General features: G+C 37.4%; 1 protein-coding gene across 10 annotated transcripts; it reads left to right on the top strand.

Annotated features, from left to right (window-relative positions):
• The first annotated feature begins 20678 nt into the window (after window positions 1-20678).
• On the top strand, window positions 20679-100695 carry ZMYM2 (zinc finger MYM-type containing 2). Of its 10 annotated transcripts, none has more exons than XM_063305779.1 (25): window positions 20679-20790; window positions 21859-21917; window positions 32688-32805; window positions 34191-35038; window positions 40587-40872; window positions 43729-43894; window positions 44891-45103; window positions 60216-60366; window positions 61307-61422; window positions 67647-67763; window positions 73714-73864; window positions 79442-79614; window positions 82449-82614; window positions 83033-83067; window positions 83695-83824; window positions 83951-84066; window positions 85903-86077; window positions 88024-88131; window positions 90310-90404; window positions 90773-90941; window positions 91357-91508; window positions 92091-92205; window positions 92511-92762; window positions 93848-93971; window positions 95943-100695. In XM_063305779.1, exons 4-25 carry the CDS (start codon window positions 34267-34269, stop codon window positions 96133-96135), a joined length of 3975 nt encoding a protein of 1324 aa, XP_063161849.1. In that variant the 5' UTR covers window positions 20679-20790; window positions 21859-21917; window positions 32688-32805; window positions 34191-34266; the 3' UTR covers window positions 96136-100695. The 10 variants fall into 10 exon arrangements, 9 of the variants coding, with proteins under 9 accessions (XP_063161849.1, XP_063161854.1, XP_063161848.1 ...); XR_010068100.1 differs by lacking the exon at window positions 21859-21917 and having other exon boundaries at window positions 20698-20790; window positions 95943-97138; window positions 97355-100695; XM_063305785.1 differs by lacking the exon at window positions 21859-21917 and having other exon boundaries at window positions 20699-20790; window positions 34191-34683; window positions 34945-35038.
• The last annotated feature ends 10659 nt before the right edge of the window (window positions 100696-111354 follow it).

The raw sequence follows: 111354 nt of genomic DNA, 5'->3' as shown, positions 1-111354 counted from the left end.
ACCAGCAAGATCACTGAGAGAAGGAAGATAGGTGCAGAGTGGTGACTCAAAATTTTCACCGCTCTGTGCATGTCTGAATAACCAGGAACGTGCTGTGAGTATTGATTTTGGAGTTAGAAATAAATTTTAACAAATAGGCAAATTTGTGCAAAAATTTGTGCATAAATTAGACACTTTAGATCAGGGTTTCTCAACCAGGGTTCTGTGGAACCCTAGGGTTCCGCGAGAGGTCACTAAGGGTTCCCTGGGAGTTCACAATTTATTTAAACAATTATTTCAAATTCGGGCAACTTCACATTAAAGAGATAAGTTTCGTTCTTTGTTTTCAGTTTAAGAACACTGTTATTGCATATATACAGGCCTACACATGAAACCAATAAAATAATTTTCTAACTTCTGGCCTATATTTGAGACTGAATGTGCAGGGGTTCCCCAAGGCCTGAAAAATATTTCAAGGGTTCCTCCAGGATCAAAAGGTTGAGAAAGGCTGCCTTGGAGGATAATAAAAATAAATAATTAGGTAGTTTCTGTTCATAGATATCTACTCTGAAAGACACACGAAGGGTATGGGAATGGAGAGAATAAACCCATGATGGAGTAACGGTTCAGTTGCCACAGAGACAAAAATATATGCATCCTTGTACAATTCAAATCAGGCTATCACATCTCTTTCTAGGCTGCCATCTTTTTTGTCCTCTCCTATTTCTATTTTCCTTTGCTTCTCAAACTAGCTAAATGCACTCATAATGACTAAATGAGCATATCTATGTAGTTTCCCTGGCAACCATACAGAAGTGGTTTGCCACTGCTGCCTTCTAGCATGTTTTTAAATCTTTCCTATCTGGCCTACAACTCTTCGATTTTGGGGTGGTCACCATCCAAGTACTAACCAAGTACTAACTCTGCTTCTTTTCCAAGGATGACTGGCAGTGGACGCATGCTCAAGCTTTTGATCTGCAGCTTCTCCCTCCCCTGAAGACATTTTCTCCAAAGCCCTTCTGGTGACTGCTAGAGGAGGGTCTGTCATGTGGAACTGGATAGTAGCAAATTGTGCTGCTTCTCCCCAAAGGGCAAGAAGTTCTTCAGAGGTTCTGAGATTCCTCTAAGATGGAAGTTCCTCTAAGATGGCACTTATAGGAGCAAGGGGGTCATTCAAGCTGCAAAGTTTATTTTAAGAAATACATGAAAACCAATAGTGTAATGAATATATGATCCAAAGTGGGTCCAAATTTTGCCATATTTTTTCTAGTCCCCCAAAACCCAGTATGTTCCTATTTTTAACATATCAAAAATTACCATTATTAAAATATTCTAGAATTTAAAAAGGCATGGTTAGCTCCTAGAATGCAGGAAAATAACTAAAGACATAGAAATTCACCTGGTAGACTCTGATATAGTCTATTCACAAAGAAAACAGCTGAACGTTGTCAAATCCACATGCATTTTGCATCATAGTTCCAGAGAGAGCAGACCTTGCCCCATCAAAAATATTAAATGTGTTTCTGGACACCACTGTCAATCCCTAGACTAAAAAGTGAGTGATTAAAGTACAGAGGACAACAATTCTGTTAACTCTAGCCATCTCAACTGTCATTCAAAAGTAGGCTTATTTGCTGTATGATTTTGCAAAGGCATTTTTATCGATTATACATTCCATGATTTCACAGGATTTTTTTGTTTGTTTATTCGTTCAGTCACTTCCGACTCTTCGTGACTTCATGGACCAGCCCACGCCAGAGCTTCCTGTCGGTTGTCAACACCCCCAGCTCCCCCATGGATGGGTCCGTCACCTCTAGAATATCATCCATCCATCTTGCCCTTGGTCGGCCCCTCTTCCTTTTGCCCTCCACTCTCCTTAGCATCAGCACCTTCTCCAGAGTGTTCTGTCTTCTCATTATGTGGCCAAAGTACTTCAGTTTTGCCTTTCATATCATTCCCTCAAGTGAGCAGTCTGGCTTTATTTCCTGGAGGATGGACTGGTTTGATCTTCTTGCAGTCCAAGGCACTCTCAGAATTTTCCTCCAACACCACAGTTCAAAAGCATCGATCTTCCTTCTCTCAGCCTTCCTTATGGTCCAGCTCTCGCAGCCATATGTTACTATGGGGAACACCATTGCTTTAACTATGCGGACCTTTGTTGTCAGTGTGATGTCTCTGCTCTTAACTATTTTATCGAGATTGGTCATTGCTCTTCTCCCAAGGATTAAGCGTCTTCTGATTTCCTGACTGCAGCCAGCATCTGCAGTAATCTTCGCACCTAGAAATACAAAGTCACTGCTTCTACATTTTCTCCCTCTATTTGCCAGTTATCAATCAAGCTGGTTGCCATCATCTTGGTTTTTTTGAGGGTTAGCTGCAAGCCAGCTTTTGCACTTTCTTCTTTCACCTTCATCATAAGGCTCCTCAGTTCCTCTTTGCTTTCAGCCATCAAAGTGGTATCATCTGCATATCTGAGATTGTTAATGTTTCTTCCAGCGATTTTAACTCCAGCCTTGGATTCCTCAAGCCCAGCACGTCGCATGATGTGTTCCGCATACAATTTCACAGGATTATTCTCAGTATATTTTATTAAGTATTTATACTCCGTTCTTTAGCTGGAAAAACTCTCAAAGCAGCATATAGAAGCTAGACTTTCAGGTTTATAATTTAAAAAGATATGACACAAAATGAAAAAACAGGGAAGAGAAAGAAAAGCAAGAAAAACCAGAGAGTAAGAATCATAAGAGTAAGCATGCACAATCAAGGTGCATTGCCAGGATCAGTGTTCTGTTTACTGCAACAGCCCTTTTAATTCACCTATTCCCTCTGGCAACTTATGTGACATATCCAATACAATCCTAATTCCTTTTCCCTGATTAATTGACAACCTCATGCACCCCAGCAACAGCTCTCAATTGTGCACTATGAATAGGATAGGATATCTCAGTAAGTAGACAAGAGTAGTATAAAGCTGGTTTTATCAAGATCTCTGTTTGGCTCATCTGCATCCTCTCAAGAATCCAGTCTGGAGGCCAGCTAAATTCAGATCATGGGCAAGAAAAAGGATTCCCATCTACCTGTTATTCACAATGAAGAAATCATGCAATATTAGAACCACTATTGATCACCATCATGAACAGACTGGAAAGCCAGACATGGGGTTGCCAACCAATTGCCCAACAGGACTCATGCTATGGTAGAAGGCAGTGTCCCTCATGACTCCATTTTCATGCCTAGGAGATCTGTTAACTACATTCTTACATGCATATTTATTTATTTATTTATCAAATTTATCACCACCCATCTCCCCCACAAGGAGGGACTACTATTTTCAATAGTAGTTATCAGTCAATCATCATCATCATCATCTTGTATGCCACCTGACTCTCAGCAAACAAACCCAGAAATTGCAATAAAATTAATAAAACATAAAGATAAAAGATGGCAAGCTCAATGAATTGAGGGGTTCACATTCCCTCACCAAAGGCCTGGGTGAAGAGCCAGGTCTTTACGGCTCTTCTAAACAAAGCAGAGCCATCCGGATCTCGGGGGGAACCTTGTTCCAAAGGGCAGGCACTGCTATAGAAAAAGCATGCTTCCGGGGTCCCGAGATACGACATTGTTTAATCATAGGAATCCAGAGCACACCAACCCTGCAGGATTGAATTGGCCAGGCGGATGTTATGGGAGACAGGCAGTCCCTCAAGTAACCAGAACTTTTGAACTGTGGTGTTGGAGGAAAATTCTGAGAGTGCCTTGGACTGCAAGAAGATCCAACCAGTCCATCCTCCAGGAAATAAAGCCAGACTGCTCACTTGAGAGAATGATATTAAAGGCAAAACTGAAGTACTTTGGCCACATAATGAGATGACAGGACACCCTGGAGAAGATGCTGATGCTAGGGAGAGTGGAAGGCAAAAGGAAGAGGGGCTGACCAAGGGCAAGATGGATGGATGATATTCTAGAGGTGACGGACTCGTCCCTGGGGGAGCTGGGGGTGTTGACGACTGACAGGAAGCTCTGGCGTGGGCTGGTCCATGAAGTCACGAAGGGTCGGAAGTGACTGAACGAATAAACAAAGCTAACTGACTGGAATAGGTCAGTTTAAAAAAGGCCAAGGAATATTTTATTTATTATTCAAATTTTGCTACCGCCCATCTCCCCCAAAAGAGGGACTCTGGGTGGTTTACAATAAAATTAAGACTATAATAATAGACAATTAAGTTCTTATAAAAACAAATATAAAATATAAAATATAAAATACAATATAAATAAGTATAAAATCCAAGAGGTTAATAATTCTAATCAGGTGGGAGGGGGTCTAAGGCATGAGCCAACCCCATAAACGGTTGCCCACCTTCCCACCCCACGTGAGACAGCAGAACCAGGTTTTCAGGGCCCTCCTGAAGGTCGGAAGTGAAGGCGCCTGCCTCACCTCTGAGGGCAAGATGTTCCACAGGGCGGGGGCAACTGCAGAGAACCCCGCCAAATGGAATTCTCTTATTGACGGGATCTGTAACATGCCCTCTTTGCCTGACTGGGTGGGGTGAAATATGAAACATTATTACTGATACATGCTGAATAAATGAGACAGGCAAAGAATACCAAAAAGAAGTCAATATGTACTTAATTGATTATAGAAAAGCCTCTGATTGTGTCAGTCATGTCAAACCATGGAATGTGCAAAGAAAAATGGGAACCTCAAAACATTTCATTGCTGTCATGTGCAATGAAATTTTTACACACATCAGAAAGCCAAAGTCCAGACATAACATGGCAACCCAGACTGGCTCCAGGTCAGCAACGAAGTGAGAGAAGGCTATTCAGGTAGTCCTCATTTTATGATGGCAATTGGGACCAGAATTGCCATTGCAAGCAACATAGTCATAAAGTGCGACGTCACATGACCGTGCCGCTTAGCAGTGGCAATTCTGGCAGTTCTAGTTGGCGCCATTAAGCAGTCCGTTCTTAACTAGGAGTCGTCCGTAAACTGGGACGTTCTTAAACTGGGGACCTGCTGTACACTTTTTAGAGTTCCTTTATTTCCCCGTTGTTCCTTTCCAGCAAATGTTTATTTATTTATTTGTTTTTAATAAAGGGGTTATTCATATCACAACAAAGGACTCGGTTGGGATTGGACATTCTTTAAATCTATAAAAGAAAGAACGGAAGAAAGACGTTGGTTTTAATTTATTTTTATTTTGCATCTAAACGTTGCAATCTATAATTATTTAAATGTGTGAAGTTATTTGATAAAGGTATATTTTTATCACAAACTCTTGGTTTAATTTCTCTTTCCAATAAATCCAAGGGAATATGTAATAGAATTCTGAGCATCCTCATCACCTAAAAACATTCAGGATTTTTTTTAGCAAAATCTCTTAAGAAAGTTATATGAAATTGATATAAGTTGGGATTTGTAAATTGGAGCTGAAGGAAAATACAGTTTAGCCTCTGTCATTGGCCTAGAAATGAAGGGCAAGTAAGAAGAAAATAAGAAAATAATGGCAAATAAAGCAGTAGCTCCCCACCCACCTGCCAAACTTGGTCCTTGTTTTCATGAAGGACACATAGTTCTTATTGCCAATTGTCAGTTGGACTGCAGAGTTGAGGGGAAACACATTTGCTCTGCTATTGGTTCAGACAGGTTCAAACTGTGGGTTGGGAACCCTGGGCTAGTCATGAGGAGACCACAAGTCGGAATTTGTTCAGAGTGGTAATGCTGTGAATTTGAAAACATTTTTTGAGCTCTACAGCTCATTTTGCCTGAGCAAGCCCCAATGGGCAGCTGTACTACTGTAAAATTTGAGAGCCTCTATATAGATTAAAATGTAATTATTAAAAGTAAGTGGTGTATTTCTTTCTTAGCCAACCCTAACCCCAATTAAATGGTTTTATTGACCTAGCCCTAACTATCTGACAGAAAAGGAATAGCTGCAACTGTGCTTACTGTATGTCTTATGTCACAAAGAGCTTCACTAGTACCTTGATTTATTTTACACCTTCCAATACATTCTGTTACGTCTTTTCAGTGGTAACCCTGTTTTGTGTTATGTCTTTTAAATTCTAAGGAGTGATTTTTACTGTATTTTTTTCAGCTGAAAAGTGTAAGAATATTGATGATAATGATATGCTTAAAAAATAGCATTCTTATTAGTGAATGTCTTAGAAAAATGCATGTGCACATGCATACACACACACACACATACAATATATGAACTATATTTTAAGCTATATTAATAAAGCATCCGTAGTAATAACATTTCTTATCCCATATCCATGACTGAGTATAACTTTGGCATCTGAAATATGACAGGATGTTTGTCATATTGTTGTATCCTTGAATGAAGACATCTTTTTAATCTATTACTCTTTTTTCCTTTTGCCCATATTTATTATTCAAGGTAACTGTAAATAAGCATGCAGAGATTATATACAAGGAAGAAAGTAAAAGGGCAATATTTTGTTATAGTAAAACATTCAGTTAATTTTGTACCAATCGAAGAGAATTTTGTGATGACATTTTTTCTTTCTATCTTGGAATGTAAATAAAATTTAATTAAAATTTCAGTGGGTTGTCCTATGTCCTACCTATGTCCTACCTGAACTACTTATGGCTGTCACTTATGTGTACATATTACTTCCCTTTTCTTTTTTGGTGAAGATTGTTGAGAAGGTGGTTGGTCTGCAGCTGATGAGAATCCTGGAGGAAACAGATGACCTGTATTAGTTTCACTCTGGTTTCAGGCTGGGATGTAGTACTGAGACAGCCTTGGTCGTGCTTGTTGAAGACCTGTGGCAGAGCCAGGATGACAGTGATACATCCAGCCTTGTGCTCCTTGATCTCAGTAGCTTCTGATACTGTCAACCACAATATCCTTCTGAGTTGGCTCTGTGGGTTGGGGATTGGGAGCACTGTTTTATGGTGGTTCTCTTCCTTTCTCTGGGGTCAGTTCCAGTTGGTGTTGGTTGGTGGAGAGGGATCGTTCGCTGGGCCCTTCCTGTGTGGGGTGCCACAGGGTTCTACTCTTTCTCCTCTCCTTTTCAGCATCTACATGAAACTGCTGGGTGAGGTCATCTGGTGCTTAGGGATTCAAGAGAACTGTGTTTGAATTTTCAGAGCATCTGTCAGACAAATCACTCAAATTCATTCCCAGTTAGACACTAGCTTTGGTGTAGGGCCAGTGGAGATGCCTTGGGCACGGTCTTGCCCTGTTATCTGGGAATGGTTTGAAACTGTTGGACCTGAGGAAGTGGAGAGGGTACTTATGACTGTGAGATTAGCCACCTGCTCCTTAGATCCATGCCCCTCCTGGCTAGCTAAGGCTGCCCAGGAGGGGACATGTGGTTGGGTTCTGGCAGTGGTTAATTCATCCTTGAGAGAGGGGGTTGTCCCTTCACCTCTTGAGGAAGTGTTGGTTCACCCCCTCCTCAAGAAACCATCACTGGATACCAACATGCTAGACAATTTCCATCCAGTGTTCTGAAGCCATTAGTGGCCTGCTAGAACCACCTAATGGAGCAGAGCTTTACACAGCTGAGAAGCTGCACACAGAAAAAGAATATTATCTTAAACAGCTTCAATGAGCATGTCAGAGAAATACAGGTTATTGATCTTACACACTTAGCCCTCCCAAGCATAAAGAATCACACACTTAGACAGAGTAGGTTCAAAGTAAAGTAAAAAAGAGTTTTACTGACTTTATTCTTTGGTCCAGATACATTTGGTGGAAAATGATGTTCCTTGTTTCTTCTGTTCTTTACCTATACTTGGTGATCTCTCAGCCCTACAGCTGCTAAGAGCTGTGTGTAGAATAGGGACAGAAGTTTCTTTTCTTAGGCTGACCGCATGGCCCAAGATGGAGCAGGAGGCAAAGCATGCTGCATGCTTTGCTCCCAGTGGAAGGAGGAAGAGAACAGAGAGGAAGTGGGAGCGGCAACAAACAGCTTCCTCAATAGTACAGAGAGTTTGCATCCTAGAGCAACCATCCATATGCTAATGAGGCATGCTGGATTTGCCAGGACTTCCAACATGTTCAACCTCCCTTTTTTAGGGAAGATTGTAGAGAAGGTAGTCGCACAGCAGCTTCAGCGATCCTTGGAAGAAGTGGATTATCTGGACTTCTTTCAGGCCTGGACATGGTCAGGTTTCAAGCCTGGACATGGGACAGAAATGGCATTGGTTGCGCTTTTGGATGATTTCTCGCAGAAGTGGGAGAGGGGTAGTACATTCATCTTGGCTCTACTTGATCTCTCAGCAGCTTTCAATAACATCAACCATGGTATCCTTTTGGATCAGCTCCAGGGTTTGGGAGTGGGTGGTACAATACTGTGCTGGTTCTCTTCCTTCCTAAGGGGCTGATACCAGTCAGTGTTGATCAGGAGAGATCCCACCTTCAGCCCCTGAGGGTGGGGTGCTGCAGGGTTTGGTACTCCCTCCATTCCTGTTTAACATCTACATGAAACCCCTGGGGGAGATCACCCATTGCCATTGGGTGAGGTATCATGAGTATGCTGATAATACTTAAGCAATGCTGTGGATGTCCTGTCTCAGTGCCTGGAGGCTGTAGGGGTCTAGATAGGGAACAACAGGCTTCAACTGTATCCTGGCAAGACTGAGTGGCTTTGGGTTTTAGGGCCTACCAAATCCAGGACTTTACCTTCTTTGGTTCTGGATGGGGTGGCACTGCCCCAATCAGACCTGGTCCGCAATCTGGGGGTCCTTCTGACTCACAGCTCCTGCTCAAGGAGCACGTGGCAGTCATGGCCAGGAGAGCCTTTGTGCAACTTCATGTTGTGCACCAGTTGCACCCGTTCCTGATTGTGAGGCTCTGCTCAGTCATTCATGCCCTGGTCATCTCCTGAATGAACTACTGTAATGTGCTCTACATGGGGCTGCCCTTGAAGAGCATCTGGAAGCTTCAGCTAGTGCAAAATGCGGTGACATGGGCAGTTATGTGTGTCCCTAGATACACATTACACCTCTGTTCCATGACCTGCATTGATTGCCAGTTTGCTTCCATGTCCAATTCAAGGTGCTGTTTTTGACCTTTAAAGCCCCATATGGCATGCGGCCAGGTTATCTGAGGGACCATCTCTACCCACTCTTTATTTGCCAAATGCTATTTCTCTTCAGTTTGTATTTCCTATTTTTACATCAGTAAATAATCCTTTCATGAGCTGGGTTATGGGCATATTAATTAATCTAGTATTGCTTTCCTGTAAAATGGTTTATTGCTTCTACTTATTTCTACCTATCTGTATGGGGAAGAAACTTTTAATTTTACTCTTTCTAAATTTGAAAGATTGCATGAACTACATTTTTCCCAATTATTTCTGAATGCAAATACCTGTTTTTCCCCATTGTTCTGGACTTCAGTGAAAAATCTATCAAACTAATCTCTATTTAGAAATTAAAACTTACTATTCCCAAGTTTAACCCACACTGCATAAATATATTTGTTGCAGCATCTGAATCTCACAGATACACATTCAAGTTTGCATATACGTATCAATGAAGACACTTAGCAACAAACTGCACAGGAAATGATTTAAGATAATTGAAGAAAGCAGATCAGTTAAAAGATAAGAGGAAGTGAAAACCAAATTTTAAGAGTTAATCTGACCTGGGGAAAATAAACACTATCTCAGATACTGTAAAAGAGTTGTTTCTTAAAACTTTATTCTCTCAGGACCACTTCCCACTTTTAAAAATTATGGAGGACCCAAAAAGAGCTTTCGTTTATATGGGTTATATTTATAGATATTTACCATATTAAAAATTAAAATGGATATATTCACTGTCGCTATCGCTTCTCATGATTGTATGATGGAATTTTAATAATGTATTATTTTTCAACATAGGCTGGTAAATAATTTTGATTTTGGGGACCCTTGAGATGGTCTTGGGGGACCCTCAGGGGTCCTAGGACCACACTTTAAGAAACACTGCTGTAAGATATTCCAGAATTACTTCAAGCTGAATATTACTTCAAGTTGAATATTTTACAATTTAACAATATTATTTAAAAATGTTTCTGTCACTTAACTAATTTCATTTAAAAAGTTGTTAATACACAACTTCTTTAAATAATTTTTCCTCTTCACATTTTGCGTACTTACTGAGTGTACAAGTTACTTGGCCTATTTTTTTTTAGTTTTATATATATATATATAATATTTTAGTTATATTTCAGTTATATTTATATCTATTTTGCTTGTTAAATAAAATGTTCAATTCCCATGACAGCTTTAGTTGTTTTTATATGAATGTACACTTCTAAAACAACACCAATCAAAACTAGACATAGTTTTCCAAATGTAGGAGCTAATACATCGTGGTGAGGTAATAATATATTGTGTTAAACAAATATTTTTCCTTGGTTCTTGCAGCACTATGAAACGTAATTTGTCTGCAAGCCTATGGATGCTTACTGGGATGTAATCCCACTGAAAATCATATAAACATTCTGAAGAATAGGCTGCAAGCTTCTTAATCTAGTACTGATCCAGTCACTCCTTATATATTTAGATTCTGCTTTTTTATTGAATCTCAAATTTATTACTTGATTTGCTCACATCTGACCATTTGGTACAAAACAGGAATCTGTATGAATGATTGAAACTGTGCTTTGGTATTCTTTAAAGTTGCAATATAATGGCCAAGAGGTAGTGACTTTGAGTTTCATTCTTTCTAACCCCCCTCAAAAAGAGGGGAAGGATAAAGTGATTGTGATTCCAAAGGATTTTCATCCTGCCCTCAAAAAAACAAAACAAAACCCTGACTAGAATACATATCTTCCCATTATTTGCTCTAACATTGCAACCAAGAAGAAAGAGTGATATACAGTAAATTTATTTTCCTCAGCTGGTCTACTCCTAGCAGGGCATAGGATGTCAGAACTTGCCCTGTAAATATACATTCTTTAAAAATGATTAACAAGCAGCTCCCTCTCCCTACAGTACCCTAGGTAATGTTTTTGTCTATACTTAATAGGTTTATCAATTCTACTTTTCATTTAAAAGACAGCATGGTGGTATACAATTAAACTACATTAACTGAATCAACTTCCACATAAACACCAGTTGTGTTTGCATGATGACATTATGATGCATGTGATGTCATTTTGATGTTATTGACATTTGTTATGGGTGTTACTGAGAAAAAGGAATGAAAATCACTGTATAGTTCCAAATTGCCATAGATTATGAAGCATTAAAATTCTTACAAAATGAAAAAGAAAGAAACTAATAACCAGGCCTTTTATTGCATCTTGTCTAATGCCCTGCTGAAGACATGAAGGAAAATGACAAAATTTCACCCCAGCTCTTTTTGTTTGGGCTACTGAGAAGCAGCAAAGCCATCAAGGTGGCAATTTTTTACAGGACCAGCTGCTCAGGAGCCAGGAGGCAGGGTGAGGTAAGAATTCCCTCTGGCAAAATGGAGCCACAGCATCTCCAAAAACAAAGACAATTAGTTTTTCAGCTCAAAGGCACTTCTGTAATTTCTATTATCACCTCCATATTCCAAAGTGGGACTTAAAAAAGAAAAAAGAAAGAAAAGCTCTTGCAAACATTGGATAAATCAGTTCACTTATTAACTTGATGGAAACGTAGAAATCTGGAGCTATTTTCAAACAGACACAAAACACTTGTGTGAAAATGCTCTAATAATCTATCATCATCGTCATCAAAAACTTCCAGCACAATTTTTCTTGGTGGTGGAAGATACCATACAGCATCCAGCAAGGATAAGTGATTATTACCCTCTCAAAACTAATTGCCAGAATGCTTTGGGGTAACTTATGACAGTGAACCTGGTACTCAGTAGTGCTTAAAAGTCTGTAAAACCTTTTGAATGTTCAATATTTCTGCATAAATTTGAATTAAACTGTGATCTGTTCTCCATACAAGTCCTAAAACTAGGAATGGAGTGTATAGGAATCAAATTGAACATATTATTGCTAAAAAGAGGTAGAGAAGCTAAATTACAGCATCAATGACATGACCAGGTGTTGACTGTGGAACAGATCACAACCTGCTCCATGTACAAGTTTCAAGTTAATCATTACCAAATCAGAAGGCTACAGGAACTGATGGAATATATGTAAAAATATACAGAATACAGAATATATACATAGACAGAAATATGGCAAGTAACAGAAGAATAGTACAGGTTCTAATTAAACTATGCTAGAAAATCTGGAGAATCAATATGACATACTGGCCAAAGATTGGAAGAGGTCTATCAAAGTACCAATACTAAAAGAATGTAGTTTAAAGCCCTACATGGAAAATGAGATGTCAGATGTTCAAACTGGCTTTAGAAAAGGCTGAGGAACACAAGACATTGTTGCTGATGCATGCTGGATAACCCAGAAAGCCAAAGAATATCCAAAAGAAGTCAATATGTGCTTCATTGATTATAGAGGGGCCTTTGTCAGCCATATCAAGATACAGAATGTCCTTAGGAAAATGGGAATCCCAGAATATTTCATTGTCCTTATGAGAAACCTATTTGTAGGACAGAACAGGACAAGACCAGATGGAATGTGGTAAAGCAGACTGGCTCCAGGTCAGCAAAGAAATGAGAGAAGGTCGTATACTCTCTCATCTATTCAACCTATAAGTTGAATATACATTGAAGAAGGGTGGATTGAAAGACGTGTGGTTTTATACCAGGCCAACACACCATAAAAAGAATTCTAGTTTTAGTATGCTATTCAGCCACTAGCTCCAGAATTGTGCTCAAAAATAATTCTGGAAAAACACAGTGCAAATGTCCTAAGCATTAAAAAGATATCACAATGAAGTTTGATATTGTTTGACTTCTGGTAGATTATTCATTAAAAGACCAACTGCTTAAGATTAAAGGTGGTCATTGTACAGAATAAAATTATTAAGTGTGGCTATTCTATTTCTTGATCTGTTAGATGTGAACTGAGATCCTGTGGTCCTCCAGATTTGTAGAACTACAACTCCCAGCTTCTTTAATTACTGCTCTGGATTCACTAAATCAACATTTACTAATACTGGGACATAGTGAGAAATTACAATAAATTACAATAAATGTATACCTTCCACTGCCTATAACATTTTAAACTGCCATTTTGTTGGTCAAGGTAGATCACACAAAAATAATTTTTCCATTAGTGGAGGAGACATATGAACAGTTGTATTCATGCAACTTTTAGTCCTGGTGGTTCACAAGCACAGGCATTTTAGAATGGTTGCTCTTTCCAGAAAAAAAAAAGATAAAATATAGGCTTCTTGTAAAGTCAAAGGAAAAATTCAAACCATAATCTACATGTGAACAGAAAGTCAGCATGTTTGAACTCTTCTGCCACAAATGTTATCAGTGCACCTATTTAATGTTTTTGCTATTGTGTAATCTAAATCACCTTCAGCAAAGGATTGCTACCTTGTCATGGTGCTGGAGCTTGAGCACCTCAGTGATGCCATGAGCTAAACCGTGAAGGGCCACCCAAGACGGGAAGGTCATGACAGAGAGGTCAGACTAAATGTGATCCCTAGGGAAGGCAATGGCAACCCACCCCATTATTCTTGCCGTGAAAACTAAATGGATCAGTACAACCAGAGATATGTCGGTATACCATCGGAAGATGAGACCCCCAGGTTAGAAGATGGTCAAAATGCTACTGGGGAGGAACAGAGGATGAGTTCAACTAGCCCCAGACGTGATGACGCAGCTAGCTCAAAGCCGAAAGGACGGCGAGCGGCCGACGGTGCTGGTGGACGGCGAATCCGATGTTCTAAGGATCAACACACCATTGGAACCTGGAATGTAAGATCTATGAGCCAGGGCAAATTGGATGTGGTTATTGGGGAGATGTCAAGATTAAAGATAGACATTTTGGGCATCAGTGAACTGAAATGGGCCACTTCACATCAAATGACCACCAGATCTACTACTGTGGACAAGAGGACCACAGAAGAAATGGAGTAGCCTTCATAATTAATAGTAAAGTGGCTAAAGCAGTGCTTGGATACAATCCAAAAAATGATAGAATGATCTCAATTCGAATTCAGGGCAAGCCATCTAACATCACAGTGATCCAAATATATGCCCCAACCACAGATGCTGAAGAAGCTGAAATAGAGCAGTTCTATGAGGATCTGCAGCACCTACTGGACAACACGCCTAAAAGAGATGTTATTTTCATCACGGGAGACTGGAATGCTAAGGTGGGCAGTCAAATGACACCTGGAATTACAGGTAAGCATGGCCTGGGAGAACAAAATGAAGCAGGACATAGGCTGATAGAATTAGGCCAAGACAACTCACTCTGCATAACAAACACTCTCTTCCAACAACCTAAGAGACGGCTTTATACATGGACTTCCCCAGATGGACAACACCGAAATCAGATTGACTACATCCTTTGCAGCCAAAGGTGGCGGACATCTATACAGTCAGTAAAAACAAGACGTGGAGCTGACTGTAGTTCCGATCACGAACTTCTTATTGCACAATTTAGGATCAGACTAAAGAGATTAGGGAAGACCCACAGATCAGCTAGATATGAGCTCACTAATATTCCTAAGGAATATGCAATGGAGGTGAAGAATCGATTTAAGGGACTGCACTTAGTAGATACGGTCCCGGAAGAACTATGGACAGAAGTTCACAACATTGTTCAGGAGGCGGCAACAAAATACATCCCAAAGAAAGAGAAAACCAAGAAGGCAAAATGGCTGTCTGCTGAGACACTAGAAGTAGCCCAAGAAAGAAGGAAAGCAAAAGGCAACAGTGATAGGGGGAGATATGCCCAATTAAATGCAAAATTCCAGAGGTTAGCCAGAAGAGATAAGGAATTATTTTTAAACAAGCAATGCGTGGAAGTGGAAGAAGACAATAGAATAGGAAGGACAAGAGGCCTCTTCCAGAAAATTAGAAACATTGGAGGTAAATTCCAGGCCAAAATAGGTATGATCAAAAACAAAGATGGCAAGGACCTAACAGAAGAAGAAGAGATCAAGAAAAGGTGGCAAGAATATACAGAAGACCTGTATAGGAAGGATAACAATATCGGGGATAGCTTTGACGGTGTGGTCAGGGAGCTAGAGCCAGACATCCTGAAGAGTGAGGTTGAATGGGCCTTAAGAAGCATTGCTAATAACAAGGCAGCAGGAGATGACGGCATCCCAGCTGAACTGTTCAAAATCTTGCAAGATGATGCTGTCAAGGTAATGCATGCTATATGCCAGCAAATTTGGAAAACACAAGAATGGCCATCAGACTGGAAAAAATCAACTTATATCCCCATACCAAAAAAGGGAAACACTAAAGAATGTTCAAACTATCGAACAGTGGCACTCATTTCACATGCCAGTAAGGTAATGCTCAAATTCCTGCAAGGTAGACTTCAGCAATTCATGGAGCGAGAATTGCCAGATGTACAAGCTGGGTTTAGAAAAGGCAGAGGAACTAGGGACCAATTTGCCAATATCCGCTGGATAATGGAAACAGCCAGGGAGTTTCAGAAAAACATCTATTTCTCTTTTATTGACTATTCTAAATCCTTAGACTGTGTAGACCACAACAAATTGTGGCAAGTTCTTAGTGGTATGGGGATACCAAGTCATCTTGTCTGCCTCCTGAAGATTCTGTATAACGACCAAGTAGCAACAGTAAGAACAGACCACGGAACAATGGACTGGTTTAAGATTGGGAAAGGAGTATGGCAGGGCTGTATACTTTCACCCTACCTATTCAACTTGTACGCAGAACACATCATGCGACATGCTGGGCTTGAGGAATCCAAGGCTGGAGTTAAAATCTCTGGAAGAAACATTAACAATCTCAGATATGCAGATGATACCACTTTGATGGCTGAAAGTGAAGAGGAACTGAGGAGCCTTATGATGGTGAAAGAAGACAGTGCAAAAGCTGGGTTACAGCTAAACCTCAGAAAAACCACGATTATAGCAACCAGCTTGATTGATAACTGGCAAATAGAGGGAGAAAATGTAGAAGCAGTGAAAGACTTTGTATTCCTAGGTGCGAAGATTACTGCAGATGCTGACTGCAGTCAGGAAATCAGAAGACGCTTCATCCTTGGGAGAAGAGCAATGACAAATCTTGATAAAATAGTTAAGAGCAGAGACATCACACTGACAACAGAGGTCCGCATAGTTAAAGCAATGGTGTTCCCCGTAGTAACATGTGGCTGCGAGAGCTGGACCATAAGGAAGGCTGAGAGAAGGAAGATAGATGCTTTTGAACTGTAGTGTTGGAGGAAAATTCTGAGAGTGCCTTGGACTGCAAGAAGATCCAACCAGTCCATCCTCCAGGAAATAAAGCCAGACTGCTCACTTGAGGGAATGATATGAAAGGCAAAACTGAAATACTTTGGCCACATAATGAGAAGACAGGACACCCTGGAGAAGATGCTGATGCTAGGGAGAGTGGAGGGCAAAAGGAAGAGGGGCCGACCAAGGGCAAGGTGGATGGATGATATTCTAGAGGTGACGGACTCGTCCCTGGGGGAGCTGGGGGTGTTGACGACCGACAGGAGGCTCTGGCGTGGGCTGGTCCATGAAGTCACGAAGAGTCGGAAGTGACTAAACGAATAAAGAACCATGTAAATCACAGTACATAATATTTGAACAATTTAGTATCTACCTAAGAGTTGGAGCATTAAAAATTTATGCTTAATTTTTATGATGTAGTAATATAGTGCATTTTTAATAACCAAACTATATTAGCAATTTATAACATTCTCCCTATTTAACACATTTTGTGTAGTAAGAGAAACACATGCATAGGAATGAATGGCCTGGCTCACTTAACATGCTAAACCGCCCAGAGTCTCTCTTCTGGGGGGAGATGGGCAGTGGCAAAATTTGAAAAATAAATAAATAATCCCAGCAATTGTTGTTGTTTATTCGTTTAGTCGCTTCCGACTCTTCGTGACTTCATGGACCAGCCCACGCCAGAGCTTCCTGTCGGTCGTCAACACCCCCAGCTCCCCCAGGGACGAGTCCGTCACCTCTAGAATATCATCCATCCATCTTGCCCTTGGTCGGCCCCTCTTCCTTTTGCCTTCCACTCTCCCTAGCATCAGCATCTTCTCCAGGGTGTCCTGTCTTCTCATTATGTGGCCAAAGTATTTCAGTTTTGCCTTTCATATCATTCCCTCAAGTGAGCAGTCTGGCTTTATTTCCTGGAGGATGGACTGGTTGGATCTTCTTGCAGTCCAAGGCACTCTCAGAATTTTCCTCCAACACCACAGTTCAAAAGCATCGATCTTCCTTCGCTCAGCCTTCCTTATGGTCCAGCTCTCGCAGCCATATGTTACTACAGGGAACACCATTGCTTTAACTATGCGGGCCTTTGTTGTCAGTGTGATGTCTCTGCTCTTAACTATTTTATTGAGATTTGTCATTGCTCTTCTCCCAAGGATTAAGCGTCTTCTGATTTCCTGACTGCAGTCAGCATCTGCAGTAATCTTTGCACCTAGGAATACAAAGTCTTTCACTGCTTCTACATTTTCTCCCTCTATTTGCCAGTTATCAATCAAGCTGGTTGCCATAATCTTGGTTTTTTTGAGGTTTAGCTGCAAACCAGCTTTTGCACTTTCTTCTTTCACCTTCATCATAAGGCTCCTCAGTTCTTCTTCACTTTCAGCCATCAAAGTGGTATCATCTGCATATCTGAGACTGAATCCCAGCAATTACTAATTAAATTATAATTTGCTGAATTTGCTTAATATACAAAGATACAAACCATAGGTTACAATCTGTAACAGCAAGGTTTACACAACATGGCATATCAAAATAACTCACCTTATGACTTACTTAGTTTGCAATGTAAACCATACCAATATCTGTTTTTAAGAAACAGATTAATTAAAAACAAAAGTATTGCAACCCTTTAAACAAAGGCTAACCTCCATATATGTTCTTCAGTGCTTTTGGGATTTACTTTCCAGAGAAGTCATGTTAGTTGCAGAGAAAATGAAAAGGCTCTATTCACACAATGCACAATTTACCCTAATTTAAACATTTTATTTAAATAACACTATTTGATTGGTTTGCAGAAAATTCAGTGAACCATAAACTAGGTACACATGGAGTACATACAACATGTTAGGCCAAAATATGGATGACTAGTTTGTTCTTCAGTGTCATACAAGCACAAATGATCCTGAGACAATTTAAAGAGCAAGACATTTATTATTTTATAACCTTTGATGGATTAGTTTATGTTTTTATGCAGAATTTATCTTTTCAAAATGACATTGTCATTGTAATGTACAAGCCAAGACTTAATTCTAAGGTTTGCTTACCCATAATTACTAAATAGACTGTAATTGGCTGAACTCACACAAGGTCTTAGATCCTTCCAAAACAAATAACTGGATTCATACAACACTGTAAACCACAAACAAGCAAACTATATATTGACTTAGAATGTAGAGTGTTTCTTCCCATTTTCTTTTTGAATACATATACTCCTTTGACATAATTTTTTCATCCCATAATTGGAAGAACTATTTTTTTAAAAATATCCACTTTGGGGGGAAGGGTAACAATAGAAATCTTTGCCCCTCTGAAAATTCCCACAGTGATTCTGGATAATTGGCATTTCACCAAATAAAATATTAAATTAAATGTCAATGTAATGAAATCAGTTTAATTCTGAAACAAAACTTTTAATAGTTTGAACAAGTTACCTCAGAGTGGTCCTGTGCAGAGAAAACAACTGAAGTGTCCAACCATGGACTAAACTCAGTAAACTAAAATATAGCTTTGAGTGAACCAGGCCAGTATGGTTAGTTTATGGTTTAGTGTCTCATCTGTTGTGTGAATTCCAGCAATTAACTTAATCATTAACTATGGGTAAGCATGTCAAACAGTGTTTTGGAATTTAAAAACCAGTAATAGTCCAAAAAGTCCTAGTTTCTATGAGTGATTAAATCAAAACGTATTTCCTTACTATTTTAAATGTCAAAATTCATCTCAAAGTAACTTATAAACACTCTTCAATAATCTATTTTGAGTTGGACTTTGATATTTTAAATAGTGAAGAAATACGTTTGTAATTGATCACCCCATTCTTAGCAATTAAAAATCAAAGTTTTCACATGGGTGACCAATTTGAGTTCTAGCCTTTTACCTTCTAACAAGTAATTTTGCAAATTTGCCAAATCAACAGCGACGTATTCAGTTTCCCATTCATATTTGGCTACAGCTGTTGGCTCTAGTTCGCGTGTTTTGAGAGGATGGTGGAGCGGCCGTTCTGCGTGAAGAATGGTCGCGTTTGCGGCGCATGAAAATTAGCGACCATTCACGGTGTCGAGGGCAAAAGATCGAATTTAAAACTCTTCAAACTGCTCCCTCTATTGCCGCACAAGTAACCGAGAGAGCTGGCAGAGCGAGAAGCTTGCATAGGCGAGGCGGAAGTGGGTCCAGCAGCTTTAGCCCAGCTTCTTTCCTCACGCCTTTCTCCAGGGAATAAATACTTTGTGTACGGAATTGCTGCAAGGTGGAGCGAGAAAAGGAAAGGCGGTGGTGCTTTTTCCCGCCTCTTTCCTCCCGTTTTATCAGGGGAGGAATAAGTAAGTGGGAGAGGACGTAGGATTGACCAACCACACCAAAGACCGAGGACGCCCCCGTTGTCGAAAAGCGGGCGTCAATCCCAGGGCTAACGAAGAGGGAACCAACCACGCAAGGGAAGTGCGCATCCTCCATTTTGGCTGAGGGAGGGTTGGGAGCTTGGCTTTTTCTCCTTTCCCGCCCTGGCATGCTCAGTCCTATTCAGTACTCGTAGGGCTCTGCCAAAGGCGCCCTCTGCGCTTTGCCCTGATCCTGAGGCGAAAGACAGTGAGAACAAGTGCCCCACAGAGCCCCATATTGGCTTGAAGGGGTCCCAAGTTCCCTGCAGCAGCTTCCGACAAAATGGAGGACGACACCACCATTACCAACCATTACCACCATCACCACCAGGAGCCGTGCTGGGCTTCTACTGAGACGCCTTTTCTTGCCTCGGAATAGTTGGGAGCGCGAAAAAGTCCTCCTGAAGACAGAGACCCTTATCCTCGGGGAAGCACTCATAGGCTACCCCTTCTTATGTTTGGGACTTGGTTTCTATTATTCTGCCCCCTCTTAGAAAGGGTTCCAGATCCATAGCCAAGGGGGTGGGGGGGGGACATCTAAAACCCGTTGGCTTTATTGCCATATCCGTCCTTACGGCCTCACCTCTGAGCGTGGTGTTTAGCCCTGCTTTTACCCCTTGTCCCTGTGGCAAGAGAATTAATTTGCCCTGTGGCAAACAAATTAATGGGTTAAACACCTTCCTCGCTGGTAAATGACATGGGGACATAGGGAAGCCATCGCCCTTCCCTGGGGAGGGGGAAGAGAGGCAGCACAAACTTCTGCATGAAACTACTCAGCAGCGACGCTAACCACCGGGACCGCAAACCTTCCCCATCCAGTCGAAAAAAGCAGAGGTGCTGCAGCTGTAAGTGGTGGGCAGTGCAATTCGGGTTTTCTTTAACCTGGTGGAACCAAAGGAGGAGGGTCGGAAGGCGTGTGCGTGCAGCCAATTGACAGAATCCTGGCTCAACCAGCGACGGGGAGCGCCGATAGACAGGCAGTTTCTCCAATGGTTTTGCCTGACACCAAAGCCCTCCCTCTGGGAAAGCCAATGGGCGGGAACACGAGGCGGCCTTTCCCCGGGCTCGGGTGGTTGGGTTTTGTCCCTCCTCCTCCCCTTCGCCAGCAGCAGTGTTTAGCCCGGGACTGGACCGAGATAGAGTTGAGGAAGCGTTGGCGGAGCCGCGGAGGGTGCGTTTTACCCGCAGGCGGGTGGCGGGGAAGGGACTTTTCCCGAGCTCGGTGAGGGGATCAGAGGAACGGGCTGAGGTCGAAACAGCGGAGCCGGGTTAGACGAACTGGCTTGAAGCCCAGCTGCCCTTTCAGGGTGGGGACAGGAGCAAACCAGCCGTGTCTCAGAACAACCCGGGCTAAATACCCCGTTGCGTGCCGTTCTGGTGGCTGCTGCTGTCCGTTCCCCTTCCCGCGATCAGCGGCGGGTAAGAATCGGGAGGACGGCAGCCCCGTTCCGATGCGAGACAGGCACTTGGGCAGACATGCGGAGAGGGCTGCCATGGGGTATCTGGGTGCGTGCGTGTGCAGTGGGGGGGCACGATGTCTCTCCGCCCGGCTTTATTTCCAACCGCCTCCTGCGGGGGCTGTTTCCCGTCTCGCGCTTTCTCCCGGTTCCTTCCCTTGCGGGAGTGAAGTCCCTAATTGCGCTCCGCGTTGCGCTCCGCGGATCCTCCTCTTTCTCCCCTCCCGTATTGTTTGGCTGGGTCGCTTTAATGGCGGCCGACTGGAGGCGGCAGTGCTGCTAGCCGACTGCAGGGGGCCAAGCGCAACTCCCGGGGCAATTGGCAAAAAGCGGTGTCGGGGTAGATTTCGGCGCCGGAGACGCGGGCGGAAAGGGGATGGAATCGAGTTACATTCACTCCCGAGAGTTTTGTAACGTGAAGGGGAGGTCGGGGGTCTGGGTTGGGGGAGTTCTTCGGCTCCAGAACCCTCATGCTTCCAGCAGAAACTCCTCCTGTTCGTTGGCCGCGGGGAGTCGCGCCCGAGGAGGGAAGACCCGGCCCTCATGTGAGGGGGGTATCCGTGAGGCGTTTGGAGGCCGTCAGTGGGCTAAGAGGCTAGTATCCCTTTGGGAAGGGCGCCTCGAGGGGTGCTGTGTACCAACTCGAAGGCAGTGGTGGCAACTCCGTTTGTTGCCCATGGGGAAGGGCGTCTCCTGGAGGGGAAGATGGGAAGGCGTGCCCGCTACCCCTGTAGATGCCCCCCTTCCCTTTCCCCTTTAAGAGCACCTCCTCTTTTCCCTAGGCTCCAGGCCAGTTTGGTGCAGCCTTGGCAGAGCCCAGCAAGGAGAAGGAGCTCCCATTGTGAGTGCTATTTATATATGTTTTCCTGCCTCGGTTAGACCTGCCTTGGGAGGCGGAGGTAGAGCACCCATTTTTGGCACGAGGACTGGGGGTGGGGATTAAGAGGAGGTGCCTCTCAGGGTAAGTGGGGGGAGAGATGGTTGGGTGCAGCAGCTGCTGCCCTGGAGCAAAGCCCCGGTAATGGCCGTGAGGCGACTCCACCCCCGCGGGGTGGGCTCTTTTGCTGCAGACATCGCTCCTGCAATACCAGCACCCGCAAGCAGACGACGGGCTCCTGCCGCTGCTCGCCTTACCCGGCTCGGGAGCGAGGGGGCAGGTATCTTTCGACTGCCCTCTAGAGTTTTGGAGCGTACACTAAAGTGACATATTTTACTCTGATTTAAATTATTTCTGTCCAAACTCTGAATCCCCCCAACCTTACCTGACCTATTTGGCGAGGAGGCAGCAGGGAGAAGACTTCAAATAACCCACTTTTTAGCAAAGTGTGGTTTAATAACTGTCTTCTCTGTGTTTGGATCATACAGTTCTTTCTCTTTTCCAAATGGATTTGCTTGAGACTGGAGGTGGGAAGTTCAAACCACTGTTCGTTGTTATTTTTTCAAGTGTTTTTGTAGTGGTTCATAGTTAAAGGCAGCTATCTGTCTGGCTCCATTTCCCTTGAAACCTTTGAGGTTGTTTGAGAATCCTGTGGGCTGTTGCGTGTTCAGTTGTGTCTCATCAGATTTTCCAAGATGTATGCAGTTGCTTTCTTGGACCAAAATCATGTAAGTCTCTTTGTGAATTCTGAGAATTCTACATTTATTGGTCCCTTTTCCTTCACCTCACTAAGAAGATTTGGAACCACTTAATGGCAAAGTCACTTGGAGAAGACAACCTTAATGGAAATAACCACAGGCCTATCACCAGGAGACTAAAAACAATAGTAGTCCCGTGGGGAATCTGTTTAATGTCCCTTGAAGAAACCACTGGTGATATTTCAATACCCAGAACCATAACTTAGTGGAATGATATTGGGAGAGGTGGGTGGGAGAATTTAAATACTAGTTATTTGTAAATGGTTTACTAATAAGACAAGAGGAAGCTGATTCTTAAAAATTGTCAGAATCATTTTACAATTATAGTTTTGCCAAATATTTTCATAGGCATGCAGATTGGATAGTAAATCCATCTTAATGGCCTCTAAATGTGGATAGAATATTGTTGCTTGAAGTTTTATCTGTAATGCTAATGTGAAATGATACAAATATTGATGTGCACACTACTGTTAAAGTGTAGTTACATATTCGGCCAAGGCTCTCCTTGACTTTTTCTTAATCTTCTCTTACTCAGATTAAGAGTAAAAATTTAAGATTATTTTTAGCAGTATCATAGATAACAAAGGATGGGTTTCTTTTACTGGCACTGTCATTTTTTTGCTGATCTCTGATCCAAAGTGGAGCATTTTTTTTATTAAAAAAGCTGCAATCATGGGATTAAAAAACTCAGCTACGTAAGAAGAATAGGTGTATTCAAAATAAAAATGGAAATAAACACTTTTCATGCTTAATGGTTTATTTTTTAGTGTGCCATATGAAGCCAGTTTTTTTAAAAAAAATTTAAACAGTGCTATATGGCTTAGTGTGTTGTGAAGGTCCAACCAATTTGTTTATTCAGTAACAGTGGGTAAACAAACCTTGAAATTAGCAGCCTTAACTTGTTCATTCCAGTGAGAATAATGCTGTTTTGAAAAAGTAACTTCTGCTACATAAAGAACTACCAAAGTTGAAAAAGTAAATAGAAATCATCATATTGGATAAATATAGGAAATAAAGTTTGGTCAGCTCTAAAGAAATTGCGTATTACTTAAACTAGAGTACATGAAAGTCTTATTGAGGTCTGTTCATATGATAGTTACAAGTGGGCAAAGGAGATTAGCATGTATACAAATCTGCCTGCAACATACTCCTCTTCTAGGACCCCTGTGTGATACAGGAAGGAGAGTTTGAAAATTTCCTTATTTTTGCTTGCGTATGAGTAGAAGCTGACATGTGATTCATATATTTGGTTTAGTTACTCTCAAATGATTTCATTAGATTATGGGAACTTCATTAATAGAAGTAGCTTGCAAAGATAAGTTGGTCATACAAAATGTTTAATTGAATAATTAATTGAAACTACAACCAAACTGGTTGGTCTCATGCATCACACCAAACTGTCACTTGATTTGACTTACAGGGTTGTCTGAAACCAGCTGTTCTATTCAATAAGCTATTATTAAACAGTCCAAAACATAGTTTGTTGTATGTAGCTTTGGCTTTGTTTCTGATAACATTTGGTATTTTCACATAGAATATTGAAGTAACCAAATGAGCATATTCGTGTAGAAATCATACATGGGTCTACTGGAGTTTCTGCATATCTAAGAATGGGTTTTGTATTTATAGTAGTCTTATTCTATTAAACCTCCTCAAAAGTTGATTCGATGCCAGATAACATGTAAAAATTTCATAGAAATAGTCTCTTCTGACTTACCTGTATATGTAAAAATAAAGCACATCTCCACATTTTACTGATTTTTTAAGGTAGGTTATTTGCTTCAGAATGAAACTTTAATTCTAACTTGAGAATTTATTTTGTATGCTGATTGATTACTTCTTGGTTTTGCCTATCAAAAAGAATGGCTAAACAGATCTGCATGACTCTATGCAATATATGTAGACTGGTTAGTCTACCTTGCTCCTTTTCTAAGAGACAAGAATTACAAGTAATTATTTGTTCTTCGCTTTTGATTCTGGCTTAATAGGAAAGGAATAAAACAGAATTCCTTGTTCTCATATAAAGATAAACAAACCTCAGACAAACATGAACAAAAATCAAGGTTCACCAATAAAACTTGCTGTAGCACCCAAATCTATATATTCTGTATTTCTTCCATTTGAGTTACTCCTAGTCCTGCTGCTTATAGTCCACACTTGAGCGCGTGCACTCTCACAATTCAGAGTAACAGTTAATTTATCTGATAACATGAGCTCTGGTTTAAAAACAAATAATTTTTTAGTCTTTAAGGCACCACAAGTTATCTTTAATTCTTCTAATTAGAAAAAGATCAGGTGATAGAAAAGATTTCTGCCCATGACTCAAGAGAGGTTCATTCAGTTATAATAGAATATCCTTGGGCAAGTTAGCATGATTTCATTCTTACAGGTACTGGGGATCTGCATAAAGCAACTGTTTTCTGATGGTCTTGCCCAAACTGAAATGTCTGAAAAGCACATTTTGGTCCATATGCAGAATTAAGCAAGGCTGTTCTGTTCCAGATATGGCCTTAAATATGGTTCCAGGTAGAGGCATTTCAGGAAGATGGGGTTAGAGTAGGAAAAGTAAATTATGTACAAAGCATTCTACACTTGATACAGCTTGTTCTGGATGGTCCAAGTCCAGACTGAAACATACGTTATTGGATTTTCTTCTTTTTCTTTTTCTCTTTTCTTTTTTTATTTGGATGTTCTGGAGGAAGGAAAGGGATGATTGATGGAGGAGTAAATGGTTGGCTATGCTGCGCCTGAATACAAAGATACTGACCAGAGAGGTAAGGAGGGAAAGGAAGGCATTGGGAAGATGAACAAGTGGGCTGGAACAGAAGTCATGTGGAGAGGAGGATGAGGCACTCCAACCTTGCCCTACTTCCCTGATGAGACCTCTCCAGATTTTTTTCAGCCAAAACTGAGAATAATCAAAATGAGTTTTGTGTAGAATTTCAAAACACGTGTTTCGGATTTGAAACAAAAACACATTTTGCAAATGCGTTTTGCATTTCATGCACACCCTAAGAAAATGCCAAAACTGAGTGGTTTTCTTGGTGAAGGCATGTGTCTGTGACACTAATGGTAATGGAGGAGACTTTGCCTGGTTGTCAAAATGTCAGAGAGATCCTGCATGCCATAAGGGGTGTGTCCCTCCCCCTCTTCACCACACAGACTTTGATAGCAGCTGAGGTAAGGGAAAGCATATGATACTGGAAAGCCATATAGAGAGCTGCCAAGATCATTGCAGTAAGAAGAGGTATAGAGGTGGGAAGGAAGGAGGGAGGGGGCAATGTTCATCAACCTTCCTCCATGAAGTCACTCTGAGATTTTTCTGGATTTTGGTCTAACCAAAACCAGAACAAGCATTCTGCATTATGTTTTGGCTAATCTAGAACACTTCAAGAGAACTTCCAGGAAACTGGTTTGTTTCATGTTCAGAAAAAAAAAAACATTTCGATCTGTTAGATAAGTTAAGCCTGAGAGATAGTGACTGACCAAAGATCACCCACAGTGTTACATGGATGAGTGGGGACTTAAAATAAGATTTCTTGTTAAAATAGTATGTCTAGTATTTCAAGTTTAGCTGAAAGTTGCTGTCTCTAGAGCAGTGTAAAAATGTTCATGTTATAAGCACCCACCAGTTTTGGTTATAGCCTTACATACTTATTGCATATTTATGTTGTTGGCCAGAGATACCTGTAGCGAAACATATTTTTAGTGAACTTTAGTTAGGATGTACACTCATGTTTAAAGTCACCAGACAGCATGGTAATTACATGTAACAAAAATTCATTTGTCCCACTGCTCTTTGTGCAGAAATTCATGATTAAGTCAGTGAATTGGTCACTCCATTTGAAAGGCTTAAAATGTGCAGAACTGAAACTTCTATAATTCCTTTTAAGATGTAAAAGTTATTTCTGTTTTTATCCCAGTGTCTCACTCAAGTCAATTGAATGTGCTTGTGAATTCATGTTATACTTTTGATAATTCACTGATTGATTTATGAAATTTATACACCACCTCAATCCAATTGGACTCTTGGCAGTTTACAATGCATATAATAAAATACAACAATTATACAACAATATGAAATGTTAACATAATTATAGCAATACTAGAGTTGGTATAGCTCAAGAAAAATATTTTCTCAACTAGTCTCGAGCTTGAGACTTGTAGCATCTATATTTAGCTTATTTACTTATGTTAACTAAAGCCATGCTAAAAGTCTGGCTCCACTAGGAGGAGCCAATCACAAAACAGCAATTTAGGAAGGTTACATTTGGTGGATCTGAAGGCAAAGCCCACAAAAAATGCTCTGTTCATTGAAATAAAGCTATTACATATACATATGTTTTCTGTCAACCAGCAATGCTGCTTACACCTAACAGACTACCACCCATAAGCAAAATAGCCATATCACAAATGTGTCTCAGACACAAAGCAGAAACTAAAAGTACATGCAATAAGATGCTTTGAATATATAGCATATGGGAAGTATTAAAAGATAACATATTTCCCTAATTTTACAGAGGAGGGACTATAAAACTAATTCAAAGGATAAATAATTTTTATACAAAAGGTAATTGATACATCCAAAGCAGAAGAGTTAAGAAAATGAGCCTTATTTATAAGTAAATTGCAAATGAAGTCTTTTGTATTCCTCCAGGGTTAGATATCAGTTGGGCAGAGCCAGAGAAGGGTGTTACTAGGGATTATTTGGAGCTCTTAGAAGTGGATAGGGTCCTTTGTAGTATAAACTCTGCCACCTGCAGGCTGCATGCTTGTCCATCCTGGATCTTTCCAGTGTCCCATGCCCAGCACAGTGGGATGGCTTTGGGAAGTGATCATTGACTCCTTGAAGAACAGAAGGGTACTGCCAGGCTTGAAGGAAGATGCAGTGCTACCTCTCTTGAAGATGCCACCTATCAGTCTGATAGTATTGAACAATCTTTACACAGTCTCCAAGAATGGTGGGGAATCAGCTATAGAAGATTCTAAAGAAAACAGATTATCTAGATCCTTTTCAATCAAGGTTCAGGCCCAGACACAGGACAGAAATGGTATCAGTTATTGGCGATGACCTTTATCAGGATCTGGATATATCAGGATCCAAAAGAGGTCAAATAGGACAATATTTGGTCCTATTTGACCTCTTTTGGATCACCTGCAAAGGTTTGGGCTGGAGGTACTCTTGTATGGTAGTTCTGTTCTACCTGGGTGGATTATTCCAGTCAGTAGCTACGGGAGAAGAACGATTGACCCCATGGTTCCAGTGTGGGCTTCCACAGGGCTGAATCTTCTACCCAATGCTACTCTGTATCAACCTGAAACTGCTTGGAGATCTCATCACCTGCTGATGATACACAATTATATACTGCTATGCAGAAGTAGTGAAGGTCCTGAATCAGTCGCTAGAGGCTGTCAGGGACTCAATGCGAAGAAATAAACTAAGACTACACAGGCATCCTGGCTTCTCAGAAACATTTGTTTCATCTGTGGCTGTAGATGGGTCACACTCAACCTGGAGGAACAGGTCCATGAGCTGGGGATTCTCTTTGACTTGCAGATCTGTTAGAATATTATGTGGAGGCTGTGTCCAAAAAGGCCTTTGTCCAGCTTTTTATGATGCATCAGTTACCTGGACCAGGAAGCACTGGTGACAGGAACTTGCGCCCTTATCACCATGTGATTGGACTGCTGCAACTTACTCTACCTTTGAAGTTGACTTGGAAGCTATAACTGGAATGGAATGCAGCAGCCAGACTGCTGGCAGGTAGAGCCTTCCTTTGCAGAGTAACACCTGTATTATGGTTGCTGCACTGATTGCCTGCAGGCTTCCAGGTCTATTTCAGAGTGCTGGTTTAAAGCACTACGTAGCACAGCATTGGCTTACTGCGTTTTCCAAAATGAGCCTGTCTAGATCATCAAGAGAGGACCTTCTTGGGGTCTCACCCATGTGAGGTATGCATGAGACTGAAGATTGGCCTTCTTGGTTGTAGCCCCAGCTGTATGTTGCCACAGAAATACATTAGGGCTCTTCTCCTGGCATTTAGGAAGCTTTTAAAAATCAACCTTTTTAATTGAGTGTTCATGAGATTGAAGAAGTATAAAAATAATGTTAAATAGGAAACCTTGAAGTTGAGAGATACCTTAAACCATTTTTTGCCAGTCTTCCAAAGTAAACACTATTGTGTGCATAAATATGTTACCAGGCACTGATATAAATTGTCTTACATGTAAAATATGGGAGGGAGGTATATATACACACCATCATACACATACATACAGGAACACACATTTCAGAGAGAACACAATGACATGAAAGCTGATTAACTTGATTGTGTGCCACAGTAGAATTTGTAACTATAGTGGCTCATGGTGTTTAAGTAAACCAGCTTGGCAAAATATGTGTCTGCATTGGCAATTGCCTTTTGGTTAAGAATGAGCCAGGGATGCTTTTGTAACTGATACTGTTGCTATTGTTCCTTTCTGATGAGTGGAAGGTAGCCCAATTGGAACTTGAAATCCCCTATGTTCCTAGATTTACCATACATGAATCTTTGGATACACATAGGAAATATCACTTGTTTCAGTCGTGCTTTGCAGGTAGGCCACTAGCAAAATAGTCTAAAACACATTGTTGCTGTTTTCCCCTTTTAGATTTGTATAGGATGTCCTGTGTATTCACCCCTCAAGTATTTTTGTTGTCTCCGTCTTGGCATATTAGATTTCCTAAAAATGGGGGAGGGGGAGAGATAGGAAGCTCTGTGACCTGCAGGACAGCAGGGGAGCTTTTAGGCTAGAACCTAAGGGCTCGAATAATAAGGGTTCAAGCATGAAAACTCATGAAACCTGGTTTTGAGTGCAGAATAGACATACATTGGGGAGGGGGAGAATGGCAACGTGTGTGATTATATCATGATGCAGGTGTTGTCATTTGGTTTTGCAGTTTGGGTAGCTGACATTGACAAAGTAGATCATGATTAACATTTTGCCTTTGCCTACTTCAGGATCTTTAGGTTTCAGTAATTACTGAACATGCTCTATATATGCTGATAGGTAAAGGTAAAGGTTTCCCTTGACGTAAAGTCCAGTCGAGTCCGACTCTAGGGGGCGGTGCTCATCTCCGTTTCTAAGCCTTGGAGCCAGCGTTGTCATAGACACTTCCGGGTCATGTGGCCAGCATGACGACTCGGAACGCCGTTACCTTCCCGCCGAAGCGGTACCTATTGATCTACTCACATTTGCATGTTTTCGAACTGCTAGGTGGGCAGGAGCTGGGATTAACAACGGGAGCTCACCCCGCTGCGCGGTTTCGAACCGCCGACCGTCCGATCAACAGCTCAGCGGTTTAACCCGCAGCGCCACCGCGTCCCTATATATGCTGATACTGGGTTTTAATTCCATTAAATGCAATGTTCCAGGTTGTCATAACTTTTTCTCAGTATGCTTCTACTAGCTAAGCTATTACAACTTGCATATTAGTACTATAGAACTCTTGTTTCTTCCTTACAACGTGTTGTGTAAAACCTATCACAACGTATTTTATTAGAAACTGTCCTGGCTAAGCAAAGACCACACTGAGACGAGGAGAAAGTCTCTAGTGTTTTATTTAACTGCTATTGTAGACAGAAAATCCTACCAAACTGAAGAAGCATGGGAAAACCCACAGATAAACCCCAAAACTCAAGGCGGGTTTATTCTGGGTCTCTTTGAATGACAGCTCAAAGTCTCTAAACTACGTATGCGTTTTCCCCCCTGGATAGGGGCCTCCTCCTGCTCAACATCCGTACTCATGCCAGAAACCAAGGGAAGCACTATTATGATATAGAGATACAGATATAGATATTGAATTTAACGGCAGTATCAACTGGTTGCATAAATACCTGAGAAATATAATTAATGAATTGAATCCATTATTTGTTCACACAGGTAGTCCTCATTTAACGACAGTGATTGGGACTGGAATTTCTGTCGCTAAGAGATTTGGTTGTAAAGCGAAAAGTCACATGACTGCATCACTTAGCGATGGCAATCCTGGCAGTTCCCCTTGCTGCTGTTAAGTGAATTTTACCAGTCATTAGCAGAACACCCACCCCAATCCAAGCTATTCTGGGCTTGGTCCCTCCCAGCCCTAAACCTCAATTTGGTAAGCAACTGCCTTCAACTCCCCTCACCGCCCATCACCCCACCATCTCTGCCCTTTTGGCCACCCAGCACCCTGCCTTGCAGGGTGGCAAGCAGACCCAGAACAGAGGATAACATTGAGAGAATGGAATACTATATGCTGCTTTAAACTTACAGGAAAAGAGAAGGTTGCAGATCAATCTTAAAACACACATTACTGCTTATGCAAGGCCATTTTGAGAAAAACATTTTTACCTAATAGATGAAAGAATATTTGTGTTCCTTCATGCTGCCTATAAATAATCCATCTAGAAGAATATGCTAATAACTTCACACATCCTTCCTTCCCCTACCCTCATATTCCAAAGTAGGACTCCAGCTTTTATTTCATTTTGCTGATACTACAATTTTGGGTGATGTTTTATTCACTTGTACCTAGTACTTGTTTTATGGTTTCTACTTAGATAAATCAGGTAGTAAGCATACTGTTTTCTTGAATAGTTTTGTCTTAGAAAAAGTTAGAGATTGAACTTGAAACATGTGCACAACCCATTATCTGTTTTCATAATAAACTTTAATACTCTGCATTGATTAGTACAGATGATGTTCCACTGTTGTATGAAATGCTTTCAGACTTTAGATGTTGTAAAAAAATGTTTTAAACTTGATCATGAACCGCTGAAGATGCTTGTTCTAATATATGAAACTAAATGCCTATGATACTTAGAATTTCTAACTATGCCACTACTGTAACAGAAAATTAGTGAATATAATAATAATTTATATTTATTATTGTTTGCCTCCGAATGACACTCTCTGTCTCTGTCTCTCTCTCTAACAGACATGCTCAGAAGTAACTTCTTTGGCTTGCTTAATTTTATATAGAATTGTATGGGGTGGTGGTGGAAGTAATTAGTGCCAAAATGTCTAAAATACTTTCTTTGCTGCTTCCTCAATATAGCCATAGCTTCCTCTGAAGAGAGATAAACATGAGTCTTGCAGCTTGGTTTAGCCGTCAGAATACGAGCAAGTGGGCAGGCTAGTGAATATTATTGGCAGCAGCAGAAACACTTTTTACTATCCCATGTAGTTCTTTTATGCTTGAAATCAGGCTATTCTTTGAATTGAAGAGGTATAGGAACTGTGGTACATTGAACATCTTTAGACTGTAGATGGATAGTTTTTTTTTTAATAGAGAAATATTTTGAATAGTGGAACTTTAGTATGTGGTAGAGAAATATAAATAAGTAAAAATAAGGCCATAATGTAAGCTGCAAAATATTTCACTATAATTTCTTCAATTTTTTTTTAGTAGTTTAGAATATTTATTGCATAAAATTAACCCTCAGGGCTAATTTTTGTTGCTGATCCATTTTTCTTTTCTCAATATTTATCACCGAAGGAAATGTCCCTTTTATTCTGCTACCAGACCTTTAAACAGATGTTGACCAACATGAAGTTTTAAAAGCCATTTCTTACGATCTCAGTTCCTCCGAAAGTAAAAAAAAAATGACATTTGAAATTTTGGCTGATAAAATTTTAATGAGGGAGATAAAACATATTTATGATTGTGTGCCTTCTGCTTTTTAGGACTCTTTAAAGGAAGATAGTACCTGCTTTGGGAAATACTGCTAGCAATGAGAAATATTTTTTATTTTTTTATCAAAGTATGCAATTTTTTATCAAAGTATTTTGACATCTGCTGAGATCCTGCTGTGGGTGAACTTGACTGTACTATTCATCTTATAGTCAGCTTGCTTTTGAGTTGTTTTAAGTGTTCAAAAATGAGAATTAAATTACTTTATTGTCACATTCCATGACAGACTTGCATTCTCAATATTAATTAAATCTATTTCAGGATGCTTATTTTCAGTAAAACATTCCCAGCGTGTTTAGAGAAGTGAGCAAAGTTCCCAGGACTGAAAAGGCATTGGAGAACCTTCTTAACTTGACAATTGCTGGATGTTCTTGAATGTGTAAGTATTTGGGTTTGAAATACGTAAGGCTTTTTTGTAATGTTAGTCGCTTCAAGTGGTCAGTTGAGAGGAGGAGAAATAAATAAAATTAAGTAATAAGAAAGACTGAATGTAAAATAGCTTACTGAAAATAGTAGCTTATTTTAAGTAGTTCTAAGATCTTACTTGTTTATGCTAACCACAGTTAGAATAAAACAGTTTCCAAACTAGGGAGGAAGAGTAATTTATTCAGAACTATGAACACAATCTTCAGTCTCCTTTGGTCTTGTGCAAATAGTGTTGAGGAAACATGTCAAGCTTGTTACAATTCTAAATGTTAAACAATGGTTTTGGACTGCATTTGAACTGGAAAATGCAATTTTCTTTCAAATTTTTTTACATTATATTTCAAACACCATAGCTAAGTTTGCACATGAAATTAGGACTCTCATGTCTGGGCTGCAAAAATATGGATAACTACTAGGTGGTAGGAATGAGATAGAGTTTTCTCTATCCCTTTGCTGTCATCTAATAGTCCAAATTCGGGTGTCTAGATACGGTATATCTATGAAAGAAAGCCAGAATTTCCAAAATGGTAGCTTACTATGACCTACCAAGTTGCTGGTTTGTAGAGAGAGTGTTTTGTTAGATTATAGATAAGTTAACAGGACCCATAATTGTTGTAGCAATTAAATGCACTGCACTAGAAACTGGGAGACGGTGAGTTCTAGTCCTTAGCATGAAGCCAGCTGAGTGACTCCGGGCCAGTCACTCTCTCTCAGCTATAGGAAGAAGGAAATAGCAAACTACTTCTGGAAATGTTGTCAAGAACACTGCATAGATTTGTCCATGTAGTTGCCAGGAGTCAAGAATGATTCAAGGGGGTGGGTGGGTGGATGGGTGGATGGGCAGACCAACAGACCGACAAGCCTTTCTCAACTCAAGGACTGCATTTGGCCTTTAATTGGTTTGTTCTCAGTTCTTAGATTCCAATTTGTGCTTTGTTTCAGAGAAACAGTTTGGTTCATGGGTAACAATGAACAACAGAAGTTGCTTTTGTAGTTTAGTCTTATTTGCAAAAGGAGGTGATAGAGCACTGTGCTTAGTCATTCGTAGTAAGCTAGAATATTTAGAAATATTGGCACAGTATGACACCCAGATGCTCATTCTATAAGCTGTTGAAATGATTTTGGCTATTGATATATGAAGAAATAGCAGATTACTGGAGTACAAAAGGGGAACCTTGGATTTAGTAGATAATTGTTAAATTAATGAAATAAAATCTTGTTTTGTTTAATTTAGAACATACCTAAATAAATCAGTAAAAGAAAGATGGTAACTTTGAAAAATATTTAAAAAACAATCAGATAATGTTGTAGTGAAACTGCTTTCTCTTTTTGCAACAGTTTTTCTGGAAGGCCAGAAGGTAGCTGAAAATTGACGCTGTCTGAACCTACGTCTGGTTTATAAGGGCTTACCACAATGGCAACTGGTCTAGCCAATGTAGGAAGCTCTTTTGGAGGTCCGTCTAATTCTCTGGTTTCTAGATCTAAGTTCCAGAGTACCTCCATAGAAGATGATGATGATGTTGTATTTGTTGAACCTGTACAGCCTCCACAAATCTCTACACCATTAATAACAGACCACAGAAATGTTTTTAATTCATCCAGTAATGAAGAGCAACATGGAAATGACCCTAAAATATCAGGTCCGTCAAAAGACATGAGCTCTCAAAAGGGAAGTATAACTGAGACTATTATTATTGATGATGAAGAAGACATTGAAACAAATCAGGGACAAGAGAGAAATGATTCCAATTTCAATGAAAGAAGATTTCCAGAGGGTAAAAACAGAAGCAATGAGATGGAATTCTCAACACCCAGTTTTTCAAGAAGTAAGGTAAATGCAGGAATAGGTAATAGTGGTATAACCACAGAACCAGACTCTGAAATTCAAATAGCTAATGTTACTACATTAGAAAGAGGTATGAGCTCTGTGAGTGTTGGCCGTTTAGAAAATACTGAAGGGCGTGACATGAACTTAATGATTACACATGTAACATCACTACAGAATACCAACTTGGGAGATGTATCTAACGGACTGCAGTCAAGTAATTTTGGTGTTAATATACAAACATACACCCCATCTTTAACTTCACAGACCAAGACTGGTGTAGGACCTTTCAATCCTGGTAGAATGAACGTAGCTGGTGATGTCTTTCAGAATGGAGAATCTGCAACTCATCATAATCCTGGTAGGTTGTATCTTTATATATTCTTTTTTTTAAGACTTGCAAAATCTGCTAAAGCCAATAATATTCTAAGTTCTTTTGAAACTAATGTTGGTGCAGTTTTATAAATTAGAATTTATGTTGCTTGAAAGGTTAATTTAAATCAAGTTTTTATAATAAAAGATTGCTGTAAACAGTTAAAACTTAATTGAGTGCAATTATCTGGAACCTTGGGGCCTTTAAAAGAATTCCTAGCTTTTGAGGTTGATAAGTTAAAGGTGAAGTCCTTCACATCTAATCTAAGAAAAAAGGAGGTGGGTCTCAGTTGCAAAATAGAAAACTATTTAAACCGTTTCCTAAAAGTAAGCTTGAGAGAGATAATTTAAAAGGAGCAGAACTGAGATGGAACACTACATGCTGAATCCTGTATTTACCTTCCCAAAGCATGCGCATGGATTAGCAAAACACTTCCCTTGCTTCTTCACTCCCCTTCCTCACATCCCAAGATATGCTCAGTGCTCCCACTTACCATTTTTGTGTTTTTACTGGCAAGATTTATTAGAAAGCACTCCCCTGCAATTATCTGACATTCTTAAGAATAAAAGATGGTACTGGAGTCTGGCAGCTTGTTTTGTAATACTTTGGTCTTTTTTTTTTAACTGAGTAATTTGAAGTACAATCAATAACTATTATGCAGTCTATCTGCTATAGAAGTCTATCTGGTGTAAGATTAAGATGAGTATTTTCAGCACTCTTCCCATTTGGATGGGAATTAAATATATTTGGAAAAAAATTTCAAGGTACAAGTTTATTAGTAAACATAAAATGAAGCCACATTTATCTAAATGTTTAGTTATATATAGAACAGTTAAAGTAGCAGTCCCAGAAGTTTGCTGAGCTACAATAGCTAGCAGTTGCATACAGTAGGATTGAAAATTGAGCATACTGGCAAGCAGTGGGAACTAGGGAACATGCTTACTCAAATTGATCACCATTGAATTACTGTGCATGTAGAAAGATGTATTGTGGAGTTGTACTTTTAGAGAGTTGTCAGGCGGCATACAAATTTAATAAATGATAATTTATTTGCAAATTTATAAGCCAATGTTCAACAAAAGTTCTTCATGATTTATAACATAAAAATAGTCCCCATGGAAAGCCACCAAAGCAATAATAATTTATTAAAATTTTATGCTGCCCAGCTCCAACAACTCTGGGTGGTTTACAGTTGTTAAAACATTTAGAAACAAAGAACAAGACAAAAAGACAAAAACAGCACAAAAGGATGACAAAGAAAACAAACCTGGAGGGGAACAGAAAGGAGGAGAGAGGTGTCAGTCATCCCCTCCAAAGGCCTGGGTGAAGAGCCAGATCATTAAGGCCCTTCAAAATAACCAGTATTGCCAGAATATTGATGGGTGGAACCTCATTGCAGAAGTTTACTATTGAAATTAAATAATTACCTAATTCTTTTAAAAATAAGTTTGTTTACTTATTTATAAGTTTAATGCAACCTTTTATGAAACTTGTCTGACTATAGCTTCATTTTGAGATGACAAGTATACAGTTGAAAATACTTGCATTACATTTCATTGTAAATCAGATGTGTTATAGCTAAAAAGTTTTAAATTTGATGACTTAAAAAGATTTATAAAGAAACCAATGGTGCTTGACAAAACTATTAGCTTAACAAAGGTGACTAAAAAGTTAATATTTTTACACCCATGTACAAAGCACATCACTGACTCAATATTAAGTCAGTAATCTTATTCAGTAATGACCAAATTTTGAGTATCAAATAGAACTGCTTGTAACTATTGTATTTTGATGTTCTTGCTGATAAATTGTTCAATTTGTACATACCTTTGTGAGAATAATTTTGTAGCTACATATATTTTGCACTAAACAAAATGCCTGCCATGTATTCTTTTTTCCTGAAATATATGGAATCATAGCCATCACATTTATAAGGATTTCCCTGCTCTGTATCATGGGCTACCATTACCGTTATCTGCTAGCATTCTCTCTTACAAGCATGCAACTACAGATAATGAAACCATAGATAAGATGGCACTCATCCCCAAAAGTAACCAAAAATACAAGGAAAAAGAAAAAAAATGGATCTTTACCACAATTACGAATACAAAATCAAAATAAGGAAGCAGTGGAGTACTTCTTTCTCCTCCTCAAAGCCATGGAAAATATCAGTGTCATGTTTTGATGACTGCACCTATAGTGGTTGTAGCTACATTTGCACAGTAACTGTTGATAGTGCTTTGCTTAGTTTTGCTTTGCAGACCCCAACAGGTATACTTACAGGGTTGCAGTGAAGGTTCCAGCTAATTTTTGAACTTGATGCTGCTCTCCATCAGGGGTTGAAGATCAGATACTTTGTTCTCCAAGGCATTCCCCATCAGTAGGATCTCAGCTTTGAGCAAGCATTTGCCACTTTCCTCTGCTGTGCACTTGCTCATTTTCAGTATGGTGGAAGTAACATGCAGAAAGAGAATTATTGTATAAGGTCAGAATAGTGCAGATGCCAGGAATTATTGGGAGTAGGGATTGGATGTGAAGTTTGCATGTGCACAAAATAACAGACAGCTCAGGACTGTGTGCCAAAAGTTGTAGATATGTAATATCATTTACCTTGGCTAATGAGTTCAGGTCTATAGTTATCAACTACAGATACATGAAACCACAGAAGAATGCAGTCCACACCTGTATTATATTTTCTGTGCATTTACATGAAACTTTCCAATATTTCATGGGCATCACTAGCTTTTAAATAGCATTCTTAAGAACAGGTATATATCTACATTACCTTTTGCATGTGATAATTTTGCAAGCTGATTCAGCAATACGATTTGTGAAAACATCACTGAAGATGTAATATTAAACATAGTATAATAGGGGTATCTGCAGAGAAGACTGATTGACAAGCCCATAATCATCATAGTTAGTTGATACTCAGTTGATCATGATGGTGCTTACGATGCATTTGAAATCCACAATGTCTAAAACTAAATTCATGTAAGTAGTAGTATAAGTTTTTTGAAAATACTCCAGCTTAAATACTACTGAGTTGATGATTACTAGAACCTAAGAGGATGGAACTACAACTGCATTTTAGCCACATAAGTAGAATTTGAGTGCATTATCAATTGTTACACAAGAGAGTTTAATATTGTACTGTGATACAAAAGCTAAATTTTCTGGAATGTAACGAATGGCAGAAAATTCTTCCCAAGCAATGATTTTTAGTAGAAAGATAAAAATAACCTTGAAAACGAGAGATTGGAGTTATGGATATGGTTGATATTAAGGGGTATGTATCAAATAGCCAATGTGTTCTAGCTCAGAACAAAACAGCACCATTTGAAACATTTTGGCAAAATGTTTCAAGTTGGTTTTCCACTGGTAGAACAAACTCAAAATAGTTCAAGTGCTCTGTCAGAACAAAGCTTGAAACTTTTTGAGTGTCCTGGGAACTTGAGATCAGCTTCTGTTCAGTAGTTTGTCATCTCCAATAGCTGAGGCAGTAATCTATGTAAGTGCTGCCTACTATCCAGATTGTAGAAAATTTAGTCAAGAGCATTGATTGTATAATATTTTGGAACATTACAATAAATTCCATAGGAAAAAATAAGAAAACAAATCTATTCTCATCAACTGTTATCCAAAAAGTTGTCTCCCCACCTCCACCCTCTTCAAACGAAAGAAGAGAGGGAGGTCTTTTAAATTTTTTATACCCACATTCTTTGGGTATATGGGCCAAAGAAAACAGCACAAGAGAATAGCTAAACAATTTTATCTAGCTTGCTATAGGCATTGGGTTTTTTTGTTGTCACAGCTTACCTGTCAGAGGGAAGCCCAACAAAAGCAATTGGTTTGATCTGTCCTGATATTTTTCCTTGCACATACAGATAGCTGATAGCTGCAAAAACAAAAAAAGGGGGGGGAATTATTGATGTCTTTTAACTGCATGAATAACATTAATCTGAAAGCACACACAGAGTACATGTGTACATCAATGCTAAAAAAACCCAACAAAATTGAGATTTTCAATTATCAACTCACATAAATTCTTAACTTGCTTACAGCAAAGTTATTTTTTAAAAAACAACAAACTAGTAATTTAACCAGGCAAGCTGTCAGGCATGCAGCTGAGATATGACTGGTTCCTGCTGCTGTCTGGCTAAGCTGGAAAAAAGTTAAGAAAATCAATTCATTGAGAAGCCACCAAGCAACAACTTAATCATGCATCACGCTGCTTCAAATACTTAAAATAATGCTTCTAGAAACAAATTTCAGAACAAAACTCTCAAATATGTTTTCATATTCAGAACACCCAAAACAGCCATTTTTCAGACATGTAAAACAAGTTAAAATGCACAAAATGAGATAAGTGAAAATTGCCTAAGAATAATTCTGCCAACTTTTAAAGCAGGAAAGAGTGAAACAGACCTGGTATGTATACTGTATATTAAGCTGTAATGTGGCTTCATTGATTTTTGGTTTAGAATGTTTAGTGAACCAGCCATTATGGTTTCTTTAGCATGGTTTATGCTTTAATAAATTGTGTAAATACATTTTTGGTTTGTTCAAACCATGGTAAAGTAAACCATGCATTATGGCTGTGTATGTTAAAAATCAAACATATATCTTTGAAATTCACATTTATCCCCATTTTTACTCCAAATGTTTCATTGAAGCTGTGTTTAACCTAAAAATAATGAGAATGAAATTACATTTTACACCTGAACTGCAGTTGCAGAGATATAAGAAAAATGTACCTCAAGTCAAAAGATACTCCCTAAAGCAGGTAGCTAACATTGAATATTAGAAGGTATGCTCAAGTTAAAATTAAGGTAATGACAATTTAATTTATATTAAATTCCTCTGTTACAACTCAAGGTAGGTGTCCATTACTTCTGTATATTACAGACACACACAGTGTGAGATGCTTTTTCGGATACTGAACAACTACTACACATCTTTGTAGGATTTGGTGAGACACCAGTTTACATCAAACTAGGGAAGTGTAGACAAACTTAAAAACTTCTTAGGAAATTGCCAATCCTTATTTTAGTAGTTGAAAAGCTTTCTACTTTTCCTTAAACTAAGGTTTGGAGGATGTTTGTTTTAAATGACTAATAAATCAATTCAATTTTTCCTTATTTTCTCAGGCCATTGTAGAAAGTAGTCCCTCATTGCTTAACTTGCTTTTGAGTATCATGTCAAGTTCAAGACACTTTGGACAAGAACTTTACGTAGGAACAATTCATATTTTAAATGTTTTTAAAATGTTGATCTAAACAGTAATATGCTCAAATTTACCCCAGAGTATAATCTTCTGTTGCCATTTCTATGACTATAAATAATATTTTTTAAAAATTAGGCTGTATCGAAATCATTGCAGCCCTATCCCCTGTATGTTAACAACAGTTGAACAATTTCTGCACTAGCAATGCAATACTTTGCTTTACTGTCAGATTAATGCCAGCCCATTGCCATTGTAAACGATTTAAAGCTGTTTACTTAACTTCCAACTTCTTCATTTTGTATTTTTAAGATTCCTGGATATCTCAGTCAGCATCATTTCCAAGGAATCAGAAGCAACCAGGTGTAGATTCCCTGTCACCTGTGGCATCTCTTCCCAAACAAGTCTTCCAACCACCTGCACAACAGCAACCTTCAAAGCAGGTTAAAGTTACATGCGCTAACTGCAAAAAGCCTTTGCAGAAGGGCCAGACTGCATATCAGCGGAAAGGATCTGTTCATCTTTTTTGTTCTACTACCTGCCTTTCATCATTTTCACATAAACCAGCTCCAAAGAAACTTTGTGTTATGTGCAAAAAGTAAGGGTTTTTCTTACTTCTTGATCCTGTTTGTTAAAACTATACTCTTGTTAATTGTTCTAATAACTCTGAAATTAATTTTATTATTTAAGAGACAAGATACTATTCTTTATGCTGTTCTTTCATCAGTTGCTTGCTCATATAAAGTAATATACTCTTGGGCAAAGATTGAGAATGATTAAGAAGAGCAGGCTTGGTTAAGTTTGTTATTCGCTAGTAGCATTTTACTGTGATTGCTTTTGTCTCTTCTGACATCTGGTGGAGACTTAAATTAATAGTGAATGTAGATATAAGCATGGCTCTAATTTGTAGGTGCATAAGCTAGAGGTCTCCTGTTTTAAATAAAAAGACGAGAGTGAAAAATACAAATGTTGCAGATTCACCAGCTTCTGCAAATGATGTTGAATAGGTAATGGTGGAAGGTGAAAGAAGAAAAACAAGAGCAATATTGGAAATTATGATATTGGATAGGTTTAAATTATATGATTTCCTAATGCACGTTTAAATCAAGTAACTTTAAAAATATTTTCAGGAATAGTAAGTTTTTCTTGTCATATTTCAGTATGCTTCTAAACAAGCATGTTAGCGCATGTTGTGCTGCATCAGTTAAAATGGAGAACTTCATCACCATTGTTTGTAATTCAAATCTGAGCTTTTTTGAAGTGATTGAAGGGACATATGTTACCCTGTCATATGAACAGTAATATGGAAATGTGCAGGTGCAACACTCCCAGACAATTGATTTATATTGTCTTCTCTAAGAAAATACTTGTGTTTGTGGACACATAGCTTAAATAAATTCCATGCCTTAACTTCAGGAAGCGCCTGGACTAGGAATAAAAATATATGGAAAATAGGCATTAGAAATAGTGTTGTTGTTATTCAGACTTCAGGTTGCCAAATACAGATGCAAGAATTAAGGTGGTGAGTGTTGCAGGCAACTGCCAAATGTAAAGATGTTGATGTGCATCAGGAAGAATCCTTGATGGTTATTTTGTTTTGCTGTTAGATTGTTCATTGGGTGAACTGAAGAACTTTCAGTTCTTTGCTGTGCTGTGGCTGTTTATGACAGCGGATGTAACATTTGATTCCATTATTTATCTTGGAAATGTTAAAAATCCTTGTATTAAAAAAATCAAACCTTTTTTTAATAGGTAGGTAGATTAGCCTGGGCTAATCAATATATTTATCTAAGACAAAAGTTGGAGCAAGAACTAGCTTTATATTCATTTCTTTCCCCATGGCACAATACTTGAGACATTATTTCATAGAAACAACCCAAAGTGAACAATCCCAGTGGCATAGTTTGAATTGGGAACACAGGTCAAAACAAAATAAAATGAACCCATGTAATGACTGTAAGAATTCACCTGCAGGATAAAAACAACATTTTAAAACAAAGTCCAGAATTGGATGCTCAGATTGATATCATCACAATATTTTGAAACTTATCTAAGCCAACATAGCTCCATCAGCCTCATAAACCAACATCATGGGTCCATCAGATGACAGCAGTTTACCAAGGGCTGCAGAAGCATGTCATGTATGAACGTAAAATGAATTCCTTGTGTGTTTGTAATGAGTCCAGGTTCATTGGTCAAGTCTATTAAGGGCATTAACATGTAGTGCATAGTCCCCAAATGTTTCAATTTATCTGCAGAAGTGAAACAAATCATTGAATGGCTTTCTCTTCCATCTGATGCCTCCTAAATCTGCTCCAGATAGAATGTTGTTTTCTGTAGCAGATTACATAGGAATGTGGGAAGGTGCACAGAAGAGGACATAAAGAAGTACCATTTTGTAAATAGAAACCTGCTTGCATAATGATTGATGTAATCCAGCTTTTCTGTGACAAATATCTACAATGAACTAGTAGATGGTTATATTGCAAGTTATACTGTAGATTAGGTTAATTCTTACTTAAAACTCTGCTTTGTAGTAATAATGATATCCATAATACATTCACATTTCCCAAAAAATAACTAAATGATTATAGAAAGTTGGGCTCCATACAAAGCTATAACTATTCAGTTTTTGTCCTTTACCTGCTTAATACATGTAAATAAAAAAAATAAAAGATCTTTTGATTTTTGGTGTTTGTCAGCAATAAATAGATCAGGCATAAAGGAATAATGTTGCTCGTAGTTTGCTTCTAGTGGCATTTCTTAGGTCAGTACTTCTATCCCTTAATAATTTATCTCCTTCCATCATTGTTTTCTAGTTACTATTTAAGGCTAGTAAACATAACATTAATTATTTGTAAAACATTGTGAAATGAAAAACTGGCTAAAAGAACATGTTCCTTTCCCAATATCTCTACCCCCAAAAGCAATATTCCCATCTTTCTTGGTGTTAATCATAATTAAAATTGTCTGTATATCACTTCAAGTGTTGGTAACAAAACATTCATACTATGATGTTTTTATCTGTCATTCATTGACAAGTCAGTCCTTCTTGTATGTATACATATAAAACATGATTAATAGCATAATGTGAGGGAACAAATGGGTTGGGAGGAGGAAGGTTGTTGGAGTTTATGTCTTGTTGCTACATCAATTCAAGAAGATAAGCCTGTTGAAAAGCTTCACAAGAGCAGAAGGGTTGACATTATTTAGTCTTTGTTTAACCAATAAGATTTGTTTTCATCTGTACCACTCTTTTAAAGCATAAGTGCTTTTTCTTTAAAAGTAGAAACAGGGACTCCTACTAAGAAGTTATATTGTCTTCCAGTGAGAATAAGTATTAAATTCATAGAGACCTGATTGGACAGGTCTTCTTTAAAGGTCTGTAATTTCTGTGAATAAAAAGCATATAGTGGTTGCTAAAGTACTGAGACAGAATGATTTTGTTTTTCAGAGACATAACAACAATGAAAGGAACCATTGTTGCTCAGGTTGATTCAAGTGAATCTTTCCAGGAGTTTTGCAGTACATCATGTTTGTCTTTCTATGAAGACAAACAGAATCCCTCAAAAGGAATCTTAAATAAGTCAAGATGCACTATCTGTGGTAAACTAACTGAGGTTTGTTTGCTATTTTTCACTGATTCCCTATAATCCTTTTTATTTGAATTGCTTAGGAAACCTCCAATATCATTATATAATTGATCAGAGCAGTATAATGGATTATTTACATACGATTCCTTGCTAATTGTGGATTAAATTTTATTTGATATATTCTGTTTCATCTTTTGACAGATGCTAATGTATAATAAGTAGAAGACATAAAAGTTCTGTAGTTGAATGAGTAAAGCACCACACAAGCCTTTGGAAAATCTCTTGTGGGCATCTGTTAAGACCCTCCCTTTCAGATTTTTAAAAAACAATGTTTAAATATTTCTTAATTGGAAGATTTGAGCATGTAGTACCAGTATGTAGTGCACACATACACTTATATCTTTGCAAGAATGTATAGACTTTTTTTCAGAGGGAGGGCATATCAGCTATGCTAATTGCATGCTGTCCAAGGAAAATAGGAAGCTGTTATGGGGAAGGATTAGTAGGACAAGCAAGGGTTGAGAAAGAGGAAATGAGTTTTATGTTTGAACATTGAAATTTAAGGGCATTCTTACATTTTTGTTTGTTTTTCAAAAATTCTTTTAACATCTGTGAATGTCACTCATTAATTTTATGTAATTAAAGTAAGAATAACTTATAAAATGGAATATCTTGGCTTATATTTTTTAAACATAAATAATTATAGTTGTATTTAATTCCTGTAGTGATTGAATACAGTGTTCATAAAGCAGCTTGTCCTTTGATGACATTATAATCTTTATAACAGAAGGCTAGAACTCTGTGCTACTCCCTTTTTAGCATAAGGTATTTTTCTAAATTGTTATATAATATAGCATTTTCTATACAGCTAAGGTGTGTAATGTTTATTCTTTTAAGTGCCGGTACAAGCTTCTATTTCTGAAATGGCAATTGCCAGGTTAAACAATTAGCCTAAAGTTGTGCTTGAAACTCATAATTAGAGTAAATCTAGCTCTTTATATAAAACTGTATTTTTGCTTTTAGATACGCCATGAAGTTAGCTTTAAAAACATGACTCATAAGCTGTGTAGTGATCACTGCTTCAATCGATACCGAATGGCAAATGGTTTAATCATGAATTGTTGCGAGCATTGTGGAGAATACCTTCCAAGTAAAGGTGCAGCAAACAATATCCTTATGGTTGATGGAGAGCCGAAAAGGTTCTGTTGCCAAAGCTGTGTTAGTGAATATAAACAGGTAACTTCTACATTTATTTTTATGTAACACTATTGTAAAATCTTCAGTTAGGTTGTACCATTATAGTCAATAGTTGTGCTTTTTGTTGTTGTTAATTTAGAAGTATGATGTTTGCTAAAGTGTGAAGATAAAATTAAGAACATGTTGTCATTCTACTGATTGGAGTAGTTCTTCTATAAGTTCTGTTCATTTGGATTTGTAAAATAGTGTTTCATTTTTTTTTATCATGACCTAGAAATTATGGGCTTCGTTTTAGAAATTCCCAGTTGTTCTGAAATGAATACAAAAAATAACTATCACCCTACAAATTTTGCCTGTCTGCCTGCATAAGTGCTTCACTAAGGATCTTGAAAGCAAAACAGTAGTTGACTTTTTCCAGACAGAATTGTTACTTTGTATGTGTCCCCCTTTCTATGACTAGTTCATCTGTAACTATGAAGCTAAGTTGTCACTACTAAGTTTCTACAGCAGGCTCTCTTTAGACAACTTAACCAATATTTTCCAACAGTATAGGTGCAATTACACTATTAGTGTTCCTTTTCTCACGTTCAGGGTGATGTTTCTGTTTTTACAACATCCCTAGGGAAAAAAATTAGAATAGCCTGAAGTGATTCCATCCAGTTTTTCTGCTTCCCTACATCCCAATTCTTTCCAGAGTGTTTCCTGATCCTCAGGAGATTCTTCTCAGGAAGAACAGATTCCTGGAGGTCAGGAAAGTTTCTGTAACAGACACTTCCTTGTGCATTGGTTGTAACCTTTGGACTTTAGGCAAATATGACATTTTATCAAGAAACTTTTTAGAAGATCCTAATTTAAATGAAGGATTTTCTACTACTTTCTTTGAATGAGAACTTTTAGCTAATCTTTTAAACTAAAGATACATTATAGTGAATGAAAAATACCCTATGATTTCTGTTTTAATTTATCCTGTTCAAAATGTTGAGTTGCTACTTATATTTTTGATAATATGCAATCAGCACTTTTAGAAACATAACACAGGCCTTGTTGTTTTATTACACAGCAAAACAAAAGGGGCAAAATAGGTTATCCAAGATACTAAAAATGATAGGCATACACAGAAGCCACGGAGAAACTTGGAGAAGCCTTGAATAAGATTTCATGAAGGAACCCAAAAGATACAAGAATAACATGCATTGCAGAAATTCCAAGTGAACATGAAATGTGGTTAAATGATAACTCTGTATCTCAGTTTATTGTGACTTGTACATTTTTTCACCTGTATAGATACTTCATGCTATTTTACCATATTATCCCATATGTTTTCAGAAGAGTGAGGTCATATGATATGTGTAGAGACCATTCTGAATTGGCATTTGAATCCTTGATTTTTTTTTAATTTGGGATCTATATTTAGAATTTATATGGGATAGAATAACACTTTAAACGGTTAATGATTTCAGTATCTGTAAAATGGAGACTTGATAAATCCTCCTTACAGACAGTGATTGTCATAAAGCACTGCTGTAGCAACTTCTAGTGCTTTTTGACTTGAGTTCACAGCAATATATTTGACCATTACTTGCAATGCAGTAGGGGCTTGTATTTCTTCTTGTAGTGAAATGTAGTAAGTTTACTTTTCCTTATGGTTGCTTACTCTCAGTAAGCAATTCTAATGAGTAAATCTACTATATTTCACTACAAAGAACTTTTGGATCTTGCTATAGGAGAGTCATGAATTCCCATTGCAGTTAATCTCTAGGCATGTTGCTGGTTTTATATGCTTCTGATCATGCCCATATGAAAGAGGTGAGCATTGTACTATCTAAATAACATTTTGTGGAGAAACCTTATACTACCCTTTTACCTCTCCATGCATGAAAATTTGTTAGCCTTAAATCCTTAGTTTGGAATCATTTAATAAATTGATGGCTCTTTGGGCCTATGTAAGCTGAACTTACTGTAAATTTTCTTTACAATGCTAATGTAGGATAAAATCTTAGTAGACCTTAGATTTAGCATTTTGCATAAGAGTTTTTATGAGTTTTAATGAAATTATATAAAAATGTTAATTGCATAGGCTTTTGATTTAAAACTCAACATATATTTAGTTACAGTTAAAAACATTGTTAAAAAATGTTTAAATATTTGAGAGGTTTTCAGTCTAATAGAATAACAGAGTGCCAGTACAGGGCTATATGATTGTTTCAAAATTTTGGGCTTTACCCTGAAAGTTAGATGAAGTATCTCCTAAATGCAGTAAGCTATAAAATTGCTGAATTTGCTTTTTGCTTTTATAAAAGTTGTATTAAATAGTTGCACAAATATTTGGTATTTATGTAGTAAGAAAAACTAGAACTGATACTCTCGATATTTGTTCCTACTTAATATTTGTTAATAAATACATTTTTACAAATTACTTTTTTTGAAGTAGTTGCTTGAGTTCCAACTCACTTTGGTCTTGTTCAGTTTCATTCTTGTTAGCTTTAAGAATAGCTTTCCAAACCACTGTTCTAGATTGCTTGTTCTTTTTGGACAATCAAGTTTTATTGCATTATTATTGCCATGTGAGAAAAGTGCTCAGAACTAAAGCATACTTCATTCTTTTTAGCCAGTGGGTTTGTACACACTACATATCATTGACAGTTTTCTCAATGACACTGCAGATTTGCAGACCAAAGAAGGTATTTCCCTATTTTTCAGTAAAGCCATACTGAATTGCCAAAGGGAGTTGAGTTTTAATTTAATTCTTCTGCAAAATGCCTCCTATATTTAGTGTGGTCTCAGGGACCATCTTCATAGGCACCAATCCACAAAGAGGAATGTAAGGTGAGGCATACTATCAGGCCATCCAGCTTAGAAGGATGCATTCTGACAGCTGATCCCAGGTTTTTTTGGGGTCCTTTCTTCACCTTGCTGCAGATGTTCACTGGATAGATGAGGGTGTCAACTCTAGTTTAAGAATTTGGGAAGGAACATTAGTAATTACAGGTAGTCTTTACTTAATGATGGGAATTAGGATCAGAATTTCCATCACTAAACAGCATGGTTGTAAAGTGTGATGTCACATGTTAAGCAAATTGCCATGGGTCGTTAAGTGAGGACATCACGTGGTTGCCATTTGTAACCTCCTGCCAGCTTCCCCATTGACTTGCTTGTAGGAAGCTGGCAAAGAAGTTCACAAATGGTGATCATGTGACCGTGGGACACTGCAACATCATAATCGTTCGAGCAGTCTCTGAACAAGTGGTTGTTAAGGAAGGATCACCTGTATATGAGTTATGACTTAAGTTACTAGATAATCTGCTTCATACAGTATCACAATGAGTGTCATATATGGTATTGGGAAGTTAAATCTTGGTGGTTTATTTTTAAAATGAACATCTAAAGTTACCATAGTAACAAATGTAAATGAAATTACAAAAGTTAATTTTAAAATTAACAATTACCTAATTGAAAGATAAGGCAGTTCTTTTAAAAAATTGAAATAACTCAGAGAAGTTCATACCAGGAAATCAGCTGGCCATGCATTTTTATCTCTACTGATTATAGTGCAGCCAAAAATGGCACCAAAAGGTATCTGTTAATGTTAGGGCTAGTTGGTTTATTTAAGGCAAGATGGTTGTATATTTGACCAGAGAAAAAATTTTTGGCAGGTGCATATTAGATTTCTCCCTCTTGTTTTGGTAGTGAAGCTAGACTTACTAGGTATCCTTCCTATGGAGCAGTTTTAAAGGTTCAGGATAGAATCTAAGAATCTTTGGGAAAAGCAATCTAGACCCATTTTTTTCCCCTCAAGTCAGTGGCCAACATAATTTAAAAAAGGAAGTTGACTTTTACTTTTCTAGGTGTTAACATTGGATAATATATGGAATGAATTCCCTTAGTATTTGCGCTCGGCCCCATTTCTTTTTGTTTTTTTAGGACCTTTCTCTTACCCAGGTTCTGTTTAAATTAGTTAGTGGTTGACTTTAACAATTTAATTAGTTGAATTATCTTTTAACATACCTTATATATTGTATTACTTCTACAGTTAGCATCTTTTGAGTGTTTCTACCCCAAGTGTACAGCAAAACTCCTGGTAAAAGTTTGTCTGATTCTAAATCTCCAATCCAAAATGGATAAAACTTTGGGATGGATGAAAAAAAAGAAATGTGGAAATGATATTGTAGGTTTTTTGTAGCCATATTTACTTTATTCTTTAGATGAATTTTGTAGCTACTCCAAAAACTCTCGAACGTGGTAGTGCTTCATAAATCCTATTCGCTGTGTTTTAGTGTGGCAAGTCTTTAACAGCTCTAGGTAATATATGAGTATGTCTGCTTAAATTCATTTTCATAATTCAAGAAACATATTTTACCTAATCATACTTTAAATGCATAAGTTATACATGTGAATTTTAAAAAAGGCATTATAGATCGTAGAACCTAGAGTTTTTGATCAGGTGTTGAAAAGCTGATGGTTGCTGGTCCTACTTGGAATGAAATATATATTATTTTATCATTTACGTGCCAAAGTGTGCATGATCCTTGTAAAACAAATAATAAAAATTTGGGGAAACGAAGTGAAAAAAGTTTATTTTTCCCACTGTTCTGGATAAGTCATACAGTGGAAAAATAGAAATAAAAATAGATTTTTTAAACAGATCAAAGTTCACTGTTACTTTAGGAACAAAAAAATAAAAAGGTTAAACAATATTTTGGATAATTTGGTTTGCTCCTAAAATCATCATGTTGGTATATTAAATTGATTTATAACTATAAACATATACTTGGGTGATGTATGCTTTATGATTTTTGTCATAAAATATCAGATGTGTAAGAGTTAAATTACGGTTTATTAGAATACACTAAAGATCCAGCGGATGATAGCTGATCTTGGCCAATCTTTAAAAACTAAGCGGGGTTGGACTTGGTTAGTATTTGGATAGGTCTTTATCTTTTAGCTAAAATAGAGCTTATATATCAAATTCAGCACTCTTTACCTTTCAATGAAGAAGTATACAACACTCCTTCATTTCCTTTGTACTGTTTATTGTTTTGAGGATCCGAAAGGGAAATTTGTGGGCCCAGGAGGATGCTGAAGTTTTTTTTCTCCATTGCACTCCTGTCTGATCAGGAAAGGACAGGAACAAATGACTTCTACAAAGGTGAACAAGAGAGTTGATAAAATTCAGAAAATGTCCTTCTGTAAAGAAGAGCAGTAAATCCTCTTCTGAAAATGGCAATGTTCCCTTGAGGAAGAATTATATCTTGCTCTTTAAAAGACTGATTGTCCCATTACTATTTTAATAATTATGAGTACAATAGTATTCGTTTCCTGTTGTAGTTCTTAGATACATTTGAGGAGAGTAAAAGTTTGCTGTTCTTGTTCTTAAACATTTTATTCATAATTCTAAAAAAAATGTGTTTTATATTTTTCTCAGTCTTTTGAAGATAATTTCAGGCAATCAGGAAAAGAAAGCTTGTAACAGTTTTTCTGGTTCCCTTGGGCCTTCACATTTCTATGCTTGAAGCAGCCCATGAACCATATATGAGAAATGGCTACTAACTACATAGGCTGCTGTATGTAGGTAGCTCATAATTATATCTTATTATTTTTTGGCTGCTTCTACTAGCTTATCTGCTTGCTTTCTCTTGTTGATAATTTAGGATATCTTATTTTCTTTGCTGCTGTTTTGATGTTTGCATGTATCTGTCTTGTTTTCTGAGGGGCAAGGAGGGGTGATGGCAAGTGTCAAGAAAATACTTGATTTTGAGCAAAGGAATTTATAGCATAGAAAAATCTGTTGAAGAAAGAATATTCAAATATATTTGATGTACTTTAATCAATATTATAATGAAAAAATGAACTCATTTATTTTTATAAACATATCATTACTCATATTTAGTTTATGAAAATGTAACAAAGATCAAGGTAATTGTGTTTCATAAGGAGAATATAGTGAAAAAAATCACAAGGTATACATCGGCAACAAAAATAGAGCAAGTAGATGAATTTGTGTACTAAAATATTTAATATAGATGGGCAAATCTTGGTAGAAAGGTAGTAGAAGGTGACTTGTTGCAAGGAACGCATGTTTGCTGAAAGAAGCAAAAATGACTGTGTAAGATTATGTTTTTGCCATTTTGTTATATGCAAGGGAGAATTGGGTATATCAAGGGAAACATAAAATGCACTGCATAGAATGCAGTGGGAATAAAATGTTTAAGAACTGTGTGGTGAAACGAAGAAATAGGGTCAAGAATGATTGAGTGCTGAATGATCATAGATTGAATACAAAATTACAAAAGAAATGAGTTGGTGTGGTCACATAGAATGAATGAGAATCAAATCATAAAACAAATATATGAAGGAAGAGTAAATAGGTCAAGAGGGAGGTGAAGAGGAAGGCCAAGGAAGTTGTGATTAGATGAAGTTGATGAAATACTTGAAAAGAAATTTAAAGAATGTGAATTGGTATATGAAGGTGATAAAAGGTATGGAGAGGTATATTGAATGGTGTTGGTTTAAACTGTGTTTAGTTAGATTACCGTTTCTGATCTCATGCCTCTAATTTCTTTTGCTTAATACTTATTGACTCTTTCTGCATAACGTTGCTTGCCCTGAAAAGAAATAGCTTGATGGGTATGTATGTATGTATATATGTATTCCAGGTCTCAAGTATTGATAACCCTTTACTTACATAATACTACCCTTCTTAAAGTGCCCAGTTTTTGTTTCTCTGATTTTTCTACCATTGCTAATCTTGTTTTCTATGCATAAGACAGAAAATTGCATCTGAGTAAATGTGATGTTCTAATAAAGCACCTTCCATGAGGGAAAAATGTATTGTTTTGCTGCACGTCTGTTAACACTTAGTGTATTTATTTGAATGTAAAATTGTTTAAAAGTATCACAGGCCTGCATTTTGCAAGATAAACAGACTTAGTCTGATATTTGCAATGTGTAAAATATATGTACCTAGTTATCGTGCTCTTCATCCACGATGCTTATAGCAGAATATTTCCTTCTCCTTGCAATCTTTTATCTTCATAACAATCCTGCAAGAGAGTTAGTAATTTGACAATCAACTATTTAATGCCCTATATTATTTAAATGTAATGTTCCTTAGTTGAAAACTACTTTTTATTTTGATTTATTTTGATTTATGGTTTTATAATATATAACACGGGCTGACATTCCTAGTCAAAGAAGCTTATCTGCTTTGGAGCAGATAAACTAGGAGGATTTTTTACTCCAGTCTTATTTCTGCTTTTATTTAGATATAAGAAGATAGTTAACAGCAACAAAATAGATAAATAGTGAGCACTACATACCAATACAGACATTTTGCACACATGTAGTACATTCTGAAAAATAGAAAAAAAACCAGGCAATTATATAAAAAGCAAACAAATTCAGCCAGGTTTCTGTAGAATGGAAGGGTGGGGTGGGGGAACCAGCTATTCTGTGTCTTTTAACATGTATCAGCATGTAAGTAAGCTTTTGTGCAGTCATCTTTACTCCCAATTAGGGAGATAAGGAATTACGTTATAAAAACAGGTTGTTGCAGTTTATAAATTGTGAATGCTAATTTTATATTGCAATATATGCAGTTGTTAGTCCTCTTACTAAACCTCCATAATCAAAAATTATTTATTTCCTTTGTTTAGTGTTCAAGAGCTCCTTTTAAATTCCTATTCTATATATATATATGAATTTATTTTTATTCATGTATTCTTAGATGAGTACACAAAGAGTTTACCAGGATTAGTTGCAAAAGCAAATACTTGCAAGACTCTCAGAAACTATAATAATTATAATTTATTCTCCACTTCTGAAAACTGCTGGTTCACACAATGCATGAAGCGGTAATTGCTACAGTGTGTTGTCTAGAACAGGGAGTGTGCACCCAGTATGCACTACAGAAATTGGTATATGAATATTTTTTCTGTACTTAGCCCCTTTGTTTTCCTTTATCTTGATTGCCTTTTATATACTTTTTCAGCACCCATTTGTGATGTTCTTTGATAGACTATTACTATATAGACATATGGGTATGAATACATTGTAGGTTCTTGGGACTTCAGCCTGAATACCTGATAATAGTAGTGCAGCCCCCAAGAGAGCTGTTGAGGAGCAGGTTATGGTATAGATAAACCAATAAGGCAAGAGGCAACTTTCACAGCTTAGTTTAGTCTGCATAAAAAGTTAAGACCCTTTGCACATCCAGCAAATGGAGGGGAGGGGTTCAGCTCTAAAAGTGGAAAATGTAGAGTACTATGATGGTACCAATCAGAATTTTCCTTTGGGAGGAAAACTATTGTCACAGAATGATGTCTGATAAAATTGAAATTACGGTGGGTCCATTCTGAGTGCATACAGTTCAGAAGCTTGATGACTAATGGGATTGCCACTAGGAGCATCACCCGAGGTAAGTACACATTTTAGAGAAAGTATAAACAAAGAGAAAAGACAAGCAAAAAGTATGGAAGTAAAATACAAATAATTATAAAATAAAGTGTCATGGAGATTACAGCTTTCCAATAGGTCATTAACTACTTCTGAATATATAATACTGCTTTAAAAAAACAAAAATTACTAGTAAGCTTTAACAAAGAATGCATGGTCAACTCAGTATAAATCATTAACTGAAATTATAAGCTATTATAAATTGAATCAATACTGAGAATCTATTCTAATTGGAATATCCCTTGAATGTAAAATACAGATTCTATACATAGGAAAACCCAAATGTTGGATGAAGTACAAATCCATGTGTTAGGTTATAGTCCACGAATGATTTTCAGTTAGAACTGTATTCTACATCAGATTTACTTTTAAGATACGGTGCTATTCTGGACATTGAAACATACTCCTTCAACTTGGCTAGCCATTATTCCAAGGAGGGAAACAGCCCTTTTCTATAATGAGCATATAATATCCTTGGAATAGTTAACATATACAAAGCTAATTCAGAATGTATAGTTCAGTAAAGTCTTTGTCTGGCAAATGATGCTGACAAAAGTTACAGGCACAAGAAAGGCCACTAGCCCATGAGCGGGACCAGCTGAAGCTATATTTAATGATCATCTGTACATCTGAACCAGTGATAATGGCTAACAAGGTTCTCAGAACCCCTATACAAATGTTTTAGAAGAGGTTGAGCACAAGGATATCAGAATTCACAACACTGTGGAATAAAAAATATATAATTGTGTCCCACAAACAAAAAGTGGTTAATCTTAAAGTATCTTTTATGCTGAATTTGAATATGTTTTCAGGATTCTCTATCAGGCAACGTTTTTGAGCGACGCACAGCTTTACTTTGATAATAGCCTATATTTACAAGTTAATTAAAAGCCCAAAAGAGTTACTTAAAAAAATGTTTGATTTTCTGCTGAATTTCACTTCAGGAACCTCTCTCCTAAAGGTCCAGCAGTAGTCAGCCAACAAACGGAGACCACTTGCCTTGGTACCACTTTTCCATGTTTGAAATGTCCTGGTGAAATTGTTCAACATGTTTGTCACTAAATGCGCTAAGATTGTCTGGGAAAAAGTCCAAGTGAGAGTCCAAGGAATGAACTTTCAGTGATGTGTTACATCCCATAGTTTGGTACAAGATCACTGTTTTATGCTAGTTTCCTGCTTTATGATTTCCCAAAAAGTTTTTTTTGAATGATTGCCAGGGAGCATTTTCAACTTCACTTAACTCTTCGTCATATTTAACATCTTTTATCAATTCTCTTATATGTGGACCTACAAAAATGGGTTCGTAATCTTAGCATCACTAATCCTGGGAAATTTGATCCTAAAGTACATGAATCCAGTTCCTATTTTATCCATTGTTGTAACTATGTTTTTCATAAGTCCAAGTCTGATGTGCAAAAGAGGAAGGAAAACCTTTTCAAGGTCAACAAATGGACTTTTTATCACATTCTTTTTTCCTGGAACAAGTGAGGTACGTTTTGACATTCTTTGTGAATGTAATGGTTTTTTTCCTGTTCCTACTGTTCCACTCACATAAAAAACAACAGTACTTTGTGTATCCAAGCTGCAGGCCAAGCAGAAGTGCAGTGACCATATCTCCACATTTATTCCATTTATATTTTTCATACTGGATCTTTTCCAAAAGTAGTTTCATGTTCTCCTACAACTCTTTCATGTTAGCAGCATGGGCTAACAGTACAGATGATAATTTATTTCCATTATGAAGAAAGACAACTTTCATATTAACTTTTGAGAAGTCAATGAACAAGTGCCACACATACACATTTTGCTGATGGCCAAGAACCTCCATAACCAAACAATCACCTTTACAAAACCATCTTGGGAGAAGAATTAATTACATTCATCAATGTTGCACTTATTAGGCAGAAATAACAATAACAGGGTTCCCTCCAAACCATAGGAATGGCAAATGGCCTACGGCATGAACCCTTTAACCATCCTGTTAGAAGTCTAACACACGTCACCCAGCAAAAGTGAGAGATCCAATTTTTATCTTGGCCACCCGCTACATAACCAAACTAAAGTTCATAGAAGGGTTTGCGTGTGTGTGTGTATGTGTGTGTGTGACAAGTGATGGAGGTTTCTTTTCTGAGATTTAAATGTTAACTCACCATACATAGCGGAAACTCAGATGATTTACATAGTATTGAATACAGTAGATATACTGTATATTAAAATTGTTTGACTGTGAGCTCTGGCACCAGACTGACAAGGAACTGCTCTCCAGGCAGAGAAACTGGGCTCATGTCTAGACATGCCCAAACATGAATCAACCTGCACAGTATGCTGTTCTCTGCAAGCTGTTATGTCTTCTACCTTTGTCTTGAGATTATTTATGCTAGAGTATAACAACTAGATTTTGCTCAGTGATTGTTAAAAATACACTACTATAGTTAAAATACAGTATAATATCTCTAAATGAACAGAATAATGCAGATGGGATGACAAGAAAACCAAGCCTGATAGAAAAAAACTGATTTCCTTTTTGAATTCAGCATGAAAAAAATTTGCTTAGAACACCCATTACAATCCATGTGACAAAATTGTTGACCAGCGTAATCAGTTTGTTGCTGATGTTGAGAAGAATCTCAAAGTTCTCCTAGATCTGAGCTAGCACATAATGATCTTGCAGACTGGATCAACATTGGTGATGCTAAGGTAGAGGTGTCGGTATCAGAGTAACCATTTGTAGTTTCTGCTGAACAGTCTGGAGGTTTCAATACTGAAGCAGGTTTTTAGATTAAAATTTAGAAGTCTTTCTAATTTGGAAAGCCAATTCCAGAAGTGAACATCTGTGTCTCAGTCAACGGAAGATTAGAATATACAGAGACTAAAGAAAGGGTGGCTGCAGAACCATCTAGAGGTCTATTTGTGAGCAGTATCTTTTCCTACAAAAATGTCTATTACCTACAAGAGGCAATCTTACCTCCTTTCCTCAATTAAAAAAAAGCAAGATAAAGTAGATAAGAATGAATGGGGGTTGATTTACTTCCACAGTATATACATGTACAAAATGGTGCTTTGGAGGCCATTGACCTTGCAGAGAACAGTTAGGTTAAAAGGCAGGTGCCTCAAATTTTCACTCCAGGAACTTGTGGTCTTCTTGTAGAATAAGACAAAGAGAATGATGAAAGATAACATGTTTTAAAAGTATCCTAAGCTGTATTCAGAAAAAAAAGCATGTAAAATGCTCCCAGTCAAGTGACTGCTGTATAAGTTGAAAAGAGGAGAGTAAGTGTTGTTTAGGAAATACACAGTGAAGGTTTACTTCCCACCAAAAATCTCAGTTTTTAAGTGTCTGATTGGTTTTTCAGCACAGATGCAGAACAAACTATGATGATGAATAAATACCAAGATTCTGCTGTTCAGTCATTTGAACCCTCCGGTCACTAAATTCCATCATTCTTCCATCATTCACATGTGAAGAAAAGGGAGGGCTTTCATTTTGCTTTGCAGATCTTAAGGCCTAAAATAAATTTCACTCCTGTATCCAAGAAGCAGGAAAGATTGATTCAGGGGCACTTTGGAAGGACAAATCCTCATTCCCTGGCTGTATTCTCATAACATGCAAAGCTAGTCTTTTCCAACCTGTTTCACTCTAGATGTTTTGAACAACATCACCATCCAGCATGATAGTCAATACTTCTGGAAGCCAAAGTTGGGGAAGGCTGTGCTAAGCTATATTCTGCTTTGTCAATTAAACTACAGCCAATTGGGTTTATACAGTATGAAAGACTACAGACAAATCATTTTGGATTAGCATATTATATGAACTTTCCTGTAATGTTTCAGTTAAACTCAGGTGCTTGGACAAATCTAGCTCCCCACTCCCCTAAGTTTCTTAATGTATTGACAGGTTGAACTGCAGTACAGTGTGTTAAATGCAGAAATTTCAACCACACAAAAGGTTCGGAAAAATATCTGGAAAATATAGGTTTATCAGTTGTCAATTTATAAAATACTTACCATTGCTAGGTTTTACTTTGTTAAAAATCATCAGATTTCTGTCTTGGCTATTAAGGTATTCTTTATAAATCAACAGTCCATTTTGGTGCAAAAGGGCTGCCAGTGAATGTTTTTTGTTAGACTGTGTCACAGTCCTACAGCTACATTATAGATGGCCATAGCCAAATTCTTTATTAACCACTAACTGTATTCAGGCAACAAGCTAATCTTAAAGCAAAAATTATTGATTTCTATGAGCAGACTAATCTTGGCAATTGAAGTGGAAAAACATACAGAACAGTGTTTAAAAAAGAATAAAGCGCAAAGCAAGCCCTGGGCTTTCAATGAGAACTTTATGCATTTTCTTAATTAGATTCCTATTAATCCCACCTTTTATTCAGGAGCTCAAGGTAGTATACCCTCCTATTTCTTCTTACAACAATAACCCCGAGAGGTAAGTTGGGCTGAGAATGAGTGGCTGGCCCAAAGTCACTCAAGAGAGCTTCCATGGCTGAGGATGGACTAAAACCCGGATATCCCCCTTCGTAGGCCAACAGTTTAACCATTATCCTACCCTGGCTGTCATGGGTAATTGTTTCCCATTATTGATGAGTGATTGTTCTGAGGAAGCATTTTTTGTCTGTTATCCATATGGGGGCAGTTTTCAGACATATTTGGTCCTTCTCAGGTAATCCTGCCAGTTATATCCACTTAATAGAATTCATTTCTTTTGTTTGCTATATAAGCAATGTAATCTTAGATAGTCCTAATATTTGAATATATTTCAGTATGTCAATACTGGGGACTTTTCTTTAAAGCTCCTTTCTCCTGTGTTGTAATTTCCTACTGAAAATGGTGGAAGTATAATTTAACACACCTGAAGGGGACGTAACAGGGAAGGCAACCTCAAGAAACTTAATACAGTAGACTCAGTTAACCAGCACCCATGGGGATTGGTAGATGCCAGATAAATGTAGATTCTGGTTGCTTGAGAGTTACTATCAAATTTTATTTAAAGTAATATTTCTTCAGGGTTTTTTTTGCCAATTGCTTGAGAGTGCCGGTTGCTAGAGTTCTGGTTAACTGAGAGTCTACTGTAATGTGTTCTGTTTTATTGATCATTTTCAGCATAATTATGAAAGTGATCTTAAGGTTGTGGGCAACTCAATGTATAATGGCCAGCTTTTCCACCTTGTTGGTGTAACATTGCCAATTCCAGCTGAAACCAATCCTGTAGATCTCTCTCTGCATGCAAGTGTGTGTGTGTGTGTGTCTGTGCGCGCACGTGCCCATGCATATATACATATGTCCACTACACAAGCCAGGATAAAAAATTTCATATTGATGTAATTAATTATTGCTAATTAAAATAAACTGCATATAAAATGTGTCCAAATTTGTAAAGTTAATTGATTCCATGTGCATATGGCAATCAATTTCTTTTGTATTCAGATCCCCTCTGCAGAGAAACTCACTGCTCACTGCATATAGACACAAACATTTCCTGCCTTCATATAAGGAGAAATAGCAAAAAGAAAAAAAAGATGGAGGGGAAAAAAACGAGTGGGGTGGGGTGGGGAAAGCCAGCTAGACAGGAAAAGGAAGAGAAGAGTTAAATTCATCAGGCATTCTGCACCTTGCAAGTAACTGTTAATCTTCAGGCAGTATCTGTACCTCAAAAGCATCCATGCTTTGCAGCAGCTCTATCTGCAGCCATCTGTATTTCCATGCATTTATTCATTTTTAGCAGCAAATTTAAGGAACTTCTCCACCCCCTAATTCACAAGTAAAATACTTTAGAGGGGGGAGGAACCTGCCCTTCTAATCAAGGAAATTTAATATCATCCAACCTTTTTTGTTCTGAGTGGTTTTTGTTTCCTCATGAAGTTGTTTAAGCAGCATCCAGAGCTCTTTGTGGAAGATGCTTAAGGGTTTTTGCTGAGCCATATGTAAAACTTACTGAATAAACTAAAATAAGAGACTTAGTGATGTGTTCTTCAAGTAACAAAGATGAAGCTGAAAAGAGTTACCATTTGGTTGCAACCACAACTGTTCTCTAGCTGAGAAAATCAAATCTGGGTCTCTTTCTTTGAGGTAAGAAAATGAACAGAATATTCAGATAAATTCTAGATACTGTCTAGAATGCCGTTCCAAAAAGATATTACATAAGTTAATCATTTTATGGAAGTACATTTCATGCTTAAAAATACAACTTCGACTTTATTGCTGACACTATCATTCCTGATGTATCTGCATTATTCCACATACTAGAACATGTTTTTCTTTCTCAACATCTGAACAGATTGTTCATTTCAAGGCTACCCTCTGCACCCCACTGTTAAGGACTTAGTTATAGAGTAGTACACAGTTATTCATAAAAGTGAGATGTCAAAATACCCATACAAACTAAGTGTCTTAAATTTAAACCTATATTGTATTTAAATAGGAGGCATGCATATTTGCCAATCCATTCTGTCAAATGCTTGGGCACTGAGGTGCAGCAAGCATGGATGTGGGTGGGTATGTGCTCCCTCAATCCCTGTATATCAATTCCATTAAGTGTGTGTGCATAACACTCTGATGTATGATGATTGGAAACTTTAGCAAATATATGGACTTTGGAAAGGGTATATAAATTCCTGCATGCTTGTATTGAATCAGATATAAGTCATGTAATTGTTGCTTTTGTTTTTTGTTTTTTTTATTTGCTTTTTAGAAATATGGCAAATTAACAGCTTGCACTGGTTGCAGAGCTCAGTGCAGGTTTTTTGACATGACACAATGCATAGGAGCTAATGGATATATGGAGCCATACTGCTCAACCACATGCATGAACACACACAAATCAAAATATGCAAAATCACAAAGTAAGTGAAAAGGGTGGTGTATTTTTATCAATAGTGATAAAATACCTTTCCAAAATAAATTCTGTTTCACGTGTTGCTTCTATCTAGTTTTCCTCTTGAGGGGAACATTCTGATGTCCAAATTAAATTTAGGTTATTAAAAGTCTTTATGACTCTTATGAATTAAATCAAAAATTTAATATAACTAAAACTAGATGAAACATGGTATATGAGACAAGACTTTATGCCTTTAGAGTTTTTAATATTTGAGCTCACGTTTTTTGTCAGCTATAGCTTTTTAGTATGTTTTTTAATGGTAATGTCCACTCTTGGTCTGAATTTATTCTAGTATTACAATATTTAATGTTGCTGTACATTGGCCAAAAATATTGATGGTGCAATTATTTGTTTGCTAGAAACAATAGTCTCATGATCTATCTAATTAATTTGTTAACATTTTTTATACATATTTTTATTTTCCATTGGTCATACAATGTTCCTTAACCCTAAAAGGGAATAGTGTGATTGGTATGTATGTACGTAGATTGGATAACCATATAAATAGCACAAGCTTGTAGAAAGTTGTCTTTTTTTTTAAACTCTACTAAGTAGAGTGAAACAAAGTACATATACATAAAAATGTACTTCAAATTAATAGAATGTAACACAATAAAAAATGTATAGCATTTTATTGGAAAATCTAGGTATTTACATATAATGATCCCACTTCGGTCATCAAACAATTTGTTCATTAACTATAGTTTCTTCTATTGTCCTATCTAGGAAAGTGTGCTTAACTAGCGACTTCCTTGTTTAATTGTTTTACTACTGAAAGGGCTGCTTTTGTAGGGAAAATGATTGTTCATACCTCAGCCATTACTGTACTTTTAGAAATGCTAGCTTGTCATTTATAACCTGGAAGTTTGCATTTATTTTCTTTGTATACTACATTTTTCTTTTAGGTTTGGGAATTGTTTGCCAATTTTGTAAGCGAAACTCTTTACCTCAGTATCAAGCCACAATGCCTGATGGAATACTGTACAACTTTTGCAGTTCCAGTTGTGTAGCTAAATTTCAGGTTAGCTGTTGTGTTAAATCTCTTCCTCCCTGGATATGTATGATTCTGTGCATATGTCCTGTTAGGTATTCTTAGGAGACTAATATTGTGAAACTACTTCTTAGTTAAAGGCTACTCTTCACAAATACAAATCTTTCTGTTTATCAGTTATCAGCGTATATGTAGGAGAGTAATTTCCAAAATTCAAAGACTTTCATTAGTGCTTTCTTCTTGAAGCTGTTTGAATTCCATTTCCATTCTGCTTATGCTGAGAGGTATGTGGCAGACATTTGACATTTTTATTCTCTTCCTTCCCTTTTTTTAAAAGTGACCAGATAATTTTCCAGCACATGGAAAACCCTATGAGTACTTGAATGCTGTATATACAGCTATTTTATAATTACTACAGGATTTCCTGGTTCAGGCATTATTATGTATATGGGGGTGGGCAAGGAGTAAAAATTCCTTCCTTATGCCAGTGAAAGGGAAACTTTGATTTTTGGGTTCCTTCTGCTGCTAAAATAGCAAAATGTCTAGCTTACTGACAAATCCTATTACTTTTGGGAATTACATTATACTAAACAGAACACTTGATTTGTTTTAAGTACATTGATTGTCAAATGGCCAATATTTTAAGCTGATCGCATGTATGTGTGAAATAAGGTTGCTATGTATTTATATTGCATAGTATTTTATGTGCTAGAGTTCTGAAGGCCTTGATGTATTATATTTATATCTCACCTTTCATTCATTCACCACTCAAGGCGGTCCATAGTGTTCTCTCCTCCTATCTTTTCTCCACAGTGACTATGTAAGGTAGGTTGGGCTGAAAGAGAGTGAGTTGCCTAAAGTCACCCAGTAAACATCCATGGCTGGGGGCAGCTTAGAACCTGGGTCTTCCTGCTCCTAATCCAACACTTTAACCCAGTGTTTCTCAACCTTGGCAACTTTAAGACGTGTGGACTTCAACTCCCAGAATTCCCCAGCCAGTTGCCAAGGTTGAGAAACACTGCTTTAACCACTATGGCGTGCTGGGTGTCATTATTATGCATTACTCCTAGCCAATTGTAAAAAGAAGTGTAGAGGGGAAAACAGAGTATGAAAAGAGAGAGGGAGAAAGAGTATGAATTCAATAATAGATAAAATAAATGTGCTTTGGTGATAGATAAACCTGCAGCTTCTTAAAGGTTTATACCAATTTTTACTTAAAAGTACACAGTATACTTCTGTCTACAACTTCTAGGAGCTCAAATTCAAGCATTCTTTTATTTGAATGTATAAATCATGATACTTTTGTCTAGATTTGATATAAGCAAATCTAATTTTGATTTACTTTTGCCAACTTAGCTTTGTATAAATGAAATAGAAATTATAACATACCACTGTGGGCTGACATTTTGATAGGTGCAAGCTAGTCAAAATTAAGTTCTATTGAGCATTAGAGAAATTCAGGCATCTTTTGTAGGAGAATCAGCAGGTCCTAAAACTGTTTAATTTGCACTAGATTTATTGGCGGCTTTGAGAATTAAGAGACATGAAAGTGCTTCTTGATTTCATCTCCAGATTTGATTTTGATTTATTGCAACCAATTTTAACTTGGATTTATATCTATGGAAAATCCTTACAGTATTTAAGATGAAAGTTCCATTAAGTGAAATTTCAGATGAGGACATTTTTGCTCTTCTGGGTCCTTTTGGACTAAGTTATATTTGCAGACCTGTATCTGCATACCAATACACACTGATGGGTTTGTCTTCAAATGGCTAGAATAGTTTGACCTGCACTTCCTTTATATCTGTAATCTATAATTCCTGTTTATCTAATGTTGCTTTACCTGAACCACATGTACCTTCTTTGCAAAAACTGAGAAAAATAATCTGTAAAGCAGTAATGCTCTTAATTTTTAATCTTCTGTCAGGTTATTCATTAAGTCTCCTTTCAGACTATTTCTTACTTATTTTTATGTTTATATTTCTAGCCTAAATTTCACTATTTCTAGAGACTAGATTAATTTCTTATGTTCCCAGTGGTATACTGGAGATGATGTAAATCTAGCTTCTTTTACTTTACACTGTTGACTTTTTGAGTTATATAGAAAGAAATTGGACTACTGTGGTTACAGGGTCATTAACCAAACTACTGCATATAAAGTACTATTTTTATGGGATAATATTGTTTCAAATGCAAATGCAGAGGAATAGGTCTCATTTGATGGGAGTGGCTGATAATACTTCATTTTATCAGGTGGAAAGAAGGCAGTCCTTTCAGTGAAAGATTCTTTCAGTTGTCTCAGATTGAAAGATTGAAAATGCACAGGTAAGGTAAGATAGGTCCGACAATGTTTGGTATCATTAATATGTTAATGATACCCAGGTGTATCTCATGCTCAGGCTGAACAGGTGATGAGGTGGAGGTGCTTACCTAGTGCCTAGAAGGTCTGGATGGGGAGGAACAGATACTGACTGAATCCCTCCAAGACAGAGGTCATGGGATTGTAGGCCTGATGATTCAGGGGAAATTTCATCCCTAATGTTGAACAGAGTTGTACTCACCAATCAGAGGTAGTTTGCAATTTGGGAGTTCTCCTAGACCCACAGCTTCTCTCTGAAGAGCTGGTGAAGCTATGGGTAGGAGGGCTTTTGCACAGTTCTATCTTGTGTACCTATTGCAACCATTTCTGGACCAGTCACCCATGTCCTAGTCACCTCCTGCTTGGACTAGTGTAACACACGTTATATGGGACTGCCCTTTAAGAACATTAGCCTCATGTGGCACAGAGTGGTAGGCGGCAGTATTGCAACCAAAACTCTCCCCTCGACCCAAATTCGATCCCAGCGGAAGCTGGATTCTCGGGTAGCCAGCTCAGGTCGACTTAGCTTTCCATCCTTCCAAGGTTGGTAAAATGAGTACCCAGCTTGCTGGGGAAGGTGACGACTGGGGAAGACAATGGCAAACCACCCCGCTATAGTCTATCAAGAAAACATCATGAAAGCGGCATCCCCCCAAAGGGTCAGACATGACTCGGTGCTTCCACAGGGGACCTTTCACCTTTCACCTTTTAAGAACATTAGGAAGCTACAGCTGGTACAGAAGCCAGTAGCCTGGACAGTGATGATTGAGCTCTGATATATTTGGATGACCCCTGCTTTCAGAGCTGCATTAGTTGCCATCTGGCTTCTGGGTGCAGTTCAAGGCACTGATTGTCACCTTTATGGCCTTATATAGTTCCAGACCCAGTTATGTGAGGTAATATCTTCTGTCTTCATTTGTCCACCTAATGAAATCAAATGTGGTCATCTCCCTCCAGGTTCTGTCACTACTAGATTGTCACCTAACAGGACCTCAGAAGGGTTGTTTTCAGTAGTTTCCCATATTCTTTGGAACTCCCTCCATGCAAAGATTCAGTCAGCTTTCTCCTTCTTGAGCTTTTGAAAAATTCTTAAGATCTACCTGTTTGTCTTGTATAGGAAAAGTTGTATTGTAGTTGAAAAGGGGGTTTTCAGGTGCTTGGTATTTAGATTTCTTTTGTTTTTATCTTCTTTGCTCTTTTTATTTTTATATGTGTTTTGGATATTATGGATCTTCATTTTATATGTTGACATTATTAGCTGCCCAAAGTCTTCTGGTTTGGGCATCATACAGGCAGAATGAATGAATGAATGAATGAATGAATGAATGAAAGAAAAAGAAAGAAAGAAAGAAAGAAAGAAAATAGGTGAATTACAAATGTGTACCTGGTGCTTTAGAAAGGCTTCAGAAAACTTTTCTTAAAAAATATTATTTCCTGTGTAAGAACTACAAAGATTCCAGTTTGATGGTTCCAAAGACACCTCTGCTACTTCTCATTCTGCCACTAGTCACTTTCATTCTATACAGACCCAATTAGTGTGAAATTGGATTATTAAAATTATGCATGAGACACAAGCACAAAATATATTTTTGCTGATAATTTTGATTATGTTTTGAACTATTGATTGATTACGTGCCATCAAGTTGGTGTTGACTCTTAGTGACTATATAGATTTTCTCCAGGCTGATCTGTCACCAACCTGGACCTTCTGGTCTTCCAGTGGTACTCCCATCACTACCATAATTGAGTCCATCCACCATGTTGCTGCTTGTCCTCTTTTTTTTTTTCTTCTTCTTCCACCTTTCCCAAGATTTTAAAAATGCTGACTATATAAAAAACTGTATAAAAATGGATTGCAGTCAGAGACTGTCATACAAAGTTAGCTTTTGCAAATGAGCAGTGGAGGAGTTGGTGGATGCTTCTGTTTATTAAGTTTAATTGAAACTTCTGATTTCTTACCTTTCAAATAGTCTTAATTTGTTCATATTCTTAAGTAGGCTCAAATGCTTGGGATAGTCTTTTCTTACATATTGAGTGAACTATGCATCCGAAATTATTATTATTAATATACAAATATATAGTTCTGTGTATCTGGACATGAATGATTAACCTGAAACCATAATATCAGTGTGTGAAGAAATTATAGTACTTCTTTTAAATTATTTTATTTAAAACTGGCATGAGAGTAGTGATCAGTCCTGATGTAAACTAAAAAATAAAACATAGTAGTTTATGTGGTAGTAGTTGGCAAATGGAGATAGATAGATAGATAGATAGATAGATAGATAGATAGATAGATAGATAATGATATGTAAATAATATTGAAGAAGTATTAGGAATGTACAGTTTGAAAGGAGAGAATGAGGTGAAATAGACATAGGTTATATATTGAGGAACTGTACTCTGTATTTCGTATTTCACCATAGCCTAATTCCCATCTCATCTCCCTTCATATATAATCCAGTGTTCTCTTGGCAACAGTTGCTCTTCTAAGCTCCCCCTATGTTGCTTAATTCTGTTCTCTCAAACAGTACTTTTACTCCCCCAGCTGCTTCTTATATCTGCATTGCTGTTCCTTTGGACTTACATCTATATTTGTTATCCTTGCTTCTACTGTTCCTGTGTTTCCCACTGTTTAAAATTTGTGGCTCATTTGTGGTAGGGACCTGTTGTCTTCTTTATATGACCCTAAGTTGCTATATGCACTGATACATTAATAATAAAGTAAGTTTAGAAATTAATACCGAAATTATTCAAACCCCATTGCAAATTAGGTTGATTGTCAAAATGTACAGACTTTCAGCTATTTGCAATGAACAAAGCACAGTAAGGTGCATACTAAACACAGAAGGTTTCCATGCCAGAACTCCAAGACGTACACCACTACTGACCCAAAAGCACAAGTCGGCTCTAATATGCTCAAAATCATATAAATAAGCCACAGAAGTTTTGGGATTCTGTTCTGTGGAATGATGAAACAAAACTAGAACTTTTCGGCCCGATGGATCAACGGTATGTCTGGAGGAAGAAGAATGAGGCATACGCTGAAAAGAACACTCTGCCTACAGTTAAGCATGGTGGTGGCTCGGTGATGCTCTGGGGCTGCTTTGCATCCTCTGACACTGGAAACCTGCAGCATGTGGATGGCAAGATGGATTCATTGAAGTATCAGGAAATCCTAGGAGAAAACATCATGCTGTCTGTAAGGAAGCTGAAGCTTGGGTGTCATTGGACCTTCCAACAGGACAATGATCCCAAGCATACCTCAAATTCCACTAAGGCTTGGATGCAGAAGAAGTCCTGGAAGATTCTACAGTGGCCATCACAGTCACCTGACTTGAACCCCATAGAAAATCTCTGGTGGGATTTGAAGAAGGCGATTGCAGCATGCAAATCAAAGAATATTACTGAACTGGAGGCCATTGCTCATGAGGAATGGGCTAAGATCCCTCAGGAACACTGCCAGAAGCTGGTGTCTGGCTATGCATCTCGTTTGCAGCAGGTCATAAGCACAAAAGAGTGCTCTGCTAAGTACTGAAGATGCTTGCCATGAAGGGGTTGAATAATTTTGAGACTGGAGAAGTCATTATAAGTTGCATTTTCAGTTGATTTTGGGGACACCACTTGAAGCATTCATTGTGTTGAGCTATTTCAATTGCTTTTCTTTGATTTGTCCATTGCAAACAGCTGAATGTCTGTACATTTTGACAATCAACTTGATTTGCAATGGGGGTTGAATAATTTCGATTACAACTGTATATCCTATTTAGAGTAATGAAATTAAATGTGCAAAGAAAACCATGAACATTAATTTTTCCACTAATTCTTAAATAATAACAAATTTCTACATTATTGTCCTGGAATGAATTGTGTATGTTATACATTTTTTTCCCAGACTCTTAGTGTACCATCTTCAACCAATGGCCAGTTTGTGGCTCCAAGCGATATTCATTTGAAATGCAGTTATTGTAAAAATACTTTCTACTCAAAGCCTGAAGTACTGGAATGGGAAGTAAGTAAATGATACTGTGATCTGTTGTTTTTAATTGCATAGAAATTATTCACCTTGCTTAATCATTAATAACATATTTTTAATCCTTTAATATTTCATACTTAGCCATGGTTAATTAATGCTTTTTAGGCATGCTTTGACCAACCATTTCCTATTTTTTCCTTTCTTTTAGCTGCCATTTGCACCCTAGATAGATTAGGTCCTCAGATCATAGAAAGAAACCAGGATTTTTTAAAATGTATTTACTGGGGTTTATAGGCCTCTCCAATCCAGCAGGACTAATCCAGCCACAAAAAGTCATTCATCCCCATTTGCAGTGATAATAAGGCAATATGAATAACCCTAACTTTATTTTGGTACTTTTTGTAATTATTCACACCAATGTATTTTCTTTTTTTAAATAGTAATTTTATTAAAGATTACAGTTACAACAATAAAAACTAATACAAATTAAAGTAATAAAAGAATAAAAAGAAAAAATAGAAGGTGCAGAAAAGAAAGAAAAAAGAGGAAAATAGAAAGAAAAATAGAAAAGAAAGAAAAAACTGAGAATATAGTAAAGAAAAAGAAAAGAAATATATAAAGAAGTGACTTCCCACCTTCATCACAAGAAGTATAAAGAATTTTAGTAATTTATCACTTTCTCTTAAAATACAACAAATGATATCTTCTTCCCATTTCCTATCTTTTATCTATAGACAAATCCATAAAGCCTCTCATTTCAGTCCTGATATCACCAAAAGTTCATTAAGGGTTACCAGACATAACAACAGGTTTATTTTAACCTTGATCAAATAAACTAACTTTATATTCCTTCCTTTTATCTCTAACAATCTTAATCTTTAGTCCCTTCAAATAATGTCCTAGAACTTGATTTCCTTTCATTTTTTCTTTGTCCCGTCTCACAAAATTCTTCAAAACTTTAACAAGCCTCTTTTGTAAATCCAATACAGAAAAATTATCCAGGTCACTCTCTTGGTTTATTATTTGTATATCCCTTTCAATTATTAAGACATCAGCTGGTTTCTTTTGCATGTCCAGTGTAACATCTTTTTCCATGTCATTCTTATAGCCTGTCATTTTTAAATCCACTTTCAAATCAGTCTCGATCTTGTCAGGTAAAACTTGTTCCTCTTGCAAAATATCTTTTCAACTCTATCTATAGAGGCAGAAAGTCTTAAAATTAACTTCTGTATCCATTGTTCAAAAATATCTTCAATATGTCCAGTGTTCTGTAATTGTGACTTGAGTTTGAGTGTTCTTCTTCTTTAATTATAATCTGTAGTTCCCTCTAGTGTCCAATTATTAAAATCTTACGTTATTATTTTTTTTTTTACAAAAATCAAAACAAAAGCATTTTCCCATGGGAAGGATTCTTTCTATTAATTCCTAAATCTTATTTCAAATTTATCTGGACCCTTAGTCCATTTGTCACTTTCTAAGATCAATGTTTTAATCACCCTTTTGCTGTTTATTCCAAAAACTTTTTTAAAGTTCTTAAAACTTGTAGGTAAAACTTCTTTCACTTAGGACTAAAGGAAACTCACCCAGTGCTGTAAAATTTGTCAATCCAAAGGTTCCTAATAGCTGAAAAACAGTTAACAAGCAATTTCCAAAAGTGATTAGAAAAGGAAGTATACAAACTTAGTGTCCTTTCAAACGCACTGACCATGGTTTGAGCAAGATGGCTATTACCTTGTCTCCCAGCATTCTAAACCCACCGGATACTGCTGTCTGGATCAATGGTGGGGGATCTCAAAGTCCTCTCCTTGTCTGGAGAGGACTCTTTGTCCGGAGAGGAATTATCAAAAAGCCAGTCTACTTGCTGGCTCTTCATTCAGCCCTAGTCATCAGTTCCGATAACAAAAAGCCATCCATCCCTATTTGCAGTGATAATAAGGCAATTGAATAACCATAACTTTATTCTGATACTTACTGTAATTATTCACACCAGTGTATTCTCTATGAGTGCAGAACAGATTCAGAACCTTCCAAGGTTCAAGAATTTTGACAAAAGACCTGTTCCTTTGCTTACAGTGCTTCCCTTAGGCATGCTTCCCTTTCAGTTATTTTTTCATGCTGAAGCAGTAGCACATTTATTTATTTATTTGTATTTATTTTACATCCAACTGAAAAGACTTTGGAGTTGTAACACATCAAAATTATAAAACCATCACTAGAAATAAATCAAACATATAAAACAACAACAGTAATATCAAATCAAACTCCCTGAAGATGGATGTCAATAAAACTTGAGTTAAAGGTCAAGTTAAATAAAACCTTCTAAAAGCTATGGTCTTCAAAAAACCATAGGAGAGGATGCTTTATGAAATATGGGGATAAAAAGTTCTAATGTATCGGGCCACAGTGAAAGCCTATCATCTTATTGATGTTCCCCTTACTTCAGGTAGAGGAGAGTTCTAACAGGCCTTCCCAAGCGGTTCTCATCAGATGGGAATATTCATTTCTGGCAAGGCAGTGCTTGATGTTACCCAGATGCTACACCATACAGGTCTTTAAAAAAAAAAGCAGTACCATAAGTCATACACCAACTTCTTCAGATGAAACACAACCTGGTCCAGAATAACTGCTGGGATTGATGTTCTTGGATATTTATTGATGAACAGCAACTCAATTTTAGAGATATTTATTTTGAGTTTATTTTGCCCCATCTTGAGCTTGATAGATACCAGATACTGGTTCAAGCTTTCCATAGCAGCTTTGGCTTGGTCCAGGGAAGCAACATATCCCCGAGAATCATCTGCATTCTGAAGTTAGTCTATAAAGCAGATATTGTTGCTAATGTTCAGAAATATCAAAGCTGTAGTAGTAAGCATTCTTTGTCAGACAGGCATAGCCATTACCTATTATTCAAGGAGAGGACTTTGTTGTAGAATTTTGCAAGTGCTATCAGGCAAATCATATTGCTTCCTGAGGAACTTTTGTGAGCAAGAACTAAAGGCATTTAATTTCCCACATGAAATTAGTGCCCAAGGTCTTAGAAGTAAATTGCAAGTTTGATTGTAACCTGACAATGGTGACTATAGATGTGCTAGGCCACTTACTGTTGGACTCAAGTACTCTTGCCCAGTTGCTACTTTAATCCCATGTAGCATTTTAAAAATTTGTACTGGGTGACAAACAATTGTCTCTCCTGTTCCAGCATCCCCTTTTAATTCCGTCATAGTAGAGGTGTTTAGTCTACATGTCAGTGTAGGCAGCATCCCACTCTGTGAATAAATAATGGAAGAATCCTTTCTTTGAGGATCTTTAATTAACACATTTGCAAAAATATCATTTCCTTGGGAAAAGATGTTTTTCGTCACACATTTGCCAGATAATAGTAGGTAAAGGCAAAGGCCTTTTGCTCTGAAGCAACTAGTATCATCCAGAAAAAATTCAATACGATTAGGCAGACTGCAGGGCCTGCGGCTAAAGTATTGGCCATCTCTATTAAAGCTTGATGCCCTCCTTTGGCCTACTCTCTAGTCTGATAGAAGAACTGAAGTCTAGATCAAAGACTTTTTATTTGGTGGGATGGATTGTTCAGCATCATAGATAGGGTGCTGAAAATCAGCTTTAAAGCCTGCTACTTAGCACCTTGTTTAACCCTGTCCTTGGCACCACTCATCATTGTAGAGTTCTCTGGTTTCCATTGCTGATTGCCTCTTCCTCATTCTCTCACAGTTTAAGGAAATTTGCACCAAACTGTTCAGAATAAGACTGACACTGGGTGCCAAATGGCACCTTTGATCAGCATCTCCCCATGGGCCCACTCGCCTGCTTTGGTGCTACTACAGACAACTCATTTTTGTGACAACTTGGAATTGCCACTGGAAGTTCTACAAACTTTTTGCACCAAAATATCTTGTTGAACAATAATCTCCCTAGTTCTGTTCCACAATGCATATGCATGTGTGGGGGAGATGAGCGGTGATAAAAATTTGATTGATTGATTGATAAATAAATAAACAAATGTGTGCTGTCAAAACAGTTCTTTGCCAAGAAGCACATTGATTTCAACTCCAAATACTTTGCCATCCAAAAGTGGGATATACTGTAGTTTTACCCTGTACAGAAGAACCCAAGGGATGTCAATTTCTTTCTGTTTCCTGATTTTTTTTTTCTTGGTTATTCTGGCCTATTCTACCATTATTTTCTAAGGGCTTATGGCATATGTGGGCCTGACATTTTATGGCTGGCTTGAACAATTTTCAGTTTTGAATTCCCTTACCTTTTGCTGCATCTCTCCAAGTGTTTACCAGTTGTATGTTAATTTTGAGAAATCTCACTTGACTACTTTGCAGATGAACATTCAGTCAGGATGACAGAGCAAATAGCACCCAATGTTTGCTGCGCTCCATCTATACTTTTTTTTTCTTACGCCAAAGGATTGGAGTTTGTCTTCTCACTATGGGTCTGCCTTGTTGCTATGTTGGACTATTGTCCTTATGAGGGTCCCTCAGTTTTCTTGCATCCCTTGTTAGCATATTGAATGGATTTAATATACCCTTTCCCATTTTGACTACCTCCACTGGTTATGTGGAGTTTTTCTTTGGTTCTGGCAATGTTGTGGCTTTATCTTAGAAGCCAATAACTACTGTTCAATTCAAGTGGCTTCATGGAAAATGGCCTTTTGGGTTGGTATTTCTTCAAGAGGAATAGGAGAATCTAGTGCTCTAGGAGCTGATTCTTTGCATCCAGATTTTTTTTCTTCCTATTGTTTTTTTTTACTGAATCAGAACTTTAACTGTTCATTAAGTGAGAATGTTATATTGCCTACCTTGTTCTGTGCCTATCCATATTTCTGTAGCACTTGCAACATATTCTCAGTGTCCTACTCTGAAGAGATTGTGCTTTGATGGTCTGCAGAAAAGACAGTTGCTTTCTTTGCAGTGGATGTCAAAACTGATTACTGCCACAACATGGTCTACTACAGATTGGTAGAACAGGCTTGTTATTTGAGAATCAAAGAGCATTTGACCAGGGCAATGGCTATATCAGCAACATGTGTCTATAGAAGGCACATGGAAGATTTAGGTGCAGCCAAAAATATTCATTTGGCATCACCAATTGGATCTTTAAGCACAGCAGGAGGAGCTGCCTTTAATGGAATGATTCTGTTATCCATTGCTACTAGAAAGTTCCCATCAATTGCTATTCCCTCTTCTGTAAATTACAGACACCATAATGAAGAAATACTGGTTACTTACTAGTAACTATATTTCTTTGCTTCCCATCCTCCATCTTTCCTTCATTGTCATGGAGCTTTTGTTTTGATTTGTTTTGCACTTGGTCGCCAGACTCAGGAATCTGAAGAATAAACACAAGCTACAACCAGGAATGTATATTGTAAGCAGAGAAGCAGGTTCCCCACCAAAATTCTTAAGGTCTGGAAGGTTCTGAACTTATTCAACATAGGTACAGAATCTATTTGTGTGAATTCACAGATGAGCTCTCAAAATGTAACAGGTAAATAACTAATTCTTTTCTTTGGATAAAATGAAGTATTATTGTAGAGAGAAAGGAAGATGACCTTGATGGAGATAGGTGAGATTCATTACCAAAGCTGTGAGGGGAAAAACATATCTTAAGTCCAAAAGAAGCAGAAGGTATGCAGAAACAACTCAGACAGAGACCTCTCTAATTCACAAGGGTATAAAAAAGGGAGGGGATACAGCACAATCAGACATCCAAAGTTCTGTTATTATAGCAGCTCTCAATAAAAGTAGTCTTAGCCTTCCTGTGGAGTTAATTCCTGGTTTGGCCTACCTGGTGGGGCTGACATCAATCTTGAAAGTCTAGTTGTGGTAACGATCTCGCCTATCTCTGTCAAGGTCATCTTCCTTATTCTCTACAATTTTGCTATTTCTTTATGTGAAATTTGTGATACATTTGAAGCTGTTACTTACCAAATTGTCTTCTGTGTTATTTTTGTTTCTTTAACTAGAACAAAGTGTACCAGTTTTGCAGTAGAATTTGTTCTGATGACTATAAGAAGCTACATTGTATAGTAACATACTGTGAATACTGCCAAGAGGAGAAGACTTTGCATGAAACGGTGAAATTTTCTGGTATCAAGAGACCATTCTGTAGTGAAGGTACGTTGAATATTGCCAGTATTGTCATGGACCAATATAATAAGGAAACAAAAAATGAGTTGTGCAAATTTATTTATTAAAGTTATATATTGCTGAATCATGCAACTCATGGCAGTATACAACAATAAAACACAAAACCCAGTATACAATAAAACCAAAAATTAATAATGACACAACAGATTATTTAAAATAGAAGCTGTCTCAGGTCCCATAACCACAGGTATCCAGCAATACCGAGTGGCAAGTAAGTGTCTGGATTCCAGTTCATCTGTAAGGGATGGAACGCAGTTTACTTTATTTAAGTCAGTGTTTGTCAACTGTTTAGTCATATATACCCAAAATGAAGTGACTATCTAATCTGTATTTAGTTTTTATATAAATTCTGAATGCAGTCACCATTATAGGCAAGCAGACAGCGTACTGAAGCATGCCCTTCTCCCACATGTCCAGGGCCATGGTGAGACAGGAAGTTCTAATTATGTCTCATTATAGATTACAATGCCTGTCTTCCTGTCTCATTATGGATTACAATGCCATTGATTATAATTATAAACAATTATAGCTGCCCAGTGTCCCTGGGAGTCAGGCAGCATATACATTAATACATTATTATTTTATTATTATAGTGAAAGCAGTCAGTGTAGAGGCCCATGAACACAACACTAATTCCTGACTCTCAGCTGAAATAAAATTTTAAGAAGCTTCCTGTAAATGAGTTTTAGAGCAATCTAATTCAAGAATATCCAAATGTGGTGAAACATGTAGTTCAAATGCTTCTTGCTTTTTGTTCAATATACTTACATGAAACAGTATTTTCATATTTACATAAAATAAAAAGCAAGTACAGAAATTGACTCGATGCTGTAGCAGACGTGAATATCTAATTTCCAGCTTTACACCTAATCACATTTTTCATATAAAAACCTCCTGTCTTTGAACTAGAATATATGTGTTCTTGTCAATGTATTTGAAGCCCCAGATGATCCATGGCCAATCAAGTTCAGGAAACATTGACCTAGGCAACTAGAGACTACCCCAAAAAAGCAACTTCAGGAAATACCTGTTAAGGCAACATGTCTTTTTAAAACATTGTAATTGGGAAATGAAATAGATTGAGTGGGTTGAATGACAAATTATCAATGGAATAAAGAATTCCTCCAAATGTCTACATTCATATCGTACTGTGTAAGCTGGAAGTAGTTCAAGGCAATCTGTTTTAATTGATTTTTTAACTTAGAATTATCTCATAGACTGGAGTTGGATAAATTTCTAAACTGGAGGTTTCTGAAGTTTTAGGAAATTCAGTTGCATAATACTAAGGGAATGCAATGACATAATACTCCAAGAGACCTGATTTATTAGAAATAGAGGATTTGGCTACTACCACAATGTAAAAAAATACTGTTTCCAAAAAAAGGAAAAACAAGACTCTGCTAGTGTCCATCTCTGAATATTTTGACCAACTGGCAATTACTTTGTAAGCATATTGCTCTTTCAGATTTATTATAATGGACCTTATAAAACAAGTATGTTAAATAAATTGTGTAGTTGGGTAAACTGTTAAATGAGTTTGAATAGGAATATTTTCAATATCAGTCATGCACAACTTTTCTAGGTAACTGAGATTCCAGAAAGCAAATGTTTTTGTAATTATTCGTTACACTGTGACTAGCAAGCATTATCATTTCCTGTGCTTTTAATTGATCCTTCAGACTAGAAACTTTCTCTTGGATCTTATTGGTATTAATATTATTAGTCTCTGAAGTTAATATCTGGAGAAAATAGATTCTTGGATTGGTTTCAAAGACTTAGATTGTCAAAGAATATATATTTAATAAATTCTCACTTCTTTCTGCCCTGCTTTTGGTAGTGGGAAGGGGTGTTATACAGCTAAAGTTGGAGCTGCAGTTAGTAATTTAATTGTAAACATTCTTAATAGAAATGTAACACACTTTGGTAATTGCAGGGAGTTTACTTATATTTCAGAATATTGAATAGCATGATTGCCTGTGTATAAGTTTCTAATTTTTCAGTTTATTAAATCGTTTTCATATTGGAAACAAACTTGAGAACCTTTCATTCTTAGTAACTTTCAGGCTGCATCTTTGTGCTAATCATCAGTTCAACAATGATGCCATATTCTTTATTATCATGAAATAAGATAGGTTGTGTAGAAACAATAGTGTTTTGCTTAATACTTACATAAATAATGGTACAAAATTATTGTGATCCATAGACACTAGTATACTGGGCAATATGTCTGGTTTGGGTCTTTGATTTCCCAATAAAAAACAGGCCTTTCTCTTGGCTGTTTTATCTGAATAAGGAAAACCAGGCAAATTATGATTTCCAGGCAGAAAGTCTAAAATCCTTTCTTTCTTATCTCCTGTCAGACCAAAGGTTGGGCATCTCCAGCAGCATAGCAAAATGTTATGGCATCACTTGCCTCACATGTTAGGTACCCAACTTTTTGCAAAGGTTTGTGTTCCTTTCAACTCTTGTTTTTAGATTCTAAGTTATTAATCTGTGTTTTCATTCCATATTCTGTACGTTAGTCTTTTGACTATAACAATAAACTAGGCTAATATAGTTTTAAAACGACAGGAATGAGCCCTATATCTGTCATCCATAATTGGTCATTTTATGCCAATTTTTTAAACAAAAAGTATATCTCTTTGAGGCTGAAAGAATATTGAGATGAACAAGGATTCACAAGGGGTAGCTGAAAAATCTTTCAGCAATATTAGCTATGTAAATTTGAAGACTGCTTTTGATTCCATCTCAAGATTGCAAAGCTGCCATCTATTTTTCCTCTGTAAACAAAATGCTATATGTTATCTGGTTGTATCTGAAGAAGCCAGGAAAGCAGTTTAAATTGATCCCTGCCTCTAAAGTGTTTGCTGAGATTGTAGACTTGCTCCCAACTTGTTTAATTTATTTCTGAATGAACGGAGGGCGGCATATTTATGTTCTGTTCACCTAAACTGGTTGATTCCAGAATTCTGCTATTGCTTTTTGCAAATGTGGATGCTTGATTGTCTGTACCTAAAATTGTCCTGAAACAAATACTTCATGCATTTATAGGTTATTGTAGGGATAATTTATTGATACTCATCTTCACCAAAACCAAGAATGTATTATTTTTTAAATGTCTCTCTCTCTAAGAAACTGGGTATTAATGCTATCAAATGGAAAATAATTTAATTTGCACTTATTCCTCCTATTCTTGGAATTCACATAGCATAAGCATAGTCATTCAGTCTGCCTTAGGTAACACTAAGATCATACTTTAATCTTTTTTTATTATTTAAAAGAGAACAGTTTATGCGTGTTGCAGTACTAAAACTCTCTTTAATTAATTTATGGTATCTCTGCTTGGATTCTCTGTTCCAAATTTGCAGCAGAGATTGTGCTTTTGAGGTTTTTGTGTTCCCTATTTTGGGGTAACCAGATGCACAGCACTAGCAGTTTTTTATTTAGAGTCCTTTTTTTCTTTCTGTTGAATGTAGTGATTTGGTTTAAGCATTTAAACTTGATTATGTGTCACCCATGCGAGGGTATTTGTTCCTCTTTTAAGAAATACATTTTGGTCAAAAATGGTTTCTAATACCTTAGAATTACTAAACATTTTTCAAAAACCATCAGACAACAATTATTTTCTAAGAAAATTTACAGGCAGCATTGTGCAAAACCCATTATTCCAGAAACAACATTCTGCAGGACACCAAAATACTTCATTTCTCCTCTGGACTATGACATTCCAGAGATGAACCAAAAAAATTTTTGGAAGTTAATCTTCTAAATATGAAGTGAATGAAATGGGACCAGACCATATCTAAAATACCACAAATTGCTTCCAGTTTGGAAGCTTAACTTATGGGAAATCAGTGGACCCCCCTTGGAACAGTTGTATTAGTATGGTCCAAAGAAGAAATGGAAATTTGTATTCCAAAACATCAGATTTTGCATATAATTTGCAGCACCCACATGGTTTCTGCCCATTACTTCAGTTTTCTGTTCGATTTGGGGCTGTATTTTAATTTAAAATAAGCCATTGATTGTTGAAAAAAATCCTAGAAATTTGTTGGTTGGTTTTTAAATAATCTGCAAAAACATTTCTTTATTTTTATTTGCAATTAATTTTTTGCTTGACAATTACAATGAGAGAAGTATAATCTTGAAAAGAGTGATACAAATTTGAATAAATATTCTTTCCATTTATTTATTTTTCCATATTCTTAATATTTATTTCATATTTTCGTCTATACTTGTTTTAACTCTATAGTCCCTATTCATATTTTAGCTGTAAGCCCCTTTGAGTGTTCTTTCTGAACTGATAGGTGGTGTATCCGTCAAATAAATAAATAAATAAATTACTGTTTTTCATTTTATAATCCCTGACATAGTCATTAATAATGATCATTTGGAAAATTGTGGAAATTCTTGCAGTTGAGTATCTTGCCTCACATTGTATAATCAAGACCCTTTCTTACTTAGGAAGCATAGCACTAATCACAGGCATTTGCTGGGGAAATAATTGGTTGTCCTTGTAAAACTTCATTTTAGGATTTGAGAATGTATTCAAATGGCTTAAACCACAGCTGGAGGAAATCTCATTTCCACCCATTGCATTGTAATGCAGAAGCATAAGGTGATAAAATAGTCTTATTTCAGAACACTGCAGATTACATGAGCTATTGTGATGAAGGTGAAGGGTCCCCTGAGCAAGCACTGAGTCATGTCTGACCCTTTGGGGGTATGCTGCTTTCGCGACGTTTTCTTGGCAGACTATAGCGGGGTGGTTTGCCATTGCCTTCCCCAGTCATCACCTTCCCCAGCAAGCTGGGTACTCGTTTTACCAATCTCGGAAGGATGGAAGGCTGAGTCGACCTGAGCTGGCTACCCGAGAATCCAGCTTCCGCTGGGATCAAACTTGGGTTGTGGGGAGAGTTTCGGTTGCAATACTGCCACCTACCACTCTGTACCACACGAGGCTCTATATGAGCTATTACATCACTATATATTCCTTAGAAAATCTGATTTAAATCTATAATTGATTGCCTATAAAATGAAACATTAATCTTGAACACCTTTCCAATTCCAGTTGTATGGGTGTTTTCCCTCTTTTGCTGTATCACCAGTAGATGGAGAAAAAAAAAAGGCTGACATGCACCTCAAAATTGAAACGATAGAACTTTTTTGTACATGAAAAATACCATTTTGTTTCTTGTAGTAAGAGTACTAGGATTTGTTTACACTGGTGTTTCATTTGGGTCAAAAAAAATATGACTGAAAGTATCCACAGCACTTTCCTTTTTACCTGGATACAAGTAAGTATATCATTAAAAGCAAATTGTAATCTCTGAATTACATGAGTAAACCATTTATAATGAACCAAAAAGGTTGATGTTTATTGACCTGGAGAATGGCTAAATTTCTTTCTCAAAAATGGTATCACCACTTTGCAAGAGAACCTTGTAGAGCTATGTAACAAAAGTGTAAAAATTCATACTGAGAAACAGGTCTGCAGTGGCACATGGTTTCAGCAAATCATCTATGCTGCTTTGTTTTTTCCAGGTTGCAAGCTGCTATATAAACAAGATTTCGCAAGACGGTTAGGATTACGCTGCGTTACTTGCAATTATTGTTCTCAACTCTGTAAAAAGGGAGCATCTAAGGAACTTGATGGAGTAGTCAGAGATTTCTGTAGTGAAGAGTGTTGCAGAAAATTTCAAGACTGGTACTATAAGGTATTGCAATATTCAACCACCCCTTTTATAATGATTGCTAAGTTCGTATCTAAAGTCCTAGTGATCTACTTCCACATCATTATTTGTATATATACTTCTCTGTATTGTCTATTTTTCTATCCATCATAATTGAACTGCTGCTAAAATTAAATGAGATATATTGGTTAAATAAGCAGTTAAGATATTCAAATCTCAGTCATTTTTTCATCAATTATGGATATGATATATCCATTGAGTTCTATTTAAAGCTACAATTCAAGAAATAGGCCAATATTATGGTCAGGTTCTTTTGAACTGAATGTGGAACCAGAGGCTTATACTACAAACTTTTAACTACAACATTAATCTGGTTTTCTAGATGTAAATTGATCTAGAATATATCTGCGGTGATAACTTTTCTGAATGTGTTTTGCATAAATTCATAGGGATTTCCTTTTTGTCGGATTCTTGTTTTGTGTTTGTGTGTGTGCTTGGCATAATTCATAATTTCCTGTATTTATCAGTTTCTTGGTTTTTGCTATTGAGTGTGAGCAATGTGTAAAATGCATTTCGTTTTCTTTTGATAGTAGAGATAGCTAAGATGGAGCTAATTCATCTTCATTTGTCCTAGAAGTCTACAAAAGAAAGTGATCTAGCTTTTATATTAGATCTTTTCAAGGAACTTCCCATCTGGTTTTTTTCTGTCTTTGCTCAGAGCAAATGCAGTTTCTTTCCTTTCATCCTTTTAGGAATTTCTTTACTTTTTTTCCCCTTTTAAATTTGATTCTTCTATTAATAGCAGTGCTGTTTCAAAAATCACTTATATTCTTGTTTTTCTAGCCCCTATTTTCTTCTTCTTATGCTTCTCATAGCACCAACAGGAAAACGTCTGTTAAGTGTCTTTTGACCAAGCCACCATGGGAATTCCCACTGAAACTCTTCCCAGTATGTCTATTGCTATGGAAGTAGACTTAGCTCAGCAGAAACTTGCAATGGGGCAACCTTTCTGCAGCCACTTCAATCTCTTCTCAGGCTACTTCTGCCAAACCATTATGCACATTTCCTTGCCTAATTCTTCTCATCATGTACATGCCTATTCCTAAAGTGGCCATTTTCCTGTGATTGACTGACTGATTGATTGAAGGCAAAATATTAATAATATTGATTAGCTGTTAGAAAAAAAGACAGTGACTCCCTTTAAAAATGGTAGATAGTCCTCCACGTCATTCTCTGACTTCTCCTTTTCTTCACTTTCTAGTATTTAAATGAGTTCAAATTTTAAGTAAAGAAGCATCCCAGTATCAAAGATAGATTTAAAAAGCCGATTTTTGCCCTTTTGCATTCCTCTGAAGTGATTAACAATGAAATAATTTCTCTGCTCCATTCCTCTTAATCCAGTGATTTGTCCTGGTGCTTGCCATGCCATCTGCTCCATGCCAGATGTTGCTTTTTTTACAAAGGGACTATAATGGTCTCCCAGCGTGTATTGCACCTCTGTCTTTTTCTGATTATTACTGCATATTTACTGTGCTTATCCACTTCCAATTCAAGTGGACATCAATCTTCCAGTTGGTAGAAAGAAAAAGGTGATATAGAGACACTCCCCCCACCTTTCTTTTCTGAGAGAGAAAGAAACTGGAGAACAATTTAGTACAGAGAGAGATTAGACATACATATATACCCATCATGCTATTCCCTTTCAGAATAAGTAACATTATATGAAGAGTAAGAAATAGCAAAACAATTAAAGATATGAGAAAATACAGATGCAGCGAAAAGTATTGGTACCCCTCCACTTGTTCCTAAAGAATCTCAATTATTCTGTGATTCAATCACCCTAATTTCTACAGCAGTCACTCATATGCCTTTTTTCTCATTTATCACCTCTTTCACTCCATAATTCCATCAAGTAGAAGTGGCATCATGACATGACAATCCCTAAAGGCCCTCTGGAAGAATCATGTTTTCACCAGCTTTTGGAAAGTCAGAAGGGTGGGGGTGATACATGCTTTGGAGGGTATCAGAGGAGGGAGGCTGTCACAGAGAATGCTCCCTCACATTGTACTTCCTGGTAGATAGGTATCCTCAGCAGACACTTTATACTTTGTCCAAGTAGGACAAGAAGAAATTACCAGGGCATGCGCATGCATGTGCATGCACACACACACACACACACACACACACACACACAATATGGCCAAAGGTCCTCTATGACAGCAGCCAATGCAGTTTCCATCCTTTGCCCAGGTCTGAACCCAGACTTCTAGGGGTCCAAATAATCTGTATCCTCCAGAGCTCTTTGCAACTGCAGCCCCACCACTTTCTCAATAACCTTCTCTAAAAAGAAAAGATTAGAGATAGGAGGGGTAGTTGTCTAGTTTATTGGATCCAGGCTTGGCCTCTTGAGGAATGGGTGAATCAATGCTCTTTGACTCATTAGTTCTCACCCATTTGGTTCCTTAAGAAATTTATCCATCTGATACTTCTTAGCCCAATAACATCACATAGATTTTATTCCTACAAGCATTACCAATGCTTTCCTTGTCAATGAAAACAAATTAGCCTTTCTTGTAGACTTAATTTTGTTCAGAAGAGTATGAGAAGTCAGTGTCCTTTTTGAATTTGTTAAGTTCTTATTTTGCTGCTTACATTTGTCTATACTACAGAATTGGAGAGGATTTTCATAGGTAAGGATATACTACCAGAAGCCTCAGTCACATGATTTTCTTCTCTGTACAAGTACAAGGCATTATTCAACCTTGGAAAACTCCATAAACCAATATTGCATTAAAGCACGTATGTAGCAGTAATTGTTTTTCCAAATCATTTTAGCTAAAAACATCATTGTTTTTAAGGCTGCAAGATGTGACTGCTGTAAAATTCAAGGAACTCTTAAAGAGAAAGTACAGTGGAGAGGGGAAATGAAGCACTTTTGTGATCAGCATTGCCTTTTGCGTTTCTACTGTCAACAGAATGAACCAAATATGGCAACACAAAAAGGACCAGAAAACTTACATTATGGTATGTTCCTTTTACCAACAACTCAGTACATTAAACTTTTTTTAACATTTCAAAAAATGGCAGGCCATATAAGCTTCTCCTTTCTAAAATCAGATAACAGGACATACTTTACTTCAACATAGAGACAGGATTACTGGAGGACTAGATTATCACACTTCAGATGAAATTGGCCAGCATAGTTAACAGCCTAGCTACCCAACTTAACAGTGTTCCCCCCAAAAGGAAGGTGAGCATGCCACTTTCCCCACACTTAGAAAGCTAATTGTTCTGAGAACAACTTACTGCTTAACCTTATACTGGGTAATCTATAAAACTGAATAATTAAGTAACATTACTAGGATAAAATATTGTTGTGCTTATCATCTACAGTTTAATATAAATAACAAATTATGTTAAGGTTGTTGTCTTCTGTTTATAGATCAAGGTTCCCAAACTCCCCGAACAAAAAACACAGTAAGTAAATCATAATATATCCAAAATTTATTCCTACAACAAAATTCCTCATAACTTGTGGAGAATTGTATACTGTATTCTGTCTTAACCCATATAAGGGTATAGTAAATACCTACAAATTCCTCCTTATCTGCTAGGATGCAGATAATGCATATTTTTAATATTTTTAATATTAAAAAAAATATGAAAAGATGTGACAGGTTGTATTTATTCATGGGTATTTTCAATATTGTAAACTGATATAAGTTACACTGAAAAAACCATACATTTATGCCTTGATGTTCTATGGCTTCAACTGTTAAATACCATAAATATGTAACTGTTGAAATAACATACAAATATAACTTTGTAAATAGTAACAAAATACACATTTATGTTAATGAATTAATTGTGTAGTAGATTAAGTAGAGCTGATTTGTTTAGAACCCAAAACTATCATTCTCCATGAAAATGATGAATTAAGGTACATCATTTTTGAAAAGAGTTAGCTCAGGGCTTTGAGAGGTTTTCTCCATTCCTTCATGGATTCTTTTTCTCAAATGAATCTACCTCCTGAAAAAGAAGTTGAAATGTACTGTATTTTATCATTTGATTTTTTAAAAAAATTACTTACATTTTAATTTACAGGGATCAGCCCCACCTCCTTCCCCTACACCAAATAAAGAAATGAAGAACAAAGCAGTTCTCTGCAAACCACTAACAATGACAAAAGCTACATTCTGTAAACCCCACATGCAAACAAAATCTTGTCAGACAGGTATTTATTTAATAGAAGCGGCTCTTCTTATATGGCATTTTGTCATGGCATTCAATTATGGTTGGGTCATTTTATGGCATATATGCAGTGGTGGCAAGTAACATTACAAATTGTCTTTTGTTGTAGATGATGACTGGAAAAAAGAATATATCCCTGTGCCTGTTCCAGTACCTGTATATGTACCTGCTCCTATGCATATGTATAGTCAAAACGTTCCTGTTCCTACAACGGTTCCTGTTCCAGTAAGCTAGGTTTCAATCTATATTTGAATTACATTTTTCTCTCCCTTGAAGATAGGTTCTACTAGAATTCACCATACCAGCATTGCTTGAGAGTGCTTCAGAGATGCTGGAATCAGTCCTATCCTGGTGTGAGTCATCTTAGCTTCAGGACTACTTCCCAAAAACAGAGCAGACAAATGGGAAGAGGTTTAGGCCACAGATGGGGAATCTGGTAAAAAGGTGGAACGGTAGAACGGTAGATAATAGGACAGCAGGCAAGCTTCATGAAGAATCACCCTAGGATTCCAGAGGTGAAATGGTGATCAGGGATTGGCTAAAGCTTTGTAAGAAAATTAGGTATCTGCACTCTAGGTCAGCTTAACTGGCAAAGTTTATTATCAAGTAATTGTAAACTTGATGCAACAGCTTCTTCTAAATAAGCTGCTGGTAAAAGGCTTGTAAAAGATGAAGAGGCCCAGTTAAGGCCTCACTCTAAGCATCTTTCAGTTGTATATAAGATGGAAATATAAGACGGAAAATTAAGAGAAAAAATCCTATGCTGTAACATCTATGTCTTGCTATTGATATCCCAAACTAGAACATGGATTTTAAAAAAGAGACAAATGTATACCAGAAGTGACATTTTCATTTTAAAACAAATTATTTTCTCAAAAATATATTCAGTACTTTAATATTTAGCTACATTTAACATGACTTCAATTATATCATCTACTCTTGCATTCTTAAACAATTTTCAAAATTCTTAAACTCTTTATGGCTTCTTTTTCAGTAATTTTCTCTTTAAAATTAACATATATATATTGCAATCGTTTCAAGTCCACTCTTTATCACATCACATCACATCTCATCACTGTCATTCCTATACAGTTCTACTTCCACCATTCACCTGGAACAGAGTGAAAAGAACTCCATCATAGAATGCCACAGGAGTGATTGGGTTGTTATGGGAAGTATGAAAAGGATGTTTAGCGGGTCATTGCTTTTATTTTAATTCCATACAGTCTGCTGGAGACTCCTGTTTTCAACCTCTTCACTCACTTCCAAAGCAACTTTTTATTTATTTCTATCAAAATTACTCTTAATTTCAATAGTCTCTTGTCCTTTAACTACATTCTTTGCAACTCTCTCTCTCTCTCTCAATGCACTTTAATACATTTTCAGCTTTTGTACTTACACTGTATGCACTTTTTCTCATCTACCACTTCTTTTGTTTTGTCATTCCACTAAACATCCTTTTCATACTTCCCATAACAACCCAATCACTCCTGTGGCATTCTATGATGGAGTTCTTTTCACTCTGTTCCAGGCAGCTTTCAGATTCCTTCCTTTGTCTGATTTCTGTTCTTCCTATTAGGGGATTATCTTCTAAGACTTTTCAAACAGAACTCATACTTTCTCTTCTTGCAACTGTTCTACTTTCATTCTAGTTTCTGTCACATTCCTTTGTCCACTTCCCATTACACTTGTATCCTTCACTAAGAGGAGAGAAGGTGTAGTCTAAGCTATCAGCCTAAGTACTCATGCCAGAGGTGGCATTCTCTGTTTATTTAGATAGTACTGGTTAGTGTTGAAATTCTGGCCAGTATGCCACAAGCACAACCAGTGTTTGAACCCATGCATGTTTATGCTATTGTAAATAGACCAGGATCTCTTACTTGGAGGGTACCTTTCAAATCAAAATACTGTGGCCCACATCCCACCAACTCAGAGGTACATACAATAACTCTGATATTGTTAAACATTATTAAATTCTACAAGGGCTTTATCCAGTTCTGCTCTGTATTTTATTTGATAGGGGCACTTAACAAAGTCCTAATTTTATGATTCCTATACTAGGTTCCAGTTCCAATTTTTCTGCCAACCACACTGGATAGCAGTGAGAAGATACTTGAAGCAATAGAAGAAATAAAAAATAAAAATCCTCCCAGTCCTGAAAAGGCTTCAGATTCATTGAATGTAACAGAAGAAATTTATGAAAAAAAAGAGCATGTAGAACCTGCAGAGCTCAAAAGTATGTCTTTAATTAATTTATTTTTTTGCAAACTTTACTAGTATTGGTGGTCTGTAGGTCAAGTCATTCGTTTTTCTGTCATAGTAGGGCCTTCGTCCTTCTTTGAGTATTTACTTAGAGCAGTATAATGTTTGTATCAGTCACTAGTATAGTATACAGCAATTTCTGCAATTGCAATAGGCATGTTGAGGTAGTTCGGTCATATAGTGAGAATGAATGAGGAATGAATCTCAAAACAAATATATGACTGAAGAATGAGTATGTTGAGAGGAAAAGCAAGATCTAGAAAATAATGGCTTCATGGTTTAAATTAGTGCATGGAGATAGTAAAAGTGAAGATGGTTTGCAAGGATGGAAAGGGATGGAAAGATATAGTGAAAAGGGCTGGTGTAAACTAGACTTAGCTAGATTTTCTTTCTTTGTCTTCCTTATAATTTCTTTGGCTTGCCATTTCTTACTCCTTTTCTGCACTTACAATATTGCTTACCCTGGAAGGGAATAGTATAAATGGTATTATATCTTCATGTATGCTATGCCAGCATTGTATTAATTTTAATATACTCTTCGCATTGGAGCTCAGAGTGGTGTCTACTAATCAGGCAAAATGGTATTGCCCTGTAGAAGATGTGCATAAATAAAATATCCATTCATTCCAAAGCATGATAAACCTAAAATGTACTTCTCTGAACCTGAAATAATCCCCATCAGTTCTTGAGATTCAAATCAGTGAAAATTGGTGAATCTTTATCCTGAACGATAAAGATTTTTTCAAAATTCTAGCAGCTTCTGTTTTTTTTCTCCCTGATTACTCTTGTACAGGGAGGGTTGTGCTGGCAGTTTCTATTGCACAGTGTTATTACATTTTAGATATAATTGTGATCAGAAAAATAAATATGATTACTATAATGCCCATCAAGCAACAAAAGGCACAGGTGAGGAAGGCATATTTCCCTGTCAACTTCCCCAGAAAGGAGACTCAAGCAGTTCCTTTTGTTGACTGTTAGGGCAGCAGCAGATATGAGTGGATACTGACAGTCAAGAACGTAGTACCTAAACCTAGGAGAAAACCAACCCTGAGTGCCAAGGTGGAGCCATTGGAATCTGAACAAACTAAACAGCAGTTAGGATAGTATTGATGATTTTGTTTCTTTCCACTTTTTTAATAATTATTCTGGAAGAAATGACTGAGCACTACTAATAGCAAACCCCTCTATCCTAAGGGATGAACTAAATGGGGAGCTGTTCTTGTAGCAGCTGAATACATTGCCACCCATAGCATAGCTAAATCTAGATATTAGATTTGAGTGTTTTCCTCCCTGGAACTGTAATTTCTTGTATGTGGGTATATACTTCTGGATATGAGGATACACATACTACAAACTTGAATTTCTATACTGGTAGTATCTTTGGTCTGCATAGCCTTGGTATTTCATGAGGGTATTGTAGGAGGTCTGTAGTGCAATTACCAGAATGGGGCCGGGGGGAGAGAAAGAGAGAGAAATGGGTATAGGTATTCAGTATAATGGACAAAACTTAACTGTAAGTTCTAATACTCTTTTGTTTGGTTTTGGTATCTCATGGACACTATCTGGGAAGAGGATTGTGTATATCATGGTGCCTGTGGGCGTTGTGTTGTTTATTTGTGGCTTCTATGGTAGGCCAGAAGAGCTTTCAGTTATGTAGTGGTCCAAATATATCACTTCATCTAATTTTCACCAGCCTTGATACTTTTTTCATTCTTTTGAAATGCAGTTTTTCTTGAATGAATAGCCTTTTTCTTTCCTTAAATATTACCTATCACTTTAATGTATAAAGGTCTATTTAAATCAGATATTTTTGTATTTTTGCCTGCTTTTGCTGCCCTATGACTCTGAATCATCTTTATTGAATATTGCATTGATTATACCAAAAAGAATGGTAACATGTTTGTTTTTCTTTGATTTTAGATGTAATAACTGAGATAGAATTGCTTAATTCTGTGACAGAAACACAGACAAGCTTGTCTGATGTTCCATACGAGCCAGTTCTTGATATTGAGGTTGATTTTCCAAGAGGTTTGTATTTATTTATTTATTTATTTATTTGATTTACTCCCTGCCCATCTCACTCAGAGAGCGACTCTGGGTGGGTTACAGTACCTAAATGTATATTAACTTCTTAAAAGAATAGCATAATTGTTAACTTGGTTTGTTTTTTAAATTATTGCTTCTGTATCACCATGAAAGACCTGGAGTATATTATTATTATTATTATTATTATTATTATTATTATTATTATTATTATTATTAGATTTTTAACTCAAGATTTTTCAGAACTGCAATATTCCAGGGATAGAATCAAACAAATAGATAAGCTAATACTTTTGGAGGGAAAAGTAGATGGTCACAGAAGCTCTATTCAATTAGCAAAAAAAAAAAAAGACCTTGTGCTGACTGCGGCTCAGATCACAAATGCTTCTTGCAAAATTAAAATTTAAACTTGAGAAAAACATCAGACCAACAAGGTATATCAACAGTACCCTGTATGATTATGCAGTGAGGTTGAAGAGAAGACTGAATGGATTATATTTGATCAATAGTGCCTAAAGAACTCTGAACTGAAATTTGTGATATCATTAAGGATGAAGCAAACAAAAATATGCTGCAATTCAAAACCCAAAGGAAAGCAAAATGGCTCCCTGCTGGTACACTGAACGTAGCTGAAAAAATATGGAAAGGAAAAAGCAGCAGAGACAGAGGAAATTTTGCCCAGCTAAATGCTAAATTCTGGAGAAGAGCAAGCAACGGCATGCAAAGAAATAGAGGATAACAATCAAATAGGGACAACAGATTTATTTAAGCAAAATGCAGAAATTAAAGGAATATTTTGTGCAAAGATGGCCACAAGAAACCCCAAAAAGGCAATGAGAAAGAGAATTACAAATATAGACAAAATATTATGGTGCTGAGTCCTCACACTAAAGAGCACATATAGTTCCCAGCTGTAACATAAGGCTGTGAAAGCTAAATTGTCAAAGACTAAATGAAGTAAAATCGATGCTTTTCAATTGCAATGCTGCAGGAAATTGTTGAGATAATTATTTTTATTCATTCATTCATTTTATATGCCGCCTGACTCCCAGTGATTCTGGGCGGTTTACAAATTGTTTAAAACCTTTAAAACAAGAAAACAACAAAAGATAGTAAAGATGGCACAAATGACAAACCTGGATGGGAACAAGAAAAAACCCACGCAATCTAAAAGGGCCTTCACTCACCTTCACCAAAGGACTGGCAACAAGCCCGGTCTTCAGGGCTCTTCAAAACACCAGTAGGGTGGGGACCATTTAAAGCTCAAGGGGAACCTCATTCCAGAGGGCAGGTGCTGCTACAGAGAAAACTCACTTCCGGGGTCCTGATAGGTGGTATTGTTTAATTGAAGGAACTCGGAGCATGCCAACCCTGCCAGGAAAATGCCTTGAGTCACAAGAAAAACAAATCAATCAATACTTACATGAAGTTAAACCAGAGTGCCCTTGGAAGAACTAGTAATGAAGTTACAATTTCAATATTTGAACACATAATACAAAGACAAGTCAATGGAGAAGACCCTAATGCTTGGAAAAATGGCAATTATAAAAAGCTGACAGAAGACAAAGTGTCTAGATATTATTATAAATGACACAAGCTGGAGTTTACAAGAACTCAAACACTTACTAACAGTCTTGGCAAAATGATGTCCATAGGAATATGAGGAGCGAGAACACCACCACATTTGGAAGGAACCAGTTTAGGGAAAGTGACTTGGAGCATTTTTGCAAACAAGTCCTATGCATAAGAAGATGCAAAAGGTCATATAGGGATAGGAACGGGCAAGTGCCTGGAAATGTATGTCTGTATGTCTGTGTGTGTGTTTAATTGCATTATGTAGGCTATAGAGTAGAATTACAGTTAATGAGGATTCAGTTTATTAAAGTATTTTTCTAATTCCAGTTATAAATAAATATATATATGGAAAGACCCAATAATTTAAGTAATTTGTGTATGTTTGATATAATTGATATAGATGAAGTTAATTAAAATAACTAGAATGTTCACTTGGACTGTTTTCTAAAATGGTTAACAGTACCTTTAAATCCTGAGTAAAATATATTGTAAAATAAATAATTCCCTCATTGCTTACAAACATATGTACAAAATGTTGGACTACATGTTAAATATTTCTTTGATGGATACCCTTCTATGTATGTGCAGCAACAGAAGAACTTGACACAGAGAATGAATTTTTGTTGCCACCTGTCTTTGGAGAAGAATACGAGGAACAGCCAAGACCTCGAAGTAAAAAGAAGGTATAACCTATATTGTTATTAGAGTTATAGAGATAAGTAGTCTCTTCTTTGGTAGTGCCTACTAGTGATGGGAGTCTGATGACTGAACCTTGAGGGGCAATGAAGCAGCTGATGTTATTTTATTTGCTGTGTGTCTTACCAAGGACTTTTGATATCCATTTAATAATTTATGGTGTAAAACAGACATTGAATTGTATATATTCATGAACACAACTAGTTTAAGCGTCTCAAGTTTATCTCACAGTATCTGCTTCATAGCTGGTGCCTATGGCTTACTTGGATCTCACCTCTCTATAATAAATACTAGAATAACTGGTTGTTCAGTGTTAATAAGCACTGTTAATAAGCAAAATCTATTTTGATGGCAGGGAACAAAGAGAAAAGCAGTGTCAGAATACCATTCTCAAGATGATGGCTCTGAGAACTCAGAGTGCAGTTTTCCTTTCAAGTATGCCTATGGTGTAAATGCATGGAAACACTGGGTAAAAACTAGGAACCTAGAGGAAGATCTGCCAGTACTAGATGAACTGAAATCAAGTACGTATCTCACTTCACTTTAAGTCTTCAGTTTAAGACATACAGACAGTATGCTCCATCCGATAAGTCTGCGGAGCTTGGATCTGGATTCAGATTTTGTTTTTGTAATGGGCTTACTGGGATTGTGATAAGCAAGTTATATCTTCATCTTCAGAATCTGATCAGTCAAAAGAGGTCATAGTATGTTATCTCAAGAGAACTGTTTTTAGTGCAAAGCCGCTAAGCATTTTGCGTACCATAGAAATTAATATTTTAAGTGAAAAGCCCTTGCTATATATCTTATGTTTGAGAGAAGTTTTTATGGTGATATTTGCAATATTTGAATATATTTCCTTTATTTTGTACTCATCTGCTGGGTGCTTTATTTTATCAATAAGAGACAGCATTACATGATACCCTACATTTCCCACTACAGCAAAGTCAGTAAAATTGAAAGAAGATATAATATCACATACTTCTACTGAGCTAAATTTTGGGCTGGCACACTTTGTAAATGAAGTCCGAAGACCAAATGGAGAAAACTATGCACCTGACAGTATCTATTATTTGTGTCTTGGGATTCAGGAAGTGAGTAATTTAAATATTAGATAATCTGCATGTGGTTGCTACATTTTTTCAAATGAATGTGATTGACAGAACATAGAATTATCAGTTGAATTATTAGTTGCATTTACACTTCCTACAAAGCCATGGTTTAATGACATGTAGATCAATTGGAATGAACAGAAGCAGGTCCCAGGCTTATGTACTTTCTCTCCTCCCAGTGTTCCATGGGCTGGAGAACTTACGTTTGGCCTTTCTTACACTCCCTGAATTTCAGCTTGTTTTTGCATGCCATCTGGGGATCATGGTTTATAACAAGCTCTGGCCAGTTTCAGAACAAGGCTCCTTCAGGTCATGTGTTTTGGGGCTGACTTGTTGCAGGATCCTTAGAATAGAATAAGAGATTGTGTAAAAATTGCTCCCTATCTCCTTGAATGAATCCCAATTTCCTTACATGGATCAAGCCAATTAATAGTTAAACTGAGACTGATTTCTTAGCCAATTACTTTTTTCCATATGCATGCAAAAGAATAGACTACATCAAGAATAGTTTGGCAGTCTTTTTTGCTTGAGTATACTAACTTTTATGTTCCTCCTTTTCTATAGTACCTGAATGGGAGCAATCGAGAAGATAATATCTTTTTGGATACTAATTATCATACATTTGTGCAGGAAATCAATAAAATACTCAGAAGCTGGCAGCCCAGCATACTTCCAGATGGTAAATTCATCTCGTTTTGATCATTTTTGTCTTTGTGGCTCTACGTTCCTTAAGCAATTCAGGCCCGAATAATGCATGACTAATCGTTACAAGTGCTATAAGAATATTGGGATTATAGGCACAGTTTAATCTTTAGTTAATTTGTAGGGCTAAGGAACTTGGTCTTAGATGTATTACATGTTTTTCAGCTTAATATAACTTCTTCTTTATTTTCTTAGTTTTATTTTTTTATGTTGGTAGATGCAGGCAACCTGCTCTGCTTAGGTTTGTTTACAGGCTGATTCTTTTTTTTTTTCATCTGTCAGGCTCAATATTTTCTCGAGTTGAGGAGGACTATCTCTGGAAGATTAAACAGCTGGGATCCCATTCTCCAGCTGCTCTTTTAAATACACTATTCTACTTCAACACCAAGTATTTTGGTCTGAAAACAGTGGAGCAGCACTTAAGACTTTCCTTTGGCACTGTTTATAGACATTGGAAGAAGAATCCTCTAACGATAGAAAGCAAAGCTTGTCTTAGATATCAGGTTTCCTCCCTGTGTGGAACAGATAATGAAGGTATTGAGAAATTCCAAAATGAGTGTTTTGTCCATGGCTGGCTGGGGAATTCTGGGAGTTGAAGTCCAGACATCTTAAAGTTACCAAAGTCAAGAAACACCACTGTAGAAAGACATTGGTGCCCCTGTGATAGTTGGATGTGATTTTTCCTATTATACATTGGTCTCTTATCTTAAGCAGAGGGGTATATCTTGTGCAGCTTCTGGAAAGAAAGCAAAATAATACAGGACAGTGATTCAGTATTGTTCATGCCAACACAATTGCTGGCAGCACTTCTCCACAGTTTTCAGAGATTAAATTCAGGCTCTACTATATGCCGAGTATAAACTTTAATTCGGAGCTTCAGTCCTTTCCTGTAGCTGTGCCAGTGGTCATAGCAACTTAAGGTTATTGATCTCATATTAGATAACATTTTTCTTTTATTGTTTACACTTTAAATGTCACTCATCTTACCTCTATTTGTCCTCATATTAACCAGGCTCACACATAATAACGAAGTCATATAATTTGCTTGGTTTTGGTTTAGTATATTATGTGGTTATGGCTTGGTGTTATAGACTATGATCAGTTCAACAAGCCATGTTTAACTCAATCTATTGGTGGAATTAAAAACAAGTAAGCTAAATGGCCAATTATTTTTATGGGGCTGAGGTGACAGAACTGTGTTACTGAATGCTGCCAACTAGGGAGACTGATGAATTAGAATAGTTTATTTGGTTTAAATAGCAAATTTAAATGAAATGTAGAAAAGTGGATTCTCAGCTTATTCTGCCAGATAAAATGCTTGTGGGAATATAGTCTTCATTCAGGAAGGGAAAGGAAAACAACTGTAACTGGGATTTAGGTTTTTTTGTCTTTTCCTTGATAACACTACACAGTTAAAAAATGACTGGTGAATTTGCTGAAAAAAGGCTTTTACTGAAAAAATATTCCTGAATCTCCCTTTCACGGAATACAGTGACTGCAGCGTCACAGCATTATAGCAGTTGGTCTTGTATTTAATTCAGTTCACTTTGTGATATGATATGTCTATTTCTAAAATAATAACAAAATCAATATATTGTATTATTTCCCTGTTTTAAAAGAAGATAAAATTACTACTGGAAAAAGGAAGCATGAAGATGATGAGCCAGTATTTGAACAAATGGAAAATACCGCAGATCCTTCTAGATGTCCTGTGAAAATGTTTGAATGCTATTTATCTAGAAGGTATTTTTTTAATCATAATTGTGTCTGAGTCTGTATATGGGCATTTTTTCATTGGGTTTTAGAGTTTCTAGTGGTGGGCTCTTGAAAACATTCCAAAACAAGGAAAGCATAGAACTACATATTAATTCTAACATCATTCATATTCAGTGATAGCCTCTGCTAAACTGTCCTATCTCCCAACTTTCTTCTATATTAAACAATCCTGTTTGCAAACATACTTTGTAGTGTCCTAGATGTTCACACAGTCAGCTGTTTCATGCTTAGCAGGGCTGAAGCTCGGAATACTTTGCTGTTCCTCCAGGTTTTGGAGCAAACAAAATCCAGACTAGGCAAGAAGGATGAGGCTGGAACACATCACCCCTTCTCCCTATGTTCCCACTCTGCACTTCTCCCTATCTTCCCACTCTGCACTTCTCCCTATCTTCCCAGCACCTTCCCTTTCCTCTCTGCCCTGATTGTCTCAGTACCGTCTCCCTCCGGGGCCCCAGTGTGGCATATCCCCTTGGCCCACCTTCCTCCCCTCCTCTCAGCCACTGCCATCAGTGGCCAAGCATAACATATCCCACTGGTGTGCCCATCCCAACAGCCATCATTACTGATGTCCCAGCATCCCTCCAGCTTCCTCAGCCACTGAAGTCCTTGGTTTTCCTCTGCTCCTAACTGAACCACTTTTGCCAGAACAAACATACCTGTTTTGTTTTATGCATGTGCCAGTCCCCATAGCACAGTCCAAAATACCTGCAACAAGCGTATTTCAGTTCAGGCGCAGACCACCCAAAACCAGCTATTGCAGGGACAGAAATTTTTGCATATCCCTACGTTGTGCCCACATCTGTATTACTTCTAAAAAGCCGATACAGGGAGCATTGGACACACATTAGGAAGTTTGTAATAAGTAGAACATTATAAGTAAAATGTAAATTGTGTTTGCAAATTAGATTTCCTTCTCTTTCTAAACAGGGTTATGATGTCACTTTTTTATATCACTTCATGGCAGGAAAGCAAAATATGTACAAGTAGTCCTCGCTTAACTACCATTCGTTCGGCAGTTGTTCAAAGTTATGATGGCACTAAATGAATGGTATTTATGACTGGTCCTCAAAGTTATGGCCATTGCAGTGCTCCCACAGTCACATGATCAAAATTCGGGCGCTTGACAGACTGCCCACATTGAAGCGCAGGGTGCACTTCAACTCCCCCCACCTATCTATCTACCCCCTTCTCTACTGTTTTGGCCACCCTGCACTCTACCTTGAACCCCTGCCACCCTGCACTCCTGCTGCCCTTCACCCCACTGCCCCAGCTGACCTTCACCATCTTCTTCCTCCCGCTGCTGATGAGGCGCGCCTGGCCTGGCCCTTTGCGAGGCAGCTGCTGACTGTGTATGGCCTTCCCAAAGCCTCTTGTGGTCTAGCAGCTACCTCGCAAAGGGCCAGGCCAGGTGCGCCTCGTCAGCAGCGGGAGGAAGAAGATGGTGATGGTCAGCTGGGGGCAGTGAGGATGCAGGGCAGAGTGCAGGGCAGCCGAAAGGGCAGAGATGGAGGGGTGATAGGTGGGGGGGGAATTGAAGCGGAGGCGAGCTCAGTAGGGCAAGAGTGTGAGGTCCTTGACTAACGATGTCACAGTCTGGCTAATGACGGCAACCAGGACTACCAAAACTGCCGTCACTAATCAGTGCAGTCAGGTGATGTTTCCCCTAATGACCGCATCACTTAGAAACAGAAATTCCGGTCCCAATTAGTGTCATTAAGCAAGGACTACTTGTATAATGTCACTATTTTAGAAATCCAGATAGTGGGAAGAGAGTGTTTCACTGATACTCAAAAACCAATAGTTGCTGTCTGGTAAATAAATGTTCCTTCTTTTCTAACCTACCTCTATATTACACTTTAAACTGAGGTTGTACGCTGACCGTATATTTAAAATAATATGTGTACCTTGTTAATTTTGCCCTTTTGTTTTCCCTTTCAGCCCACCAAATCTCACGCAGAGAATGGATGTGTTCTATTTGCAGCCAGCTTGCCCAGTATCTTCTGAGAGTCCCATTTGGTATACCTCCACTTCAGTGGACCGCAATACTTTGGAAAATATGCTTGTACGGGTTCTTTTAGTAAAAGATATTTATGATAAAGACAATTACGAACTGGATGAAGACATAGATTAAACACTTCCCAAATTCAAGAAAACACAACAGCATTAGCTAGTCAAGCTGCTAGATTTTTATTATGGAAAAAAATATAAAACATTTCAAGTTTACTCTTTGTTTAACATGTTTTGTAGCAGTGTACCCTTTGCTGGGTATTACCATGTATATAATCTGTGAGAGAAAATGGCCATTATTCTGCATAGTGGTTTTAGGATACTTAACAAACACATTCATTTTTAATTATTATTTATTTGGTTAGATATGTTTGTAACTTTTTACATTGCAAAATTTGAATGAGAATGTGCCATGTGTAATATTTGGGGGGGAGGGTGTCATAGTAAGCAACATCCATATTGCACAACATCACTGTTGCAGAGCTTCCTTGAAAGAGTTGGGGCTTTTACTGGGTTCTGAAACCAGGTAGTTGTGTATGGATAGCACTACTAAAGTTTAGGACTTGCTGTGTATTTCTGAATTTTTTAATAAATTGTAAACTAATAGGTTTTTTACTCTTAGTTACTGATGCCTTATGAGGTTATGTAGAGAGGTTCCATCTTATGTACCAAAAATAGAAAAAAAGAGAATGCTGTCAATATTGATGTACTGTAATGTGAATCAATGCTGGTGAAAATTAATTTTTTTGGGTTGCTCTTATTAAAAAAAAAATCTTAGTATTCTTCCTTATTTGTGACTCTCTGAATTTGAACTTACAAATCCAGTGTATTTTAGATAAGAGCACAAGCAGGAAAAATGTATCCATTTGGATTTTGCCCTTGAATAGGATGAATACTGCAAAATTTTGTTTGAATTTTTACTTAACTAAAACACATATATCTTATTTTGTTAATATTCTTTATGCTTTTCTTCAGTATATTCACAGGAAGGCATACCCAAGAATAAATAAAACAAATGCAACAAAAATAAATAGCATGTAACAGCCAGTTAAAACCTGGCAGCAATATAACATAATAATTTCAATTGGAAGAAATAAAAACAGCTTTGACATTGAAAAGATAGCAAGGTAGGTGCTGAGAAAGCCCCTTGGGGGAGAAAATTCTATAAATTAGGCATCCACTGCTGATAATTGCTCTTCTATCTTCATTAACATAGGTTACAGCATAAAAATACATGCAATTCTATAAATGAAGTCCTTACTTTGTTGCATGTACTTATAAATTCATTTCTCTTCACTCTCTACAATCAGTGTTCCCCATCATGTGGAATATTTCTTGTGCAGGTGCAAGCTAGATGAAGGCTGCTGCAGAATTCGAACAAGTTCAGCACAAATGATACAGCAGCTGCATTTTGCCTTTTGTAAGTATCCCCACAGAAATGCCTTGCACAAAGAGTTCAGGGACGTGCAGCCATTTTTGCCTCTCATTACTGCTCGGTGGCTCCATGGAGTCCAATTCTGGAGAATTTGTCGAGTTTCAAGGATTGGCTTTTCAGGCAACAAGAGATGCTGCAGTGGGAAGGGTTGGGGCCCAGCCCATAACTAGTAGTGTGTGGCTCCATGGAGCCTCATTCCTTTTCATAACATTGCACCAGGGGCATCTACAGAGGTGAGAGTCAAATTAGTCCAGATGGTGGTGGCAACCACACAAAGTTCTGCTCATTTTTATGAGAGGAGTGGGGTGCCATCCTGACTTTTTTTGGATACTCCCCCTCCCCAATGCCTCTGGTATAATCTTATACTTGCACATAAGAATTATGCAGCTGTGTTTGCTTGTTGCTTGCCCCCCTTTTTAGGTTACATATTGTTGGATATATTTTACCAGATGTTTTCTTCAGTGCAGTACAGAAATAAAACGATTCTTGAAAGGGTGTCTTGCTGATGTCCATCATTTAGTAAATGACCAACAGTGGACCAGTATGAGGCAGAGCTACATAGTCTCAAACATGCTAGCTTCCTTGGAGTGAACATGGCAGGTAGGGATTGGCACTCATCATAAATGTTCATAAAAGGAGCCGTGATTTATGTAACTTGAAAATATTTAGTACTCCACCAGGAGGGCTCTGACAGATGTCCCTACAATAGAACCAGAACATTGAGGTAGAATGTCTACACTGTGTATAATGACTGCACATCCAGAATTATGGAAAAGTGATAGTAGTGACATTGGGAGGTGGGGTGGGGACACCACAACTGAGCATTTTATTATCTATGTGATTGCTTTTGCCACAAAGTTGTATTACTTTAAAAAGTAACAAGCTGATTTGTGGTACAAGCTTTCATGCAACACATCTCACGATGTGCTTATTTTTGTGTGCTTTTTTTTTCAGTTTAAGAATGTGCTAACAGAAATCAAGTGATAGACATTTTTCATTTCAAGGATGCTACTTTATCCCAATCACACACAATAGTTAGGGAGAAAGCAACTTTATTCAAGCCAGACTAACCAAAATATAGAGGTGATTCTTTTGAAACTATTGTGGAAATCAAAAGTCTAGCGCCTGTGTGGGGATTTTAAAGACACATCAGTGCATTGAAAACAAAACCATAACTGAAGAACAGAATAACATTAAGTCAAGAAAACACATAACCCCATGTTTTTACTCTGCATGGAGACTTAAATGTTAGCTATATTGATAATAGCATGCTAAAATAATCTTCAGGATTATATATTGAAAAAAATATGCCTTTTAAGATCCATACTAGAAATAGTGCAGTTTATCTTTTTTTCCCTGCGGTTCTTTTATTACCACTATGTCATTCTTACAGTAGGCATTAGAAGTTTCTTTAGTATCAGTTCAATGTGCTCATAGAAAAATAGCTAAAATGTATTATTTTCTATTGCAGTATTTTATTGCATCAAATTAATTACTAAAATAAGGAAAACTACATGCTGAAACAGTTAACATAATAATATAACATTGAAGTTCACCCTCCCACCCACACAGCTGGGGGGTGGGGAAGGCCCAGAAATTTGACTATACTATTTGAAAATGTTCTCTTTGCCTCTATCAGAAAACAGTAATTCAAATTATAAAAAAACCCATATACCAGAAATCCATTCTTGTAACTGAGGTACAGATTTGTCCTTCCAGCACTGAATGTTTTTTAGTGCTTTCCATGCCCAAAGAATCCATGGTTCTTGATGTCGGATTGATTCCAAATGCTGGGTATATAGTCAAGCAGAATATTTGTCTTTAATCAGCAAGGATCAATCTAGACTCTGATCTCAAACATTTTCTTAAGATAGCAATAATGATCTTCAAGTCTTTGAAGGGTATTTATCATATTCAGGCCAAAGCTCAAACTATTTTGATATGATACTAAACAAAAAGTAACAGTTCGAACAAGAAAAGCTGACAACTTGGAGCTCAGGGACATTTTTTTCCTTTGCTTTTAGATTACTATTCTAAGAGGCTCAGAAGTGTGTTAAATTCCTCTTCTTTAATGGAGGGACTTCAGTCAATCTGTGTTCAATTCTCCTTCAGTTGTGGTTCTGGGTATATAGTTTTGAGAAAATAAAACATGTTTGCAGTTTTTCACTGTATTGCGCAACATGCATGGTTACAAATAGTTACCAAGCATGGGTAAAGTCCCATTTTAACCCATGCCACATATGACTCTTTAACCTAGATTGCAGGCTTCACACGTTACCATCTTGGATCAGGATAAACCAGATGCTGTCCTTTAAAGTTATCCTATTTTATTTATGAGAATAAAAGATGGCAGCTGTTTTGAGTTTACATGGCATATAATCCTATAACCTTGCTTAAAGAGTTCCATTTGTGTGTGGTTGTAAAACAAGATTTGTAACTTTATCATGTAATTACAGACAAAATGTATTTCTTCCAGTGAAATATAACATTGCATATAGCTATATTAACAGACCCTTAACAACAACTGTATTTAAGTTATGAATTACTTTTTTGAAAAAACTATATCTATGCTCAGTTTACAAGGTGTGAATCCCACTAAAGTGCAACATGTAAGTTGTGCTTTAGTGAGTAACAAAAGTAACGCTTCTGATCTCATAGCCATGGTCTTCCCCCTCACCCTTACTTGGCTTTAACCATGGCGTAGGAGGTGGCATCTGTATCAACGTAAATTTGAGAAGGAAAGGTGGTTAACTCATAATTTCAGACTAATGAAAAACTTAGAAAAATCTGGGAGCCATGGTTAGTCCTGATGCAGAATAACCGTTGGTTCACATAGCATGATAATCCATAATGTGGGTTTCTTGGTTTTGGCTTAGCACAATGTATACACTCTGCAATATTACTCCATGGTTAACATAGATGCGATAAATGGGTACAGAATACAGAAGCCTCATGAAAGGCAGTGATGTCTTAGGTTATCAGAAATGCAATGTGTGTGCATTGAGTTGAGTATTGCCTGGCACATCTCTTTGATGAGAAAGTTGTTCTTTGCAGTAAAAGTGATCAGAATTTGCTGCTGATGTGTAGTTCAATTTCTGTATATAATTGTATTTGTTTATTTAATGCTCTGCTGTCTTTTTCCACTCAGTTTCTTAAAGTTTTGTTTGTTTCTCTATTCCAGTTTTATTGTCTAATTTTTTAAAATAAAATTTAATTTGCTCCCCCTCAAAAGAAGACTCGGCAGCTTAATGATGGTAAAAAAAACTGAGTGTGTAATACTTACTTTCAAAAAGTTCACCAGAAGCCATAGAATATTCATCCTCAACATTGGCCATCCTTACTGGTTGTTCTGGGAGTTTTAGATGAAATGTATCAAGAAGGTTCACAAAAACGTGTAGATGTTTAGAATTATATGACATACCAATACTATGGCTGCATTTGCATGACATACAAGTACGCACAAGGTGCCATTTTTTACCCAAATCTGCAACTCCTTAATTGTTGTTGTTCATCATGGTCTGTCAGATGCAGATAGATGTTCTATGTGCTTGTGTAAAGCCAGGTTCAGAGCCTACAACTTACAAAATAGTTTGGTGGAAGCTCCACTATAAGCATCTCATGGAACTCTTGTCAAGTCCCTTGATCTTCCCTCACCTCTCCTTACAATTGTTTGTCAGAATGCCTTGCCCTCCCATTACAGACATCAACCCTTTGGTTTAAGGCCTTAAGGATCCCATTTCACAAGTGACAGCAGAGTGGGAACAAATCCCCTCTCCTTTCACACAGCATATACTGCCTTCTTTGCCTTGCTGGAAATGACACAGTAAACTCTTGGAAGCATCACATAGGCTTGTCATAAATGTTTTTGTTTGTAAGCCATCTTTGGGAACTAGCTTTAAAGGCAGCAGACTCTGAAACTATTCTAGCCCCATTTTCTTCTGTAAGACCAAACATTTCCTGTGTCTTCCCAAAAGTGTCTCAAGGCTCCCTTTGATTGATCAACAGATCAATCAAATTCTTCACCCACAGGTGATTCTCAGGTCTCTAATCTAGTGGCACTGAGTTAGTTACGGTTTAAGAATTCAAACCCATCAAAGAGACTTGTCTACCCTATTTCAACTAGGGCAAAAAGAAAAATACAGATAAACATGCCACTTCTGGCTCCAGCAGCTTGACAACAGTGGCTTTCTCTGTCTTGGCTACTGCCAGTCCTACTATAGATGGATTCTCCAATTCATTCTGGCTCCTCTTCAAGCATAAGAATCGATATCACAAGGGAGATGCCAGACAAAACCCCTTTGATCTCCACACTGTTCTTATCCACTGGAATAGTCAAAACCAAGACCACCTTCATCTGTCTTGTTTGAGACTGTAGATGTTCAGTTCAATCATTCTGCTTCCAAAGGGGATGTCTCAGCTTTTGGTCAGTTGCATACTGTTCTGTTGTTCTAGGGTAGACCATTGGTCAACTTGGTAATAAAGCTTTTACAGTTCCAATCTGTGGGCCTGTACTCCTTGGAACAACACAGGACCGAAGTATACCATTACACATACTGGCCTTCCACTCCATACTCTTGAATTTCATTGCCTATTTCTGAATTTCATTGTACCTTGGATTGATGACATGACTGATGGCTTTTGTAAACCTCAATCTTACTTCATCTCCAAGACTGCATATCTGAGTTCCAGCCTGGTGTGACTTCTTCCCCAAATACTAGTATCTTATTCAAATTCATGGTCGTCCCTTCTGGGCAGATGATTCAGCAGTAAGATTGATGATACCCTGGATAGGGTTCAAAAGCATTGTACAGTAGTAAGCAAATAGGCATACTTCAGCAGTAGACCTACTTCATCACTCCCACAATTATCCTGCTCATCCTTACACAAAGCTATCAGTTTTTTCAATGGAAACGGTACTGTTCAATACCCAAGGGCTCTTGCTGGATATCAGCACCTTCATGCCCAGCACAACAGAACTGTATGGGCCAGCCTCAGGGCTCTAAGTGACATCTTTGACCTCTGTTTCCCTATGCTGGGCATTTGGGAATTGCTTTCCTCTTTTTCCAGGTATGTGGATTTCTCTAACAACCTTTGGGCTCTACTGATCATTTTGCAGAATTATCATACTAAGTTCTGGGCTAACCCTGAGGCATCTCGGGCATCTGCAGAGTTGGGTCAGAGGTTTCCCTCTTTCTACAAAAGGGAACAATTGAGCGAGTTTTTCTGAGGAGCTGTGCCTTTTCAAGGTATTTTATCATGCCAAGGAAGAATGGCACGCTTGGTCCTATATTGGACCTTTGCCTCCTCCCTCCCTCCCTCCCTCCCTCATTTTATGATTGTTTCCATCCTTCTCATCTTTCAGAAGGGGATGTGATTCACTTCTATGGATTTACAGGATGCATACTTTCGCATATCTACAGTACCTTATCTTACCTTTGCTCTTTCTGTTGTAGTTGATGGATCCATTTACCATTGGATATATTACCATTTGGCCCTCTGGGGCCCTGAGATTTTATTCTAAAAGTTTGGAACTGTTATGTTCTTCTCCCTCCAAGGTACAGTATCAATATGTTTCCTTATCTAGATTACTGTCTCTCTTTCCCAACTGAGCTCAGTCCATGGTTCTACAGCATTTTGACTTAGGTCAATTATGAAAAATCTTTCCTTCTGCATGCTATCCATTTCATTGAGGAAGTGATGGATACCATCACAGGAGAGTTTGAGATCTCCCACTAAAGGTCTCTGGAACCTTACAGATAATTTGTGCCAGTTCTATTCCTTTATAAGAACCCTGTCTCAGATTAAACTCAGATTATTTATTAATCGTATTTTTCATTTTTCTCTTCTGATGGGATAGGGTGCATATATGTTTGATCTGGAAACCCAAATCCTTATGTCATCCTCACAACATTCTTGATGCATATTTTTCTGACTAGCTTCATTTGACTGGGAGATAGGGGAAGATGGATGTAATGATTTGTGCGTATCCAGTGTTGCTTTTTTTTACACATGTGCACATACCATAACTGGCCTCCCATGCTAGCCATGATTTTATTATGGTTTGCTGGCTAAATCACAACTGGGTGCATTCAGACAACATGCTTAGCAGTTTACAAAGCATCATGGCTAGATAAATAGATCTGCTAAGCCATCACTAAACATACCAGATTATCACGTAGCATGTTGTATGAACCCATTCCTGAAACATTTTTAAAGCATCTTTGGCTACCTGGAACTGATTGTGGAGTTCTTTAAATCTGACCAGTGTTACCAGAACCAATCTGTCTTAACAATCTAAAATATCTATGAAAGTACAAAATGGAAAATAATTACCTTTCCCAAATATTAGTGCTCCTGACTTTCCACATTGATGCAAGCAGTTTCTTATGAACCTAATAGAAATCACTGACTGAAAGAGCTGTCATTCTGAGCAGACAGCTATATTTAGATGAAGTATTAGTTTCAAACTCCTGCAGCACTTACTTCTGATTGGCCTATCTTCTGAGTGAGGCCTTTCACTTTCTCTGTACATATAGTTCTTTTATGTGACTCTTTATCAAAATACTGAATTTTTAAAACTTTATTTTGGGAGGCATTCAGACATTGCAGAAATCTTTTGTTATTATAGCTTCCGGTCATGTAAACCAGGACAAGACTTTTAAAACCAGCCACAGCAAAGCTGAACTGAATTTTGATTTTATAATTACTTAGTCTTTGCCAAAGGAATGGCAAGAGAGTGGTGTAGTTCTTTTGCATCTCTCAGTGGATTTGATGCCACTGATCCTTATATCCCGCTGGATTGATTATCTGGGCTGGAATAGGGGGCAATGCTTCTATTTGTAACTCCAAGGTCAGCTTTAAAGGCTTCTGCTCAGTCCCATGGCTATTAGACTATGAGGACTTCAGGCTGCTCTTTCACTCTTATTGTTTAACATCTCTAAAATCTTTGGGTGAGATCATTGGGGAGTTGTTATTGGATGCCGCCCAGAGTCCCCTTTTCGGGAGAGATGGGCGGCGATAGCAATTTGAAATATAAATAAATAAATAAATGCCACCAGTGTGCTGTCATCACCCAGTTCTATTTCTCTCTATTATTTCAGAATCAGGTGTGGTGATGCAGATATTGGACCAGTGTCTGGATGAAGCCTGACAAGATACGGGCACTGTCAAGTAGTGGCTCCTAGGTCTAAGAATTGGGTAGTGCTCCCCCTGGAAGAGCAGGTGCATGGTCTTGGATTAGTTCCTATTACTGAATGACCTTCAACATTTTAGTTATGGTGGTTAAGGACCTCAAGTGTTGAAGAGCCTGATATTTGAGAGGCTTTCTCTTCCAATATGTTTCTACTCAAACATTAAGATCAGTAGGGGAAAGGCGTCCTTCACGAGGCTCTGGAAGAAGCCATTATGTGGGGATATCAAAGATGTTCACTGTTTTGGGATGCCAGGTTTGGAATGCCCTCCCATGAAGTTTAGATAGGTTAAGACATGACTTTTTATTCTCATATTTAGGACTTAGTACCCATGTCCTGACTATGAGTTTTTATTTCCTTCAATGCTTCCCTATTCTGTCTGGGTTAGCATGTTCACTACTGTGTTTTCAGCAAGCTATTATTTACTTCCAGTGGGTTTACTATTTTATTTATTTTATGAATTGTAACTTACCATGAGTGGTAATGGGCAGCCAAAAATATTTCAAATAACTGAATAAAATTGAAGAGGAATCTTTCCCCCACCCACCCCTTATCTACCATTTTGGAAGCCACATCTGTCTCACATACATCCCTCTCTCATTGCTCTCAGTGGGATGGCAGTTTTCTGCCTTTTCCAGGAAAAGGGGCGGGTTGAAAGAAAAAGATTGGCAGGCACCTGCAGCACAATTCCTTTTCCTTTGCTCTAATGTCTGACAGGGGAGAAGCACTGATTACAGAGCTTTGTGCAGCTTCACAGAGGAGAATTGTCCCTCTCTCTCTCTCTTTCTCTCTCTCTTTCTAGAAAAGACCTGCTTTCCTCAACTTTACAAAGGAGAAATCTGAAAAACTCCTAAAGGTTAGGAGTTTTTCAGATCTCTCCTTTGTAAAGGACATCCTGACCTTTAGGATGTCTTCTCAGAGACCTTAGGATTGTAGCTTAAATATGTTTATTTTTTCAGGATTTATCAATTGAGACTACAGGTATTAAATTATCATAGCAAATGAGGAAGTTGTCACCATATGGCAAATCCTATGCTTTCTGATTTTGTAAAAAGCCCTAGCATGTTTAATAATGTTTGCTTTCTAACTTTTCAAGAACCATGACATGCTTTGGATATTGTGCTGGTAAACAGTAGGTGGCAGTATTATGATTTGATTCATTAAGATTTTGCTTTTAAAAGTTGGAAAACTCCTCTCTGATGAAAGAAGACTAAAATGTATATAATGGTAGAATAGAAAAATTTAAAACAGTATGTGGTAAATTGTGATGGAGTAAGTGATGACGTTTATTGTTCCGCCTAGAGATTTTGTACTCCACTGAATTTGTACTCTACAAGCAAGTACTGATAGACAATTCATTTTCCAGAGATATGGAGGTTCTGTTCACATGACATGCTAAGATACAGAGTTCGGTTAACAAGGATACCACGACATTATTCCCATCCCTACTCTATATGGTTTCAAAACTTTCATTGTGTCTTCTGGACTGGAAACTGATGTCACCTGAATAAATTTTCTATTTTCCTGCCATTTTGTTTTGTTTCTAATCCAGATCTTAAAATGTGTGCTGTCCCCATTATGTCATTCGAGTGAGACTGCATTCATTTATTTGCTACATTCCTGAGAAAGGCATCATGAAAACTATCATCTTTACCTGCAAGCAATACTTCTGTCATATATAGAACTGTTTAAGAGTCCATTGGAGTTGGGCGGCTAATAAATTTAAATAAATAAATATCTTTATGGTCTGCCTACTTCTCCCTTGCCATTCTGCAAAGCTAAACTCTCCAAATTCAAAACAAAACAAGTAGTCAGAAGAACTCTTTGCTGTTCTTGAAATGGAGCTCAACAAATTTTCTTTTTTTGGCAGGGCAACATGTAGCACAGTTATTTAGGCCATCTCATTCAGACCCCTGATTAATGCAGAATCCAAATTAAACAGTCTCCAAAAAGTCTAGGATCACTAGATCTGGCTTACAAAAATTCAGATGACCACTAGGATGCAGCAAAGTGTTGGAGATATTGAATTTTTGCAGCCCAGACCTGGTAGCCATAATCTCTCCAGCCTTTCTTTGAATATATTACCAAAACAAAAGGGTGTTAACCAACTCCATCCATAATTGGCTACCCTAATATTCAGTTGCCTTCCTGCAATTTAAGACTATAATTCCATGTCCTGCATTCTAAAACAATAAAGAAGAGATACTGATCGTGTTGCATCCATCCATCTATCCATTTACAGTATTCACCTAATCCCTAATCCCAAAATCCAAATCAGTTAGTACTATAGCTAATTGATATAACTATCCATCAGCACTATCACATTGCCCCTCATTCACCTTTTTCAGGGATAAATATATCCAGTTTTCTTAATCTCTCCTTCACAGTTCTTGGTTTAAGTCCTCTGATCATCCACATTGTTTTTTTTGCGAGGGTGGGGAGTCCTTTTCTAATGAGTTTCCAGAGTCAGGTTATTAATCATCATATTAATTTTGATTTTAATCTAGATTTTAAACTGGATTTTTTAAAAAAAATCTTTTAAAGCCAGCTGAACTATTAAGAATGAATGATTGTTCAGCCCTATGTAATAAAGATCACTTGACAAATGAGAATAGCATATTGATCTTTTTGAGTTGCATCAAACTGATTTTGCAACATGAGAAAACACTTCCTGATCTAACCTTGATTAAGTTTTACAGGTTAAATATTACAAAAAACCTTTCTTGCAAAATTAAAAAATAGGTGGAGGTTTCTGAAACAAAGATATGTAGTACTATAACCTGCTGATCCATATTTAAAGTGAGATTTTCTGGGATTAGAGCCAGATTATCTACTTGATTTAAAGCCAGGCAATTTGAAGGTACTCTTAAATTACTCAATCAGGATGGTGACCTAAAGAACAGGAAGATATTTGCATGTATCCAAGTGCCTAAAGTTTCTATGTTACAGAAGTATTGATCATAAACTTCCATTTAACAAAGGCAAATAACCTAGCAATGTCTCTCTTGCTTGTACACCTTTTCTCAGGTCGAACAAGACTGAAAGGCAAGACGGTGCTTCTTATGGCAACAGGCGATGTTCAGCCCTCCAAGGGCCCAAGACCCCATCCTCATGTGTTACAAAAAAGCTCCTTCCCTATTTATGATTAAAGCCCATCAATAGAGACTTTTTAAAGAAGGGGGACAGTGGGGGAAATTCAACTGGGCCCTCATCATATAATACACTTAACCATTTTATTTTTATTTATTTTTATTCAATCATTGCAAGAATTCTAGGTAGCATTTTTGTAAGTTAAAATACACTGCAAAGAGTTCTCTCAGTCTTCCCCTTACATTCCTGATTACTTAGTTACTAACTTCAAGGAACAAAAAAGAAAAGAGGAGAAAAAATTACACGGACATAGGATAGTGAGAAAAAATTATGTTAAAAAGTCCCTCATAATCAGTGGTGCTCTTTATCACCAAAGTTTGGTAGCAAATCGCATTGTTGAATTTTGATGAACTGCTTTGACTCTATAATATTTACTGTTAGAATGAGAGAGAAGGAAGGGACAAATAAAAACATTTTTAGGGGTACTTGGATCTCCCTGTCCCTAATTCAGCACCTTGACCACTACACCACACTGGCTCCTATAACTATGTGTTTGTGTGTGTGTATAGTGACTGCCTCATTTAGCAACTGTTTGTAATGATTGCCTATTCCAATAAAAGGAGTCTCATCAGTAATTACTAGAGAAAACTAATTTATTGAATGAATAGTATGCAAAGTACGAAGAAAGCTGAGAATGAGCAAAAGCGCGCCAATTACAAACTTAAAAAGCCTTGCTCCCGTTGCGAACCCTCCCCTCAGGCTAGCATAGCAACCACCCACCCCAGATGCTAGCAACCGTTAGAATCGGCCTGAGAAAGTAACCTTGAACAGCAGAGATAACCCAAACATACATTCCAGAAGATCACAAGTCAGCACAAAGGAAATTTACCAGCGTGGCCAGGCAGGCACGCAACTGCAGATATGACATGTGAAACGTTACGAGGAACCATAAACATCGGAACGGGAACATGACACTGTTTTAACAACAGTGATGAAAAAGTAACTTTACAACCAATACTCGCATTTACAACTTCTGCAGGTCTGTAAAACAAAAGAAAGCTGAAGTAAGATCATAAGCACACTCGCAGTTTCACTTAGTGACCTCTTTGCTTAACAACCAAGTTGCCAGTCGCTAACCATAGTGAGATGGGCAGTGTATAAATTTGATAAATAAATAAATGAGGACTACCCTACACACACACACACACACACACAGTGATGGCAACAGAGTACTGCCCTGCCTTCTAATACAGTATTTTCATTCCTTCTTCTGGACCTCTTGGAAATACATGATTGGCCACAATTAGAGAAAAAATATATTTTTTAAAAAAGTTATTAAATATTAAGTAGCATGTTTTCTATTTCTCTTTTGGATGCTATCCTTTTTTCCCTTCACATACATTACAAAACTGTTTGAAGCTATCAGCTCCCAAAAGATTGCCATCCTTGTGCTAGATTGATGCCAACAGGAATACAGGTAGTCCTTGCTTAATAACCCTAATTGGGACTAGCAACGCCATTGCTAAGCGAAGCAGTTGTTAAGCAAAACATCATGTGACTATATCAGTTTACCACAGCAGTCTCAGCAGTCCCAGTTGCGGTCTTTAAGCAAATCACCCATGGTCATTAAGTGAGGCATCATGTGACCATGATTTGCAACCTCCTGCTGTCTTCCCCACTGACTTTGCTTATCAGAAGCCAGCAGGGAAGGTTGCAAGTCACAATCATGTGACTGTGGGATGCTGCAACCCTCGTAAATGTGCAATGGTTGCCAAGCACCCAAATCGCGATCACGTGACCGCAGGGATGCTGTGACGGTTGTAAGTGCGAAGGCCAGTCATCACTTTTTTCAGTGCCGTTGTAACTTGGAACATTTGCTAAATGAATGGTTGTTAAGCAAGGACTACCTGTATAATACATATGTCAAAGAGTGATTATGGCTTCACTTCGGTGACAGTGTCTTCCCTACTTGCTTCCTTTTAGCCATATTTTGTATATCATATGTATTGACGTGTATGTTACAAAATATGGCTAAAAGGAAGGCAAGTAGGGAAGACACTGTCACCGAAGTGCAGCCATAATCACTCTTTGACATATGTATTATACAGGTAGTCCTTGCTTAACAACCGTGAACATATAAGTCACGCAAGAACCATGCACAACTTCTTTACTTTACAATAAAATGACCAAGCTACTGATGTGGTTTGCTGAATGAAACATACAGTAGATCTTGCGAATACTGAACTTTATTGGCTTCTATTTTCTTTTGTGGTGTGATTCCGTATTCTGATTTTGGACAATAAACAGCCTGGAGTAGTGTGTGACTGTTTGAGTATGTGCCAGAGCAGAAATATGGACTGTAAATCAAATATATAAATAAATACCTGGCTTTGTCCCAAAGGAATGTACTCTTCACTAATACCTTCGATTAAGCTGCCTTGGCATTTGTTGATTAGGCAAATAGTAGTTGGGGATAGAGTATCTCTGTGGTGGTGTCATGTTCACCATTTCAATGTCTTGTTAACATCGTAACGTTTCACATGTCAAACCGTTCTTCTGTGTCTTACATGCTTGAACGTTTGCTGGTATTTTCCATTATTGCTGTGCTCCTTATTTTGCTCCTTTGGAATGTATGTTTGGGTTTGCAACTCTGTTCAAGGTTACTTTCCCAGGCAGATGTAACGGTTGCTAGCACCTGGGAGGGGGTGGTTGCTAACGAGCGCTCGGGGCGGGACTGGGGTGGAGGCAAGGCTTTTAAGTTTGTATTTGGCGCGCTTTTGCTCATTCTCAGCTTTCTCTGTATTTGCATACTATTCCTTTAATAAATCAGTTATCTTTAGCTTGTGAGACTGAGTATTTGGGATTAGGCAACCATTACAGGTGGCACCTCACCCCTGTAATATTCTCTCCTAAAACTTTTTAGACATTCATGCCTATTAGGAATATTAGTTGTATTTTTCTATTTATGCTGCCAGTTTTCGATGTTTAATTTATATTATGTACTTTACATTATTATTACATTGTATTTTTATAGAAATCTCTTCATTATTATAGAATGTAGACAGCCTTGCAGGTAAAATGCAAAATGCTTTTCATAATCAGTGTATATAGTCTACACGTTATTCATACTTATTTAATATTATATAGATTTAATATCTATAAACCAAGTTTATGGACAAATATATAGCTAATATCTATATTTTGTTGTTGATTAGCTTAAAATTGTGTATGTTCTTAACTGGGTAACTTCTTACTCAAAGACTATTCTGTTGAACTGATTCTTGAATATTTATTAAAACAAGCTTGAGAGGTTAATTTCAGAAGAAGTGCAGATGGCAGTTATGAAATAAGGCTTTTTACTTGTATTCACCCAAGGCAATTATTTTAAAACGGTCTTCAACTGCCCTAAGTTTGCACATGCTAAATACCATAGTTACTTTCATACCACAGCTGTGATCACACAGTCATTAAAACCTCTGGAACATTTGCAATTAACTTCAACAGGTTTCTATTGCATAGACTAACTATCCAAATACTAACATTAACTGTGGGTGTGTAATGTTGTTAACCCCAAGGATTTTATGTGAATAATATGCACCATTTATACATACAGTGGTGCTTAAAAGTT

The sequence above is a fragment of the Candoia aspera genome, chromosome 5 (genome assembly GCF_035149785.1).
Source record: "Candoia aspera isolate rCanAsp1 chromosome 5, rCanAsp1.hap2, whole genome shotgun sequence".
In the NCBI taxonomy this organism is placed as follows: domain Eukaryota; kingdom Metazoa; phylum Chordata; class Lepidosauria; order Squamata; family Boidae; genus Candoia; species Candoia aspera.
The sequence above is the reverse complement of the archived record's forward strand: the minus strand, read 5'-3'. Positions and strand labels throughout refer to the sequence as shown.

Coding starts and splice junctions, on each gene's coding strand:
- ZMYM2 (XM_063305779.1), top strand. CDS start 34,267: ATGGCAACTGGTCTAGCCAATGTAGGAAGCTCTTTTGGAGGTCCGTCT. Junction 90,405..90,772: donor GACCTCGAAGTAAAAAGAAG/GTATAACCTATA, acceptor TTTTGATGGCAG/GGAACAAAGAGAAAAGCAGT. Junction 92,763..93,847: donor GTGTGGAACAGATAATGAAG/GTATTGAGAAAT, acceptor CTGTTTTAAAAG/AAGATAAAATTACTACTGGA.